Source organism: Mytilus galloprovincialis, chromosome 6 (genome assembly GCF_965363235.1).
Source record: "Mytilus galloprovincialis chromosome 6, xbMytGall1.hap1.1, whole genome shotgun sequence".
In the NCBI taxonomy this organism is placed as follows: domain Eukaryota; kingdom Metazoa; phylum Mollusca; class Bivalvia; order Mytilida; family Mytilidae; genus Mytilus; species Mytilus galloprovincialis.
In genome coordinates this window covers 63,993,897-64,117,508 of record NC_134843.1, presented here as the reverse complement: position 1 = coordinate 64,117,508, position 123,612 = coordinate 63,993,897, and the positions used below count along the sequence as shown (strand labels likewise).

The window sequence follows — 123,612 nt, the reverse complement described above, 5'->3', positions numbered from 1 at the left end:
TCTCGAATTAGAAAAACTGTTCTCTCACTGGGAATAAAGAAAGTCAATTATCTTAATATATGTAACTACATTTACATGACTGTGCTGAATAGTTGAAATTAGATAGAAATGAGGAATATTTAGAAGTTGAAATAGCCTCACAAAATAAATATCTCCGTCTTTCTGTCTTCAATTGTGCAAAATGGCATTGACATATGCCTGTGTGCTAAGAAATATGACGGACTCCTTACAAAAACAAGGTGTTAAGCTTACTACGAAAGGTTACCTGATATACAGAATTTAAATACATATAAATGTTAATCCAATACCCTTCGCGCATGCTTCTGGGTAGAACTGGGAACCACTTTGGCATTTGCATTTTGTATTGGGTATGAAAACAGAGAAATATTCAATAAATGTGGATGGGTTAAAAACCAAAACGACATAACGAACAAAGAACAGATATTGAATTCATAAATGGCGTTAAATAATGAAAAGGCATTTTATATGTCAAGCCTTCGATTCGTTTATTTTATTTTTCTATCAAAGGTTGGTGGTTCTCTACTGACACCCCGGTTGTCTGTACTGAAGGTCAGTAGACGTGCTGAAAGTGTCGTTAAACGTCAATCAATCAATAATTCGCTTCTTACGATGTTGGATGAAAAGAGCATATCTCTATGGCACATGCAAGTCCGATAAAAGGTCTTTTCTACATTATAGTGTGCAATTATACAAGGCTAAAAAAATTGAAATTTGAATCATGAATAAATCTCCCATTCATCTCCAATTGACATTTGTCAATGACCATCAAAGGTAATTATTCTCTGTGAATTGCCAATTGTGATGATGTGACATTAACCTCCACCAATCAATCAGACATTGTCAATTTTATGTCAATAAATACTTACCATCATACATTCTGAGTACATCCATCTACGCAAGTCTGACAGGCGGAAAACCCCAAATAAAAATATCATCCAATGAGAAGAGGGATGACCAAGCAGTGCCCGTATAACCATGCCTTTATATCACCCATTTAATTTCCGCCTGAGCATCGAGACACACGTGTTACAACTTACAGAGAAGACTTTATAAGTTTCTTTGTTTCTTCAATAGTGAATATTGTAGGTATCCCCATACCATTGTTTATTTGACATTTTTTTGTTATATTTATTGTTGTTTATAAGTGTTTAACTTCATACTTCTTTAATTATGGAGTTTAATGCTCCCAGTCCTTACGAGGGCATTACAGGTAGTGATGTTTTTTTAGACGGTTCGTTACCCTTTCCTGTGACCGCAACAACGGTAGGGCAGGGAACCCCTCCTAATAGTAGTCAACTAACCGACGTTTTTACTTCGGTGACTTCTAAGACCGGTCAACAGACCCTGAATGCAGGTTCTGTCGGTTATCATGGAGGTGTCCCTACCATTAACACTGTTACGCACACTTTTTCTAGGCCAGTTGACACCACAGGGTCCATTTCATCTTACCCTGGTTCCTCTATGGGTTTAAACTTACCTGGGTCTAGAGCACCAGCGTCCTATTGTGGCTTCACTTTACCCGCTTCGGCTAGTAATGCCATGTCGTAGTCTAGACCTCATTGGTCTCAGGGTTATCCTTAATCAGGTTTTCCTGGTCAGGGGTTTCATGGTCAAGGGTTTCCTGGTCAAGGTTTCCTAATCAGGTTTTTCCTAGTCAGGTTCCTAGTCAGCCCTTTCTAGGTTTCTGGCCTTATTGTGGACCAACACCAGTTATTGTTCCTCAGAGTTCTACACCTAATCTGTCAGTTCCTGCTGACGATTTTCGTCAGTCTATTTCTCCTGAATTGACTTCTTTCTCCAACCGCCTGGGTACGCTAGAGAACATTGCCAATAAGTCAAATTCTCCAGTGATTTCACTACGTCCAGATCATGATATTGGAAGTGACCTGGAGGACAGTGATGAGGAAGAACGCTTTTCAGTTGCCCCAGGCAGCCAAGAAGAAAGGTTTACTTCTGATGAAGTGACAATTCAGTTCAGGTCTCTCGGAATGTTTCGCAACCTTCTGTTCCTGTGTCTATCTCTTCGTCTGTTATTGGTCAGTCTTCTACCAATTCCAATAAAGAACCAGAGGCTGAAGATGCTCCTTCCACTTTGAAGGATCTCAGAGATTCTGTTTTTACAATCATGAGAGATGTCAACAAGGTGCCATTTCAGTCTCCTCCAAGACCCAAGAAACTAACCTCTACTTTCGAGGCTTCGTGTGGTCTGTCCGTAGACGATACTAAATCTCTTACTAGTTTTCCACAATCTAACCATATGTCTAACTCTCTGCAGATCATTAATGATGGGATTGTGGCTATTGTTTCCTCAGTTAGTGGTTTTGGTCTTGCCTCATTTACGAAGCAATTCCGCTCTAAAGACTATGACATTTTTGACTCTACCTTGGGTAAACTGGCACCCAAATGTGACAAGGTTTTTTCCATCTACTATTGCTTCTAAACCCGCCAATGGACTGCGTTTTACTCAGTCTATTTGGTCAAAAACGGAGAACCTTCTTAGAAACGCATCTCATGTGTTAGGCTCTCCTGAACACTTTTTGTCAGCAGTTGCTCCAGTTCTTAAAGACTCTTCTCTTCCACCAGAGGTCAAACCTTTTCTATTACAGGTAGACAAGGCTTTGGGTGTCTCCCAATTGTTGATTATGGGTTCCATCGCCAACTGCACCTTATCCAAAAGATCTGAAATTTTGGATAAGGCAAAGGTGTCAGTCAGATAATCTTAAGGATGCTTTAATCAAGTCTCCATTGGATGTGAAGATTTTCGGGTTACCACTTGATGAGGTACAGAAGCATCTCAATCAAACTCCAGCCCCAGTGAAGGTAAATGTATCTCTTTCTGGAAATAATTCTAAACGAGGTAGTTATTCTTCCGCTGGAGGCTCATCTTCTAATTCTCAAGAGAAGAGGAGGAAAATCACTAACGATGGAGGTAATAAACCTAAGAAATCTTCAATCCCTAGGTCTAAACCTAACAGTTTTAAGAGAGGTGGCAAGAGGGCCAATCCCTCTTCCTAGGAAGTTGCCCCCTCGCACGTTACTGTCAGAACCCAATCCAGAGATGTACTACAAAACTCCTCTTTCTCAATTGCCAGTAGGGGGAGGTTAACTCATTTTCTAAAAAAATGGATAAGTATTACCTTAGATTGTTGGGTTCTGTCAGTAATTCGAGGGGATTGACTCTTCAATTCAAAGAACAACCACCTCTTTCTCCTGTTCCTATCCCACTGTCCAATACTCAAGATCCACAGAAGTTTCTTCTTCTGTCAACAGAAGTAGAGACTCTTTTGACAAAGAGGGCAGTGGAGGAAGTCCCTGTATCTTCAATAGATTCAGGTTTTTATTCTCGTGTCTTCCTTGTATCGAAGAAGACCGGAGGAATGAGACCAGTCATCGATTTGTCTATCCTCAATTCTTATATGATTATTCCCCATTTTAAAATGGAGACCAATCGTTCAATAAGAGCTTCTATTCTTCCAGGTATGTGGACAACATCCCTGGATCTGACGGACGCTTATTTTTATGTTCCAGTTTGCCATTCATACCGTTAATTCCTTCGGTTTGTTTGGAACAAAAGGGTTTACCAATTCAGGGCTCTCCCTTTTGGTCTGTCAACTGCACCACTAGCCTTTACCAAACTCATGCAGGTAGCAATTGCTCACCTTCATTCACAGGCTATTCAGATTCATTCTTACCTGGACGACTCACTGATCAAGGAACTTTCTCCCGAGAAACTCTTATCTCAATATCGATATAGTCATCAGATTGTTTCTCTCTCTGGGGTTTCTCATTTCTTGAAAAAAGTCGGACCTCATTCCGTCTCAGGACTTTATTTTCCTAGGCGAACATTACCTTACTCGTCGGTGCATAGTTCGACCTCCTCAGGAAAAGTTTCAGAATCTTTGTTAAAAAAATCGTCTGTTTCTATCTCAAAAAACAGTTACTGCTCGCCAGTTTTCATAACTGCTAGGTCTCTTGAATTCACTAGCGTATGTTGTTCCACTTGGTCGCCTTCAAATTCGACCTCTTCAATTTTATCTTCATCAACATTGGCTCCCAGCTACACAGGATTGGGAATTTCCAGTTCCAATCATTCATCAGGAATTGTTTCCTCATTTGGTTTGGTGGACTTCTCAAGCAAACGTTTTGAGAGGCCAACTTCTGTCCTCTCCAGTTCCAAATCAGACTCTGCTCACAGATGCCTACAACCTCGGTTGGGGAGCTTATCTGGAAGGTCTTTCAGTGTCAGGAGTGTGGACTCCAGATCTTTTGAAGGAACACATTAACATACTAGAAATGAAGGCAGTTCTTCTTGCACTGTCTCATTTTCAGTCCCTACTGCAGAACAAATCTCTGGTTCTAGCAACGGACAACACCACTGTGGTGGCTTATGTGTGAAACCAAGGGGGGACTCATTGTTACAAGCTGTATCTTTTAGCAAGAGAAATCCTCCTTCTTTGCAATTACCTTCATCTACAGATTGTAGTTCGTCATGTCCCAGGGAAACTCAACGTGTTAGCAGATGCTCTGTCAAGAACACTTACCCCAGTCAATACAGAGTGGGAACTTCTCCGATCAGTATTTCAGGCAATAACACTTCAGTGGGGGTCTCCTCGTGTAGACCTGTTTGCAACAAGCCTCAATTACAAAGTTCAAGTGTTCATGTCTCCTGTTCCAGACCCGAAAGCTTACGCAGTAGACTGCATTAGTGTTCCTTGGGACGGGATGTTCGCTTACGCCTTCCCACCGTTCAGATTTCTGTCACAAGTTCTTCGGAAGATCTCAGCAGAGCAAGGGTTGATTATTCTTATTGCTCCAGCTTGGCCCAAACAAGCCTGGTTTCCATATCTTCTTCGTCTGTCTTGTGTTCGTCCACTGGTTCTACCAGTACGACACAATCTTCTGTCCCAGTTCAAGGGCAAGATACTTCCTCCCAATCCAGAGAAGCTACATCTGTTCGTGTGGCTTCTCTCAGGGATAGCTTCAAGGAGAGAGGTTTTTCTGAATGCGCAGCCAGACATCTCTCCAGAGCAGTAAGTGATTCCACTAACATCGTCTATGATGGCAAGTGGACTATCTTCAGTGGTTGGTGTAGTGAGAATGAAATTGATCCTTTCCAAATTCTGTACAACTAGCAGACTTTCTGATCCACCTTTTTGAAGAGAAAGGATTATCTCCCTCTACTATTAAAGGCTATAGATCAGCTATTTCTAGGACATTTAAACTGTCTGGAGGTCCAGACTTTGGTAATAATGAATTCATTTCTATTTTAGTTAAGAATTTCACTCTTGAACGCCCTAGACAGAGAGTTTTAATCCCGTCTTGGAATTTGAGTGTTGTTTTATCAGCTTTAAAAACCCATCCTTTTGAACCTGCTGAAAAGGTTGAAATCAGGTTTTATCGTTTAAGTATTGTTTCCTTCTTGCCTTGACCTCTGGTAGAAGAAGTGAAATTCATGCCTTTTCCACTGCTGATTACTGCCTTCGTTTTAATAGGGATAAGTCATCTGTTACCCTATTAACGGATCCAGCTTTTTTTAGCCAAAAATCAAATTCCGGGTAGAGGTTCAGAACCGATAGTGATTCCAGTCCTTCTTGATGATTCAAGTTCTAAAGTACTCTGTCCTATCCGATTCTTACTTTTATATCTTCAGAGAACTCGAAGTCTCCGCACCTCCTCAAATTCCAGGTTAGTTATTCCTATTAACAAAGGAAAACAAGATTTGTCTGCTAAATAGTTATCAAAGGTACCAGGATTATAATTTAGTACGCCAGACGCGCGTTTCGTCTACATAAGACTCATCAGTGACGCTCAAATCAAAAATATTTATAAACCCAAACAAGTACAAAGTTGAAGAGCATTGAGGATCCAAAATTCCAAAAAGTTGTGCCAAATACGGCTAAGGTAATCTATGCCTGGGATAAGAAAATCCTTAGTTTTTCAAAAAGTTCAAAGTTTTGTATACAGGAAATTTATAAAAATGACCACATTATTGATATTCTAAAACCATTTCAACTTGGATCTGTAAAACTATTCAATTAGCCTACAGTTTTTCTAATGAAGAACTTCTGAAAAGTATGCATGTTAAAGCCCATAATGTTAGAGCTATTTCTACCTCCTGTGCTCAATTTAATAATGCTTCTTTAGAGGAAGTCTTATCTGCAGGTTTCTGGAGAACTGAAAATTCTTTCATTTCTCACTATCTGCAGTCTTTAGCTACTCAAGCTCAGAGTTTGTACTCCTTAGGACCTTTAGTTTCCGAACAAATCCTGCATCTTCTGGTTCGGGGGATTCAGCTTTGTGTTAGATTCTATATTTTACTCAGAATTTATGATGGTAACGTATTTATTGACATAAAATTGTACATTTTTAAAGTAAAATGAGGTTTTATTAAATAAATACTTACCATCATAAATTAAAGGTCCCTCCCAACCTCCCCTTCATCCCCTGGTTTGTTCCTATGGCTTCTTGCGTACGTTAGGAAATTAAATGGATGATATAAAGGCATGGTTATACGGGCACTGCTTGGTCATCCCTCTTCTCATTGTATGATATTTTTATTTGGGGTTTTCCGCCTGTCAGACTTGCGCAGATGGATGTACTCAGAATTTATGATGGTAAGTATTTATTTAATATAATCTCATTTTACTTTAAAAATGTACAAATTACTGCATCTAATTCCGAAATTGTTGTCATTGCTACACGAAGTTAACAAACATTACAAGAATGTTTGATCCCAATGTACTTCGATCGCGATTGTCTTTTTAAATAAAAATTCAGGCACCCTAAATGTCTAATGCCATTAAGTTTATTTTACATGATTTCCAAAACCACAGAAGATACAGATGAGCCATACAAGATCTTATTGATTCCCGCCTTTAAGTTTTATCATTTTACCTAGGATATTTTCGATATCGCTTTTATCTAATTAATCAAAAATTTGTAAGGGTTCCGCGGAACCCAGTGTCTCGCCTACTCTTTCTGTTAATCGCAGGCTCAACAAAAATGAGGAAATAAATCAATAAAATATTTGTTGATATTATCTTTAAATTGTAAGAAGCTTCTGTCCAAGTTTGGTAAAAATCCAGGATAGTTTATCTAATACTGTTTAAAAACTTTTAACTGCAGACTAAATGTAATGTCAACTGGGAGAAAACTAAATTTCCTTCTAGATACTTGCTTTTGATCATAAACAAGCTTCTGTCCAAGTTTGGTACAAATCCAAAATAGTATAAGAAAGTTAAATTATAAAAAACTACAGAGTGAATGTGTTGTTTCCTGGCAGAAAATTTAAGTCCATTTAAAAGTAAAATACGAAAAAAATGGAATTTTATTTTTATAAAATTTCCTTCTAGATACTAGCTTTTGATCATTAACAAGCTTCTGTCCAAGTTTGGTACAAACCCAAAGTAGTATAAGAAAGTTATTTAAATTTAAAAAATGTTAACCACAGAGTGAATGTGTCGTTTCCTGACAGAAAATCTAAGTCCATTTAAAAGTAAAATACGGAAAAAATGGAATTTTATTTTTACAAAATTTACTTCTGGATACTATCTTATGATCATAAACCAGCTTCTGTCCAAGTTTGGTACTAACCCAGGATAGTTTAAGAAAGTTATTAAAATTTAAAAAACTTTAACCACAGAGTGAGTGTAATATTTCCTGGCAGAAAACTCAGTCCATTTAAAAGTTAAATACGGAAAAAATGGAATTTTATTTTTACAAAATTTACTTCTGGATACTATCTTATGATCATAAACAAGCTTCTGTTCAAGTTTGATAGAAATCCAGGATAGTTTAAGAAAGTTATTAAATTTTAAAAACTTTAACCACAGAGTGAATATTTGTGGATGCCGCCGACGACGACGGAATGTAGTCTCGCTTAGTCTCGCTTTTTCGACTAAAGTCGAAGGCTCAACAAAAATAAAAGAGAATTTTGAACTGCCTAAAAACCGGCTTTTGGTTCTTAGAGCATCACCAGTTCAGCATAACCATTTTCATTTAGCACATAAAATATATCAGTTTATAAACTTTATGATCTTAATAGAGGAACAATGATTTTACTTTCCTATGAAAAAGTTATTGGATCAACCTTGGCTATATTTTCAATTCATTTCAATTTAAAATCGTTCGTTACTGTTTTTGAAACACTGATTTGTTTCCTCTCAATCGATTTTTGACTGTTGAACACCGGTGTGCTATTGTTGCCTTTATTGAAACAAATGATGGTAAAAGGACACGAAATGAAATATTTCAAGTATAGGACAACCTGACTCCCTGTTTTCATATCGGCATGCTACGTTAGTCTCTTGAGCTTGCATCAATAAACTCAAGCATTCTTTGGTATCTTTTTTTTAATTCCAGTACATCATTTTTTAGATTGCTTTTTATCTCGGACTACCAGTATTATAATTATTTAGTCATTATTTTATGACTCAGTTTTCATGTTCTAATTTTTATTGGTCTATATTCAACCAGGGGGCAAGTTGATTTTGGTAGTTTAAACCTGTTTCATATTTATGAGCCTGTGAGTCTGACAGGAAACTTTGTTTTATCTGAATGCTTCTCTGTTGTTAGCTGGTATTTGGTAAAAGATCTTTCATAGTTTCTATTCAGTGTAATTCCATTGTTTTTAGACTTAAAATAAATTGATTTAAAGTTTGATCTATTGTATAGACACCGGCCTATTGATGAAGACTGTATGGTAACCTTGGAAATATTTTGATAGCGTGTATCTATGATTTGCTGTGACATATACCCAACATTTCAAGCTGTTCAAAAACAAACTCGTTCAAATTTTTTAAACATATCAAATACAAATGGGCCAGCAGAGTTATGATGGCAGATGATCTATCACTAGTAGTTCATATTAAACTAGCTTTAGCAGAAAACTTAAATTTTATACTCTCAAGCTTGATACAGCTCTGAATTTGGATTGTGATTAAATATTTGACACAACATAGGATTCAACAACAGAACGAATGTGGTATTTTATAAGAACTTGAAATTGGACATTTAACTTTTATAATCCAATATCAACATGATCAAAGGTATGCGACTTAAGTGAGAGGTTTAGCTAGCTTGTGGTACAATCTTTATGCTGAATAAAAACAAAATATCAAGCACATTCTCAAACATTTTATTCTGATCACCTCTCACACACAAATAGAGCACTGAGGTTGGTATAGACAAAGCAATCTAAGCTAAACAAGAACCACAATGTGGTACATGTCCATTATATATATATACACTAATATCTTTGTACATATGAGTACCTCGTGTATGATGATGTGACAATTAATAAGCTTGAGTTAACTCCCTTTACAGTAACAATTTGCTGTAATATGTCTTAAAAATGCCTCAATAGTTGATCTTTTTAAAGTGGAAAGCTGCCAATTTAAACCATTATTTCATTAAGGAATTAAAGTTTGACAGTATTTTTATTGATATCTAAAACAATCTCTTCAAGAATGATGGTGTATTTATGAATTACATTTTCTATAAAGATTGATACAAATACAAAGATAATGAATGGATCATTGAATAGTTTTTTTTTCACAAAGAGACATTTTTAAGACGTACTACATAAGATCAGTTACTTGTGTTTCAAAACCTTTTTGGAAAATAATCTTTCACACTTATAAACAAATGTCAATAAATTAATATAGTTACTACATCCACCTCCCCAAACAATTTAAAATTTAATATATAGCATTTATTTAAACACTACTGTCTGTTGTTTATCATCAGGCGAGATAAAAAAGGTCCATTATTTTCTTATTTTCATGCACTTCTGCTGTACATTTGATACATAAACAACAAGAATGTGTCCATAGTACACAGATGCCCCACTCGCACTATCATTTTCTATGTTCAGTGGACCGTGAAATTGGGGTCAAAATTATAATTTGGAATTATAATTAGAAAGATCATATCATAGGGAACATGTGTACTAAGTTTCAAGTTGATGTAACTTTAACTTCATCAAAAACTACCTTGACCAAAAACTTTAACCTGAACTTCGCACTATCATTTTCTATGTTCAGTGGACCATGAAATTGGGGTCAAAACTATAATTTGGCATTAAAATTAGAAAGATCATATCATGGGGAACATGTGTACTAAGTTTCAAGTTGATTGGACTTCAACTTCTTCAAAAACTACCTTGACCAAAAACTTTAACCTGAAGCGAACGGACGGACGGACGCACGGACGAACAGAGGCACAGACCAGAAAACATAATGCCCCTCTACTATCGTAGGTGGGGCATAAAAATATAAATGCTTCATTGTATCATGATCTCTATATTATAAACAGATATTCCACCATAAAACGGACACACTAAATAATTATTTAAAGACATACTTAATCATTATCTAATTTGAAGTATAAAGTGAAAATCCCACTACTATAATTAAATACCAACACAATGTTATTGCTATGCATAAAATACTTCTGGCTTCTGTCATATTTTGAGAACTTAAAAAAGAAATGAAAGAATCTGGAACATTTTAAGGCAACATAGTTTAATACAGAATAAAAATTAAAGTTAGTGTTTTTCTAAATAAAATTTTGAAAAACTATTTTTGAAATAACAAAAAAATTAAATAAAAATTTTCGATATAAATTGAAAAGCCTTCTTTTGATCATGTCTAAAAGAAAACTTGAGTGTTTTAAACAATTTGAAAGGAAGAACTCATGGTAAAGATAATTTGACTATATAACTTAATACATTTGACCTGAATGTGCTAAGCTTCCGCAACCACTTAACTGGTGGATGCTTCAGTAAAAATAAAGGAAACTTTTATCAATTGCTAAACTTATTTCATATTAACTTTTAATAATCTACAAGTATTCCAGCAACAATATTTTTGAAATTTTGAACATCCACATAAGAGAAATGAATCTGTGTTTACTTTATATTAAGGGAGGATCCAACACTCTGACTAAAATAGATATGGCTCATTTGATTTGTATAAAATTTTGAACAATATAATTTTAAGAAACTTGAATGACACAATTAACAGGATAATTTCATTGCTATTATAGCAGTTTGACAAGCACTAAATTTTTATCATTTAACAACTTGATTTCTCTTTACTTATATAATGTGATTAAAACTTTAAGCTGTTTTTTAGAGTTTTTAAGAGTTAACTCCCTTAGGTGTTCTGTACCCACTTCAATAGAATACCTTTATAACAAAGTCTTTCATTCCACACACAGCCAGGTAAAATTAATTAAGTAATACTAAGATGAAGATGAATGATTAAGTGAATGATACATATTTTACATAAAGCTAACTATCTACTTACACCAAAAATCATTAAACTGTTCAGCCATTTTCTGACTTCTGGTCAATTCAATTTTAATTACCAAGAGCTGTCCAAAAAAAAATTGATTGGAAAAACTATTGCTTATGTAAATACAAAACTTAGTTCGCTACTGGTGTAACCTAAAAATTTATATGAATTACAAACACCTGTGGTGAAAAATAAAAATTTTGTTGTCTGATGTTGCCCAACTACACTCCTCAAAAGCAGTCTACCTGAAAAATTTCATGACACAAAACATTTCAATTTTTTCTGAAGATTTTCCCTGTTCTTAATTTATTCTCTTGGCATTTGTCACTTATATTTTTGACACTCCCTCTTTATAAAAAAAAATTCTTTAAGACAACATCAAAGATGTTTTGCAGGGGTGACAAGCTACTGATGAAATTAAAACAAAATTGACCACTTATAAGAAATTGTGCTGACAACTATATAGTTTTGGTTGTAATGGATGTTTTTTTTTAATATAGATACATCTTGAAGAGACCAGCTCTAAACATCCAATAATCCCTACTATAACATTTACATATGATGCATACTCCATTGACAAAACTTAAATGAACACATAATCTTTAGATTTTCAAGTCTCCAAAGAAAGCTCTGCCTAACAAAAACACCAATGACTTCAAGCTTTGATAGAATCTATTTTAAATTTAGTTCTAACCTTATCTTGGAAACTAATGGGACATAAGTCTTTTACTTTATACTAGAATATTTGTGGTTATTTTGTAATTTATGAACACAGGACACATAACACTTTGTTCATTTTTTGCAAAGGAACTGTAATTGATGTAATTCTAATTTATCTGTTCTGTTTCTTTAGTATGATTATCAGAACCATATCTAGTCAAGTTTTAAAAAATATCACTTTACTGAGACCATTCTTAAGGGAGAATTTGTTCACAATGAAAAAGAGGCAACATGGAAGGAAATATTTCTGGGTTATAAAAATGTTAATTGATATAAGCTTACAGAAGAGTGGGTTGAAACATTATCTTACTGTTAGGAAATTCCCAAGGAGCAAAATTGAAAAGTTTAAACACTGTTTTATAGAGTATCTGAAATCACTTGAGTTCTGTATGATATATACAATGTAAATGTTTTATCTTACAATGAAATGATATAATCCCTGAATAACTCAAAAATGATTGATATATCACTGTTAAGCATAGAATTGTCATGGCATGGGTTTGAGGTCTCTTATTTAGTGCTGATTTTGTCAACAACTTTGTAATGTGTCACAAAAATCACTTCATCCGCAAAACAGGCAAAATGTATTGTTATAAGTAGTGAACATAAGACATTTATATATAAAAAGTGATCATTTTTTTTCCTAATCCAACATGAGTTTTTTTTAAACCTATGGAATAGGGAACGTGTATCCATGACACAGATGATTTGCCTACATGATTACTCAAAAATCATTAGTTTCTAGTACAGCAATTTGTAAAAGTAGGTCATGGTGATCTAGCTATAGATAACGGGAATAATGTGTTCAAATAAACATTTCTATACTATTTATTTATTTAAAGCTGACATAACAATAAAATTTGAATAAGTACCAAAAATAGGCAATAATTGCTAACTATTTCAGAAATAATTCTGAAACATAAGTTACTGTGGTAAAATTTTAATGATATACCAATGATATACCTTAATTTATATCAATAAAAATGTCGATGATATATCAATGATATACCTTAATTGGTTTAAGAAATGCTTTGTACAGATATAAACACAAAAAAATATGAAAGGATGAATTACTGAAATATCTTACCAGATATTATATCAGAAAATTAGGCCTATCATAAATTAAAAGTGTAGGGGGTTGGAAGACTTTTTTTGCCAAACCCCCAACACATACAATTTCAATTAGAAATTAAATGTGTCTTTGTGTGAAAACTTGTTTTTAATCCCTATATTGAAATTCAATATAATTAGTTCTGGAACAGCCTTTCCCAAAATGTAAATTACTATTTTAACAAAAGATAAACTTGTATTTTAACAAACATACTGATGAGCATAAAAAATGTAAATTATACATAAAATGATTTTTTTGTACTTTGATTATTATCATTTTACATCTTTAAAAAATGACATATTCAGATGCCAAGGTATGCTAAGACGATAGTAAGTAAAATGTTTTTAAGATACATGTATATAACAAAGTGCTACTACTAATAATGAACCGGATTAACAAAAAAAGCTAAATTTTACATTGTATATGAACATATATGACTACTGGCAGTAAAAATAGACTAAAATTCTATCAACATAAAAAAAATTATATGTAGTCCAAAAAAATATAAAACAATAAAAACAGTGAGTCATTTTGTCCGTCAAATACAAACAAGTAAAAATAAATAAAATGGGGTTTTATACAGACTGTGGGAACATAAATACTCCTTTAATTATAGTATATATGTTTATATGTACAATAAAATTTAAAATTTCACATGATGGACAAGATATATATATATTCTGTTCTAACTCCACAACCAGTTATATATCTTAACAAAATGATCATAATGTATATTCAATAAGATAAATTCAATATTATCCACAAAATCCATTTATGACATAGGCAAAACCAATTTATTCATAGAATTTTAGGATTTTGGAAAATATACATAAAAGATGTCCTTAAAAGTCACATTGTTTATTTTCTAGATTAACTTATATCTGTGACCATGCCTTCTTTCATGGTTCTTTCTCATCAAATAACAAAATGACTCATTTTCAGCAAATAAGATTCTTATTTTTGGTTACTGCTACAAGGACGAGTATAAATTTTATATATGATCTATTTTATATGAAGTAACATACATGTATGTAGTATTATTGTATAGCAATATAATATTTCCCACAGAAAGTAACCAAAAGTTAGCATGCAATAAATTCTAATATTGCACTAGTGCAATAAATCTTCAAAATTCATGACGTCATCAACGATAAAATCTTAGTTTAAACCAATTTTTACTTTTAAATATTATATTGCTATACAATAAAAGAGTTATTGCATGAATATTGGGGAATATTGTCCCTCGTAGAACATATATTGCACTTGCAAGCTCGTGCAATATAAAGTTCTACTCAGGACAATATTACCCAATATTCATGCAATAACCCTATATTATTATGCCATGACAGAAGGGTTACTAGTCTATTCAGTCATACAACTCTCATTGAGAACATTTATATATATTATATAAAGATATACAACTCCTCTAAACATCAACCCAACAATGTTAGATCTGTAAATTTGCTTTCGCAAATTTTTGGTTCTTCCCTCGCCGGGATTCGAACCCATGCTTCTGTGATATCGTGACACCAAATCGCCTGCAATGCAGCCGTCCCGCTAGACCACACGACCACCTGGGCTCTCAAAAAAATAGCTTTCGCTGGCCATGTGTTACCTTTCCACGTCAGTTTTAATCTAGCGGCGTACTGCAGTACATGATATATAAGGCATGAAGATGTTATTGTTACAGATCAGCTAAATTATCTATAGTAAAGGATCCTACAAATTAATGTAAGATACAGTCACAGAAAATAATTATATTTATAAGTACGTCTGAGTCAGTGACAACCCTACAACAGATGTATCCATCGGATCCCCATCAATGATGGTGATACATGGCTGTGTACATAATGTATATACAACTCCTCTAAACATCAACCCAACAATGTTAGATCTGTAAATTTGCTTTCGCAAATTTTTGGTTCTTCCCTCGCCGGGATTCGAACCCATGCTTCTGTGATATCGTGACACCAAATCGCCTGCAATGCAGCCGTCCCGCTAGACCACACGACCACCTGGGCTCTCAAAAAAAGAGCTTTCGCTGGCCATGTGTTACCTTTCCACGTCAGTTTTAATCTAGCGGCGTACTGCAGTACATGATATATAAGGCATGAAGATGTTATTGTTACAGATCAGCTAAATTATCTATAGTAAAGGATCCTACAAATTAATGTAAGATACAGTCACAGAAAATAATTATATTTATAAGTACGTCTGAGTCAGTGACAACCCTACAACAGATGTATCCATCGGATCCCCATCAATGATGGTGATACATGGCTGTGTACATAATGTATATACAACTCCTCTAAACATCAACCCAACAATGTTAGATCTGTAAATTTGCTTTCGCAAATTTTTGGTTCTTCCCTCGCCGGGATTCGAACCCATGCTTCTGTGATATCGTGACACCAAATCGCCTGCAATGCAGCCGTCCCGCTAGACCACACGACCACCTGGGCTCTCAAAAAAAGAGCTTTCGCTGGCCATGTGTTACCTTTCCACGTCAGTTTTAATCTAGCGGCGTACTGCAGTACATGATATATAAGGCATGAAGATGTTATTGTTACAGATCAGCTAAATTATCTATAGTAAAGGATCCTACAAATTAATGTAAGATACAGTCACAGAAAATAATTATATTTATAAGTACGTCTGAGTCAGTGACAACCCTACAACAGATGTATCCATCGGATCCCCATCAATGATGGTGATACATGGCTGTGTACATAATGTATATACAACTCCTCTAAACATCAACCCAACAATGTTAGATCTGTAAATTTGCTTGGGTTGATGTTTAGAGGAGTTGTATATACATTATGTACACAGCCATGTATCACCATCATTGATGGGGATCCGATGGATACATCTGTTGTAGGGTTGTCACTGACTCAGACGTACTTATAAATATAATTATTTTCTGTGACTGTATCTTACATTAATTTGTAGGATCCTTTACTATAGATAATTTAGCTGATCTGTAACAATAACATCTTCATGCCTTATATATCATGTACTGCAGTACGCCGCTAGATTAAAACTGACGTGGAAAGGTAACACATGGCCAGCGAAAGCTCTTTTTTTGAGAGCCCAGGTGGTCGTGTGGTCTAGCGGGACGGCTGCATTGCAGGCGATTTGGTGTCACGATATCACAGAAGCATGGGTTCGAATCCCGGCGAGGGAAGAACCAAAAATTTGCGAAAGCAAATTTACAGATCTAACATTGTTGGGTTGATGTTTAGAGGAGTTGTATATACATTATGTACACAGCCATGTATCACCATCATTGATGGGGATCCGATGGATACATCTGTTGTAGGGTTGTCACTGACTCAGACGTACTTATAAATATAATTATTTTCTGTGACTGTATCTTACATTAATTTGTAGGATCCTTTACTATAGATAATTTAGCTGATCTGTAACAATAACATCTTCATGCCTTATATATCATGTACTGCAGTACGCCGCTAGATTAAAACTGACGTGGAAAGGTAACACATGGCCAGCGAAAGCTCTTTTTTTGAGAGCCCAGGTGGTCGTGTGGTCTAGCGGGACGGCTGCATTGCAGGCGATTTGGTGTCACGATATCACAGAAGCATGGGTTCGAATCCCGGCGAGGGAAGAACCAAAAATTTGCGAAAGCAAATTTACAGATCTAACATTGTTGGGTTGATGTTTAGAGGAGTTGTATATACATTATGTACACAGCCATGTATCACCATCATTGATGGGGATCCGATGGATACATCTGTTGTAGGGTTGTCACTGACTCAGACGTTATTATATAAAGATTATATATTAAGACTATAGATTGAACTAAATTAGTACCATGGATAGCACTTTCCATGAACAATCACCTTTTTATCAGAATTTGAAATCAGCTAACAGATGGTAGCTATCTTATTCAATATCTGACTTTTTGATCAATAATCAAATAAATCTTTATTCTGCCATTGGTATCACTTTAGATTGTCAAAGCAATAATGATGAAAATCATTACTTATGATTTAAAAAGTGTGTTGGTAATATACATAGTCAATAAGCACTATCATGTAAAACATGTTTCGTAAAAGATTTTTAAGTATAAATTATCAGATTTTCCACAGATAGTGTAAAATATTAGCTTTGAGTCACAATGTAAAGCTTGTTAGAATGTGAACATAGCCAATGAGATAAAATTTCTGATTGTGTCAAGCAGCTAATATTTCTTATCAAAAATAATTTTTTGTTTGGATTTTGTTTGTTTGTTGTCATTTTAAATGCCACTATCAATATCATGGCAGTCAGTTCTTATTGGTTGCAGAAGCAATCGTAAATGGGGATCTTCTTAGTGTTTTTCTTTTAATATCCCACCTTGCAAGAATGGCGATAAGTATTTAATCTGCTTGGCAAATAAAATTCTTTAACATCTTTGGGTTATCTTTCTTGCCTCTATATTAGAATTATGAAAGTCAGCTGATTCAGAGGACTAAATATATTTTTTTTAATTCTTACATTGTATCTTAATAATCCTTCAAAAATATCCTTTCAAACAATTCAAATATTTCTTTCGCTAAGGACAGTACTTTAAAAATCATGAGAAAAGTAAAATGATTTTAAGGAAGTATTTTCCTTATCACTTGAATTATGTCTTTAAAGTTCAATATTTACATATTTGTTCATATATATACTTTATATAGAGCTCTTAGTGTCTTACAATGTACAATGTATGCCAGTATGTAATTACATGCAGTTAAGTAAATTGCCTTATGTGAAGAACATCATGAGTTGCTGTACAATTGATCATGTTAATTTGATAAAAATGATAATTATAAAAATTCTATTATTTCATAGATGGAAAGTAGAAACTTGTATGCATTGTGGTCCTACCACACACACAAAAAATTTAAGGGACAACACCATTTTAGGCATTCTTATAAGGATTACATCAAAATAAACCATTTAACATTTAAGAAATGAAAATTGATCTAATAAGAGAGGTCACCTGACAAAACAGTTTTTTTTCTCTTAATCAGATTTTGGATTTTTACCACCATCTTATTTGCAATTAAAAAATATGTGATTAATATTAGTGTGTTTTTTAAGCTTCCTTATGATCATCAAGAAGTCAGAGATGATGTTTTGATTGTTGAACTCTTATTAAAAAAAACAAATTGATTTTTGTTCTCACTTAGTCATTAAACACATGCTGTTACAGATCTATTTTTAGTTAAATGTCATCGATGTTTTATTTCTGTAATCAAAGTGAAAATTATTGTCAGTCATTACCTGCCGTTTAAATATCAAAAGGAGTGAAACAGGAAGTTAAATTCCATAGCAACAACATTAATTAATGTTCAGTTTAAGGATAGAAAAGTATAAATGTATATATGTTTATTAGAACTAATGAAATTGGTAAGGGAAATATGAAATGTTTTGATTGATAAGAAATAATAAAACCATGTATTAGATGTTTGAAAAAATAAAATTTCAATAAAAAAATCTCCAACCAAAAATAAATTAAAAAGTAAAAATGCAATAGTATAATAACATTAAGAGAGAAAAAATGTGGGTCCTGATTTGGATTTGTGACAATCGCGGTTATTTATTTTGGTAATAATGCAGTAAAAATGTTTAAATGTTAAACTATAACATTTATATATAACTGGAAGTATATCTTGGTATCAAAAAGTGTCAAATTGATCACTTTAATGCTTCGACTTAAAATAAGGGTTTAATATCTTTTATCTCATTATTTAAAATATAACTCTCTGGTAATGATGTTGTCATAAACTTTATGCAGAGGTAAAAAGATCTTGTAAAAAAATAAATCAGCAAAAACTTTCTAATTCTAACATGGAAAGTGCATATCTTACAGTAAATCAATAGAATGTTATTAGTTTCAGACTACAGAAACAGCCTTTATAAACAGGCTTACATAACAGGCTCACATTTATGTGTTCAATTTTAATTAGCAAATATGTTACCAATTTAGCCAAGTTTTCTACAGAAAAAAAATATTAGATGTCATCAAATTTGCCCTCAAATTTACTAGCTTTAAATTATTTTTTAGTACAAATTTGCAGAAAGCACAATTCAAGGTTTAAAATCATAAACATAAATACTGAAACTTAGTACAATTTAACAGAAAAAACAAAAATAGAAATCTTCCATTTTATATGTCTAACGGAGGAAAAGAAAATGTATGGAAAGACTAACAAATTTTTTGGGAGTCTTAAAAATAGAGTAAAATTCACACTAAAACATTTTTCTTAAATATTGCCTAAAAATTTTCTGACTTTTTATGTAATTTTCACATTGAAAAAACAGTTTAATCTACAAATCATAAAATCAATCAGAGTAGCAAGTATACTAGCATGATTGTTCATTAAACAACAGAGCAACATTTAGTATCAGCTTTGACTGTTGGAACTTGTTGACTATGGTGTACATGACAGTAGCCGTTACGATTTATATCCACTTTCATGTTGTTTAATTTACGACTTTTGACCTTCGGTGAACAGACGGAGGATGATATCAGAGTATTAGACTGAGACAAATTCTCTTTATCAGCTAACCTAAAGAAGTCTTTATGAGGAGAATTGGTTAACGAATGAAAATCACATATTACAGGATTCTGACTACTCTGCCGTGAGCTTCCAGAATTTGAACAATAGTCATTAGAACTACAGTTGTCCTCTATATCACTTTCATTCTTCTCAACGATGTATTTTAGACTATTTTTACTACCTACACTCAAGTTAGATATTGCTGACGATATACTTAATTCACTTGTTCTCCCATTGATGATTCGTCCATTCAAGTCATTATTGACTAAATGATTCTGCTGGCGAGTTTTTCCACTTTTATTGTCCTTTGACCCGCTTCCTTTTCCACTTCCTCCTCCATCATCTTTATGATCTCTGTCTTTTCTCTCTTTAGGTGGCCTGCCATGACCACCATCAAAACCACTTCCTCCTCCTAGATTACCTCCCCCTGGTCCAGAGGGTCCACCATCAGTATCACTGGAATGATCACTGCTGTCTCTACGACGATGCATGAACTTATGTTTCAATTTGTCCTTTCTTGATCGTCCTTCAGTGTCATCAGTGTCACTAGCATCAGAACTACTACAACTATGACCTCTTGACCCTGCACCTTTTCTTCTACGCTGTTCATATTTTCTAATCATTTCCGGAGATGCACATCGAGATCTATTTTTCATTCGTGGTGAATGAATCTTGGATGGAACAAAATCATCTTCTTCATCTGATTCGTTTTCTTCACAGATCTGTTTTAATAACTGAGGTGAACTAGCAACGGAGATCAATGGTCTCTTTAAGTTCATATTCTCATAACCAACAGGTGATAGTACTTCTGGACGATAGCTTGAATCATCGAGTAAGTTTTCAGCTGATCGAGCGTGATGTATATCTACTTCTTCAACTTCCATGTCGTCATCGTCATAATCTTCCGATTCCTCCTGAATGAGGCTGTATTTACGTGGTAACAGTCTATCTCTGTCAGGGGTGAATGATATGGACTGACCTGGTGATGGATGTGTACCGGGAGGTGACACAAGGGACTGTACTATACTTATCTTTGGCATTGACGGTTCCTCTTTCTGGTCATTGTCCTTTGTCTGGATACTGAAAATAGACAGAGAAAATTTATTGTCTAAAACTCATATACAGATTCATTGATGGAAAATTGATCTCAACGTTATTACATATATATCTGTTATAATTCCCTGTCCAAAGGTTATACATAAAAGCAAATCGGTCATGGATTACAGGTCTAAACTGAAATCTCTTTTAAGATTATAACATGAATGAAATCACAAAAACCAATATACATAGTCAACAGCCCTACAATATTGACTTGTACATGATGTTTGTTGTTGTGTGTTTCCTTGCATTTCGATTTATGTTTTTTTTACAAAAAAAATATTTTTTACAATAGGATAAACATATCTGCATGCCCATTTGCTACAATAAATAATCAAATCAATTTTTAGCATTTACTAATATCAGTTTAACAGCAACAAATGATTCTGTAACACAAAATATTCATATGAGCCTGAATACAACATACATTTCATACACTGTGTGGGATGACAATTGGTGAAATTTTATCTAGACAATGTCATTGACAAGATCTGACATTCTAACAACATATCGTAGAGTACAGTAAATTTCAAATCGTTATCTGATCCTGCACAGTATGTGGTCTGACATCTAATCCAGGAAGTTCAATACAAACCAATAGTAATCCAATAAAAACATCCAATAGATCACAAAATGACACAACAAAAACATGGACTCTTGAAATTAGAAATGGTTACAAATGCTAATGCGATTTTTCTGGGGAAGAAATATCAATTACCTGTCAAAGCTGTTACAAATGACAAAGTCCATGTTTTGGATTAGGGAAATACAAATTTACTTTTGTTTCCTACCTCCTACCTACCCTAAATTTTATGCCTTCTCTTACTTATATTTATGAAATTTTTGGTTAAGGACAATAAACGTACAGATCTTTCCTCTATATAGCTATGGAACCACAACTTTTATGGTCCTTATTCTATTTTTTATTATTTTGGAGGACATGGGCAAATGGTAAAAAAAAATGTCAAAAGGACCTGAGGGCTACGGTTCCACAGCTATCCTCTATAATATGAAAAATATCTTAAAACAAGAATGTGTCCATAGTACACGGATGCCCCACTCGCACGATCATTTTCTATGTTCAGTGGACCGTGAAATTGGGGTCAAAATTATAATTTGGAATTATAATTAGAAAGATCATATCATAGGGAACATGTGTACTAAGTTTCAAGTTGATGTAACTTTAACTTCATCAAAAATTCCCTTGACCAAAAACTTTAACCTGAACTTCGCACTATCATTTTCTATGTTCAGTGGACCATGAAATTGGGGTCAAAACTATAATTTGGCATTAAAATTAGAAAGATCATATCATGAGAACATGTCTACTAAGTTTCAAGTTGATTGGACTTCAACTTCTTCAAAAACTACCTTGACCAAAAACTTTAACCTGAAGCGAACAGACGGACGGACGCACGGATGAACGGAGGCACAGACCAGAAAACATAATGCCCCTCTACTATCGTAGGTGGGGCATGAAAATAAAATCATCAACTATACCCATCGTTAGTAACCATAAAAAAAAAGTTGTGTCTGGAAGCTGGAAACAGGTGTATATTTTGTTTGGCCTAAGGATACACATAAAATTATGATCAACTTGAAAATGGATGTGCAAATACCTCCTGTCATTAACTGAGTTTTTTTCTAATTGTGTACAAGAGCTGATGATAAAAACTGTAAAAGGCTAATGTGCATTAAACAGTACGTTATCAGTATTTGGATATGAAAACCACTCAAAACTTAAGTGATTTATAAATGCAATAGGAAGTGGAACTCTATACTTCCTTCAAAAAAATCTATCCATACACAATTGGTTTTAAAAAGCTGATTTAAAGAGATGAATTTCTCTATAAAAAAAAGTCTACATCCTCAATGCACTTGTCCCTTGTTTTACTGTAAAGCGGGTTATTTTCAAGGGTGTAAAATTGGCGATTTACATTGGATAAGGTATATAAAATATGTTGGTGGTTTTAATATTGGCTGATTTAAAACTTATATCAATACCTTTGCATGTGCACTTTAAAATTGACAGAATTTATTTTGGTGATTTTGTTATATTCGCAAAATAAGCGAAAATTTACACCCCGCGAAAATATCTCGCTATACGGGATGTGACAAACATGAGCAAATTTTGGACAGGTTGCTGTTAGGAAATTTTTATGAACACAGGGCCATATGCTCCCCTCCCATAACAAGATAATTAATTATAGAGTCAATCATACTATTCAAAATTGATTGCATCAACTTTGAGACATTTCATCTTGAGTGGCCAAAATTGTACAGTTTTTAATCATTTTTCACAAAGATATCGTTAACCTTTATCAAATCTTATTATCTGCCATCTAATAAACTGAAGCATACAAAGTTTTTCCCCATTAAACATCAATCTCTGGAACTAATATCCCTTTCCATACCACAAACTTTTCACATAATTGATTTAGTTTACTGATTAACACAATCAAGTAGGCCTTAATTTGAAAGTATACATTATTTATATCAGACAGCCAGAAATAGTTAATACTCCCACCATAGAATCCATATAGTTATTACTTTGACCAGAACATGAAAAGTACATTTTTTGTAAATAAAAAGTAAGTTCCAGGACAAATTATATTGGTCAAAAGGATTCATGTTCATTCCTTAAACCCTTAAACAGTCAAACACCATGCACCTCACCCACATCTGGCAGAATTATTTTAGTTAAATGTACTTGAAGCAAGGTATTTCATGCGACAGTAAAAGGACAGGTGTTAATCAATACTCTTGTGATACCTTGCATACTGTAAAAGCAGAAATTTTCGTGGAGGATTTAATTTGGTGGAAAGAATATATCCACAAATTTAAAGCCTCCACGAAAATTTAACCTACATATAATATCACTGCCATTTACTGGAAACCACGAAATTAAATCCCAATGAAATCTTATATAATATAATGTTATAGTATGGTATTAGTTTTCTGTTTTGCTTTTTCCAATCATATTGTGTTGTAAAATGATGCCCTTTATGGGTTCTTGATTAGATTAATAAAATTCTTATCTTATCTTATCTTATCTTATATAGAGACAAAACCATGAAATTTAAACACCACAAAAATTAATGTTTCTACAGTAATTGAAATAATTCAGGCTTGCTTTTATGTCCAGTGTCATTATTTCATTTATATACAGGACCATTAAGTTACATAGCTACAGATGCCTATTTACTAATGCCTATGTTCGAGACTGTCCCTGTATCTTAATAGTTGTTAGTGCTCTTGCTTTACCTCTGAATTGTTTTGCTCCTATCGAATCATTTCTAAAATAAACTATTCATCTAAACACATCAATAGCAGCTTAATGTTACTTTCTGAGAAATTAATTTGAAAAACACAATAATGGTGATGCCGTCTGCATAATAAACATGGAGTCTGACAGAGATACAAACTTTTATACTTGATTATCTAAATGTAAATAAGTTGTCTGAATCAATACTCTATTCAAGGTCTCAACATTTTAAGGGCTATCGTATATTAAAACAGTTAAAGGAAGGTTGGAAGAGACTTACAAAATCTCCTGCAAAGCAACATTTTTCCTTTGAGTTAAATAAAGCATATATGAAATAAGCAAAAAATGTATATAACCTGTGACCTACTATGTATAAAAAATAAAACTTCCCCCATTCCAACCCTTCATGTTACTTTCATTTCAAAACAATATCCCTTATCTGAACTGAATCTGAACTCCCCATATATTAAGAAATTTGGTTATATCTTCCACTTTTAAGCTTGCAATGACAAAAATTAGAATTACATTAACTTCGTTTGTTTCATTAGCTTTCTTGATAAGATCTTTCGAAAATTTATATACAATCAACAGAATATTATAACCCTATATGACCTTATATTGGGAGATGGTCACAAATGATACTTCCTTGCAGATTTTAAATGGATTGTAAATGGCTTTCAAAGCATTCTCCATTTTATTTCAATTAATATTGATTTAAATACCAAGAATACTAGAAGTTTAACTAGTGTCATCATCTGAAACTGTAAGAACAAAAGGTAACTTATCATACAATTGACCACAAGGGCTATACAGCCAATTAGATGTACCGAAAAATGCTAACATTAAGATGGTGTAAGGACCACGTAAAGTACAGGACACAACAGGTATTTAAGCTGTCAAAGGTTACAGTCAAGTCCAAATAAGTTTTTCAACATTAAATCAGTTTCTATTTTAAAACATTGATCAAAACTTTGAATTATTCAGGATCCCACAAAAAAAAGATAGGTCAAAAGTTTTAAATTTTAAAAGTTAACATGACTTTTCATGTAAATTTTCCCCGATTTTTTAAGAAAAAATAAATTTTAACTGGAATAAGCCTGAATGGATGGTTTAGATTGGATTTAAGCCTTATCATAGCATTGTGTTAACAGAATAGTATGTGTTACCCAAAGAAATTTAATACATTCAAAACTACATATAGTTACTTTACTTTCAGTTTCACACTGCTAACAAAACAGTTGGTAAATTATTATTGCTGACTCTTTTCATAAGACCATGCAGTAGCAAATTTCAGAATTATCTCTTAGGACAGGGAGAAACTTTTATTATTTTTCAATAAAAATTAGTTAATAATGAACTTTCATTTACAAAATGTAGCTCCTGTCTCAATAAAATATCTTCATAAAACTACCTAGGAACACACTGCATGTCATAAATTATTGTCTTTATGATCTTACATCAATGTGCAATCAGAAACCTAATCAGGAATTCTCATTGAATTATTGACATTCTTCAATACACAATTATCAGGCAATTAATTGGATATCACAAAGGGCATAAAAGGTATTAAATGTGATGTAACCTCATTTTAAAAATAGTTACTTCAATCAATTAATAATTAAATCTGATTATTATCATGGTGTGTTGATGTGAGTAAGGTTCAATTACATAGAAAAATCTGTTAATCGAATCTGAAGCTAATTGCATGCTAATTCTGGTGAAGGAAATGTTTTGGCAGAATATCATTTTGATATATTTGAAATATTATGGCATTTTTCACTGTGTTAGAGTGATTTCTAATGTTTCTTACTGTTTAATTTTTATTCAAAAACTATACTATCCAATTACCTATCTGGAAATCTTTTTAAGATAACATGGAAGTCCTTTTTCAACCTCCTCTTATTAGGGCAGAGGCATAGGAATACATTATTTGGTTCAAAAAGAAGTTGTGCCATTTTGGAAATTCATTTGTCTCAAAAAAGGTAGATTTAAAATTTGAAACCCTCTAATCTATGATTTCCAGCTTTTTCAAGGTCCAACAGCCAAGGGCAAAAATTTACCACCTTTATAACTTTCAAGCACACTTCAATATTGAGTGGGAAATCCTACTAATAAAGATATAACTATTATAGCTAAATTGTGATGGAATTAAAAGCTCCACTATTTTTATTTCCCTTGCTGTACATAATGAATCATCTCCTTCCTAAACATTACAATGCTAATTCACTAAATATAATTCTCTTTGAAATATACAACTCCTATCTTATACCTATCAGAAATCTATTATATGATAACAGAATTTTATTTTTAGTCAAGGTTAATGCTGTTTCAAGCCTAAGTTATATTGTTTTGATTTGTTTTACAAGCCAATAATTATTCCATTAAATCCTAAACACAGCAAGGCATGGGAAAGAGGCTCTACCTCATTATTAAGTGATATAAGAAACATGTAAACAAACCAGAAAATTATAACTTGCAATTTTGAATCAAAACTATTGCAATTTTTTTCCCCTAAATAAAAATCTTTCATTATGCAGCTCTTAGTTTTTTCACAATCAACAGAACATCCAGATTTAGCACTGACCAAATGAGATTCTAGCAATATTTTACCTCTTATCAAAGGTTATCAAGTGGGTGTAATTATAAAAACACTTTTCTCATCAAATGTCATGAAAAAACCTAATGCAACCTTAGTGAACTACAGTTTTTCTCTTTTCCTAAAAAATCAATGACTAAAACTGAGATCTTTTAGTTTATACCTATACATGTAACTGAGATCTTTTAGTTTATACCTATACATGTAACTGAGATCTTTTAGATTATACCTTTACATGTAACTGAGATCTTTTAGTTTATGCCTATACATGTAACTGAGATCTTTAAGTTTATGCCTATACATGTAACTGAGATCTTTTAATTTATGCCTATACATGTAACAGATCTTTTAGTTTATGCCTACACATGTAACTGAGATCTTTTAGTTTATGTCTACACATGTAACTGAGATCTTTTAGTTTATGCCTATACATGTAACTGAGATCTTTCAGTTTGTGCCTATACATGTAACAGATCTTTTAGTTTATGCCTATACATGTAACTGAGATCTTTTAGTTTATGTCTACACATGTAACTGAGATCTTTTAGTTTATGTCTACACATGTAACTGAGATCTTTCAGTTTGTGCCTATACATGTAACTGAGTTTAGTTTATGCCTATACATGTAACTGAGATCTTTTAGTTTGTACCTATACATGTAACTGAGATCTTTTAGTTTATGCCTATACATGTAACTGAGATCTTTTAGTTTATGCCTATACATGTAACTGAGATCTTTTAGTTTGTGCCTAAACATGTAACTGAGATCTTTTAGTTTATGCCTATACATGTAACTGAGATCTTTTAGTTTGTGCCTATACATGTAACTGAGATCTTTTAGTTTGTGCCTATACATGTAACTGAGATCTTTTAGTTTATACCTATACATGTAACTGAGATCTTTTAGGTTATGCCTATACATGTAACTGAGATCTTTTAGGTTATACCTTTACATGTAACTGAGATCTTTTAGGTTATGCCTATACATGTAACTGAGATCTTTTATTTTATGCCTATACATGTAACTGAGATCTTTTATTTCATGCCTATACATTGTAACTGAGATCTTTTAGTTTATACCTATACATGTAACTGAGATCTTTTAGTTTGTGCCTATACATGTAACTGAGATCTTTTAGTTTATGTCTACACATGTAACTGAGATCTTTTAGTTTATGTCTACACATGTAACTGAGATCTTTTAGTTTGTGCCTATGCATGTAACTGAGTTTAGTTTATGCCTATACATGTAACTGAGATCTTTCAGTTTATGCCTATACATGTAACTGAGATCTTTTAGTTTATGCCTTTACATGTAAGTGAGATTTTTCAGTTTATGACTATACATGTAACTGAGATCTTTCAGTTTATGCCTATACATGTAACTGAGATCTTTTAGTTTATGCCTATACATGTAACTGATATCTTTTAGTTTATGCCTATACATGTAACTGAGATCTTTTAGTTTATACCTACATATGTAGCTGTTACATGCATGCATATATAACTGCAGTGTATCCCAAACTCTCTCTGATTGACAAAATGTCAGACAAAAAGTTATTAGGTCAGACTTAAATTTTCAAATTTTTCAATTGTATAGTGGAAATCATAAAATTTCTTTTTCAGTCAGACAAACCCTAAAACAATTTGGCACACTACAGACTGAACTGTGATCTCTTAGTTTTAAATCTTAACATGAGGTTTATACATCTTCTTACACATGTAAAATGTTACCTTTTAGGTCATTCAGTTAATTTCTATTTACAAATAAATTACTAAAATGAGGAAATATTTCTTAACCTAAATTAAAATATTGACAGATATTATAATTGATTTTCCTTTATAAAAGTCAACAACTGATAATTTTCTAATAATAAACTCCTTTTTTTTAAATTCTTTTTCTACTGGAAAAGAACAGACATAGTGTATTTATTCATGACACAAAATCCCTACAAGAATTCAACAGCACCAGCAAATAACAAATTAGCATTTCACTGCTCGGAGAATTAAAGTTCATGACCCAGAGCAAGATAAGCAACAACCTAAGCACTGGTTTAAGATTAAAAAAAATCTGTATTTGAATAACTTAACAGTTACATAATTGTGCAACAGAACACAGAAACAATGTTAGCAAATTATGAACTGTTAAAAGAGAAGAAAATCCATTATTATGCAACAATTCAACATAGTTTTGGTATATGCATTTTGAATATATCAAGTCTTTGATACAATTTAAGGCCTGGCACTCTTCAGCATATCGTATGATAGGAGATAAACCAGTATATGTCAAAGGCACAGCGATAAACCTTTTCTTCACCTGAAAGGTCTTCAACCCTAAAGAGCCCATCTCTTACATGCACATCAGGTTCCCCAAAGTTTCTAGTTTAACAAAGTGTTTGCAATCATAAGCTGTAATATCCCACATCCATTTATGCACATTCCCAGAAAAAGTTACAATTGAAATCTTTTTCCCAAAAAAAAAACTTTTACTTAAAAACTGACTAATACAGTTTCTGTAAATAATAATGGACTTGAGACATGCAATGCTGGTGAAAGCATATAGATTGCAGACTTGTTTTTTTATTATAAAAAAAAAGTTTTAGTCATTCAGATGTTTATTGTTTAAAACTACACTTTATCATGTTTATTAAATGTAACATTTTGAAAGTGAAAGAAAACAAGTTGTTTACATTTTGGCAAATAATTGCGTCAGTTGCAATCATACCCCATCTCTTTATCATTCTTAATTCTGTAAGCAGTTTAATTTTGTTTTTGGTAAACAGTTAGATCTAACATAAAGTGTTGATTTCAATGATACAAACTGGTTACATGGTGTGATAATTCACCCTTTCCCAGTTTTATGACGTAAAATATCATATTACTACATCTTATGGTGTTACATCTCATTTCCAATCATTACTTTATTAGTGGTACAGACAGCATAATAAGCAATACAATTCCATAGAATTTCCTCAACAACAAATACAGAGACTAATGACACAATATAAGTGTTATCATGGATAAAGGTCTTAGTTCATCAACTTAGTAACCACAAGATATCTTTCAGGATTTTCAAATTTGAAATGTATTAACAAGTTGACCAGATTGTCAAGCATACATGTATCAGGATTTCTGATCTTCAATATTTGGGGAAAGGGCCAGCGGGCTCTAATGGGTAGAGGGCAATTAAGTGCAAATCGTGAACAAGATTGGAAAACTTTTCAGACCTTTTCCTAACATTAAGAATTTTGGAATTCATAATATAAAAAAAAAAAAAAAAAAAAAAAAAAAAAAAAAAACAGTACCAATGAGCAAAATAACATATTATCTCTACTTTTTACCTTAATTACTCACAAAAAAAAAAAATCATCCATATAAACATGTACAAAAATACTGCCCTTTTCAGTAAATATTTCATTTTATAAAAACCGGTACATGTATTTATTAAATAAGAAGATGTAGTATAACTGCCATTGAGAAAATTCTCCACCAGAGACCAAATGACATTATAAACAACTATAACTTAATCATCATACAACCTTCAACAATGAGCAAAACCCATACAGCTAAAAAAGGTCCCAAATTGTTATAATTAAATTACTAAGAAAATTCATATAAAAATATAAGATATATTTCTCTGGAATCTGGATGACCACTGAAATATCTCGCCTAACTTTTACTTCTTGAGGGGCTTTAGCAAAATGTTTAGGTTTTAGTAATAAAAGGGGAAAGAAGTATTGATTCTACATCTGGTCTTGTAGGTGCATTGATGTATGGTTATAAAATACCATACAGTGAAAAGAAAAGAAAACATTCCCTTGTACATGTGAATATGCATTCCTTAGATCTTTGTTGTCACATCACATTAGCTTCCCTTCCTGACATGTCTTTCTATAGCATTGATTTATCAATATCTGACAAACTACTGGTTACAACAGGTTTCTATATTGTATACAAATTTCTGTCAATTATATAAGGAATACAAAAGACTTTTCAGATTAAGCCTTTCTAAAGAAATCAAGTTTATATACTTATGTTCATTGTAGAAATAAAAAAATCAAAAAATCAAACTTGCAGGATGTTGGCCTTTTTTCCTTTAAATTTTCACATCTGGGGTTTCATTGTCTTTCAAGTTGACTGGTACTTATCCTTTCTGTAGGTGGTACCTTTTATATATTCTTTGGATACATTTATATATCAGAATGTTTTAATAAAAGAGGCACTTGTTTGAATAGCATATAAGGGTAAAAGTACCAGTAACCACCTCCTAATGATTGGCCTGTACAGCCCTAAGGAATCCATTTTAAATCCATGGTCTTCTAGAGGTATGGTAACTATTAGAAGTGACATTTAGGGTGCATGTATCTTTCTCAAATATAATGTTTTTCTTCTCCCTTACCTGTCTAATTTCATTATCAGTCTCCCCCTCCCTAACCCTCACTTTCTTTGCCATCTTCTTTTCTCTTAACCATTGCTTTAAAGTACTTTTAAACGATTTAACAATTAACAGTTCATTGATGTCATTGTGAATGTCAAACTTCCCCAGAAACAAAATTATCTTTTTTAACTTTTCCTCCTTTTTTCAGCTAGTAATCATAATAAAAAGTTAACTTCCTACATAGGAATCTTATTTATGAATACAAAAGAATTTATAAGAATCCTACTAGAGCTATTGACACATCTGATGGTTATTCAAAGATCTTTCTCAGTGTATTCTAATTATATAAGTTGCTATTTTCCCTCTAGCATATAATTTTAACTTGCCCTTTTGCATGAGGCAAATTAAATTTGGCAGGGGCAACTCTTTAAAGACATTTCAATTGACATAAGAAGATTTAAAGTTTAAACACCAATCCTTTTCAGAACAAGTCAACTCAATACTTTAGCCCTCTTTTTATAAGAGTACACCCATCATTATAGATGAATCATTTTCTGTAGAGAAAAATCGTGACAGGAGAAATAGCAAATTCTTTTTACACGAATAAAAGATCAATAATACATAGCCATATATAGCTTCACAGTTCCATTTATAACAATTTGATATCATAATGACATGCAGCTTACAGACAGAAATTTGATCTAACTACTGACAATAATGACACATATTATAATCTTGACAATTACTGTTTTAAGCATAATTTCATTTTATTGGCAAAAGGGCAAGAGGGGCATTTCCAAGATGTAGCATGGTTCTTGAGAGTGAACAAATATACTTTATGTTATTTTCAAAAAAGGCTAAGATCTTTTGAATGACAATTACTATCTACAAGTGTTGAACAAGAACAGATTTTTCTATCTTGAAGGCAACTTCCTGTGCAACGTTGTAAGGAATAATTTGAACTTTAAACTTAGACAATTTGCTGCACATTCAAGAATGAGAACTACAAACTTAAGACAATTTGAAGCACATTCAAGAATGAGAACTTCAAAATTAAGACAATTTGAAGCACATTCAAGAATGAGAACTTCAAAATTAAGACAATTTGCTGCACATTCAAGAATTAGAACTACAAACTTAAGACAATTTGTTGCACATTCAAGAATTAGAACTACAAACTTAAGACAATTTGCTGCACATTCAAGAATTAGAACTTCAAACTAAGACAATTTGTTGCACATTCAAGAATTAAGCTCAAGAAAATAAGAAATCATGTCTGATGATATGTTGTTGATTCCGTGACTTCTAAGCACCAATAAAATATACATCTCCTACATGATCCTGAACTTTTCACTTGGCTAATATAATTTTATATTTACAACAATTCCTACTTAATATTTACTATTATCAATAATTATGTCAATATAAATAGATGCTCCTTAGCAGTGTAGTTTTCACTTAATTAATCACCATTATGCTGTTATTATCAGACTGGACAAATAGTTACGCAAAGAGGTCCATCATTGGAGGTCTTCTGATCAATTTTTATCCAAAGTCACATGTATCAAATAGCCACGTGTGCCTTATGATCATTAATTCAATTAACTACCTTAGTTACAATGTGATAAACAATAGGAATTATTGTCCGAAGTTCTGACTATTTTTAGTTTAACATGTTTAATGAGCAAACGTTTTTCTGTCATATTTTTTACAAATGAGTTTAACTTGTGAAAATAAACAGACAAAGTGAACTTTCAATCATATCTATTCAATCAAATGTTTCTTTAGTGCTGGCATCAGTATACTGAGGAGTACTTTTGGCAGTCTTTTCAGTATTCCAAAAATAACAAACAATCATTTATCACGAATAACACATAAATACCAGTACATGAAATTTTTTAAAATTTCCTAAACAAAATTTTGTTTTCAGTTAAAATGATGTTCAGTTGGATCCAAGACATTGTAGGTTAAAATTCAAACAATGTTTACCCTTACTGGTAAGCACCTGATAATGTAAGCCAAACAAGGATGGTTTCATGGCTAAGAAAGAAGGAGCTCACAGTAACATATGGAAACCAATCATTTTCACATCCTCAGCTCATTATTTGTAGTGGGTAACAATATTTAGTGCACATTTTGTAATGTGGACTTACCTACTTGCCAAAATAACGTTTTCATATATTTTAAATAAACATTAATATATATATTAATTTCATGAACATGTAGTATTAGTATATTCTATCTACAGGACTGCACAAACTATAATTACAGGGTATAGCTTTAGTGAGGACATGACATTAAATAGGTATTAGAATACATTTCCAATGGACACAACTAAGCTAACAAAAAATGTGCTGAAAGCAATAATTTTATTATTTTCTTTAACCCTAAATCTATTTTTTCTCTCTTATTGGTTAAGGCCAACAAGTAAGGCTACATTAGTGGTGAGACATGAAAACCCTCAACCAATTCTACTTCCTTTTTAAGCAACATGACAAGGAAAGCCACATGAAGTTGTCATTACCAATCATATTTCATTTTTCCACAAGCTGAATGATTTTCTTGGCAACTAACACTACGTGCTTTGTCCCTATAAGATTAATAGAATATGAAAAAAAGGCCATTATATCCAAATGTATAACAAATTTAAAGAAAAAGAACACTGAAAGAGAAAATGCTGAAAAGGTTTAAATCTCTTTTAGTTCTATTCAATTATCTTCTCGAAGAAATATGAACTGAAAACTAAAATAAAAGACAATTAGCACAATCTTTTACAGAGTTCTGAGAGCTGGTTCTTGTCCAATTTGACCCAAAATACTGAAATACTTAAATCTAAAAAAGTTTTATCGTGTCTTTCTAGAAATTAGGTTTCCCATTTTCCATTCATTGCTGAAAGATAAAATTTTAAGTCAGTTTCTGTTTTCGCCTAAAAAACTAATGAATAACATTGACCAGTTAGTTCTTGGAACAAAATCCTACAATTGCATATGTATAGATATGAGATGTATTTACTTGTCTAGAATACCAGGTTTGTTTTTTGTCAGGGAAAAAAAATCACTGAATATCATTGATCAGTATTGGTAATGAAATCCAATGGCAAGAAATATGTTTCAAAGCTCGTCTACAAAACCAAATAAAACATTTATAGCTTAGCAAATTGTTAATTGTATAAATATGCATTTGATTTCTTATTCAAAGTTACACATACCAGATCATCTTTGAAAGGCCTTAAATTGATAGTTTTATAAAACTTGTTTTTATGCTTTATAATAAGAAATGAATTTTGATTTACAATTAAATATTCTTATTCACACTTGCATGAATACATCTTTTTGTTTTATAAAAAAAAACCATGCATTAATGAAAAATGTTGAATAGTAAAAAAAACATTTTACATGACAATGCATCATTAATTTGCAACATTTGCAAATTGATCTTATAAAATTTTCACTTCTTCGTTCATTTCCATTGATTAACCGACACAGAAACAATTGTATGTTTTTTTTATTCTTTCGGTAGGTGTAATTGCAGAAGACTTTGACAAATAAGCCATACCCTATTAGCAAGAACATAGTAATTTTAGTAAAAACACTTGATTACCAATGATGAGGCCAACTGTGATCAAATGATCCATGCAAACGAAGCAGGCAGGTTGAGGAAGAACTAAAAGCCATTCCTTGTTATCTAGAGCCATAACAAGATTGATATCTGGTTCAGTAGGAAGTAAACAAAGCTATTAAATCATGCTTTAATCATTCACCTAAACACGATGGAGAGGCATAAAAAATTCTCAAAATAATAATCTTCCTTCCAAAAATAAACCAAATACACTGACCCATATGACATGCTGGTTATTGTGAAAAGCCTTCAAATAAAACCCAAAAATGAATCGCAATCAATTTTGACACTAAAAAACGTAGCATGCCAAAAGATATTTACTCTGAACTTGGCTTCTTTGAAGAGGTGACCTGTTTAAACAGATTCGTCCTTTTTTCAGCAGTGGACGTTTTTCCAACAAGTTCAGCCACCTTTCTCTCAAAGAAATGCTTAAGAATCTGAATTTTCGTCAATGGTTGCTGACCCTTTTTTCCAACTCCTTTTGTGACTAGGGATTCCTCAGACTGAGAAAGTCCTGCATCATGAATAGTTCCCAAGGTTGGCTGGAAGTTGCGAAAAATACTCCTGGGACTTGGGCTCCTTTGTGATCGATTAGATCCTTGAGGTTTAATTTTATTCTTTCTTTTAGAGGATTTTCTATCAAGAGTCATAGTTCCTGACAAACTTTTGACGAAAGGATTTTGATTTGAATCTGATTGGGGTGAACTACATGGCTCTTCAAAGGTTGGACTTAAAAGACAGTTCAACAGTCTATTCCCTGGTACATGTATCTCCGGTCTTTGAAAAAGTGGAAAAAGTAAAAAAAATATAAAGCAAGTATGAAAATGAGATACAATATGTATGAGTGTGAAAATCTGAATGAAATAGAAACATGTCAAAATCACATTATCAAAAGAAGCCTGTAAAGACAACTAATTTATTTGTTTATTTATCGTTGTCTGTTTTAAACTATATATAGATTGAGTTACTGCACTGCATGAAACATTAGCAAAAAGTTCATTATTAACTGGAAGTTTTTCTAAAAAGTAATTAATTGCAAAACCAAAATTCTATTTGTTTCAGTTTTAATCAACTTTGACATAATTCAACAACCGAGAGAATATATAAATTTTGTCTGACTGAAGTAGTTCAATTTATAATGTATTGGGGTTTCAGAGTCAGTCACAACAAGATTATGTGATTTGCATACATCTATTTCATTGAATTGTGATAAACAAACAGAATTCCTAGCACCAAAGTCATACCAAAGCTAGAAGAAAACTGAAATAATTAATAGCACTGCTAAATGGCTCAAAAATTATAATAAAAATATGTAAATAGTTTATACTTTGTGCAATCGAGACTATTTGTGCAAAATCAAAAAATCTTACGAGATAATAGTTATCAAAGGTACCAGGATTATAATCCTAAGTCATCTATCAAAAGTTGGTAAAAATTATTAAGATGCACATATCCACTGAGACAGTAAAAATCACTAAATTATTTAGCCAGTGTTGAAAGATATATATGTATTATTAATACTTGTAATAATATCTGGAATAATAATTGTCAGACCAAGGCAATTCTATAAACACATACATGAGACCCTGAAAGACCACTTGAATTTTCCACTCAATATAATATGTGTGTATGAACAATCATGTTGTACAAGCTTAAAAAGTATGCAGGTCTCAAAAAAATCTTCAATATATCTCAGTTGTGATCCTATGTTTAAAGTCGTTTCCTAGGTAACATGTATGTTTTAACAGAAATGCCCTCAAAAACAATATATATGTGTATATACTAATATGGTTGGCTATATGGGTATTCCAGCAGATACCTTAAGAAAGAAAGGAACAATATTGTCTGCAGTCCTACAAACACAAAATGCACAGAATGATGTTTGAAAGGACAGTGGTCATATGTTGGTTAATATCAACTCTATTGAAAACTTAAGAGTATTTGCATGGTCAACCTCCTATTTAAATATAATCATCGTTTATTGACTTGTCAGCGTCTTAAATGGACATTTTCTTATTAGTAAACGTCTGCACATATTTTCCAATTACTTGCTTTCCTACTATAGGAATTACTATGTATTGTAAAATGTCTGTGTCAGCAGTATAGATGAAAGTCTTAATAATATTCTAGCCACATTTGCAATCAAATTTTCTTCAGGCCAAGGACACTAGTTATTGAATTCTCATTTTCTTAAATGAAACAAGAGAACTAGAATTGCACTGGAATTGAATGTCAATATTTCTCAATAATGAGTGTTTACATCCTTCTTAAAGACGAATTGTCTTATTCATGTTGTTCCAGTTGTATTCATTACTAAAATCTCATATGCAGAAATATTCTTCCAAATGAAGACTGAGTCTAGTTATCAAAACAGAAAACAGCAGATGTATTATATTTCCAAACAATGTTATAATACACATTCATATTAAAATGAAGCAATTGCATATACTTTGAGCTTACATGTTATTTAAGCGTCTTCTAATACTTTGCTGATTTGACGTGGCATAAATTTTAATTTACCTCTGAAATTCAACAAATTTTCCAATTAAAAGTGTTCGTTTTTTGTTAAAATCTGGTGGATACACTGAAAAAAAGTGACCAATAATCTCACTCAAAAATTGCTGTGACAATGGTTCAAAGTTCAGCAGGACATACATTACGTGGCAAAGCATTTTCATTAAATCAAGAAAAATTAAGGTTTTATTTAAACCTTTTCTATGACATTTTGTGTTTGTAGACTGATTTCTTTTTGATTTACATGTACTACAGACACATAAATTTATACTGATAGATGATATGAACATATTTTTTTACTATTGCCTTATTCATTTGGTCACTAAGAAAGAGGAACTACTTAAAAACTATTTTTCTACAGAAAAGTAAGGATAAAACAACATTTCACAATATAAAACCAAAGAAATCAAGTAATTTATGCAAATACACATACCGAGGTGAAAGAGCAAGGGGTTCCAAATGTGGTTTACCACCAGATGGAGCTGAGTGTTTCCTTATTTGAGATAGTGAGTTCTGTAGTTCTTGACGATGTTGTTTTAACTTTCTCTCCGCCAACAGGTAGTATGTTGCTGTTATATGACTATACTCATCTTTTTCTATAGACCTACAAAAAGAAATTCATTTTTACTCATAAAATAATTTTAAATCCACAAGGCATTGCCTTAGGAGGTTGTACTAACTAGTTTAACCTGCTTCTAAAATTCTACTTATTGCACTTTAAAGGTTTTTCAAATATTACTTTCATGATTCTTTAATTTATTGATATATCAATATGATGTTAATATTAGTTGGTATAAAGTTGTCTAAGTGAATAATGGATTTAACAGCTAAACATAAATACAAATTCCCTAAGACTTGTATGTAGAAATTGTTGATACCATAAAAATAAGAACACATGTACAATGTAGCACTTTTTCCAAAGGCAATCATACAATGCACATGTACAGTATTTTTGAATATTTAAATTCTAGATCATCTAATGTATGAATATTTTGAAATTACAAGGACAGTTTAAAATATACAATGTTTTCTATTTTTTCTGAACCAAAAAGCATAAACTGGAAAGCAATTTACACTTCCAATGGTACTTCAAAGCAATTCTCATTTTCTGTCATACATGTATTAACGGCTGATCTATCGTTTATATTATATTTCTAAAATACCACGATTGCATACTTTAATATTTCTTCTTTTGTTCCAATTTCTCCCTCCACCATTTTTTCCACCAAATAATTATGATCTTCTTCCGTCAGATGTTCTCGTGAAATGAGTGGTAATGCGGGTGGTGGCATATCCTCCATTTGCATGTGTAACCAATCATGACATAAAATCTCCTCTAAACTTGCTCTTTCTGATGGCTCTCTCTTTAACATAATACTAACCAAACTGAAAAAGAATTAAAACAAATCATCAATTTGTAGTCAACATAAAAATAGCTGTAGTCTCCTAAAAAGGTATTATAAAACTTTAGTCTTAATGTAATGTCATTCTGAAAGATTGATTGATGGCTGTTGTGTGTACAGTGACAAATATTATATTGTCACAGTGAAAACCAAAGGACAGTGTTTATACCATTTTAAGAATATAGAAGATAATTTAAATTAAGAAATGCAACTCCTGCATATTCATAAATTATTCAAAGGTAACATTCAAACAAAATTTACTTAATTTAGTAATATCATGATGAAGATGAATTAATGAAACTAGTACTAGTTGTTTTCTTAATCTCTCAGTCGACTCATGTCAGTGTTTCTAGCAATTATGTAACTTTAACCTGACCCATAATTGTTTCAAAAGAGATCAAACAAAGATTGCTTGCTGTTTACTTTAATTTAGGGCCAATGGCCTCCAAGAAAAAGTTACTGCATTAGCAAAAAAGCCACCTGAACATTGTACTACTACCTATTAACGGTTATCATGGTTATCAAAAACTTTTTTTCTTTGCTATAATGGACAGCAGATTGTGTGAATCCAGTAGCCATTGCTGAACATTGGAATTCACATCATGTACAGCAAATTCTGATTTGTGTAACCTATATATATATATATTGAATCCACTATACTGGTATATATAGCCTTAATAGAATGTGGATTACACAATTTAGAAAAGAGAGGCAAAAGAAACATGTACCAATGGAAAATGATTCAATTGCAAGATTAAAATAGGATAGAAGAACATGGAAGGTGCACATTTTGGTGAAGTATAATGGGCCTAGGGTAAAATGAAGGAAGAGTGCCAGTGTATATTGCCTCAGATTTAAATAATATTGAATTACAACTTGTATCTGACATCAACAATTACAAATGATCACCAATACACAACAACTAGAACAGTTTGACCTATAAAATTTGTTGAATATTTTTCCTAATTCCTCGACTGAAAAATATCACTTAATTAAAAAATATTCAAGTATCAGTTAGGTGTTGAATGTTAAAATTAGATTGCAAATAAACTTTCATTTAAACCCATTTAAATACTTAATCGATCAACTCTTACATTAAATTATTGTAGATCTCTATCACATTAAAACTGCCTACAACCTTTGACAAAAGCTTACACACTGTAAATAATGAAACAAACCAACTATGACCAGTTCGTTAAAATCAGATATGACATTCTAATGTAACAACTGAAGACATCCTACCATTCAATTCAAATAAATAATCAATTTATAACATTCATTTCTGCAATGTACTGTTCCACTACAGAAAACTGAATTTCTCATCTTCAAAAACTGCAGGAACTGGAAGGAAAGTACTGGAGTAAACAAATTAAAGAGTCCAATATGTACCTGTATGAATGACATATTTATTTAAACTGTACTAACAGTAACATTCTGATTCAATAGTAAATCAATTCTATGTATATTTTATTTGGATTTATATATGGACATATATACTACATGATCAGTTCCATGCTCATCAGAATTCTTATAACATTTTTTTTAAACAAGAGTGCACACGCTGAAATGTCTCGCCTTCTATACTAATCATTGATATTATGTTGATAGTCCTCAGTATAAAGCTAAGCTTTAATACAACTGTCACATAAACTTAACATTAACCAAGATAACTAAACAAAGACCAATGAACCTTGAAAATGAGGTCAAGGTCAGATGAATCATGCCAGGCAGACATGTACAGCTAACAATGCTTCTATACAACATATATAGTTGACCTATTACTTATAGTTCAAGAAAAATAGACCAAAACACAATAACTTAACACTGTGCAATGAACCGTGAAAATGAGGTCACGGTCAAATAAAATCTGTGCGACTGACATAAAGATCATAAAATATTTCCATACACCAAATATAGATGACCAATGGCATATAGTATTAGATAAAAAGACCAAATCTCAAAAACTTAACTTTGACCACTGAACCATGAAAATGAGGTCAAGGTCACATGACATCTGCCCGCTAGATAGGTACACCTTACAATCATTCCATACAACAAATATAGTAGACCTATTGCATATAGTATGAGAAAAACAGACCAAAACACAAAAATTTAACTATAACCACTGAACCATCAAAATGAGGTCAAGGTCAGATGACACCTGCCAGTTGGACATGTACACCTTACAGTCCTTCCATACACCGAATATACTAGCCCTATTGCTTGTAGTATCTGAGATATGGACTTGACCACCAAAACTTAACCTTGTTCACTGATCCATGAAATGAGGTCGAGGTCAAGTGAAAACTGTCTGACAGACATGAGGACCTTTCAAGGTACGCACATATCAAATATAGTTATCCTATTACTTATAATAAGAGAGAATTCAACATTACAAAAAATCTCAACTTTTTTTTCAAGTGGTCACTGAACCATGAAAATGAGGTCAAGGACATTGGACATGTGACTGACGGAAACTTCGTAACATGAGGCATCTATATACAAAGTATGAAGCATCCAGGTCTTCCACCTTCTAAAATATAAAGCTTTTAAGAAGTTAGCTAACACCGCCGCCGCCACCGGATCACTATCCCTATGTCGAGCTTTCTGCAACAAAAGTTGCAGGCTCGACAAAAACCATCTTTTTCATTTAAAGCATTATTTGCATAGCAAATAAACTATTTTAAGAGTAAAAATGTCCCATTAATCTTAGATTTAATATTCTCAAGTTGTAAATTTCAATAAAACTGGACTGACAAATTTCGTTTCAAATTAAAAACCCAATCTGACAGAAAGAATTGATCAATTAAAACAATTGGTGTGATATTGAATTTTGCAACTTGCATCCATTAGAGAAAATCCATGCAAACCTCTATCTTAAAAGTCTTTTTAATTAAGCTGCAACCAATTGAAAATTACAATGAGTTATGGAAACATGTCTGAAACATTCTCCTTTTAATCTATATCTTTCACCGGAAAATACATATTGATTTTGGAGAATATGTCTTCAGTTTCAAAGACTTATTCTTCTATAAATCTCCCAGCATTTAAACATGTTAAATGTTGCAGCCATAAAAGTGTTTAAATTATGATTACGTGAAAGTTTAAAAGGTTCTTCTTTATGTATCCATGACATGAACATCTCAATCCTACAGTAAGGCTACATATATTGTACAAAAAAGACAAATATATGAAGTGTCTTTTAGACATGATTGCCTCAACTTGAACCAACTATTTCAACATGCATGGTTGACTGTAGGGGTTTATCATCACTTTTTGAACACTTGGCAAAATCATTGACATTGTGATCAGTTTTTATTGGTTGAGGAAGCCAGAGTACTCCTCGGGGAAAACAGGTAAATCATAGTCGATTAATAAAGATAATAGGGAGGTTCAAACTCACAACTTCATGCAGTGTTAACTGTAGATGAACGTCAAAGCCATTGAGGTCAAATCTCCTTAATAGACTTTCATACCTGTAGACAGATTCAGAGTTTAATTTTTGGATAATTTGGGTTAGAATCCTTTGCCCTGTCGACTAAAAATGATTTGGACAGACTTGAAATTTAACAAGCATGGGCTGCAGGGCCATAATGGCTTAGCATGAAAACTGGAGGTCCTTTCACTACATTAAAACTGAGAATTGAATTACACAGGAAAACTGCAATTGGGTTAAAATATCATCAATAACATATATATATATATATGTAATATATATGTATATATATATAACAATAGTTTTTACTGAAATTATACTTAATTTTAAGAAAATCAACAGTGTTCTTCAAGGTTATTAGAGCACCATATGCATGGTGCTTTCAGTAGTTACTTTAAAGATTTAATGCTGTAAATTCAGAAATTATTGTGTGCCTTTACTGTTGGGATTTTGTCTTTTTGAGATATAAATGCGATTTTAATTTTTACGATTTTGAGAAAAATCCTGTTATAATCCTGTAAAATATTTTAAAATGCAAGTTTAAATTTTTTTACAACTCGGTCTTATTTTTTGCAATAATAAAAACCTTGCAATAATTTCTGAATTTACAGTAAAATAATTTGTATTATGATTAAAGTGTGTCATTTCAAATTCTGTGGTGACATTTCATATCAAGGAAAACAACGATTCATGCATGTGAAACAACAATGATACATGACCACTTTTTGACCTATCAGGCCCATTTCCAGGAATTTCCAAGGGGGGTTATTTGGATTCACAAACTCGACTTTAACAGTCACAATTCAAACAAAACGTTGACTTTAACAGTGCTTATTAACCCCCCTGGGTACGGGTATGCCTATACCCAGTAAAATTAAACACAGGTCCTACCAATCTAAATCTGAAATGTAGGTCAAAGTGATCCAATATTTGATAAATAAAGTTTTATGTTGATCATGACAATAATGTAACATAAACATGTATAAAGTGTCAAGAGAGCTATCAAATCATAACATTTAGTACCTAGAGATCTTACAAATAAGGTATTCAAAAAATGGTTTGCATGATGGGAAGAATGATTTTGCCATTCAATGGAAAATGTCTGAAAAATCTTTGCAGAATGATTGATATGTTGACAAACATAAAATCAACCTAAGAAAACTATTTAAGTATTCCCAACTTGCATTACTAGTTTCTTTTCAGCAAACTTTGTGAATCAATAACTGTAGATTATCATACTATCCTAGCAACAGTTTGTCTGCTAGTCTCAAATCAATTATCGTTCACCAGGAAATGTCTTTTGTCCCTATCATTAGTAATGGAAATCAACAATAAATGGGAAAGAGCTTCAATGTAAATGTCAAACTACTGACCATATATTACCAAGTCCCCAAGACAGCAGAACAAACACAATTAGGTTTTTATTGAATCATTGTCAATCAAAAATACATCAGGAAGTCTCATTAGTATTACTTCAATAGTAACATTTCTCTATCCAGAAAAATAAAAAAAACTTGCTTACATTCACTTCATTTGAACTATGTTGGATAGTTCTATCATTGGCAAACATATCACATCTACTTTTTACATTCATATAGACATGATAGAAAACATTGTTTCAAAGTTATCAGGATTTCAAGGTCAATTGATCAGTATGACACATTTATACAAATCAAATATTTTGATACAAGCACTTATGTTACCAGGCTGATCTTACACTTGCACAAACAAGGATTTCATATACAGTCGATTCCACTTAATTGCATACCGCTTAATAGCATAATTCGGTTAATTGCATACTTTTCTCCTGCACAAAACCATTTCCCATTCATCTAATGTTAAATTGTACGGTTATATGCATAGCCCCACAAGTGGCATTTCGGTTAATTGCATAGAAAATAATCGCCAGCTAGATATGCTTAGTTAAAACAAACGAGATTTTTGACCGGAAACAGCAATTTGGTAAGTATATTTTTCTTGAATGCATCATAATTTTTTATTTTATTTCACATTTACTTCTGTGTTATTTAAATAAAGTTTTAAAACAGTTTCTTTCGTGTTTATACGATTATAAAAAAGGCCTCGATGTGTACACAGGTAAAGTTTCCCATATTCTATTTTAAGCCTCGAGGTCATAAAAATGTCAATCAGCTGATTGTTGTAAAAACACAACCATTGTATGATCTTCTATCTCAAAAGGTGTTAATTATTGATTGCATTTCAAACATTGTTGATAGATTACATTTTGGTGTATCTTTTAAACAATAATGCCTGCTAATTATCGATCATTATTCAATGTGCAATCTCGTAATTTGGCTAGGGGTTATCTACATTTATGTTAAATATTACAGGGCATTTATAAATGGTTGAAGAATTTCATACATCAATCTTTAATTTTTAATATATTTTGAAAAGAATATTATCTTCAAATTATAATATTTTCTCACTTTCAACACTCGTGTCCAGCAAATAACCCGTGCAGGGCCCCATTACCTGTTAACTGCTTTGCATACGAAACTAACGAGGTTAAAGTAACAGTGTTACATCACTGTGCAATCGGTAAATACTGCATATTAAAGGCAGTTCATTACACATTTATTGTATCAAATGATTATAAACTGTGTAGCATTGTTCATCAGTTTGTTTTAATCAAAGCGTAACAATATAATTTGTACATCCGGGTCATAGAAACAAATCTATTTTTAGAATAACTTTATTTTCGTATCTCAGGTAAAGGAAAAGTCGGTACATAAATAAACTAAAACTAAATGTGTTTATAAACTTTATTGAATGAATAAACAATGAAATAAAATGCATGACACTAGTCAAATAACTTTTATTAGAATAAATAATCATTCAATATGTTGTAAGTGGATTATGGACGTTCATCTTTCTTCAGGATTTCCTTTACTGATCTGCACTATTGATGTTATTTGACTCCGTATTTTGGCATTTCGGATATAAGCATACTCCGCTTTATTGCATAATTTCGTCTGACAAATAGGCTATGCAAATAACCGGAATGTACTGTACAATGTATAAGTGCCTGTAACTACTAAGTGAGCTAGTATTATGCCATGAAGGGGTTTGCAAATATTTTAGCCTGAGCTAGATATAATTATGTATTTTTCTATATTTTAGAGGAAACAAATATTGACCTCCTCTGCTCACCTATTGATGATCTTAATTGTGTGGCAAAACATTACAGCAAGTCAGTCAGTCATAAACTTTTAATGTTGCTTATAGAGAGATATAGACATGTCTTCCATAAAAACCCCTTCAGTTGTTTACCTCTCATGCATAGATTAGGAAATTGTAAGAGCTTTTCACATGCTTTTTATTATCACAATGTTTAGTGTAGTTCTGATTCACTGTTTTAATTTGAACTACTAAATATTTTGTCTTAGCATTACATGAAAGATGTCTGCAAATAAATTGTTAAAATGATTGCATAACAAAAAGATTTTATTTGCCAATTTTCAACAAGAGATAAGAATCCTGGATATTGACTGAGGATTGTGTTATTTCATTCATATACTCCTCCTCGTATCACAGTTGATATCAATGATAGGGACATTATTTATGAACTGAGGGAGGGGTCTAGAGTCTGTTCACCTGGGTTTCAATCTGTTGGTAGATGCTTTATAATATCAAGTCACAAATATATATATATCAAGCCATTGGTGGCCTTCGGCTATTGTCTGCTCTATGGTCGGGTTGTTGTCTCTTTGACACTTCCCCATTTCCTTTCTCAATTTCATATCATGTGTATGAAGGATGATAATATCTTAATGTCATAACCACCTTGTAGGGCTTAAGTACCATCTCACCTCCATTGCAGGAAGTTGAGGGTTTGATGACTTTGATCCCCAGTGGTGTCAAATCAAAAATTTTAAATCAATATTTAGTACTTTTCCACTGAGCATGCAACATATAAAGAAGTAAGAGCAAAGAAATCCTGATTCCTTATAAGTAGAAAATGTTTACACATATCGGTTATCATGGAAGTATTATATTGATTGACTTCCATGCACATATTAACACACACAGTTTTACTTATAAATCAGGTGTTTTTTTCTAAATGCTGACGTCATTCTATGACTCTCTAGAAGTAGTACCATGACCAATGAAAAATTGAATAGCAATCTAAAAACCAAATTATCAAGAATATTTGTACTGAGATGTAATAATCCCTCAAGTACCACTGAACTTAATCTTCAAGTTCCAGCTATATCAATAGGAATCACTTCATGTCTGGACGACAAGGGAGATCAGTTTTGATCTGAATCAACTATTAGGAGAGAGATCACATATCAGCTTATAAATTTCTAAAATTCATCATCAAATTGATGTTACTAATGTCCTGGGAATTATTGTTTGGATGCAAAACAGTTTGATCTTTGAACAGTCATGACAGTTGTTGCAGAGTTTTGGCCTGAATAATTATTTAAACATTAGTATACATGAACTGAAAATAACTGTGTCAGTTATATGTTTGTTGTCATTGAATTAATATATACATATATGTTTTAATGATCTGGAAAATTAAACCCTTTAAATTCATAATCAATATCATATATCCATAAATTACATGTACTTGTAGGGTAACTCCCTTCATCTTGGACTTTTTACATTTGTTTTTTATTGGAAAACATTGTTTTTTCAGTCAAAGCTGGGAAATAAATTTATTATCATATACATACATGAATTTGATACATATATATGTAGTGAAAACTGGATAAAATTTGGCTCAATGAAATACAAAAAAAACTCATAAAATTGGTCTTAAAATTTTCAGCCCAATATCTGTTGATGGTGACTGTAACATGCACTCTTTTAAAAATGTATGCCATTGCATTGATTTACCATTAGGGGTTCTCTCAAAATGACCTTATCACAATTGCAAACGTTAACAAATTGTTGACACTGCCACCATGAATTTTGTGGTGAATGGTCCTCATGGTCATTAGCTAGATATGAAAATTTAGAATTTCTCTGCAAAATTCAGATCAGTGTTCTGACATTTATTTCCAAAGTTCAACTCTTTTCATGTATAGTACATGTACATATATATTCAAAAGGGATGGATCTTTTTAATATGTTCTATTCCAATTTTCACTTGTCACAGCTATATCTAAAACATCAGTGGTAGATATATGTATACATGTAGGGGTGACATAAAAATATACTAATCTATTTGTCTAATTGAATATACATGTATAAAATGAAAGGCCTGTCAGTTACTTCCAATGTTAAATCATGTAGTGACTTGATACATGTACAACATTGAAATGTCCTGGACATGTTTTAACACCAGTTTATTTCAGTCTTTCAGTGATTCATCCAGTATTGTTCTGTATATACTAGAGGATATATTTATACACAGGGCAATGGAATATTTAACTAACTTTAAAATCTTCAATTAGAACAAGCTTTCTGAGAGTATCACATGGCAATACCTTAAGTCCCCAACCAGTTAAAATTCATTATACTGGAACAAATTGCTAACATATAGTTATATATAATCTATAATTTGTCATGATGTAAACTATATAAGAAATATCTAGTCAATATCTCCATGCATGGCGAAAAAGTGTGAAAACTGATTATTGGAGTTAATTTTTAAAGTCCAACAACTCCATCAGTCCATGGACCATATATATCCCTGCACAAAATCATTAGACCAGAACAAAATTTAAACTTGATCTTTAACTAATTGTCATGATAAAACTGTGTACCAAATATCAAATTAACGTCTTCAAGCCTGAAGAAAAATGTGTGGAAACTGATTTGCCAGACTGGCTTATGAACAGTCAGACAGATGGATCGAGTGCTAATCTAAAGTCCCCTTCATCAGTCATTTTGTCAGTAGGGGACAAATAAGATAAGGTACAAATGTGTAAGCAAATGAAACAGCAATCATAAGACTTATGAATGGTCAAAAGAAATCTAGTGGGTGTCAGAGACTTTCTTTAAAAATACAATCTATAGTTGATATTTAGTGGTTAAGCCATGTGTAACAAACTAAATGAAAAGTTATTTTTCTAATACTCAAAATAGGTTTAAAATCATTGAATCATCAATCAAATAAAACAAGTTCAGTTACATGTACTGCCAATAATGACCAAAGAGCAAAACAAATGTTTGACAATAAACAATATACACATAATTAGTATATATATTACAAATAGTCCTGAAAGCATTCATAGTTGTAACATGTGTAATTGAATTCCTATATCAAATTTATAATTACATGTATCTAGTTTATCATTGAATACATATATAACAATTCATTCTCAAAATAGCCCTGTAAATTGCATGACACATTCATTATAAAATGTTTTCAGCATGCATGTACATGTACTGGATAAAGTTTTCTGTATAGACTGAATGTTTGCATAATTTTGAAAAACAAATATCAAATATGCACAAAAATACCAATTTTCCTCAATGAACAAAAATTGGTACATATATATAACCCATCAGAATATCAATATGTACTTTCAGGTCTTGAGGTCCAGGTATATATTTCTTGTAGGCAATTAAGAGTACATGTACTTTTGTGGGCAAAACCCATGGAGTACAACACTCAATTGTTCCATACTTCATATCTACATGTTGTCCACTAATAGTATCACAGCAAGTTTTATTATCCAGTGGTGACCCCCCCCCCCCCCCCTTCCTTTTTAAAGTTGTATGGGGTTAGTATATATATTTCGTAAGGAGTTCTTGACATCTGGTCTAACATTAATTGGTATGTCATCTGTTAACATTACTGTATTTCATTATTTATCTTTATACAAACTTGGCAGTAAGAGTCCTCTGTGCAATACATGTACACTACTACAGTTCACTACTAACCACAATGAATGGATTACTTGGGGCTCAGTTGCAAACCATATAACTTATATTATGACCTTGGTTGACAAAGGTTTCTACCCTTTTTAAAATCTAAACTTTCATCACTTAGAACAGATCAGACAGACAAAATAGAGAGTAGACCAATAGTCAGTCAGGGGTACTACTTGTACATTACAAGTCTTTATTTACTTGAAGAAGTAAAAACAAGAATGTGTCCAAAGTACACGGATGCCCCACTCGCACTATCCTTTTCCATGTTCCATGGACCGTGAAATTGGGTAATTATCTAATTTGGCATTAAAATTAGAAAGATCATATCATAAGCAACAAGTGTACTAAGTTTCAAGTTGATTGGACTTCAGCTTCATCAAAAACTACCTTGACCAAAAACTTTAACCTGAAACTCCCACTTTCATTTTCTATGTTCAGTGGACCGTGAAATTGGGGTCAAAAGTCTAATTTGGCTTAAAAATTAGAAAGATCATCTCATAAGCAACAAGTGTACTAAGTTTCAAGTTGATTGGACTTCAGCTTCATCAAAAACTACCTTGACCAAAAACTTTAACCTGGACGGACAAACGGAACCACAGACGGACAGACGGATCCACAGACCAGAAAACATAATGCCCCTCTACTATCGTAGGTGGGGCATAAAAAAAATACTTATATAAGTTAATTATAATGTTTGAATAATCTCCCGTACATTTTTCTCAAAGATTCACTTGAATAAGTGAATTTACAAAAACAAATGTATTTTACAATCCCACAAAAATAGTAGGGCAGTATTTTGGTGACTTACTCTTTACATTCTTGTGATACATGTACTGGCATTTTGTATTTACAATCCAGTATCATGGTTAATGTTTCACTATCATTGGCTTCTTGGAATGGTGGCTCTCCACAACACAACATAAACAGAATTACTCCTAAACTCCATACATCTGAAAACAAAATAATATAAATGTATCAAAAAAATGTCTTACTCTGTGAGTGAGCTAGTTATATATTATATTATGTACATGTATGTCAATATGAGGGAAAAGTGAAAATAGGAATATGCACTGTACAAATGTATCTAGCAACTGCAACATCAAACATGTCCCCCCCTTTAAAAAATAAATAAAGAACACCTGGAATTTAAATAAATGTAAATTGCAAATGTTAAACTTGATGTGTTCTAATTTATCAGTTGTGAGTGCAATTCCAAAGGTTATTCACTTATTACACATTTATTATAAATGATTTATTAGTTTGACCTGACTAACTTTTGTTGGATGTATCAGATTTTTTTATAGAAAGTGTCAGATCTTAGCGCTTTCACACATATTTTGGTATTTATACATGTATCATTCTCCACGTGCCATTAACCTGCAGTCTACAATATACATGTAACTCCATCTGATGATCAGTTAAGGTGCAGATCTGACATTAAACACTCTTGCTGCATAAAGATTTTAATGGAATGTAGAGATCTGTCAGTTCACCATGTAAACCAAGTTTATTTATAATATTTTATACAATGTAAATGATTGCAGCGGAAGTAAACCTTGTGCAATTTATCAGTTATCAACAAATCCAACTCATCCGATTGGCAAACCAGAATCTTCATCAAAACAAAAGCATAACAAGATCTTAATCACGTTGATAATCTAGAAAAATTTCAATCCTGTAATCGTAGTTATGTAGATCATTTGGTTTGTCTATTAACATGATTAACCACACAGCTTACAGTTGATATATTTTTATACTTTTCATTCTCAAAATAACAAAATGTTGGACAGGTTTCAAACACGGCTTCTGTAAGACTATGAATGTTTTTCTATGTTTATTTTTAAAGTGCATACACATTTATTGTTGAATTTTGTAATACAATAAGATTAAGATTAGTTTTATTAAATCTGTACATGAACTTGAAAGAACTCCCATGAAGACATATTATTTGAAGTGTCTTAATATGTTAAAAGGACTCCTCTAGGGTCTAAATTAAATACCCAGATTTTTAAATGATGTTTTTATTTATAAGCTACATTTGAAACCCTGGTTTTCAGTTAATCATGAATTTGAAGGTCCAAGAAAAGTTCCTTATTTAAGGTCCACCCATTCTTTTCTGTAACTCTGTACTCTATATATACATTGTACATGTATCTTAAATGTACATGTACATGTATGAAGCTCCATAAGGATTGCTGGCTGTCCCTTCCCCACCTATGGTAGCCCATGCCAACGTTAAAGTAAAACTGTATACATACAAGGGATAGAAGGAGAAGATATTTACATGAACATTTGCATTTACAATGTACATGTGTATCACATGTCAAATATAGTTAAAAGACAGATAGACAAACACTTATTCTTCTTTAGATAAAATGTGCATGCATATATATATATCATCTTATGATATCATTTACTAATATTACAATGTACATGTATTAATTAAATTTAACATCTGTACATTTGTACATGTGACTTTAAGTATGAGATTTCTTTGAAGTTACCATCTTGCATAAGTTGACATATTTGGGTCAAAGCATGTTTTACATTGCACATGTAATGTACTTATGACCATGCATGACATCTGAAAATTAAATACTTAATGTGAATTAAGACATTCATGTTTATATATCATATATAATATGTACAAAATGTATACAATCATTATTCTAGATAAATGTGTACCTGTAGGTTTGCACTATATATTTATACACAAGACATATGAAATACATTTAGCTTCAGTCAGTGCAGTGATACAGCTACTCAATTGCAGGCTAAGGGGTTGAGCTTGCTATGCCCACAAAGTGAAGAAAAGGGCTTTATGGACATGATTGAATGTAATTATTAAATAAAAGTGTTTTGCATGTCCTCCATTGTTTTTATATTTATATGTGTATACATGTATGTCACTGTCTTTTTTAGTAATACATGTACAAGAATATATAACTTGTCTTCAAATCACTCAAATTTACTATCATTAGAAATTAAAAGGCATCAAAAGACAACCAGAAACAACTTCAAGATGATAAATTTAACATGAAGAACATTCAGCTAGTCCATAATGGCATGTATGTTGCATTGCATACATGTACATGCATGTACATTTATATGTACATGTACAGCCTACAGGAAAGGCGCCACTGCTTATTTTTTGTTTGTCTACGTTTCTGTATGTATCTACGGTAATTGTCTACGTTTCTGTATGTATCTACATGCATCTCAGCTTTTATCACAAGTTCATATTGTTTTTTTTACTGTATTTATTGACAATATATTATAAATATGCATTAGTTGTTGTTTTGATTATTTATTCTATAAAATTTGCATTAGAAAAGTCATTTTTTTAGATTTCAGCATAACAGTTTAATTATTAGCTCTGAACAATACATCATTTGTACATGTATGTAGCTTTAGAGGTTCTTTTAAGCTGCAATAACATTATGGTAATAAAAACATCTGACATACACAACAGCCCCAGTTGGATTTTGCCCACTCCAGCTACATGTATAATCTCTTTTTTTTGTAAAAATATTGATTACAAATGCTTATCTGCTTTTTCAATTGATTGTACTTGTAAGTCTTTTGATTAAACAAAAGAAATTGCATGCCCACTCCTATGGGTGGGCAGAGTTGACAAGCTAGACATTTTGCCCACCCAGTGCCCACTACCACTGTGGACGGGTGGACAAAGCTAAATCCACCTGAGCTGTAGTGCACATACAGGAAATTTATATTTGACAAACTGGATACCAATAGAAAAATATCTAATGTTACAGAGTTTCTAAATCATGAGTTCTATCTTAAACATGATCATGAATTGTAGGTCAGTTTTTAACTTTGATGTAACATTAAATTGGAAGACAACCTATTTAATATATTATGTCCCTGCTTGAAAAAAAAGTATTATTATCAAAATTAATTTGCAATATATATTTTTTTGTATGTTAAAAGAAAGTTTTGATCCATAAGGTATCATTCTTATATGATTTTGTATTCAATTTGTACTTTATTCCTATTTTCAATGAAAGATAATATTTTAAGAGCACTTATTTGTAATAATTAGCTACATTTGTAAAACAGGGGAAGTAAATCCAAAATTAATTTCCAAATTATTAATGACCAAAAATAGAGGTTAATAAACAAATATCTGCTTATTAACTTGCTATACAAATCCTTGTGACAACAAAGTGCATTGTTTTAACTATATCTAGTTATAATAAACAGCTTTGAAGATTAACCCACTGTAATTGATTAACTTCTGGGCAATCATCAGGTGTCATAAATATGAATTTAACTTTCTGATAAGAAATGAATTACACAAAACGCAATTTTACAAACTTGTACATTGCCAAAACTGTGTCAGGGCCGTTCTATTGTTGGCAAACGAGACCACTGTACAATGTACATGTATTTGGACACATGTATATATGCATCTTGTTGTACAAGTACAAACAAATGTTTCCTTTTCATTCAACTGTGAAACCAGGAAAAAGAAATTAAAGTTTAAAAGATATTTACTCTTTTAAATGACTTTAGTACATGTGAGGCCGTAAAGTTTTGTTTTTAACCCAATTAATAAATAATGCAACATTTATTTTATCCTTAATATACATTCATCATTTTCATACATGTATCGTTGTTTTGTGTTTTAAAATTTGGTTTGAATTAGATTCAAACTTACAAAAATATATTCACAGAAACAATGAAAAAGACATGATAATTAACTATCCTTTTATTTACAATTATGTAAAAGTAAACATTTGAAAAAGAGAATAATATATACATGTCATGCATGTTGCTAAAAACATGATGTGATGAATTAAGTTTAAGTCTCACAGTCACAGCGCAGGCTGACTCAAACAATTAACGGGGAAATTTTTGATGCTGGTGTAAAACGCTACAATATGTTTCTAGCTACATGTACATGATGATGTAGAATAATAATAATAAAGGGCACACTACTTTCTACCAAAGTCGCTGCATGCTTAACTTGTACAACTGCGAAGTTATACCATTGCAAACATAACCAACTCGCTCCACTATTTAAAAGCAGACTTGAATGTAATTCCTGCTGAAATTAGACCTGCCATTCTAGTGATCATATTGATTTGGAATAGTGCAGCTGAATTGAATGATAGTAAGAGCTGGTTCAAGCTTCAATATCTTTAACTTGTGACGTGTTAAATTGGTGACCGTGTGATGACTGAACTAGGGCTTTGATGATGATCATGACAATATATTCATTTTTCATTTCATCAAATTAATTCTGATCAAAACGTACACTAATTAAGAAAACCCTTTACGCTTTGTAGAATGTATAGGAACATGTATCTTCATCGTTTTTAAAGTGAAACAATAAAATCTATATAGTTATCCTCTTTATTTAAAAGCAATACACAACTTAAACATTAATTTATTACAGGGTTGGCAAAAACCCGGGTTTTATGAGTATTGCCCAGCCCAGTGGGAAATACTGGGAAAACCCGGGTTTTACTGGGTTTTAGTGGGTAATACTGGGCAATACTGGGTAATATAAAATACTGGTCTAAATTTTATAGAGGATTCAGTGAATAAACACATGTAATACAGTTAAGATATTTATAACTGGTTTTGTGTGTCTAGATTGGTCAAACTGTAAATATAAAGCAAAAAAATCTTTTTTTTTCAAATAAATATAACTCCTATTAACATGATTAAGAATTAACAATTACATGTAAAAAAAATACATTTAAATAATGTATATATGTACTGTCATTAATTAATAAGTAATTATTCAAATTAGAACACAGATTTGTTTATGTAACAATAATCAGCCCTTTCAATTCTTCAAAGGTTAATGGCATGACCCCTTAGTGTGTTTATTTAGCAATATCATCAATTTCAATATGAATGTTAAAATGACAATTCACTTAAAAAAAAGCAATTTTATCAAAGTTTGGATTATTGAAACAATGCTTGGTAATTAACAAGGTATCCTTCCTTAAATGTGCTAATCTTGTATTCTGCCTACATATACATTGATATAGAATTAATGAAAAACAAGTGAAATTGAATATTCCTTTTTCTAGAAATGACTGTCAATTATAGTTATCTGAATAAAAAGAATGTATTTAGCTGTAATACTATGAAACTACAACAAGTCTTTACTATTTTGTGTTAAAAAAAGCTTAAAAAATCATATTGCCCAGTAATGCCCACCATTACCAATTTCTGGGAGTATTGCCCAGCCCGGGAAAACCCGGGTTTTCCCACCTGGGAATTCCCGGGCGGGTAATACTTTGCCAACACTGATTTATTAAACACAAAACCTTTTAAAAGAGAGGGCAATAGGGGGGGCCTAAAATAAAATTTCATTTGTTTGGCATTGCCGCCCGACCCACTGAAAAACTTGCCGCCCAAATAATTTTATTTGCGTTTCAGAAATTTATTTTTTTTTATTTAAAAAAAAATCGAAATTGTGCCGGAATTTGATCGTATCCGCCGAGTTTGTTCCTGGCTTTACTTATTTCAAATCACGATCTTAAAAGCGCTTGCCTTACACAGTATTGGGAGCAAACATTTAAATGACATGGAATAGAAAAAGTTTGCCAAAAGTAATGTCAAAGAGGCCGGCAGGGGAAAGCATCAATGCATTGGTTAAGGGAGATGGATTTTATCAAAAATCAAATGTTTAGCTATTCTTTGAAAGAAACGTTCTGAGAGACCTTGTAGAGGACTCAAGTTTTATCTTTTGTAAAGGCTAAAAGCAGAAACAGATGATTTCTGCTCGACTTTGTCGCTTCATGAGATAGAAGTTTTTCACCGGGACATCACAGAACAAATATGCGTGGCTCTTATTTTCCCTTGAACCAGAGAACAAAGTATCTACTATAGTCAGAACCACAATGATGCATTCAAGATAATTATGGCTGTAAGCACTAAAGCCCATAGACCAAAACGGTCCCAGATTTACAGGTTTATAGTAGTTTTGTACCAGTAGATGCTAGCCTGGTACAAAACATAAATATTTTAAAGACTAGCATCTTGTGTCAATTGAAGTACTTCCCCCTTTTCTTGCCTTTCTTCTTAACATGAATAAAATAATTCTTAAAACATAAAAGATACTGACAGAAACATATTTATAAATGTATCTAGTGTACTAGTGATGAATAAAATCCCTTCCTTTTCCACAATTCTAAGGGCTCATTAATTTATCTGTATTCATGTAATGCAATGTCCAGATTTCTGTTAATCAAACAAGCATTACAACCCATAATTTATTTATCTGCAAAAATTGTCTGTCCTGCTGCATATTTGATTTTGAATTTATCATACGTTTTAAACCTATAGCCCTGAAAAACCTTGCACTAATGGATAATATTAGTATAAACACCATGTCTATTTGTGCCAACCTTCCAAATTTTTAATATTTTGCTATCCTTATTTGGTACAGATCCTATATCCTCAAAACTTATCAGGGGCAGTAGGCGTGTTTGTATGGTAGATCGTCACACCTTTCATGTATGATTACTAGCCTCTAGGTATTGGTTTGAGCCCTAGTTGGGCAGTTGCAAAATTAAGGTTTGATTTTCATGTCAAATGTGATAAGGTTAGTCAGTTTCTTCCCGCAGGTTGCCGCCGTTTTCCTTCAAGTACTACGGTTTAATAGTATGCCAACAAAACTGACTGCCATGAAATTACATACGGTGTAGAAAGTGATGTTTATAAAACCAAAGCAAACAATAAAAGTTTTAAATCTTTGTCCATTTGTACAAGGAGCCGTAGTGGTTGAGCCATTTAACTTATGGTAATTTTACCAAACTGTGACCACAAGATGTGACATCAGGCCTCTGTTCAATTGGCAGTCCCACAATAAAAGTTCAATTTTCACGTCATACATTGTACATTTTATATGGTTAATTTGTCAGTTTCCTGCCTCAGTTCTGTGTTTTTTTCTGGGTCCTTTGGTTAACTCTGCCAACAAAACTGACTGTCTTACATGAAATTATCCATATGATGTAGAATGTGACATTGACGGTTGACCCCGTTCAAAGAAACCACCAGCATGTACACACAACAATGCTGCAATGCTTTAGACAACATTGGTCTAGAGACTTCATGATTTACATGTATAAAGCTTTTAAATGTAAAAAAAAAAAAAAATCCCTACCTACCTACCCACCTGCTGATAGTGTGGGTCGGCAATGCCAAACAAACAATTTTTTAAGGGTGGCCGGGTCTGTTAACACATGTTAACAACACCTCGATTTTGGCAAAAACAGTTAACAACAAATGCAAAAATGCTGATATCAGTTAACACAGTGGGTTGAAAAAAGTTAACAGTTTAAATTTTTCTCAGATAACAATGTAACAACACCTTGAAACAGACCAAAACAAGTTAACATTAGGTATTGTCTCCCCCCTCCCCCTTCTTTAAAAGGTTGCAAACTTGTACATGTGTAGGGTGTGAATGTGGTTTTTGGCGAACAGAGTGAGACACAAATTTGGAATTAAACTCTTTTCACTACATGTATGTTCACTAGTGGGGGGTGTTGGTGGGCCTTCTTTCATATTGACTAAACTACAGTTCATACATTTTACATGAACATGCAAGTTGGGCGATTTTTGTGCCTACTTTTCAGACATGTTAGAGGATATTAACTGAGCAACCAGACGAGATGTCATGGATTCTAAAAATAATACAAGAACAATTGAATTGGCAGTATCTCTTTCAGGACGTCAGGATCTAGTGATTTTAAGCTCGGGATTTCAGGATTGTACCTTTCAGGAATCCGGAAATCCTTTTTTCGATTTTCAGAATGTCGGGATTTAAATTTCTTTAAATTCAGAACCTCAGTTTTATGTTTTAAAGCCTGGGATTTCGCGATCAGGACCCCTCCAACACCCCCCCCCCCCCATGTACGAGAACTAATAGGACCATTATCAGGACTCCAGGATTGGGTGTTTTTAAGCTCAGATTTCTGGATTTACCCTTTCAGAATCTGGGAATTCTTTTTTCAAATTTCAGGATGTCGGGATTTAAATTTATTTCAATTCTGGACCTCAGGATTTTGTGTTTTTAAGCCAAGTATTTCCAGGGGGGTTCATTAGGGGGTTCCAATCTCGTATCCCGCTTACTGTTTTGTCGGATTCCCGTATCCCGCTTACACTACATGTATGTACGTAAGCAATTCTTATTTTTTTTTGTCATTTCCCGGGTCCCGCTAGACCTTATTTCCCGTTTTCCAGACACAATTTGACTTTCACGTGTCACGCTTACAAAAAATCGGCAATCTGCATCACGCTTAGACCCCAATGAGACCCACTTTAGTTTATGACTTTACAGGATCAGAACCCCTCCTACCCCCTTATGTATGCATGCTGATTTGCAACATTGCCTTGTACATTGTTAGACTCACCTACTGCTGGGGGATCATAAGAATCTCCTAGTAAAATCTCTGGTGCTGAGTATGCTAAAGATCCACAGGCAGTTTCAAGTTTTTCGCTTGGCTTAAACATATTACTGAAACCAAAATCTGTCAATTTCACTATTCCTTGTTTCTCGAAGAACACAACATTTTCAGGTTTCAAATCTCTGTGTACAACATGTAATTTATGACAGTAAGAAATTGCTTCCACAATTTGCCTAAAATATTTCCGAGCTGAATCTTCACCTAGACCTTGTTCATGTTTCATAATATAATCATACAAATCTCCCCCATCTCCAAGTTCTAGAATAAGGTACAGTTTAGTTTGAGTATCTATCACTTCGTAAAGCCGTACTACATTTGGGTGCTGAACTAATTTCATACAACGAACCTCCTGAAATAAATGTGACTTAGATATTTCATCAAGTTTCGTCTTATCAATAACTTTGACTGCAACCCTTTCACCAGTAAAAACATGTCTTGCAAGTTTGACAACTGCAAAATGCCCCTTGCCTATCGTCTTATCCAGATCATATAGACCAGCGATCTTTCCATCTAATGTTCCTTTCGATTTCCTCTGTGCCATGTCTGCTTTCTTAACTTATAAAATATTATTATGGAGGCCTAGATAACTCCAAAAGTTTACACATTTCGTCGTTTCAATGACAATATCAACACTCCATTACAATACGTAAACAGTGCGCATAACTTTGCGCAAGACGTCACACGAAGAAACATGAATGAAAATGGATATGAAGAAAATTCCGGATTGGCATACTATATGTACAAAGGGGAATAAACTGGAATCGGCTTGTATTACGCTACACTCAAAGAATACACAATTAGCTTCACTTTGAATCAGAACAAAGTGTAGTAGTCACTCCGCAGCACGAAAACCACCTGAAAAACTTGGGGTAGTCTAAGATACTCCGAAAAAAAACAGATCCTCATGCCATGCTCATTTTAATACAAACCCGGTAATAAGTTTAATTCGGTACGTCACATTAATGGAAAGGAGGACCCGTCACTGTGGATTGTAGTTACCATATATTCCATTACGTTCGATGATGGCGTCCGTAAAACTAACCAAGGGATGACTTAATTGATTATTCAACTTCACCACTTGGAACTCTCAGTGATTTAATAGCTTCCTTGTGAGGAACAATCCTCTAGCAAGCCGGAAATCATGCCGATGAGAAATGCAAGCTCTGGGAGATATATTATACTCCGTATGCAGTGGCTGCTGAAATGTTGCTAGTATAGAAATGGAAAGTTCACAATTTGCAAGCTGAAAAAAAATGCCTTTTGTCATCAATATTAGTTTTGTAACCGCGGCCCTCTTATTTAATTTCTCAGGTGTTAGTCGAGATTTGAAGAAGAGTTCACTGTAACTTCTGTACATGTCTTATCCGTTATTTCAATTTCTATAGGATAGACGCGTTAAACACAGACTAGTCACTAAATTTTGAGTTATTAGTTACATAGCACCATCTTTATAGCGGAAAGTAAAGCTAAAGGATACTATTATATAACTTCTTTTCTTTCTTTCTGTATAAAGTCATCCACTGACAAAGGAGCACAGTTTGTTCCCATGAGAATATCAATAGTTTTTTAAAAGTACGTCCTTCAAACGTAACCGTATGTTGTCAATCATGAATCCAAGTTAAAAAAAAATTAGCACGATTTATTCCTCCCTAAGAAAAGATAGTACTTGTATCTACGTTGGTCATTCTTTTTTTATGAAACGAAGCCGCACCAACTCTTGAATATAAAAAAGAAGATGTGGTATGATTGCCAATGAAACAACTCTCCACAGGAGACCAAATGACACAGAAATTAACAACTATAGACACCCGTACGATCTTCAATCTACTATCGTAGGTGGGGCATAAAAACAAATATGTAACACATCAACTAACGACAACCACTGAATTACAGACTCTTGACTTGGGACAGGCACATTATATATACATACAGAATGTTGCGGGGTTAAACATGTTAGCGGGACCCCAACCCTCCCCTAACCTTGGACAGAGGTGTAACAGTAAACATAAGAACTATTTATAACAAGAGTGCACACTTTGAATGTCTCGCCTTCTTAACTGATCATTGATATCAATATGTTGATAGTCATAAATATAAAGCTTAACAACTATCACATAAACTTAACATGATCAAAGAAAATGAGGTCAAGGTAATATAAACCTTACAAGATATACATGTACACCTTACAATCATTCAATACACTAAATATACATGTAGTTGACCTATTGCTTATAGTTTCTAAGAAACAGATTTGGCCAAGAAAACTAAACATTGACAAATGACCCATGAAAATGAGACTAGGCTAGACTTGTAAACTTACAATCATGTCATACATCAAACATATTAGACCTATTGCATAGAGTATAAGAAAAACAGATCAAAACACAAAAAATAACTATAACCACTGAACCATATAAATGAGGTCAATGTCAGATAACACCTGCCAGTTGGACATGTACACCTTACAGTCCTTCCATACACCGAATATACTGGACCTAATTGCTTCTAGTATCTGAGATATGGACTTAACCACCAAAACTTAACCCTGTTCAATTCATAGGCGGATCCAGGGGGGGGCCTGGGGGTACCGGCCCCCTCCTTTCGTGGGAAAAAATTTGGTTGATTATATAGGGAATCATTGAAGCATGACTGGAGCGGCCCCCCCTTAGGTCAGTCAGCGGGCCCCCCACCCCTTAGGAAAAGTTCTGGATCCGCCACTGCAATGATCCATGAAACGAGGTAAAGGTCAAGTCAAAACTATCTGACGGGCATGGGGACCTTGCAAGGTACGCACAAAAGTCGCAGGCTCGACAAAAATCTGTTGAAAAAGGCTTAACTCATCAGATGAATACAAATAGAAATCACATCTAACAAAAACACAGAGTGGACGTGGCCGGGTACTTGTATATCCCAACAACAAAAAGACACGAAGTACTGAGAGTACTTACAGTTACTGACAGGTAGTTAGAAGCCACTAACAACTTATTAAAAAATCATGCATCTGAGAATAAATTATGAATCAGTACACATCCAACATATAATGGATTTATTGTAAGGACGTCACAAAAGTCAAAGAAAAACATGACCTTGTGCAATGCCACTGTTACAGGTGAAGACTGGAATTGGTAATGTTTACATGTAAAGTGTAGAAAAGTCAAACGTTTTTTTTTAATTTGCAAGATGAAAGAGACTTAGAATGATGTACTCTAAAAGACAATCTCCGATTACGTTATACTACGTTTCTACATATACTGTAGCGTAGTAAAACGAAATCGGAGATCTATATTCTATATGTAGTAACGTAGTAGATCTATATTTCAATTAGATTGTCTAAAAGATCATTGGATTTTTTTAGTATCCACACTAGTCTGATTCACGCCACCTCTAAAATAGGTAGTTTTACAATAACTTTGAAGCCAGGTTTTGATTGGTGATCATTTGAAAATTGATGTTAATAATTTAGAAAGAGGATTTTATGAGCACTAATACGACCCAGCAATATGACGTTGTTAAGGGTACCATGTTTATTCAAATTTTTAACTAAATTGTATATAATCTTTGCATCTGGATATATTCTTACACTTTTAAAACTAATTAATGATCGAGTTGCAACAATGGTTCTTTCTTGCAAACTAATTAATGAATGAATATTGATGCAAATTCAATTGGTGCGAACATTTAGGTAACCTATTGAATAGATTCTCCCAGAAGCGGATTTAGGAGGGGGAGGGGGCAGCCCCTGCCTTTTGTTGGAAACATTTGGGTGGTTATATAGGGAACATTGTGTGTGCATTTAATTTCAGAATCCCGATACAGACTTGAATTGGACAATTGGCGATTTGTATATGTTAGCGGCAATAAGTGAAATTAGGCATTAAGCTTAAATCCTAGGCAATAAGCTAACGCCTAGGCAGTAAGTATATTGCCTAAATGATGTTAGGCATTAGTCTTAAATCCTAGGATTTAAGCTTAAATCCTGAAAAATATGTGCAGGCATTAAGCTTAATGCCTAAAGTATAAATGCGAGTAAATAAAAGATATTTATTCATTTAAATAAAAATATATTTGTTACATAATAACATTATGAGAACTAGGTTTATCGAAATTAAACTGTCCTGTGGTTGGTCTTGTAAAATTATATTCTTAAGACAGAAATTATGATAAAGTAAGGACCGACTTACGACATGTCTCAACATACACATCGAAGCTATCTGAGCTTTTCCTTTGAGGATTATCTTAGCTAGGATGTTCTAACCGCTGTCCTTTGTTTTGGCGTAAAAGAAAATAGCAAATGAAAAAATTGAAATATTGTATCAAATTTAACCAAGAACTTAAATTTAAAAAGCGATTTATAATTAGAAAATACTTATTTGAAATTTTAAATTTAAGGGTAATAAATAATTTTGATATTATAATAATATTGTACATTTAAACTCTTTGAAACAAAAAAACTAGTAAACAAAATATATAGCTACGTTTTATATTAGAATTGAATTCTTAATAGTTAATATAATCGTACATCCCTCATATAGATACAGAGTACTTCAAATATCTTATTTTATTACTGCAAAAGAAAAAAAATAATATTGTACTGATGCCAAACTACAGGGCCCAATTTCATCCTAAAGATATAAAAAAGAAGATGTGGTATGATTGCCAATGAGACAACTGTCTACAAGAGACCTCAAATAGAAACACTAATAAAATATGTTATTTGTATTAAAACGCTTCAAATAATAATCTAAAACAAGAATGTGTCCAAAGTACACGGATGCCCCACTCACACTATCATTTTCCATGTTCAATGGAGCATGAAATTGGATAAAAAATATAATTAGGTATTAAAATTAGAAAGATAATATCATAGGGAACATGTGTACTAAGTTTCAAGTTGATTGGACTTCAACTTCATCAAAAACTACCTTGACCAAAAACTTTAACCTGAAACATGCACTTTCATTTTCTATGTTCAGTGGACCGTGAAATTGGGGTCAAAAGTTTAATTTGGCTTTAAAATTAGAAAGATCATATCATAAGGAACATGTGTACTAAGTTTCAAGTTGATTGGACTTCAACTTCATCAAAAACTACCTTGACCAAAAACTTTAACCTGAAAAACTTTAACCTGAAACATGCACTTTCATTTTCTATGTTCAGTGGACCGTGAAATTGGGGTCAAAAGTTTAATTTGGCTTTAAAATTAGAAAGATCATATCATAAGGAACATGTGTACTAAGTTTCAAGTTGATTGGACTTCAACTTCATCAAAAACTACCTTGACCAAAAACTTTAACCTGAAAAACTTTAACCTGAAACATGCACTTTCATTTTCTATGTTCAGTGGACCGTGAAATTGGGGTCAAAAGTTTAATTTGGCTTTAAAATTAGAAAGATCATATCATAGGGAACATGTGTACCAAGTTTGAAGTCGATTGGACTTCAACTTCATCAAAAACTACCTCGACCAAAAACTTTAACCTGAAGCGGGACAGACGGACGAACGGACGAACGAACGGACGAACGAACGGACGAACGGACGCACAGACCAGAAAACATAATGCCCCTATGTGGGGCATAAATATGAAAATTTGATAGAAATTTGTGTCGAATTCATTTTGATATCACATGTTCTGGAACTGTGAACAAAGAAAACTTACTTATCCAATAAAAAAATTGGAAAATGGTGTGAGCAAACAATCATATCTTAATATTGCCTACTTTTGTGCAGTTCTAACCAGCTCGACTAGTGAAGTGTACAAATTTGAAATAAATATTATGATTATTCTATAGAATCGCCCCCTTTTTTAATTGGATACAATCGGGTTTTTTTTTCATTTTAAATCTATTTAATATTTTGTTAAACTGTTAAAATAACTAATTAAACATACTTTTGAAGATCTGTCAAATGAGTGTATATTAATACATGTAATATTAGAAATATTATTAAGAAACGACTTTATTTCAAGGATAAATCACTAAATATGCATACATCCCAGAGTTTACTTATTGCCTAAAATTATGTTTCGCAATAGGATGAATAATCATCATTAAATTTCAGGAAATAAACTTAAACTTAATTCCTAGGCGTTAGCTTATTGCCTAGGATTCACTTATTGCCGCTAACATATATATATGAAAGGGAAACTAAACAACAGATACAACGAAATTGGATTTCAATATACAAATATATATTATAGTCACTTTATCTATCTCGTTATTTTTTTGTTTAAATTGATATAATAACCTTTTATCCACTTAAAATTCAATAATGGTTATGGTTATTGTTATTGTTAAGTTACAAGGAAATATTTTGCCGAAACCTGATATTTGATTTTGTCAAAGTAACTATAATTTGTTAATGGGAATGTATTGTTTGTTTTACTGTATGATTATATGTTAAATGAGCGATATTTGGATAACCTATTAGACGATTACAAAAAAAATAAAAAATGTCTTCCTCGTTATTTAAAATATTTGAATTTCGCGTAATCTTCTGCCCCGACCCATATATATGCACACAAGATAACAGTAACTATACTTTTAGCCAGAATTTAATATATTTTTGTCTTGAGGGTCAGACAATAAAAAGCTTTTGGATAAGCAACTCTTTTCACAAAAAACAAACAAACTCGTAAGTGTAACTTTATGTCTTTTCTGTTGTGAGGGATGTATAAATACCTAGCCACGTCAAGTCTGTTGTTTTATTATTTTTTTTCTGATTTGTATCGATATGGTGAGGTAAACCTTTTACAGCTGATATTTACAATTTGTACTTTTGTCTTCTGGAACGTTACACCACTGTCCCAGATTAGAGGAGGGCTCATGGGCGCCTTCAAGCATGTCAAACTCCACCATATCATAAATATATGAATATATGCTAGGCGGTGTTGTCGTAGAAGTTAGAAAATAAAGTACAGGTTCCAGCCCCGGCGCCGGGGAGGAAGTTACGAATCAAATCTACTCTAACATCGTTAGGTTGATTTTCTAGGCACTTTATATATATATATATAAGTACGTCTGAGTCAGTGACAACTCTACAATAGATTTATCCATCGGATCACCAGCAATGATGGTGATACATGGCTGTGTATCCCAGGTGGTCGTGTGGTCTAGCGGGACGGCTACAGTGCAGGCGATTTAGTGTCCATATGACGATATCTCAGTAGCATGGGTTCGAATCCCGGCGAGGGAAGAACAAAAAATTTGCGAAAGCAAATTTACAGATCTAACATTGTTAAGTTGATGTTTAGACGAGTTGTATATATATATATATATATATATATATATATATATATATATATATATATATACATATATTGTCGAAATCTAGATCTGGTGTACAAAAAAAAAATAAAAAAATAAAAAAATAAAAAAATAAAATAAAATAATGACACCTTGTGTTTGTGGCATGACATCTTGGTCACAAGTTTATCGTTCGGTTTAGTATTAAATTTATATTAAGACCCATTTTGTTACATCTTGTGATCAATTTTATTTGGCAATCGCCAATGGCAGTCAGCAGGGTTAAAATACATCAGTTGGACCTGTTAGTCAAATGCGTTTTGTTTAAATATACTTTTTCACTTTTTTGGTCTTTTGGAAAATGTTATTTGTGCTGTTTTTAAACCCTTCTACAACGAAATTTGTTTTACATGCACACGTATAAAAATTGCGGTTTTTATCCAACGCAATCATAGGTTTGAACGTAGTTTTCAATTTAGACTCGTTTATATTTTTTCGTTTGGGCTTGTATCATATTTTCCCTCCGGTTTATATGATCCGTTCAACCTATATTGACTCTTAAAATTCAAGTCTATCTAAAAATTAGGGTACTTTTTATATGGCCTTCCAAATACCGTTTCGATCCCTAACATCACTGAAAAGACATTTATTGTCGAAATCCGGATCTGGTGTTCTAAAAAAATATTGACACCGTATGTTTGTGGCATAACATCGTGGCAACAAGTTAATTTTTTTCCCGGTTTAGTATTAAATTTATATTAAGATCCATTTTGTTACATCTTGTGATCAATTTTATTTGGCAATCGCCAATGGCAGTCAGCAGGGTTAAAGAACATCAGCTGTTCGACCTGTTAGTCAAATGCGTTTTGTTTGAATATACTTTTTCACTTTTTTGGTCTTTTGGAAAATGTTTTTTGTGCTGTTTTTAGACCCTTCTACAACGAAATTTGTTTTACATGCACACGTATAAAAATTGCGGTTTTTATCCAACGCAATCATAGGTTTGAACGTAGTTTTCAATTTAGACTCGTTTAGATTCGATGGATACATCTGTTGTAGAGTTGTCACTGACTCAGACGTACTTATAGTTGTCACTGACTCAGACGTACTTATATATATATATATATATATATATATATATATATATATATATATATATAACCCGTCTAAACATCAACCCAACAATGTTAGATCTGTTCTTCCCTCGCCGGGATTCGAACCCATGCTACTGTGATATCGTGACACCAAATCGCCTGCACTGCAGCCGTCCCGCTAGACCACACGACCACCTGGGCTTCACAAAAATAAAGCTTTCGGTGGCCGTGTGTTACCTTTCCACGTCAGTTTTAATCTAGCGGCGTACTACAGTACATGATATATAAGGCATGGAGATGTTATTGTTACAGATCAGCTCAATTATCTATAGTAAAGGATCCTACAAATTAATGCAAGATACAGTCACAGAAAATAATTATATTTATAAGTTATATATATATATATATAAGTCTGAAAATTACACCAAACAGTGTTAGAGTTAGATTTTATACTGACAAATTGGTGCTCTTCGTGCTGTGCCAATATATCATTATCCAAGGTTAGGGGGTTGTTGGCGCCTTCAATCATGTTTAATCCCGTCACATTCTTTATTTATCTGTCCCAAGTCAGGAGCCTGTATAAAAATGAGGCGATGTGGTATGATTACAAATGAGACAACTATGCACCAAAGATCAAATGACGTGGATGTAAGCAAGTACAAGTATAGGCAACCGTGCGGCCTTCAACAATGAGAAAACCCCATATCGTATGGTCGGCTTCAAAAGACCTCGACATTAAAAATATGAAACAGTTCGATTGAGAAAACTAACAGCCTAATTTATAACAACAATTTACGTAAAACAAATATGACAGACATGAACCAACGACAATTAACCTCTGAACGACAGACACGTAAAGGATTAAGGTGAGCGCTTAACTCTCCCCTTACTTGGGACAGTGATTTAACAGTACAACACAAGAACAAATTATAAAACTCAGTTGAAAAAGGGTTAATGTAGTGCAGTGGTTGTCGATCGCCACGGTTGGGCCATGTCTGTCATATTTTTTTTTCGTGAATTATTTGTTTAGCCGTTTGTTTTCTCAATTAAATTGTTTCATATTTTTCAATTCGCAGCTTTTTCTTTTGTAGTCGGTCGACATAAGGTATGGGGTTATCTCATTGTTGAAGGCTGTATAGTTCCCTATAATTGCTTACATCCACTATATTTGAACTTTGGTGGATGAATGTCTCAAAGGCAATCATACCACATCTCCTTATTTTGATATTACCAAATTAAAATTATTAATATTTTTCTCGGAAGATATTTAATAAGGAAGTCGCAGCCAGATCTCAGTTTAGTAAATGTCTATATCAGTTTACTGCCTATACATTTATAATTGACTAAAACACATTTTCTGGGGCATATATATAAATTATATAATATATGTTACTGAACTGGGCCAACAAGACCCAAAAAAAATCGATTCGTGCAACAACTCCGTACAAATGGGTTAATTCTTTTAATTTTGTTTTATAAATAGTGTTTGATTGCAAATAACAGTTTGTACATGTTTAATACGTGCTAAGCGATTCAATGCATTGTATATTATTAACATTCATCTATATATTGCTTTCAAAGTTGATTCGATGGGGGGAAATACACCATGCACGAATTACATCCCAGGATTCAATAATTTCCCAACAGTAAAATGAATTGTCAACCACTGACAAACAGTTTATTTTCTGAAGTAAATAATGTGATGTCATGATAACTTGTTTTATAAAACTGATGTTCAATGATAGGTTCAAACAATGGCATTTAAAATTGCTTAATAAACCCTGTATTGTTTTGTTTTTGACGTAATATGATATGTTGTTATTCTAATTTACGTTGTTGTCTACGGCAAAAGAAGTTGGAAATCTTCTTCGAAACAATTCATATAATTTTTAAACTTGACTATGCCGCCATCTATATTTAGGTCTTTTGTATAGTCTCCTGGTCCATCAAGTCTCGTTATGAACGCTGCCTTAAGTTTCGCCTCGGTTGTCTTTACAGTTACATCCACATTCTTTGCTCTTTCATTCTCCTCAATAATAGCGACACCATTTCGAATTCTCAATACCACAAAACTGTTTGTATCTGAAAAGATAAACTGGACGATTCCTTCGGTTGTTTCACAAACGCCAACTTCCGGCATGAACATAGAACTAAATATCTGGAACAACTGCTTCATTGGCAGCTTTTGGATTATCTGCCACTCGTTTTTCCTAGTTGACTCATCTTCGAGGTTAACAATGCCTTCTGTCTCGAGTGCGCATGTGATGTAATAATTAGCAGCAATGGAATTGATCTGTCTGCTGCCCAATAAGTTAAGAGCATCAACTTTAAGTTTCTTGGCATCTTTGTTATTCTTATCTTGTATGAGAACATATGAAGCAAGCTCGAGAGACCATTGTATATCATCCTTATTCCAGGCTTTAATAGCCTCGGAAATAGTGTTATCAACTCCTCCAGCCAACGCAATGACACGTGATGCTTTTTCGGGTGTTGATAAGGGGAAAAGATCTACTGGATCCCCACTAAACCATCCAAGATACAACTGAAACACCCCTTTCACTGACCATGGAACAGTGCCATAAAATTCTCTTAAATAAGGATGTTTCTCTAATTTTTCTGGCAATTTCACACGCTTTGCTATTTCATCAGGTGTCAAACCTTTATTGATAAACCTCAGTGCTTGGTCGTGAACGAACTGAATTCCATCTCTGTAAGGAATTAATACATTCCGAATGTCATTTTTCCCAATGATTGGCCGATGGTGACTAGGAACAAGATAGTCGGGATCCAGATCTAGCATTTTCTGAACAGATGTATACCAGTCTACCGGATCTCTGGCTGGTGCTCCGCGTATCGTGTAAATGTTCGGGAAAGCTTTGTAGACATCATCACCGCTGAGGAATGCTTTCCAGGACGGAATCCATACCCCAATTTGGTCTGATGTTTCCCCTGGAATATGATGGATGTGCACATCTAGTCCTAGAAAGGAGAATACAAATCAGTTAAAACAGTATATCTAGTTAACGAGAGATATAAGGGCCTGGATTGGATTTACAGAATATATACTAATGGGCAGAAGAAAAAGAGAATAGAACAAAATGGTAAAAAACCAACGACTAACGAAATATGTTGCCTCCACTTCAAGATCCGCAGATACATATAGAAATGATACTAGTATTCGGATTCATACTGATTTCTATTGTGATTGTAAGTAGAAACACGTAAAAAAACCATTTGGATTGAAAAAGATTGTAATGTATTTAAAAAAAAAGCTCAATTGTAACGACTACATAACACTACATAAAACACTAGCATACTCTTTTTATTACTTAAAAGTATATGAAATGAAGACAACGTTTATGGTACATGAAAGTCGAGAGTCAAAATTTATAAATATATCTAATACAATTCTTCTAAAATACAAATAGTTATGAGATGCTGCATGAAAATTTGTGCGTGAAATAAACTTACAATCGCTATTACTTATCACGATTGATGGGCTCTTAAATAAAAGATTACAATATACTTGCCTGCAATTTTAGCAAATGTGACTTTCTCAGTTGCTAATTTGGAAGGAGGAATGAACCCTTGAGAATCATATCGCAAGTTAAGACCTAAACCAGCATTGATCTTGCGTGAAGCTGGTACCATTACACCAAACTGTCGTGAAGATCGTCTAACTTTAGCACCATATGATGTAGTGAAGAAACTAGCGACTTCATGTGGTAGCTTGTGATGAGACCAGACTTCTGGCAATGCTACACCCTTTTCTAAGAATCCCTTTATTAAAAAAGAAGAAAATGGTATCCAGACTTTCTCATTTACTTGTTCCTAGTTTTCCAATGCAGCTTTCTTTTTGTTTGTTTGTTTGTATGTTGTTGTTTTTTTTTTTACCTTTTTACGTGCTTGAAAGTGTTAAAACATTGTTTTGTATATTTTTCTCGTTTCCCCTGTTAACTTGTTGGTAAAAACATTTTCTGAGTTCAAATGCACAATTCACTTTCCTTTTGTTTTGTTATGTACAATTTCTTGGATTTGCTTACCTGTTCGGAGAACATGCGATTTACTCGGTATTTTGTTAAGTTTGTTTTACTCAGACGTAAGTTTGCTTTCTGTTGTCTTTTGGTATTTTTTTTCCTTCTTTCTATTTGCATGGCAATGTCAGTTTATTATCGACTACTGAGTTTGGATGTCCCTTTGGTGTCTTTCGCTTTTCCTGTACTTGATAGCTTTTTAATTCTAAATTGATCATTGATTGTTTTATCCATTTACAGTCTCTGATTACCTGTATTTTATATTCTATTTAAATATGTAGTACACATTTTTGTTTATGGGCCGGTTGAAACCGGGATTTTTCGCTGTGTTGAAGACACATTGGTGGCCTTGGGCTGTTTCTGTACTTTGATCTGATTGTTGTCTCTTTTGGCAGAATCCCAATTCCCATTTTTAATTTAATTTATATGTTTATCTTTTTGTTATTATTGTTCAGTACATTTGTCTAAGGCTTTCCCTGTGCTTGTTATGCTTCGTCTTTATGAAAGAAGAGGCATAACGTTTTCCGGTCTGTGCGCCCAGCAGTTCGTCCGCTTCGTGTCATCTTTCCAGTTTGTCAAACATTTTGGTCAATGTATAGTTTACCATGAATTTGTGTCATATTAACTTGAAACTTTGTACACGGGTTCATGAGGATTTGAATTTTTTTTTAAATATGTGCCAAATTATTGATTCATCCCAATTTTACTGGACATAAAAAGCTATAGCGGTCGCAGCAGGAAAGGTGTCCTATCTATATAGACAAATACTTCAGTCTTGTTTGTTATGTTTTTACCTGCGCTCCGCCTATATGGTCTTGATGATGATGAGTGTAGAGAATAGCTTTAATTGGTTTGTTTGTGATCTTTCGAAACTCCTTGAGAATTTCTGTAGCTGCTGTGACACTTTCAGTTACATCAACAATAATAAGACCTTCCGGTGCGATCACCATTATAGAGTTCCCTAAAGCAAAGCCAATGGCTACGTAGATATTATCCGTAACCTATAAAATAAGATTGCCATATAAAATTATGATATACAAGCTTTAGAAGAATACGTTACGAATGCCCCCGCTCAAGTTTTGTAATTTTCAAAGTTCAAAAGGTGCATAACTCTAGAATGACAAATTATGTCTATAGCAGTTTTGGTTTATAAGCATTGTGTATTAGTTTCACAAAATTTACAAGAGGCAAACTCAAGATAGAGCGCAGAAACAAAAATTGGACAAACGGTCAAGGGTAACTACGGCGGGGCACTAAAGCATCCTGCATGGTTGTAATACGTGCAACGTACATTAAACAGTGAATCTTAACAACATATTATGTGGCTACAATTATGAGAACACCAATCCATCAATCAATCAATCTTACACACTGAAACTGGTATATTATAGGTTTACTGATGATAAAAGTCAAGTGTCTAGGGTAACAAGAAATGTTGTAGGTCATTTGTCTTTTAGTACCAAAACTTCAAAAAGAGGAATTCAGCAAAAACAGGTACATATATATAACAATAAATAAGTAGAGCAACAATAAGCCGGTTCGATACAAATTGTAAAGTAATTACTAGTGACTGAGGGGTGTATGAAATAGTTTCAGTTCAATATGCATCGAATTGGCTGAAAATTGCGAATGTTAGGATAAAATATCAATATTATATGCAATAAACATATAATTCTCTTGTTTCCCCAAAACCTATTTACCATTTATATATTGCAAAAGACCAACTAGTTAGAGATCGGACATGTACAATATGTTGCATTCTAATACAGGTATGTATATAGACGTAAAAATCCTAATTGATACCTTTATAACTTGCTGCTTGTTGAATATATCTGAGTGTTTGACAAACTCCTCATTTGGAATGAGCTCTCGTTTAACTTGTTCCGCCATCGTTGGTGCTTTATTTTCTGACCATACTTGGTGGCCAAAGTAAGCAACCACAGCAAGGCCCGTGGCTAGGAACGCCGCATAAACTGACAGCATGGTCACTGAAATGATAGACTGAGTTAACTGCATTTACTTTAAGCAAGGAAAGGGTATTAATTTCAAAACTTTCGTACTCAAAATTAAATACAAATGTACCACAAATACAGTTGGTAAACAAGTCGGGTACTCTGAACAATACCACTTTGGTACGTGTGCTGGGTATTTCTCCTTTGAATGTCAACAATGTCGATACATTTCAAAAACTGCCATTACTATGTGTGCACAATTTCGATTTTCATTAAAAAAAGTTAAAGATTTTTCTTTCTTCCGCCTAAATTGGAGTTGTAGTACTAGTGAACACTACAATTTAGAATAAACGACTTCACGGTTTTTGTAGCCAATTTCCGCTCCATTTCACTAGATGAATTTTTGCAAAGTACCTGATATATATGAAATGAAAACTAAATAACTATTTAATTATAAGAAATAACAAAGTGCATTGCATGGAAACCTCAAATAGTTTTGTTACAAAATTACTGTACGATTTGCATAACTATATATAAAAAAAAAAGGATTTTGTTAAGCTTACCTCTATAATAAAGGACGGCTAAACTGCTGCAAGTTTTGTTTATCTGACATTGATTTTTACATATATCCATATTGGTCAATCAATTTTTCCCAAATTAAGTTAAAGAGGGGGCGGGGGTTCAGTGAAAAAAATATTCTAATTAAAAAAGTTTTTTATCCTTCATTGAACTGTTGATGTCGTCCCTAATGTACTGTGGGTAATTTTGCATTGACATTTTGACATGTTTCTAAAAAATGTTGAGTCTCCGTTTGGGTTTTAGAAAACATAACTTATTCCGGCCAACACTAGAGAATCGAAGTCACCATATTATACCAAGTAATAAATTTTATGTTATACTGTTTGTATAAGTTGTATTTTTAGTTATATAATTTATCACATATATGCTTTTTTAGCCCTAGTTCTGTGACAATAACGATTTGTCTGTCTGTTCATTAATAAAGTTATAAAACGATTTTTCTTTGAAACATTACTTGCAAACAATGCAATCTATAAACGAACTTAGATAACTGTAACACTGTTATACAATGTTATAGTTATCTCATCTACAAACGAGATTCAAGGACAAAGGACTCCTGAAACCGTTAAAAGTTGTATACTTAAACATTGTTTATTTAGAATCTGTTTATTATTCACAATTCATGTAATAAATGTACGATGACAAGTTCACAAGTATCTATCATTTAATACCTGGGAATATTATACTAACACTAATAGACCCAGGTAATTGACTACCCCTGGAGGCTTCTCACAGAGACTTTTAAACTTTTCTGAGTACTAAAGCTAACATCTTCTTATTAAATAACACAAGCAATGTAAACGTTGATACGGTCATATTTATCACATATTTGTTTTAAAAATTCAGTTGATAAATTTTAGAAATTATTGGGATAGTGTTTCACTTTTACAAATGTGACATGGACGGAGAGTTGTCTCATTGGCACCCATGCCACATATTTTTGTATCTATTCACAACATGATGGCCATACACAAATACATATCCCCTCCAACGCTTATTCAATATGGACATTTGTAGTTCAATGTATGTTGAGAACCGTATCGAACTTTCTAATAACTGCGACCCATCTTTAAAAGCTTTTATAACATTTATGTCACGGTATAGAATGTCATATTCTGATATACATCATTTCATCCTAATAAAGCACGAGTTTGTGCATTGCGTCCTATACAAAGTGTTATTATTAATAGCTGATAAATTTTATAATAGTATTCAGTCTGTTCCTTCTCCGATGGGGAGTCTGTAAGGTTTCATTAAATTCAGATGATCCCGTGACAATCATGACAAACATACCTTAACTACCAAATGATGCAGTGGTCGGTCGGCATGATATTTCCGATCCTCAAAGCTGTCCCATTCGCTTGATAGTTGTCATATTCTAAGCATCTTTTGTTTTATTACAGGTAACAAGTATTCTAATTATGCAATTAAAATAACTATGCACATTTCATTAAAGACAGAAAAAACATTATATTTCGAAGGGTAAATAAGGCTACTTACGCTAATGAATGTATCCTTGAATATCTAATATTGTTTACTAACAATTCATACGACTATTCTTACTCAAACTTTCTGTTCACTGGTAGTAAAGAGATAATCGTAACTGGAATTACGATTATCCCAATATGGCGACGGCAGATATAGGTAATATCTTTACAGTAATTTTTCTCAACGGTAGCACGTTTTTGACAATAGTTACTCAGCTGCAAGGTTTTTCTATACCATTACATCATATTTGAAGCGTAACAGTGCACTGGAATTGTCTAAGCGCTTTTAAAATTGCTGGTGAAAAATTCGGGATGATAATCGTAACTCTATGGAATTTTTCTTGTTTGATAATCGTAATTTCGTTATCGGATAATAGTAACTGAAAAATAATAAATGTTTCTTTCAACATTTCAATGGTATTTTGTGTGTTAAAATGCAAATGTCCAGTTAATTGATGACATTAACGGAAAATAAAAATAACTGATTTTTTTTGTGCAGTCAGTACATGGAATTAGATTTAACATTTTTAAGCAAATAAACATACTATTTTTAGAGGGATTAATAAGATATTGATTCCTGAATGATTCAAAATAACCAAAATGGCATATCCCTAGACGCCCTATTCAACATTCATTCTCAATGTTTGCAAGATATATGAACATAATGGTCTTGCAAAAGAAGTTATGCTTTTATAAAGGCAGTTTAATTGTTTAATTAAAAGAGCACATCTAATGGACCAGAATGATACCGTATCATATTTTTGTGAATGTCCACTACGAAACGGTTCAAATCTCCTTCAGTATCTGGTTTTTAAATTATGACAAAAATATCAGTGTACAGCTTAGTACGTGCTTTAGTGAATAGAATCATTCTTGTTACTATTGCAATATAGGGATTGTGGGAAAAAAATAAAACATGTAAATATGTCTACTATAAAACGGTCACCTACGAAACAAGTATTGGAGATTTTGTATTTTTTCAATTACTAGTATATTCGTGCTAAACAAATAGCAAGGGTTAGTTTCGTGTAATTTTCAGTATGTTATCAACATATAGAATAGGGTTGATGTCAACTGCGAAACTTTTTGTCCACTACGATCGAAACGGTTTTGTCCACTCCCGACACTCGTCAAAATGTCCACTACGTAACATGAGTTGTACGTTCATATGTGAAGTACTGTCTAATCTTTCTCGATAAAAAAATGGTTCTCAAATTCCAAAAAAAAATGAGATCTTTCTAAAGTAAACAAACTGGAATGTCTATAGGAGACATTAACATGCAATAAGATGTGCGTTTAAAAGCAGTTTCGTAGTGGACAAATGTCCCCTACGAAACAGTACATTCATTATGAAAATGATATCATTTTAAAGAGTATTTAAGATTGCACTTTTTATTTACAAACAGGTCTATAATAGAGGTATTTAAAATAACTCTAGAAATTAAAAAAAATCGACAAGTTGATTTTTCAGCCCTTATAATTGACACCAATATGCGTAACCTTTTAATATACATGTACCTGTTAACGATATCAAAAATTAAGCAGCTGTCGAGTCAGGTATTGTGGTAAGTAGATATTTTTATTTCTTTCAAAGTTTCAATGTTATGTGCACGTTTAACGGTTTTTTTTTTTAGAAAATAGAGGTGAATGTCCCGTATCCCAAAAGTACAAAACTGTAGTTCCTAATTTCTCGCAAAACTGTCTCTGGCGAATACTAAACGTTTTTCCTACTTCATTATGGCATAATAGGACACGGGCTAGAATTGAATCAGCAGTGGCTTCCCGGTGGCAGAAATAGCACATTTAGCCACCTGCAATAAATAATTTAAAACAATATTTACTATATTTACTATGTTTTTATTCAGGATAAATCAATGTTTTTAATAGTCTTAATCACAAATCTGATGTAGGGTGACACATGCGTTCCGCCCGACCATTATTGCCATATATCATAACTTCCTTTTAATAAAATTGCCTCTTCGGTCATTCGCATATGTTGTGAAATTCATAGTTCTTGGAGTTTTCTGTATCTTAACATAGTTCGTGTTTTCCCATTTCCAAATTCCTTGAAGCTTGTCCACCCTTCCAATTTTATGATATAATAGTATGTAGCTGTTTTTATTAGAACTATTAATAATATATGCACAAAAAGAAATGTCACAAGATGTTGAAACGTGATTTATTCATCACCATAATTTCATCATGTGCTATCAGATATATACGTTTTTAGTGTCAATATCAATAAAACACTATCTAGTTACGATTATCTTCTCATTTTTTAATACCATAATTACGATTATCTTTTTTATGAGTTACGATTATCATCCCGAATTTTTAGACGGCAATTTTAAAATCGCTTAGACAATTCTAGTACACCATTACGATTCAAATATGATGTAATGGTATAAGAAAACCTTGCAGCTGAGTAACTATTGACAAAAGCATGCTACATTTGAGAAAAATTACTGTAAAGATTTTACCTATATCGCCATATTGGGATAGTCGTATTCCAGTTACGATTATCTCTTTAATACCAGTGCTGTTACAGGTGACTGAATCTAATAAATTAATACTATATGGTGGTGTGGTCATCATCCGATATGTAATCAACTGGTGTCAAAAGCCCAAGGTCAATTTTGCCACGGTATTTGTGTTATAACTTTTTCTAGTATTTAAACAGACGAGTTTATGTCTCTATACCAAAAGCTTCCTCAAATTTCCAAAGAGTTCAAAAGCATATGCGTACATAGAAAAGCAATTAAGGTTCATCTTAAAATTGAGAATGAAAATGGGGAATGTGTCAAAGAGACAATAACCCGACCATAGAGCAGACACTGAATAGCCGAAGGCCAACCTTTTTGCAAATATGGTCGTATTTTTTACAACAAATTTCACCCTTGAGCACAAACAAACATGTGCACGGTCACCAGAAAAAGTTTAGAAGCATTCAAGATGTACAAGTATTCAAATGCATTTTATAAGCTTTAGAATATATGTGGCCGGCAGGGATTGTCTTTTGTATTTCTTAAATCTGGAAAGAGAAAAGCATATGTGGTCTAAAAGAAGCATACTTGCCTTGATGAAAGATGGTAGTTGATTCAATGCCCACCTCAGTCAAACATTATTCAAAAGAGGGAAGTCCTCTTAATACAAATGTAGAAAGGCATGCAAACATGCAGCTTGAGTTGTGTGTTTTTAAACTGTTGCAATTACAATCCATTCTTAAAACGTAAATCAAAAATTTATTGGACAGAGGCTCTACATATTTAACCTATCCTGTAATTAGACTAGTCATACATGTGTACATCTAAAACATTGGAACTTAAATATACTGTTTACAATTCTTAATTCGAAAGTAATGAAGTGGCTTAAAGTTATTGAAGTAGAAAATAGTTGCAATAAGTTTAACGTAGGTTTGTTGGAACACACTTTGTGTGTAATAATATGTTTCCAATATCTATCCCTTTTGGGTTTTGAAACAAAAAAGTATTTGTTAACTAGAGAGTTTAAAGATAATGTATGATCATTCACTCGTCTTGTTATCTTGAGATTAGTACTATATCACAGAAATCATCTCAGTGCTATCTAATGCATGTTACTGACACGAATCATATAGTATTGGTAGTAATGATTTGCTTCATAATGACATTTTTTTGTAAGAACACTTTTTTTCATGTATATTTTGTATCATGAAAAAATATATCCAACTTTAAGAAGGGGGGGGGGGGGGGTCCATTAAAACTAACAAAATCAAACACTAGACTTTATCAACAAATGGAACCAGTTGAAAACAAATATCATATTCCTGACTTGGTACAGGCATTTTCCAAGGAAAATGGTGGGCTAATAGAAATAAGATGTGGTATGGGTGCCAATGAGACAACTCTAGGCTCCATCAAAGTCACAATGTGTAAAATTTAAACAATTATAGGTCAAAGTGCAGCCTTCAACACAAAGCCTCTGCTGTACCGCAAGCTATAGAGGCACCCAAAAAGACTGGTTTTATATCTAGCTAAACCTCCCACTTGTTTGTAGTTCAGTAATATTGAGCAACCCAAAATGACATTAGTATGTTGTCATTTTGCAAATCTTTTTATGTTTGGTTGCTGGGTGGAGGAAGATAAACTCACCCAAGATATGGTCATAATTATTCTCAATTCAAATTTCCAATGGAGTTTGCAACTATAATTACCCATTTAAATACATCATAAGTCTTTAAATAGAAAATGACATACATTATCATTGCTAAATTAATCAGCATAATTTAAAAGCCTTGTAAGGGAGGTAATTCAAATGTTACATTTGAATTACCTCCCTTACACTGCATTTAAATTATGTATTGTACTTAAGTTATTGTCCATTAACCAGGAAACCCTAGTTTTCCCCCATTTTTTGCCCCTAATTCCTAAACGGTTTAAGCCATAACCCCCCAAAGATAATACTAACCATCCCTTTCTGTTATGGAAACTTGTGGTATAATATCAGAGATCCATACATCATTTCTCAAGTTATTGTCTGTAAACTAGAAAAATGCTTATTTGGGCCCCTTTTTGCGGTCGTATAAAAAGAATATCAGTTTAGGCTCACTATATATGGCCATGGGTAAGATCTAAAAAGGGAGGCTCCTGTGGGCGTGAATCCCTCAGCTGTAAAAAAAATGAGGTAAAAGACAAAACTGAAAATAAATAAATAAAGAATTTTTATTTAAGGGCAATGACTTCTATAATAAATAATGGTTTTGACAACACAGTCAATCAATTTTATAGATCTATTATTGTTATGTTAATCATTTTTTAGTTTTACAGTTTCGACCAATTTTTTTATGGATTTCAAGATGGGAGACAATAAATGCACTTTACCCTTATGTTCTATTTATAGCGGTCGTAGCGATGTTGTTTAAATTATATATTCAGATTGATAAGAAGCAAAAACTTTAGACTAGATCACTTATTTTCATAGGATCATTCAAGTAGTGTTATATTGAAATGGTCCAGTGGTTTCAGAAGAGAAGTTTACAAAAATGGACAACTAACACCAAGGGATAAATATAAGGGCCTAAATATAAATGTACACTAACTGCAATAAGTGATATATACTCACAAAACACATGAAGTGAATAGTTTTAAATATTGACACAAACAATTCAGCTTCATAGAGGATTTAATTGAAATTTCTAGCCTTGAATCAGATAAATTTATATTTGTCTGTCAAATATGACTGTTTTAGAAGCATTGGCCTAGATACAGTAAACTAAGAACTGAAAATATATGCATTATATTGTGCATTCTAATATGACGTCCTTATTACGCTTTGTAAACAAAGCCGTGTTCTAATGAGCACAAAATAGGTTTGACACATGCGCACGAACTTACTGTTTATATTAACGTTATTTCCATCGTTATCCTTTAAAATATATACATTTAAGCAGCTAACATAAACTTTTATTATATTTTTTTATGAAACAACATACATTTACCCTGCTCGTAGTTTTTAAACTTATCAAATTTGAAATGCAATGCACAGACTCCTCGAGGAGGAAAAAACAGCCAAACATTTTTACGGTAATTTCGTACGCTTCAACCTATAAAAATACTGTATTTGTCCTTTTAGAATCAAAATAATTCCTTCATGTCATTCTCTATGCTCATTTTAACATGGGTAGGCATTATTTTTGACCTCATTTTACACCTCGCTAACGCTCAGTGTAAAATATCGACAAATATAATGCCTACCCATGTTAAAATGAGCATAGAGTATGACATGAAGGAATTATTTCTTAATCTACATGTATAACATTGAGAATGAAAACGGAGAATGTGTCTAAGAGACAACAAACAGACCATTCAGCAGAACACAGTCCAAGGTCATTAATTACTGAAAATTCAGAAATTATTGTGAGGTTTTTAATTTTTCGAACAATACGACAGGGTTATAATCGCAATAATTTAAACTCACAATTTGATTTTTTCAATAGGAATTAAACAGGATTTTTCTCGATATCGCAAAAATTTAAATTGCATTTTAGTCTTAAATGAAAAAATGGCAATTATAAATGCACACAATAATTTCTGAATTTACAGTAGTCTTCAACACAGTGAGAAAATTCTGCAACTGGAGGTGGGGTTTAGTTGGCCACATAACACAAATGTATGTCTATTTATAGTAAGGGCAGCTGCGTTGGTTCACTGTTTTTTCATCATCAGATACGATATATAGCAAGTCTTTTGCGTCAACTATTAGTTTCATTTGGACTAACAGTTTAAGAGGAAAAAATTTAAAAGGAAAAAGACAGCAGAGGAATGACAGACACAAAAGAATGACAAAAACTGTTCACTTTGGCCTTTTGAAATCCAGTAGTATACTATAATCACCTTCTCTGTATGTTCTTTATTACCTTTTATTACTTACTACTATGCCTTTTAATAAGGAATGATTTGCTATTTGTCTGGAACTTTGTGATCTGGAGTTGAACAGAAAGTATGTAAGTGGTTTTCCTTTTTTTCTGGTAGTCTAACCCTGTTAAACAATACTTTGAATAATAAATAACCCACTAAGCTTTTTTTTTTTAAACTTATTCTAAAGTTTTGAATTACTTAGCTTCTTAAGAAAGGAATGATTTAGAACTTTTTTTATTAGCTCTGTGTACACCCTTTTTTATCTACTAGTCAGTCACTTCCTGTTTGACAGTGCAATGAATTTTTAGTATAACCAAAGAGTATTGATTTTTTTTGTTACATATCATGTAGCTTCTGCATTAAAAGAATGATTTGATGTTTGGTTCAGAATTTCTTAATTTTGAGAATAGATGTACCATGCAAGAGATTTACAGATCTACTCAGTACTGGCCAGTCACTTCTATTTTGAAAAAACTTTCATTTTTTTTTTTCACCCAATGACTGCAATGAACATGGAATTTGTCATCAAACAAATTTTGACCATAACCTTAAACTCTTTGTTTTTTAAAATCAGCACAATTGAGAAATGAAACAAAATTTTCGTTTATCAAATTTTCGTTTATAATCAATTTTCTGAGTTTATTGGAATGTACTTCATTAACAATAATATATAACAGTAAATAATGATACAAAGAAAGCTACAAGATTTAAAATAACTATTCATTACCAGTCAAACACTGGAATATCATAAGATATTCAAATCGTCCCTTACAAACACAAAATATATAAAACAAGTACTGAGTAAAACATTTTTTGTGTGAATTGTATCAATTAAATGGATTTCAAGATTTATCAGAGCCATAAGTTTCTTAGCATAAGTTTAACTCTATGCTTAGCCTCTTATATGCTGAGATTTAAATGACAATACAACTTTTATTTTATAGAAAGTTTTTTTTTTTTGTAAAAGTAAAAAAAAAAAAAAAAAAAAACTGGAATGTTTCTAAAAGGTACATAAAATAACTTCAAACATATCTTCAGAAATACCTATTCTATTTTGCAATTAATTATATAAGTTAAAAGAAATCACACTGAGAAAAAGTCATCAGGATTTTCTTATTTCTTTTAAAAATATGTCATTATTGTTCTTCTTCATCACAACACAGGTAACTGGTCCGACGTCAGAATTCAGCACACTACTAATGTCATAACCCTGTAACAACAGAAATAACATGTGTTAAATAAAACTGTTATTTAACTTGCACAAAAAAAGTAAAATTAAAATAATTTAGTCATCAGGCTAGGAACTAATAACCATACAAAAACAGTTTAAAATCTGTGCAGTTCTAACGTGAGGGTCCCCAAATTGCACCTACTGTGGATTCATTTATTTTCATGGGTATCAATTTTCGTGGATTGCTGAAAACTTGCATATTCGTTGATATTTGATTTTGTTGCTTTGACAACCTTTGTATACAACACCTATTGACAATATGTATATATTTGTTTAGGGGCCAGTTGAAGGACGCCTCCGGGTGCGGGAATTTCTCGCTACATTGAAGACCTGTTGGTGACCTTCTGCTGTTGTTTTTTTCTATGGTCGGGTTGTTGTCTCTTTGGCACATTCCCCATTTCCATTCTCAATTTTATTTCATTGAACATTTGATTTCGTGGTTTGCCTGTACCCACGAAAACCACGAAAATTGTATCCAACGAATAATAATTAATCCACAGTATTTTGACAGTTTTGTAACTTACGTTTATTTATGCTTCAGACAAAAGTTTTAATTATGTGTTTATTTTGAAGATGTGTCATTATTTACTATATAGTTTCAGTAATTTAATTTTGAATCCATATGGAATCATAGAAAAATTTGTCTGAATTGACCTCCAAACCATCAATGATTCTGTAATGAGGAGTACCCAAATTGCATCCATGCTTAAATTCACATCGTCAAAAGTTGAATAACAGAGCTTTTGTTTAATTTCTTCAAATATTTTGAACAATTTGATATAAGTCCATGATTACTCTTAAATTTTTAAAGAAATGGTTACTTGTAAATTATTGTATTTTGTTTTGATGACGTCATATGGCGACGTTTCCATACATTTTGTTTTTTCAGTAAACACTTCATCTGTTGATAAATACTGTGAATGTTTTGTGTATATCTTAATACTTTTACCTTTGTTGAAAGACGTGCATAGTATCAAATCATAAAAATACAAATTGTTTAGTCTCTAGGATTTCTGAAGCTTTTTTTGCTAAATAGGTGCAATTTGGGTACTGTGACGTTAGCCATCTGAAAAGATCCTGGCCAAAAAAAGTGATATTCTGTTTTAAAAAATTATATAGTCTTGTCAAATTTTTCGAGAAAAAAATAATGCCATTTTTTTAGTGATTAACATTTATTGTAAATGAAATATTAATACTACTAATATGATATTTTACCAGGTATATTTGAAAAGATGAGAAAGACAACATGTTAAAGCAAATTGTGACAAATTTACCTCTTCATCATTTTCATCTTCTGGTAATAATGACTGTATCGTGTCTTCTAAAAGCTGAAAATTACAAGATTGCACATCTAAAACTTAATTACATTATGAACATATTAAAGTCATATGAAACGAGTGACCGGTGAAAAATAATGTTATTCCAATTCTTGAACCAATTCAGTTTATTGTCTTAATTTTGTATGCCATAACCATTTAATGTAAATGTGTTTGTGCGAATAAAATATTGTCTATTGTCAAAATATTGTCTATTGTCTACAAACATTATAAACTTAGTCTTCTGTGCACAATTTTATAATTTTGTTCCATAAATTTCGTATAATCGTCAATTTTTTTTCAATTGGTCAGTGTTGTTGTGAAAATATGGCAGGTAATTAAAGTTCGTGTTTTGAAGCCGAAGTTTAACGATTGTCACCTGTTTGTCAACAAACCACAAAAAAATCATGGATATTGAGCACATGTTTAACATGTACAATCAGATAATAGTTTATTTTAAGGAATCCATGCGTATTGCGATCACTGGATTAATTTTACGAGATGGGTCACACTGAGGTTACTTTGCATATGGAAAATATGTCGGGGAATTGCTTCCTGGAAGGAAGCAATTAAAATAAAGTAAACTTCTTCTAAATATGAATAAATTAAAGAATTGTCTTCAGAAAAAAGTATATGTACATAAGTTTTATAATGAAAACTATCCATTGAGTTATAGAAAAACATATGCATTATTGTTTTTAATTTGAGGTTTCTTATGACTAAGTATAATACTACTGTAATAATTTTTTTAAACAATTACTTTTTTTAATCTCAAAAGTTGTGATAAAGTATTGAAAATAAGCCACATTCGGGTTTTGATAGCATGAATGCAATCTTTACCCTATACAATGCATAAAACATTTATAAAAACTTTGTATGTCTTTGCGTGGGACTCGGTGGTTGAGTGATGTAAGTAGTTCTACTACTGTAACCACCAGCCTGTCAACACTGAGGTAGTCTTGGTGTCCTCGACTCCTATCTTAATTGATTAGGATTGTCAGTTTGCCTATTTTTTAAGATATATATCATTTTATTCTGGTATCACCTAAGTTGAACAAAGGTATAAAGAAAAACATATTAATTAACATTACATTTCATTGTACATTTCGTGAAGGTCGCTGGTTTTCTAAGGGCACACTCCAGATTCCTCCACCAATTAAGACTGACTGCCACAAAATAGCCTGAAAGCAGTGCTTAAAAGTGCTAATGTGCAGGTTCTTTTACAATGTTTTGTTTCTTTGAACTTCACCTATATGTCTCTTTCAAAAGTATTTCTGTTTTCTTCAATCAGTTAAGAGGAAACCTTTACGGTAATTACCTCAACATGTGACTTTTATGGCAATTATTTAAAGTCACTCCATGGCAACTACTTCAAGTATAAATGAAAAAACTTACATCTATTTTGATTCTGTTTGATTTAAGATTAGTAACTGAAGCATAAATTTCCATCTTCATTTTGGTAACAGGATGCTTAACAACTCTCTTACAACCAAGACAGACAAGTTCTCTAAAAAAAGGTAGAAAAACAATAATAACAAGAATGTGTCCAAAGTACACGGATGCCCCACTCGCACTATCATTTTTCATGTTCAATGGACCATGAAATTGGGTAAAAATAAAAAAAATCTAATTTGGCATTAAAATTATAAAGATCATATCATATGGAACATGTGTACTAAGTTTCAAGTTGATTGGACTTCAACTTCATCAAAAACTACCTTGACCAAAAACTTTAACCTGAAACTCCCACTTTCATTTATTATGTTCAGTGGACCGTGAAATTGGGGTCAAAAGACTAATTTGGCTTTAAAATTAAAAAGATCATATCATAAGCAACAAGTGTACTAAGTTTCAAGTTGATTGGACTTCAGCTTCATCAAAAACTACCTTGACCAAAAACTTTAACCTGAAACTCCCACTTTCATTTTCTATGTTCAGTGGACTGAGAAATTGGGGTCAAAAGTCTAATTTGGCTTTAAAATTAGAAAGATCATATCATAAGCAACAAGTGTACTAAGTTTCAAGTTGATTGGACTTCAGCTTCATCAAAAACTACCTTGACCAAAAACTTGAACCTGAACGGACGGACGCACAGACGAACAGAGCCACAGACCAGAAAACATAATGCCCCTCTACTATCGTAGGTGGGGCATAAAAATATACAAAGTAAATTTTAATGAAAAATACAGTTAGGAGCAAATAACTCAGGACTGTCTGTTACGTAACATTGATTTGAAGCTACTTGCATGAAATTTATATTGTGGATTGGAAATTTTATCCCAAAAAGTATATGAAAGTTGAGATTGGGTGTCTAAGTTCTGTATTATTTAATTTTCTTCGCTATTTTTCTCTATTCTTTATATTTTGTGCCAATTATTTTCCATTCTTTACATTTTAGTACTCTATTATCATCTATTCTTTATTTTTTTGGATTATTTTTCTCCAATCTTTATATTTTTCCCCATTATTCTGCCCTTTTTGTCCAGTATTCTCTATTCTATAAACCCCTTCCAAATCCTCATATATGACAAAAAATTATATAGGTGGTAGGGTAGATCAGGTGATACAGGCTGCAAATGCAAGTCCCAAAAGATGACCGTTTTTTCACCATCACTTTAGTTTGTGCTGTTATTATTTGTAGCCATTTTTATGAGAGAAGAAAATAGTTGCCGGATGAGTACAATTTTCTTTTCAAAAACTATTGCAGCTAGCTCATGCTGTCAAATTGAATGAATATTTAATATAACATGCTCATTTTTGTCCTGTTTGTCTGTTTGGTGTTAATCTTGTTTTTTTTCGTGCCATGTATGTTCTCAACCAATTAGGATGAATGGTTGGATTTTTTTTCACATTTTCGCAAAAAACTGCTAGGAATTTTGATAAAAATCTAATATGTAAAAGACACACTGACCATTTTTTTTTTATACTTGAACACTTGAAACTGTATTTAATTGTTTAGTAGGTTGTTTGTACAACATATCTATGATATTATAGGCAGCCTTTAATAAAAGAGCATCATTTTAGTTTAACATACTTAGTGTTTGCTTTCTCAGCTAGCTTGTCTAACCCACACTGATCACATACATCCCAGGAATAGGCAGAACTCTCATCTATTTCATTAATCATACCTATAATATACAAAACAAACATAGTAATCGAAACATAACAGACAACGAATTCAGGATACCAGATTTTCATTTGTTTCTGATCTTTTTTTGGTGTATCTTACATTGCATTACAAAAGAAAATGTTTTTAAAAAGTCTATGTCAGGTAATTTTTTAGATTTTTGTTCAATATTTTGTAACTACTTACCACATTCAAAAGTCATTCAAGTTGTCCTTGTGTGAGGGGGGGAATAGGGGTATAGGAGGGGTCCTGATCCCCAAATCCCGGGCTTAAAAACACGAAATCAGAAATTTGAAAAAAGAAATCCCGGATCCCCAAAGGGTCAATCCTGAATTCCCGAGCGTAAAAACACCCAATCCTGTAGTCACTATAGAGGTCCTGTTCCCCCTCTTGTGTTGTTTCAATATAATCTGACACATTTCCAAATTCATGATAGAATCTCTTGAATATACTGATGCATAACTAATCATTCACTTCAACAGAAGCCAAGAAAAGTTTGAAAAACAATTTCCTGGTACTGCAAGTATTGTAAAATTTTACTCTATGACCAACAGGAAGTGGTTGCATCACTGAGGTAGAAATTGCTTACACACTACATTCCAATCTAATAAATTCTTCAAGAAATAGGTCTTAAAAGAAGCACACTAATACATCTAAAACTGTACACCAAAGGACTCCCCAAGATGTATACTAATTTAAGGTCACATGACTGAATCTGAAGACTTACCTTTAACCTTACACAAATCATATAGTTTGGAATCTTTATCTAGGTCAGGAGGTGAAAAGTGATCGATCATGTCTTCTGTAGATAACTCGAAACCTAGTTTTGGTAGGGAACTGCTTGGCAATATTTGGCTGTAGCAGTCACATATCAAATTGCCTAAAAAAAATATGCTTATACTAATTGTGACTTGGATGGACTCATACCACAACTTCTTATATTTATTACAGTAAGTTAATAATACAAAAGTAATCATAATTCCATAAATACTGTTATACAATTAAGGATGGATGAAGACAGATTTTTTTTTCGATAATATTGGGAACAAAATGTCATTGGATTACTCTTTTAAAGAACAATACTGCTAAACATTCATTCTGCTACTTAAAAAATTGAAAAAAGTGTTTAAATAATCAAATTTAAATACATATTGTCCACGTTTTTTAGTCACAAAATGTTTTTTAAAAATATCAAAAACCATTTTTTATTTGATATTCATTTCTATATTTATATTTATTACATTGGTTGCAATGAATTACATTGATTTCCCAGTTAGATAAAAACCGATAATTTCACATGTGAAATAAACGTGGTTATTTCACTCTCTGACGTCGTACAACAATAGGCGTTGTCAAGACGTCGATAACGGCGGATCAAAACAAATTGTGAATGCGTAGAAAAAAGATATAGTTCCTTACATGTTATACAATAACTTCTTAAAAAAAGCCATTTGCCAATGTAATAAAAAGAATAACTAATTAAAGAATTCAAATATCGAAAAATATTCAACTCGTGACCGAACAACACTCACTCTGATAATTAACTCATGCGCTACGCGCATTCGTGAATTAATGTGTTGTTCGGTCACGCGTTGAATATTTTTCTCTATTTGAATTCTTCGATTAGTTATTCTATAAATATCAAAATGGCTTATCTTTGATTGTTTCTGTTCACTTTATTCACAACTTTCACAAACCCAGAATGAATTAAAGCTTGACATATTCTATAGACACATGTCTATTGATGAAGACTCTATCCTTAAGATTTATTTTGGATATTTTTATAATTGGGTTGCTGTCACATTGGTGAATACCTACACATCTCTTTTTATACATAGTTTGTAAAATACCATTTGAATGAAGAACATCTTTAGTGACAATTGTACCACCAATAGGTTGTTGTATATGACATGTGTCTTTAACTTTTATAATTCTGTAATCTGTATGATCCAAACTTTCGTCTGTTATGTACAGCAAATATCTAAAATCTACTGATGTGGAACTGGATAAATCTGACTGAAACAAATAAAGACAAAAATATACTTGTTTTGTAGTAGAGTTTATCTTATCTTAATGTCTATTCCACAAATGATTATAGCATAATGGCATTTTGTTTCTGATACTGACTTTATCAGCAAGAAAATTAAGCTAGACAGCAGTATCAAAAAATTAAATGCTATTATTTTTTTTATCAGCAATTTCTCTTAACTGTATGTTGGTTTTTTTTTTGAGATTATGAAGTTGAAATAGAAAGTAAAACTACTTTTATGTGTATAAAGTTTTAGGATAGTTTGGTTTAATGCTGAATTCATATTTATCAAATTGATATTTACAGGCAATAAAATCCAAACTGTTCAACAAATATGATAAAGATCTATCAAGGTTGATACAAAGTGATGGCATAAGTCAATATGAAAAACAAGGGAACAAATAAAATGTACATACATTACTTAATTTTGTCAGCAACTTTACTTTCATGGTTAATCTACTGATTTCATCTTTCTTCTGTAAAAAAATATATTGATAAAGAACCATCTGATACAATGTTAACTATTTTATTCATCATAGATACATTCAATCTTAATAAATTCATGCAAACTTTTTACATGATTCCTGAATTCTGCAATGACCAATTATTAATAACTGGACAACAAATGAAGGCAAGATTGTCAGACAAGATTAGTATACCAGTCTATACTTGATTTTTACTTATACATCAAATTCTAGTGATGAAACCATTTATGTAGCAGGGATATATGGCTTTGATCAATGAAATATGTGGCAGAATATCTATATAGTGATTGGAGTTGGTAACATTATAGATGTGTGTAATATCAAATGTTTTGTTAGATGGTTTTATTTTAAAAATCTGGTTACAAAATTTTTATGCAGCAATATTTGAATTTCAATAATACAAAAACATATGTGACAATATCACACTATTCACAGACAGAGTATTATGGGTAAATGTTCAGTAAACCGTGATATTGGGGTCAAAATCGTAATGTGTAATAGAATTTTAAAATCTATCCTCAGAATAAGAAATATTCTTTTTTTTTATACAATGAACACATGTTCTAAAATTCAAATTGATTGGACTAAAAGTTTATGGTAAATTTCCTTTAAAAAAAAGTTAAGATAGTATATAACTTTACAGAAAGATGACTCTGTAAAAATAAGCTGAACTTTTAATCAATTTCTACTGTTAAGAAAATATTAGGCTTCACAATAATCAAAATTAGTGTTTGCTAAACTGCTATATATCTTAAGAAATTTTAAAGATTGGTTCAAGCTTTTTGAAATTTTTATATTTTTTGTCAAAGGGTCAAAGTTAATCTTTTGTAAATGAGCCACATTAGTGTCAGCGTAAGTGTTTGGTTCTACCTTAATTAAGCTTCAAGCTAATGTGACCTAAACACCATGCTACAATTCCTCGAACAAAAACACACAACAGAAAACAGTATGCCTCTCTACTACCATCATCAGGACATTACAAAACCTAAATTCCTATTTGACTAAATGATTTACAATTTCACCTGTCTAAGGTTGTCCAATGAAATCATTTGTATCTGTTTGAAAGTTGTAACTACTGCTGCTTGCTCTGTAATCTTTAAATCAGTATCTTCATGTTCTACCATACTATAACAAAATCCTGGAGGCAACCTTTGGGATATCTGTAAAATTAAAAAGAGTTTTGAAAAATAATTCTTTTCTAAATTCTGAAAACGAAAAGTTCATGCCAGTATTGCCTATATGGGAACTGTCCTTAGAATAGATGAACTTATATAATGATGCATTTTGGGCACAGAACTGAAATTTAATTGTCTTATGTATTATATTGACTAAATAATGTAAGGATTCATAACTAAAAGTATTTTTATAGAATTGCATCTTTACCCCAAATGCAAATACCAATTACTACAAATATCATAAAAAAATTTTCATTCGTTATGTAAAAAAAAAAGGCACTGAATAGAATCCTTCTTGAGGTTTTTTGAAAGGACTGGCATCTTACTACCATGTTTATGTGTGTAAGCAAACCCTATTGAACATTGATTTTGTTTTTAGTACTGAGAATTATACACTATTTTTTTTTTATAATTGCCAAAAATGCATCAATATATTGTACATACATTAAATTTCATGATGGGAAGAAATTGAAAAACAGATGAGATGAAAAGATCATTTTTGGATTTCTTTTCCCTTGCTTATTCATTGTGAAATTTTTACAATCTCACTTTTTTTTTATTAGTTACTAATACTTAAATTCTAAGTAATCCAATAATTTCATACAGATAGATGCTTGAGAATATGCTTTCACCTTGCAGTGACAGACCTGACAAATAATGGTAGAGAGGGCATAATAAAACAGCTGCAACCTTTTTGTGTGACAGTATAAACTTACAGAAGAGCCTGATGCTATTTCACTTTCTTCACTGACAGCTATTGCAGTCATACCAGACCATACAGTATCTATCATACTGAATAGACCTGGGTCTCTGAAAAATAGACAACATCTACATTAACATACAGTATCTATCATACTGAATAGAGCTGGATCTCTAAAAAATAGACAACATCTACATTAACAAACAGTATCTATCATACTGAATAGAGCTGGATCTCTGAAAAATAAACAACATCTACATTGATATAAAGTATCTATCATACTGAATAGGGCTGGATCTCTAAAAAATAGACAACATCTACATTAACAAACAGTATCTATCATAAAGAATAGAGCTGAATCTCTAAAAAATAGACAACATCTACATTAACAAACAGTATCTATCATACTGAATAGAGCTGGATCTCTAAAAAATAGACAACATCTACATTAACAAACAGTATCTATCATACTGAATAGAGCTGGATCTCTAAAAAATAGACAACATCTACATTAACAAACAGTATCTATCATACTGAATAGGACTGGATCTCTGAAAAATAGACAACATCTACATTGATATACAGTATCTATCATACTGAATAGGGCTGGATCTCTGAAAAATAGACAACATCTACATTAACAAACAGTATCTATCATACTGAATAGAGCTGGATCTCTAAAAAATAGACAACATCTACATTAACATACAGTATCTATCATACTGAATAGAGCTGGATCTCTAAAAAATAGACAACATCTACATTGATATACAGTATCTATCATACTGAATAGGGCTTGATCTCTGAAAAACAGACAACATCTACACTAACAAACAGTATCTATCATACTGAATAGGGCTGGATCTCTGAAAAACAGACAACATCTACATTAACAAACAGTATCTATCATACTGAATAGAGCTGGATCTCTAAAAAATAGACAACATCTACATTAACAAACAGTATCTATCATACTGAATAGAGCTGGATCTCTAAAAAATAGACAACATCTGGATCTCTAAAAAATAGACAACATCTATATTAACAAACAGTATCTATCATACTGAATAGAGCTGGATCTCTAAAAAATAGACAACATCTACATTAACAAACAGTATCTATCATACTGAATAGAGCTGGATCTCTAAAAAATAGACAACATCTACATTAACAAACAGTATCTATCATACTGAATAGGACTGGATCTCTGAAAAATAGACAACATCTACATTGATATACAGTATCTATCATACTGAATAGGGCTGGATCTCTGAAAAACAGACAACATCTACACTAACAAACAGTATCTATCATACTGAATAGGGCTGGATCTCTGAAAAACAGACAACATCTACATTAACAAACAGTATCTATCATACTGAATAGAGCTGGATCTCTAAAAAATAGACAACATCTACATTAGCAAACAGTATCTATCATACTGAATAGAGCTGGATCTCTAAAAAATAGACAACATCTGGATCTCTAAAAAATAGACAACATCTACATTAACAAACAGTATCTATCATACTGAATAGAGCTGGATCTCTAAAAAATAGACAACATCTACATTAACAAACAGTATCTATCATACTGAATAGAGCTGGATCTCTAAAAAATAGACAACATCTACATTAACAAACAGTATCTATCATACTGAATAGGACTGGATCTCTGAAAAATAGACAACATCTACATTGATATACAGTATCTATCATACTGAATAGGGCTGGATCTCTGAAAAATAGACAACATCTACATTAACAAACAGTATCTATCATACTGAATAGAGCTGGATCTCTAAAAAATAGACAACATCTACATTAACATACAGTATCTATCATACTGAATAGAGCTGGATCTCTAAAAAATAGACAACATCTACATTGATTTACAGTATCTATCATACTGAATAGGGCTGGATCTCTGAAAAACAGACAACATCTACACTAACAAACAGTATCTATCATACTGAATAGGGCTGGATCTCTGAAAAACAGACAACATCTACATTAACATACAGTATCTATCATACTGAATAGGGCTGGATCTCTGAAAAACAGACAACATCTACACTAAAAAACAGTATCTATCATACTGAATAGGGCTGGATCTCTGAAAAACAGACAACATCTACATTAACAAACAGTATCTATCATACTGAATAGGGCTGGATCTCTGAAAAACAGACAACATCTACACTAACAAACAGTATCTATCATACTGAATAGAGCTGGATCTCTAAAAAATAGACAACATCTACATTAACAAACAGTATCTATCATACTGAATAGAGCTGGATCTCTACAAAATAGACAACATTTACATTAACAAACAGTATCTATCATACTGAATAGGGCTGGATCTCTGAAAAATAGACAACATCTACATTGATATACAGTATCTATCATACAGAATAGGGCTGGATCTCTGAAAAATAGACAACATCTACACTAACAAACAGTATCTATCATACTGAATAGAGCTGGATCTCTAAAAAATAGACAACATCTACATTAACATACAGTATCTATCATACTGAATAGGGCTGGATGTCTGAAAAATAGACAACATCTACATTGATATACAGTATCTATCAAACTGAATAGGGCTGGATCTCTGAAAAATAGACAACATCTACATTAACATACAGTATCTATCATACAGAATAGGGCTGGATCTCTGAAAAATAAACAACATCTACACTAACAAACAGTATCTATCATACTGAATAGGGCTGGATCTCTGAAAAATAAACAACATCTACATTAACATACAGTATCTATCATACTGAATAGGGCTGGATCTCTGAAAAATAGACAACATCTACATTGATATACAGTATCTATCATATTGAATAGGGCTGGATCTGTGAAAAATAAACAACATCTACATTGACATACAGTATCTATCATATTGAATAGGGCTGGATATCTGAAAAATAGACAACATCTACATTAACAAACAGTATCTATCATACTGAATAAGGCTGGATCTCTGAAAAATAGACAACATCTACACTAACAAACAGTATCTATCACACTGAATAGAGCTGGATCTCTAAAAAATAGACAACATCTACATTAACATACAGTATCTATCATACTGAATAGGGCTGGATATCTGAAAAATAGACAACATCTACATTAACATACAGTATCTATCATACTGAATAGGGCTGGATCTCTGAAAAATAAACAACATCTACATTGATATACAGTATCTATCATATTGAATAGGGCTGGATATCTGAAAAATAGACAACATCTACATTAACATACAGTATCTATCATACTGAATAGGGCTGGATCTCTGAAAAATAGACAACATCTACATTAACAAACAGTATCTATCATACTGAATAGGGCTGGATCTCTGAAAAATAAACAACATCTACATTAACAAACAGTATCTATCATACAGAATAGGGCTGGATCTCTGAAAAATAAACAACATCTACATAAACAAACAGTATCTATCATACTGAATAGGACTGGATCTCTGAAAAATAAACAACATCTACATAAACAAACAGTATCTATCATACTGAATAGGGCTGGATCTCTGAAAAATAAACAACATCTACATTGATATACAGTATCTATCATATTGAATAGGGCTGGATCTCTGAAAAATAAACAACATTTACATTAACATACAGTATCTATCATACTGAATAGGGCTGGATCTCTGAAAAATAAACAACATCTACATTGATATACAGTATCTATCATATTGAATAGGGCTGGATCTCTGAAAAAATAGACAACATCTACATTAACATACAGTATCTATCATACTGAATAGAGCTGGATCTCTAAAAAACAGACAACATCTACATTAACATACAGTATCTATCATACAGAATAGGGCTGGATCTCTGAAAAATAAACAACATCTACATTAACAAACAGTATCTATCATACTGAATAGGGCTGGATCTCTGAAAAATAGACAACATCTACATTAACAAACAGTATCTATCATCCTGAATAGGGCTGGATCTCTGAAAAATAAACAACATCTACATTGATATACAGTAGATAGCATACTAAATAGGGCTGGATATCTGAAAAATAAACAACATCTACATTGATATACAGTATCTAACATACTGAATAGGGCTGGATATCTGAAAAATAAACAACATCTACATTGATATACAGTATCTATCATACTGAATAGAGCTGGATCTCTGAAAAACAGACAACATCTACACTAACAAACAGTATCTATCATACAGAATAGGGCTGGATCTCTGAAAAATAGACAACATCTACATTGATATACAGTATCTATCATACTGAATAGGGCTGGATCTCTGAAAAATAAACAACATCTACATTGATATACAGTAGATAGCATACTAAATAGGGCTGGATATCTGAAAAATAAACAACATCTACATTGATATACAGTATCTATCATACTGAATAGGGCTGGATCTCTGAAAAATAAACAACATCTACATTGATATACAGTATCTATCATACTGAATAGAGCTGGATCTCTGAAAAACAGACAACATCTACACTAACAAACAGTATCTATCATACTGAATAGGGCTGGATCTCTGAAAAATAGACAACATCTACATTAACATACAGTATCTATCATACTAAATAGGGCTGGATCTCTGAAAAATAGACAACATCTACATTAACAAACAGTATCTACCATACTGAATAGGGATGGATATCTGAAAAATAGACAACATCTACATTAACAAACAGTATCTATCATACTGAATAGGGCTGGATCTCTGAAAAATAGACATCATCTACATTAACAAACAGTATCTATCATACTGAATAGGGCTGGATCTCTGAAAAATAGACAACATCTACATTAACAAACAGTATCTATCATACTGAATAAGGCTGGATCTCTGAAAAATAGACAACATCTACACTAACAAACAGTATCTATCATACTGAATAGAGCTGGATCTCTAAAAAATAGACAACATCTACATTAACATACAGTATCTATCATACTGAATAGGGCTGGATATCTGAAAAATAGACAACATCTACATTAACATACAGTATCTATCATACTGAATAGGGCTGGATCTCTGAAAAATAAACAACATCTACATTGATATACAGTATCTATCATATTGAATAGGGCTGGATATCTGAAAAATAGACAACATCTACATTAACATACAGTATCTATCATACTGAATAGGGCTGGATCTCTGAAAAATAGACAACATCTACATTAACAAACAGTATCTATCATACTGAATAGGGCTGGATCTCTGAAAAATAGACAACATCTACATTAACAAACAGTATCTATCATACTGAATAGGGCTGGATCTCTGAAAAATAGACAACATCTACATTAACATACAGTATCTATCATACTGAATAGGGCTGGATCTCTGAAAAATAGACAACATCTACATTAACAAACAGTATCTATCATACTGAATAGGGCTGGATCTCTGAAAAATAGACAACATCTACATTAACATACAGTATCTATCATACTGAATAGGGCTGGATCTCTGAAAAATAGACAACATCTACATTAACATACAGTATCTATCATACAGAATAGGGCTGGATCTCTGAAAAATAAACAACATCTACATAAACAAACAGTATCTATCATACTGAATAGGACTGGATCTCTGAAAAATAAACAACATCTACATAAACAAACAGTATCTATCATACTGAATAGGGCTGGATCTCTGAAAAATAAACAACATCTACATTGATATACAGTATCTATCATATTGAATAGGGCTGGATCTCTGAAAAATAAACAACATTTACATTAACATACAGTATCTATCATACTGAATAGGGCTGGATCTCTGAAAAATAAACAACATCTACATTGATATACAGTATCTATCATATTGAATAGGGCTGGATCTCTGAAAAAATAGACAACATCTACATTAACATACAGTATCTATCATACTGAATAGAGCTGGATCTCTAAAAAACAGACAACATCTACATTAACATACAGTATCTATCATACAGAATAGGGCTGGATATCTGAAAAATAAACAACATCTACATTAACAAACAGTATCTATCATATTGAATAGGGCTGGATATCTGAAAAATAGACAACATCTACATTAAAATACAGTATCTATCATACTGAATAGGGCTGGATCTCTGAAAAATAAACAACATCTACATTGATATACAGTAGATAGCATACTAAATAGGGCTGGATATCTGAAAAATAAACAACATCTACATTGATATACAGTATCTAACATACTGAATAGGGCTGGATCTCTGAAAAATAAACAACATCTACATTGATATACAGTATCTATCATACTGAATAGAGCTGGATCTCTGAAAAATAGACAACATCTACATTGATATACAGTATCTATCATACTGAATAGGGCTGGATCTCTGAAAAATAAACAACATCTACATTGATATACAGTAGATAGCATACTAAATAGGGCTGGATATCTGAAAAATAAACAACATCTACATTGATATACAGTATCTATCATACTGAATAGGGCTGGATCTCTGAAAAATAAACAACATCTACATTGATATACAGTATCTATCATACTGAATAGAGCTGGATCTCTGAAAAACAGACAACATCTACACTAACAAACAGTATCTATCATACTGAATAGGGCTGGATCTCTGAAAAATAGACAACATCTACATTAACATACAGTATCTATCATACTAAATAGGGCTGGATCTCTGAAAAATAGACAACATCTACATTAACAAACAGTATCTACCATACTGAATAGGGATGGATATCTGAAAAATAGACAACATCTACATTAACAAACAGTATCTATCATACTGAATAGGGCTGGATCTCTGAAAAATAGACATCATCTACATTAACAAACAGTATCTATCATACTGAATAGGGCTGGATCTCTGAAAAATAGACAACATCTACATTAACAAACAGTATCTATCATACTGAATAAGGCTGGATCTCTGAAAAATAGACATCTACATTAACCAACAGTATCTATCATACTGAATAGGACTGGATCTCTGAAAAATAAACAACATCTACATTAACATACAGTAGATAGTAGATAATTTTGTCGTTTTTAACTACATATTTAGTCATGCTACACAAGTTTAGAAGTTTAGAATTACCTGTCTCTTGTTGTTCTAGCCAGCACCTTAAGTCCAGTAAATATGTAAGAACTGCCTTCACCATTGTGTATCACCTCACCATACAAATGTTCACAATTATCTGGAATCTGTATCTCACACATAATACCATGACCATCCTCTACTAACAGACTATATCTGAAATGCAAATGTATAATTTATTTTTTCTTTAAAAAAATCGATTTTTTTTTTAATAACCTAAGAATTATGACACATTATTCTGTTTTACATCTGATGTGTCTTCTTAAGGGAGAACAATACAGTTACAGGGGAGGTAATTAAGTTGCTAACGTAAATTGTTATTTTTGCGAATATAAATTTGGGATCAAAACTGTATCGTATGCCCTTAAGATTTATCTCAAAACTTTTACTCAAAAGATACCACATGTGGAGCAGACTCTACATACCTTTCTGGAACACACTGGTGGGGTTCGTGTTGCTCAGTCTTTAGTTTTTTGTTGTGTTTTGTATATCATAGTTTATGTTAAGAAAGTTTTCTTGTTTTTTTGTCATGACATTGTCAGTTTTATATTGACATATATGTGTTCAAAGGGGGTCTCATTGGGGGATTCCGATCCTGGATCCTGCTTACTGATTTGTCAAATTCCCGTATCCCGCTTACTCTATGTACGTAAGCAATTCTCATTATTTTGTCATTTCCCGGGTCCCGTTGGACCTCATTTCCCGTTTTCACGACACAATAATTTGACTTTCACCTGTCACGCTTACAAAAAATAGGCAATCCCGCGTCACGCTTAGACCCCAATGAGACCCACTTCAAATATCACTTTGTTATCTTAAGCCTCTCTTTAACAAGTTACTCATCCTTATAAAACTTTTAAATAAAATTATAAGTGGTTGATCTATGCATAACAGATGCCTTCCACTTGTTATGCCCCATTTATGGGCATTATGTTTTCTGGTCTGTGCATCCTTTCTTTTGTTCGTCCTTCCATCCGTTCGTCCGTCTGTCCTGCTTCAGGTTAAAGTTTTTGGTCGAGGAAGTTTTTGATGAAGTTGAAAACCGATCAACTTGAAACTTAGTAAACATGTTCCCTATGATAAGATCTTTCTAATTTTAATGCCAAATTAGAGTTTTTACCCCATTTTCACGGTCCACTAACATGAGTTTCATAAATTTTGGATGTGGCAAACTTGAGTTAAGAGAGTGGAAATTGACAGTCACAGATGGGCAGACATCTGTCAAGGGTAATACAAAATGCTTATGTTGCCTTTGGCATGGGCTCAAAAGTTGGAGAACATGTGGTATTTCATAGATTACCCTTCAGATCAAATCCCCAAGGAATCCACCGTATTAAGACTGTACCTTTTTATACTTGAATTTGGAACAGTTTTGCACAATACTCTATGGACCAATGCATTGAAGCATACCCCTGTCTGTTTGGAAGATTTATCTATACTTTCTAGAATAGAGTCTGATACAGTTGGTGTCCCTGTTGAAGCCTGGGTAGCTTGTATCATATACAATGACTGTTCATGGTCTGGAAGTCCTGATGTATGTGTACTTCTATTCACTTTGTTGTCTTTACACTGAAATGTAAGTAAAATTTCAGTAAAGCATTTTGTTTGTATAATTTACATTAACACAATGTACAACTAACCCTAATCATTTTGATTATGACCTGATGATATGATCATGCATGACTGTTACAAAAGGTTGGAATTGTTGTATTTCTATTGTTACTTCTTTGCTTCTTAAATGAAAAGACTGTTAATTGGTTCAGTTTAATCATAACTATTAGTATGCTTATATAGGGTTTTGTCTACTTATTCTCAGTCTGCAATAATCATTGAGGTTTTAATATGAAAATTAACTGATAAAAATATATAAAACAAGAATGTGTCCATAGTACAGAAATGACCCCCATGCACTTTCATTTTCTATGTTTAGTGGACCATGAAATTGGGATCAAAACTTTAATTTGGTATTAAATTAGAATATCATATCATAGCGAACATGTGTACTAAGTTTCAAGTTAATTAAACTCCAACTTTACCAAAAACTACCTTGACCAAAAGTTTTAACCTGAAATAGGACAGGCGGACGAACAGATGAATGGACCAACGGACTCAATGCCAAAAAACATAATGCCCTTAAGTTGGACATAACAATAATCCATAGTTATTTAAAATAATGATACTTAAGGTGGTACCCAACACTTTAGCTAAAATTAATTTGGGTCGTTTAATTTTCTTAAAATTTTGACAAAGTATTTACTTTGACCCTTTTACAAAAATATAAAAATTTCAAAAAATTTGAACCAACCGTTTTATCAGAAAAATTACACTGGTTATATAGCAGTTTGACAAACACTTATTTTGATCATTGAGAAGCTTAATGTTCCCTTAACAGCACAACGTAATTAAAACGTTTAGCTGATTTTACAGAGCTATCTCCCTGTAGTGTTAGGTATCACCTTAAAGGACTATAATTTAAGCAGTTATCAGATTTGGAATTAATCAAAATTACGATTTCACTAGGTACACCCCCTCTTGATGGCAATGTTTTACTGAATGGTCCGTAAATAAAAGGATACAGTCATGATGTCAGAATGAAAAGTAGGACAATTTTTGCTTATTGTTAAAGAGAATAATTAATGCTAGCTTCTTTTCATTCTTCCTAAAAAGCTCATGCATGTAAACATTCACAGTAATTCACCTTAACTTCAAACTTTTTTGTGTTAAAGTTGCAAACCCAAAATTATGTGTCCGCTTCAGACGTACAGTAGAGAGTTTAAAATTAAATTTGATGGCCATGACTGTTTTGGAAGCAATGATTCATCTATTATACCTGAAGCATTATGCCTGGCAGACATGGGAACTGGTAAGCTGGACACTGTTTATAGTCCTTTACTAACCCTGAAATAGATATGCATACAATAATATCATATTTAAAATAAGGACACACAAGAATATGTGTCACCTCAGCATGTCCAGCTTGTACTATCATTTACATATTCAGTAAATCACCAAATTATGGTCCAATTAAACCCTAATTTTGCATATAATCCAAAAAGCACATATGCAATTACTTTTAAGTTTATGTGTCCACCACTTGTCAATGGTTATTCAGAGAGTCAAATAACAAATTACTAAACTCCAAGGAAAATTCAAAACGGAGAGTCCCTTATCAAATGGCAAAATCAAAAGCTCAAACACATCAAAAGTTGATTGTGTCTAACCAGGAATATATATGTAAGATGTTTTGATACTTTATAATGAGTCCATTAATTGGGTATGGTTTTATACTGCATTTCATTAGTTCTGAGTTACATTTTGGTACAAATTACCATGAACCAACTTATTTTTGCATTTAGCCCTTTCTAGCCAATTTTACTGTGATTTAAATTCTGGATTTTCAAATTTACTTGATGTTGTATTGTAAGGAAAAATCAAAGTTTTACATATTCATGATGATTTATATTTTCTTTATTTTTCTACTCAAAAAAGTGGCAAAAATAAATTGAGTGTGAAAAATTAGTTACAGTAAATTAAATTTAAGTTTGAATCAATTCTGAGAGGCCAAGAATTTGGCAATATTTTAGTGCCCTTTTAAGGCTTTACCTGTAACACAGGGACATGTCCATTCCATGGTTATTTTTGCTGATTCAGGATTCTGTTGCACAACATCTACACTACCCTCTACTCTGATAAAATTGGTGCATAATAATACTGATCTATCCATTGACTGTAATAAAAGTTTTTGCCTGAAATAATAGATGAAAATATTTAGAACAAGAGGCTACCATGAGTAAGCAGTACTCACTAAATGGCTTCAACATAATGGAATACTCAATCAGTAACGTTTTGAACAGTGAATATATACTTCTAATGTTGTATACAAATCTACATTCTCAGTTACAGCAATTATAAAATTGCTGTAACTATAAAATTGCTGTAACTGAGAATGTAGATTTGTATATTGGTTTAAAAGTAACCACTTTTACTCAAATGTATTATAAATTGTCCATAAATTCCATATTATGTGTCTGAGAGCTGGTCATTAATACAGGTCTAATAAAGAAAAGATAGTTGATAAAAAAAATTACCTTTGTTACCCCATCTATAAATACCCAGTCATGTTTCTTTGTGTTTTGTAAGATGTATTTCTATTGTATCAATCTGATTTTTATAGTTTGTTTTTATGTAATGTTACACAACCATCTCCTGTTAGCAGTATAGGGTTGAGCACTCACAAACATGTTTAACCCTTACCATTCTTTTTGGTACCTATCTAAATTAAGTCTGTAGTTCCATGGTTATTGACTATTGTTGGTACCTGTTTGTCATATTTGTTTTTCGTAAACTGCTTTGTTATAAATTAGGCTGTTACTTTTCTGAATTGAACTGTTTCATATTTTCAAGGTGGGGCTTTTATAGCTGACTATGCATTATGGGTTTTTATCATTGTTAAAGGCCTTATGGTTGGTTGGCTATATATATATAATTGCTTACATTCACTTCATTTAAACTTTGGTGGACAGTTGTCTCATGGCAATCATACCACATCTCCTTATTTATATATATATATGTTTATTACCCTAAATATTAGATTTGTCAACTTGAACCATTAAAGATTATTTTACAGAGTGCAGTTGAAAGTGAGAGAAATTTGTAGGGTTGACAATCTTGGATATGCACTGGCTGCACTTCTCATCTCATATTTATATCATAGAAATTTAACTATAAGATTTGAATACTTTTCTGAAATTAAAGAGTTTTCAAATCAGTGATCATGCACATAGTTTTAATATGTTACTAAGCCATCAAAATTTTCATAAACAAGAATGTGTCCATAGTACATGGATACCCCCTCCACACTATCAGTTTCTATGTTTAATGGAACCTGAAAATGTGGAAAAATCTCTAATCAAAATTAGTAAGATCATATCATAGGGAATATGTGTACTAAGTTTCAAGTTGATTGGACTTCAACTTCATCAAAATCTACCTCGACCAAAAGCTTTAACCTGCAGGGGCGTAGCTAGAAAGAAACGATGTGGAAGCAACTACAAAAATTTTTGGGACCCTATTATGCAGAAATTATTTTTTTTTCAGTTTTCGGTCATAGGACGGTTAAAAGAGGAGCTATATGTAGATAAAAATTTATGAATGTAAAACTATTAATAAATCTTCTGAATATAGTAATACATAAACAACAAATATTTGTGATATAGAATTTACTCAAAATTGTCCAAAATCTGCTCTTCGGGTCTGGGCAGAAACAAACGTCTCTATTACTTTGTCAACATTCACACTGAAATCCCGATGAACATGCAGTAATGCTATGTAACTTTCGTTGTTCATTGTTCATCGTACATTTGTTTTCAATTACATACGTAGTACCGTGACTGATAGATCTCAGGGCCATCATGGCATGGTAGCACTCGCGAGATGTTATAAACCAGCGTACGTGTTCGGCATCGAGCGACCTCCCAATTGAATTCGTCAAAATTACATGCTAGGTCAGTTTCGTATGTTTCAGACAATATTGAGATTTGTTCGTTTGTGATATTTCCTACAACACGATGAAGCCATGAGATACAGCACAAGGAAGCGATTTTCTGATAACTTGACGCGACTCCACTCTCCAGTTGCCTTATCATATGGTCTATGAACACAAAAAATAATGAGGCTTTCCAATACTGTTTTGGCGTGGTTGCAGGGTGATTGGCTCCAGTCTGTCAACCACATCGCCTCGGCATATTTTCAACGATATCGAAGGGATCTGATAATTCTAATGCTGATTGGTACATCTCATTCCAAACTGATGAACTGTACACTGTAAAATGTGCTTCAAAACTACATATCTTAGAATAGACTGAGTATTACAAATTCAAAAGTAAAAATCTTGTAAAAGATACAAGTAACCTTCCGATTTTGTCATAATCTCCAAAAAAAAAATTATTTTGAAACCAAATGTCGTTATCTTATGATATTTCATCAATTAAAAAAAGTGACAACATAGGTGTTTCCTTTAAAATTCAATTTATAAATTTTTATTTTGCCATTTCTTTTTTTGCATGCCGAATCAATGTGCACGCAACTTCGGAGCTACGATCTTTTTCTGAATGAACAGCTTCATCAACACTTGTAACTAGGTTGTCAAACTCATATCCGGGATAGACGGAAAAGACACCAACAGTCTCAGATTCAGATTGACCAACTCATCTCTCTCTCTTCTGCTTTTTTTTTTTTTTTTTTTGTGAAAACGACGTGGATGCACGTGCTGTCGTGCCTCCGGGTAGCTACGCCCCTGACCTGAAAGGGGACAGACAGACAAATGGACAAATGAACAGACGCACAGACCAGAAATCATAATGCCCATAAATGGGACATAAAAATGTGCTTTGGTCAACACTTTTACACATCTTATTGAATGGCAAAAAACAAATATAATTTCTCAAATGAAAGTACACAAATGAATATCTATAGATATTCGATATTTGTACCAGCTAAGCGTTCTGACCTGGTTTCAACAAAGATTACAGCAAGTAAGAGTTAGATTATAGATTATCGTTGATCATCTCAAATAGATTCTTTCTCGCTAAAGCAGGTATAGGGAAAGTGAGAAAAGTAATTGAGTATATATATATTATATATATATCCCTATTTTACCTATGATGACTTTGGTAATTTCATTAACAATGAGCATGTGCGTTCTTAGTTTCTAGCAATAATTTTTCTTATCACCCTACTGTGCTGATAGAGAAAATTTTCAGTCAGAATGAATTTTTTTAAATTGATGATAGATATTATGAACACTGAAGTGTTCTATGCCAACAAATAATACTATTATAGATAGAGAGCTGCAAATAAGTTTCTCATGAAGCCAATATTGAATTTATGTTTTCAATTAAATGCTATAAATAAAAGTCCATATAAGCAAAGTCTGGCATCATTATCACAGTAATTGATTAAATACATGATCTTAAACATTTAAAATAGTGATTAAAATTCTTTATAAAAATTAATTTTAATTATTTAACTTTAAGTAAGGCTTTTTTATGTGTTTTCCTTTCTACAAGAATTAAGGGGAGATAACAAATAGATGACAACTACCTACAGACTTGTGAGGGGCTATACTTTTTGGGTTATTTGTATCCTTCACGGTTTTATTTCCTTTGAACTAATCAGCAAATAGAACATTTTGTGAATCATGATGACCCCCCCCCCCCCCCCATTACGGTGTAAAATTATCAAGTGTACAATATTGTAAATTTAAAGAACCAGCAAAATGGTAAAATAAATATATATTATGTTCAAATTCAAGATCCCACACATTTTATTGGATCAAAGCTCTCTAGCTAAAGGAAATGTTTTCTGTTCCTTCCATTAAACACACTATCAATTTTTTATGTCAAAGACAAGAAAACTAAATTGGTGACACATATACCTGTAGCCAGGGGGGTTTTGGGGGGGGGGGGGGTGAACCCCCCCTTGAAATCAAATAAGTACTGTTAAAGTCAATGTTTTGTTCAAATTGTGACTGTTAAAGTTGAGTTCATGTCAGTCCAACAACCCCCCCCCCCCCTTTGGAAATTCCTGGCTACGGGCCTGTGACATATGAATAACTATTTACACACTTATAGACAAGTAAGTCTGAAGGGTTAAATGATGATGAAAATGTAAATACTGATCGTGATCATCTATTGGTCAAAAATCAAATTTGACATTAAAATTAGAAACATCATATACCATAGTAAATATGTATACCATGGTATATGATCTTTCTAATTTTTGGGTTTTTTGTATCCTTCCCGGTTTATGTGTTTACTTCCCAGTGAATATGTATACCACCGACCATGCAAGGGCTGTATTGCCAGTCAAGGTCAGTAAAAACTTCCATTTGTTGTATGTATATTATATCATATTAACTTTAGACCAATCATGTTAACATGGTTAACTTATCTTTCAATGTTTCAGCAATCACTTTACTGGTCTAGTGGTTTCAGAGAGTAAAATCTTTACAAAGTCTATGGAATGACAACTAGATACACCTAATATATCTTGATTATAGGACTCGAATTGTTATGAACACATTATTGTGTTCTCATTTAAAAAATAAAAACTATAAAAGATAGAGAGACAGATTGACGTTTTAAATTTAAGAAACTTTAAATTCATGGTTCCCAATTGTATGGTATCACGCCATATAAAAAAGAAGATGTGGTATGATTGCCAATGAGACAACTATCCACAAAAGACCAAAATGACACAGACATTCACAACTATAGGTCACTGTACGGCCTTCAACAATGAGCAAAGCCCATATCACATAGTCAGCTATAAAAGGCCCAGATAAGACAATGTAAAACAATTCAAAAGAGAAAATTAAAGGCCTTATTTATATAAAAAAAATGAACGAAAAACAAATATGTAACACATATAAACAAACGACAACCACTGAATTAGTGGCTCCTGACTTGGGACAGGCACATACATAAATAATGTGGCAGGGTTAAACATGTTAGCGGGATCCTAACCCTCCCCTAACCTGGGACAGTGGTATAACAGTACAACATAAGAACAAACTATAAAAATCAGTTGAAAAAGGCTTAACTCATCAGATGGACAAAAATACAAGTGGACGCGGCCGGGTACTTTGTGTTCTGTTAGATGTATTTCTATTGTGTCAATCTGATTTTTATATTTTGTTCTTATGTTGTAATGTTACACAACTATTTCAGGTTAGGGGTAGGGTTGAGCACTCACAAAAATGTTTAACCCATACAACATTCTTTTAGTGCCTGTCTGTAGTTCAGTGGTTATTGTTGGTTCATGTTCGTCATATTTGTTTTTCATAAACTTTTTTGTTATAAAATAGTGGTTTTTTTTCTGAAATCTGAATTGAACTAATTCGTATTTTCAAGGCGGGGCTTTTATAGCTGACTTTAAATTATAGGTTTTTCTCATTGTTAAAGGCCTTATGGTTGGCTATATATATTTTATTGCTTACATTCACTTCATTTGAACTTTGGTGGATAGTTCTCTCATCATGATGGCAATCATACCACCTCTCATAATTTTATATGTGTGTATTACCCTAAATATTAGATTTGTCAACCTGAACCATTAAAGATTATTTTTCAGAGTGCAGTCAAAAAGTAAGAGAAATTTGTAGGGTTGACAATCTTTGATATGCACTGGCTGCACTTCTCATCTCAAATTTGTATCATAGAAATTTAACTATTAGATTTGAATACTTTTCTGAAATTAAAGAGTTTTCAAATCAGTGATCATGCACATAGTTTTAATATGTACCCATCAGAATTTTCATAAACAAGAATGTGTCCATAGTACATGGATACCCCCTCCGACTATCAGTTTCTATGTTCAATGGAACCTGAAAATGTGGAAAAATCTCTAATCAAAATAAGAAAGATCATATAATAGGGAACATGTGTACTAAGTTTCAAGTTGATTGGACTTCAACTTCATCAAAATCTACCTTGACCAAAAGCTTTAACTTGAAAAGGGACAGACGGACAAATGGACAAACGAACAGACGCACAGACCAGAAAACATAATGCCCTTAAATGGGGCATAAAAATATGCTTTGGTCAACCTTTTACACATCTTATTGAATGACAAAAAACAAATATGATTTCTCAAATGAAAGTTCACAAATGAATATTTATAGATATTTGATATTTGTACCAGCTAAGCGTTCTGACCTGGTTTCAACAAAGATTACAGCAAGTAAGAGTGTGATTATAGATTATCGTTGATCATCTCAAATAGATTCTTTCTCGCTTGAGCAGGTATAGTGAAAGTGAGAAAAGTAATTGAGTATCCCTATTTTACCTATGACAACTTTGGTAATTTCATTAACAATGAGCATGTGCGTTCTTAGTTTCTAGCAATAATTTATCTTATCATATACTTGTATAAAATATTACTAAAATTTTACAGTTCAATAACATTTGAAAATATCAAAAGGCTATGAAAGGATTACTAGGTTTATTGACCAGATTCCTAAGAAACTCCATAGCGGGCTGATAAAGGTACCTTTATTGACTGCTTCCGGAATGTTATTACATGCCTTTCCGCTAATTTCCGTGACGTTTATCACATGCAACTTCGTGCATTTCCGGAAATTTGTTTGAAACGACAAAAGAAAGCGGAAAACGGCAAGTGATAAGACTTTTCACAAAATGTTTGAGGAGCAAAAAAGATTTAAGTTAAATATGTTTTGAAAGACATAAATGAGGTAAAAATATTATTGAAGAACATGATAATTGTTGTGACAAGATAAATAAAATGCTTGTAATATCAATAAAAACAATTAAAGTTAAGATTTTTTTTTGGTTGTTGGTTGTAAATATTATCTGAAAGTGCAAAGACAAACAAATTTAAATTTTAATAGTTCTTGTCTGTATTTCTTCTGCTGAAGTTTATGATAAAAAGATAATTACATGTCATTTTTCATATCAGACCCTTTATCGGCCCTCGTTCATGATATTAGCCCTCGAGCCTGCGGCTCTTGGGCTGATATCATAACCTTGGGCCGATAAAGGGTCTGATATGAAAAATGCCATGTAATAATCTATACTTATCATATACTTAGACTAAATAACATATAAATTTTACCGTATGATAATAGCATTAAATTGACGTAAATTCCATATTTTTCGAATTGGTGCTTAGCAGGCTGATATGAAAAGTTTATCACATGCTTCGATTGTTATCACATGCCTTTCCATAACGTTATCACATGGCATTCCGGTAATACTCGGCCAATTCCGGAAAATACACCTTAATGTTACGTTTTCAGTGAAAAACATTACAAAGTAGTGTACAAAATAATTTCTTGAATACTGGAAAGTATATTGTTTAAAATAATAAAAAAAAAAACCAAAAAAAAAAAACCGAACAAATTATTTAATACATGTAAATGCATTTTTTAAGTTTTTCTGAAACATAATTTAGAAAGTTTCTTTAAAAAGTTGACTTTTCCAAACAATGATCATTATGTATATTGTTGACTTATTTTTTTGTCGATTCGTCCATATTTATATGGTTTTTTTTCTTTCTTTCTCTCTATTGAGGCATATAATAGAAAGATTTCAGATTGAATGTATCAAATTTTGGGTCCGACGGCCGTGAACTCATGTTTTTACTCTTTAAACTTCGGGAACCATGTAAAAGGATCAATATATAAATCTGTTATTTTTCTCTACTGTTGAAGCATATGATAAAAAGATCATAACATGTCATTTTTCATATCGCATGTATTATCAGCCCTCGAGCCATGCGGCTCTTGGGCTGATATTGAACATAGGGCTGATAATACATGCGATATGAAAAATGACATGTAATAATCAGATAATATCACTCTTAGTACTGTGCTAAGAAATTTTTTTTCAGTCACAATGATATTCTAAAACATTGATGATAAATATAAGGAACACAGATGTGTTCAATGTCAACAAATCATATTATTATAGATAAAGTACTCCATATATGTTTCTCATTAAGCCAATATTGAATTTATGTTTTCAATGTAATGCTATAAATAAAAGTCCATATAAGCAAAGTCTGGCATAGATATCACAATAATTGATTAAATACATGATCTTAAACATTTAAAATAGTGATTAAAATTCTTTATAAAAATTAATTTTAATTATTTAACTTTAAGTAAGGCTTTTTTATGTGTTTTCCTTTCTACAAGAATTAAGGGGAGATAACAAATAGATGACAACTACCTACAGACTTGTGAGGGGCTATACTTTTTGGGTTATTTGTATCCTTCACGGTTTTATTTCCTTTGAACTAATCAGCTAATAGAACATTTTGTGAATCATGATGACCCCCCCCCCCCCCCCCATTACGGTGTAAAATTATCAAGTGTCAATATTGTAAATTTAAGAACCAGCAAAATGGTAAATATATATTATATTCAAATTCAAGACCCCACATATTTTATGGATCAAAGCCTTCTAGCGTAAGGCAAATGTTTGCTGTTTCTAGCTTCCATTAAACACACTATCAAATTTTTATGTCAAGGACAAGAAAACTAAATTGGTGACATATGAATAACATACTTCGACAGGTTAGGCTGAAGGGTTAAATGATGATGAAAATGTAATTACTGATCGTGATCATCTATTGGAAGAAAGAATTAATCTTTGTTGCATAAAAAACATTGTACCATGAAATTGGGGTCAAAAATCAAATTTGACATTAATTATGTATAACCATGGTATATGATCTTTCTTTGAATAACCATACTACACTAGTAAATACCAGTATACAAGTGTCAACATAAAGTATTGCGACACATTGTTACATTGCGTAAAAAAAATGGGAGTTAATTGTATTAAAATTTTTGAATTTTTTCAACTTGTTTTAATCATTTCTACTTTAAACAGAAACAATCATATCCAAAAATTATTTTTATAATTTCATCTTACATCATTATTCAGATTATCTTTAAAATAACAGTTATTATTATTTTATTCATGTATTCATTTTGACAGACATTTCCATTGCTTACATGGAATCTGCCTTAGGATCAATCATATTAAGTTATCTTTTAATGTAGCAGCAGTCACTGGTATCAGTGAGGAAAATCTTCGAATTAAGGAGAACATTGAGTCGGGATTACAATATATGGAATAACAAACTTTATTCACACTTTTGAATAAAGGTTAACAGATTATACTAATTTCCCATCCCTAGATTTTCCATGCAGTTCAACTTTTTCCATGAAAAAATGATGGAAAATGATGGAAATTTCGTTTTTTTCCATGGAATTTCATGGAAAAATATTCCATCATAGATGGAAAACTTATATGTGTTACTTATTCCAACATTTTCCATGATAAGATGGAAAACTTTCCATGGAATTCCATGGAAAAAATATTTTTTGGATGGAAAATGTAATGGAAAGTAGACTAATAAAACTTTGTAGATGGCAAAGAGGATGGAAAGTGGACTTAGAATATTTTTGAGATGGAAAAGAGGATGGAATCTTGACTTAGAATATTTTAAACATGGAAAAATTTTGTGTAGAAAACAGGAAGTGGTATGACCATACAGTGTGAGGCCAAATGTAGGGTAGCACATGGATTTATACATTTTTGTGCAATTATTATTACTTAAAACATAAAAATGGTAAATAAACAATAAATGGATAATCTTTTATTAAAATATATATAAAATATTCAAGATATAGGTAAATAACAGTATTCAATTGGGACTGTTTTAAAAGAAATCAGATAACTCCTCATACAACCCCCAACACATTGAAAATTTGAACTGGCAATGGATATGCAGGCAACAAACAAAGATGTCTTCTCTCCTGAACAAAATGTAAAATTTATATTGGACGTAGATTAAATTGTTCCAAATAGTTCTTGACATTGAATAGTGCAGATTTATTCTCTGATGACTTGCATTGACTGTTGGATTTAGGAGCATATTTTGTGGTAAGTACACTGAATTAGAATCTACCATTTTGTATGTGTGCAAGCTCCTTTAGTTCAACATAATAACATAATGAAAACACCTATAGTAGATTTTTCACTTATAATTATTATGATTGGGTATTAAGACAAGACAAACTGTATATAGTGTATCATAATAACTGATAATCCACTAATGAAGTAATTTGGTTACATAATTTAAGATCTGTTGAAATTGGTTGCCAATGAGAAATAGATCCATAAAAGTAAAAAAAAAGTGTATCTTTACAGCAAACTGCAGATAAAACTAAGTTCTAAAGATATGGACAATACCAATGAAGACATTTATATACAATAATTATGAAGAAAAAAATATTTAGGACAAAGACTAAAGTTGTTAACCATTATTGTGTTATAAAGGACATTATTTAAAGAATATCTCTTTATCTATAACAGTACAATTATTTTTAGGTATCAAGAGGAAGAACTGAAACTCCAAATAAAATGGTTAATGCAGTTCTACAAGATGGATCTACAGAAGCCTGGTGTTGAAAAAAGTGACATTTATAACCTTAATTTCTGGTTATAAAGGCAGTGCAAACATATACCAATTTTGAAAGTTTTTGCTTGTTAATTGTATTTATTATAATACATCAAATGAATTTGAATTAAAGGTTAAAATGATGGTTGAGTTTTATTTCTTACTACTGACCAATGCAAGACTCAGAAGACCTTATCAAACCGATTAAAGCATGGCACCTAAATTTTATACCTTCATTATTACAGGTACAGTTAAACAGGGTATATTGCCAAAAGGTTAATTTGAGCAATTCACTTTACATGGAAATATTTCCATGAAATTCCATGGAAAAAAAACCTATGGAATATATTTCCATGGAATTCCATGGAAAAACATTATGGAAAATATTTCCATGAAATTCCATGGAAAATGTTTCAGATGGAAATATTATTATTTCTTTTTTTTTCTCTTTTTATTTTCCATGGATTTCCATGGAAAACAGGTTCCAATACTCCATGGAATTCCATGGAATTCCATGAAGTTTTCCATGCTAGATGATGGAAAATCTAGGGATGGGTATAAACACTTCAGAGTGTTCTCATTTAACAATTAAAAACTATAAAAGATAGAGAGACAGTCAGAGGTTTCAAATTTAACAAAATTTAAATTCATGGTTCACAATTGTATGGTTTAAATTAAAATCTATTTTAGCAAAGTCTGCATCAGTATTACAGGCACTGATAAACACTACTATTAAAACAATGTGAAATAGTTTTGAACTCTTTCTGCTTTTTACTTTAGAAAAAGCAATAATCTTGGATTAAAATTCAATTTTCATTCTTACAGAATTAAGGGGAGATAAAATAAAATTTACATCACACCAAGAATGTGTCCAAAGTACACGGATGCCCCACTCGCACTATCCTTTTCCATATTCCATGGACCGTGAAATTGAGTAATAATCTAATTTGGCATTAAAATTAGAAAGATTATACTATGGGGAACATGTGTACTAAGTTTCAAGTTTATTGGACTTCAATTTTATCTAAAACTACCTTGACCAAAAACTTTAACCTGAAACTCCCACTTTCATTTTCTATGTTTAGTGGACCGTGAAATGGGGTCAAAAGTCTAATTTGGCTTCAAAATTAAAAAGATTATATCATAAGCAACAAGTTTACTAAGTTTCAAGTTGATTGGACTTCAGCTTCATCAAAACTACCTTGACCAAAAACTTTAACCTGAACAGACGGACGCACAGACGAACGGAGCCACAGACTAGAAAACATAATGCCCCTCTACTATCGTAGGTGGGGCATAAAAATATATGCTGTTTGACAGAAAATACATTTAAAATAAATTGTGTGTAATAGTTTTACAAACAACAGGAAAGAAAAGTGAGGCACAATATCAACACAATATATTTATTGCTTCTATTTGGTAATGTATTATCTTGCATAATTACAAATATAAGGTGAGCATGTAAAAGTGAAATGTAAACTATATAAGTTATATATAGAGACCTTTTAAAAGTGTTCTAATTTAAGTTGAATGTTTATGAAAAAGAAAATAATTAAATTATATCCGTCAAAGATCAAGTGAAAAATATGGGATTTGTGTTACAGACAAGCAGCTGGGATTTCAAAAACAACCCCTAATTATATGTTTTATTTTATTTTAAACTGAAGTATCATTAAAATTGTGAGGTATAAATAAATCTTAGGGCAAAATCACACTTAAAACCATTTATTTATGTAAAAAGAAATACAACATGTAAAAAATATAATAAAAAGATGTTTCATAAATAACTGTCCCATTGATATTTTGTAACCAAGGTGAATATGACTTCTTGAAAATTTTAGCTGGAGGTATAGCCATTTGTTACACTAATTTTATTTAAAAGAACCTGCTACCATATGTTTTTGAAACCAGTGTGTAGAAATCTATGAAACCAGATGTTGCAACTTATCTCCCTTATTTCAAGCAAAATAATTAAAAGCTATATTTTGTTTTAAATCAGGATAAAGTACTAAGCTGTCATCTGACAATGACCAAAAGTTAATGTTTTCCTATCAAGATATTTGCATTTCAGATCTTCAACTGTTCTACAAACAATTGGTTTCTATTCTTTTCATTTTTTTTTTATACAAATATTTAATACCCAATCTTACCAAGGAGGACAAATTCTAACAATGGTTCCAATAGAAATCTTCATTTCTTCCGCCATTTCTGACGTGAATAGAACATAAAACTCCTTCTCCTCTCCAATGCTGTTCCCTTCTGTCTTTATTAGCTCCTGACATTTAGCTAACTGTAAAGAATACAGCATTTCATAGTCCAGGACTTTAACAACTACTGACTTGGAAGACACTGTCAAATCAAAATAAATAAATAAATACTTGTGTACAATTCTATACCAAAATAGAGTCACAATATATTTTCAATTGGGGTGTGTGAGTGGTTTTGTTTTTACTTTTTTATTATTTTTGGTAAAAAATAAATAAGTCTATTCAACTGGAAAAATAGCTAGAATTCGTATTATTCTTTTCTAAAATTTGAAAAATAAAAAAGTAGAGATGAGAATCTTCGATTATGATCATTTTGGCCTTTACACAGTAAATAGTTAACCTTCCTGAGAAAAATGTTACAAAACTGTTTTATTTGGATGTCATGTGTCAAATTATGTAAGTGTTCAGTAAACAGGAAGTTATTGAGTATGAACCTGAAAACACATCACACAGTAAACCTGACTTATATAAACCCTGAAACCAAATATCAGAATGTAATTCATGAAAAAAATTTGACATAAATTTTCAACTTGGATGTCATGTGTTAAATGACACCAGTGTTCTGTAAATACAACAATGTAGGAAGTTGTTGAGAGATGAATCTGAAAACACATCACACAGTAAAGTTGACTCATATAAACTTGTAAACTAAATTTCAAAAATCCTTGTAATGAAGTTGCTGAAAAAGATGCAATGAAAATATTCATGGGTCGGACAGAAGGACTGACAGGTGGATGGACGGACGGATGTGTGGACAGACAGACAGCCAGACAGAGGTTAAAAAATAAACCCCCACTTTTTTAAAGCAGGGTATAATAATTATTGTTGTACATACACATGATTTTATATTACCTTTTTCTTCTGTAACAGTCTGATGGTTCCACACTCTAACAGCTGATCGTTCTCTAATTTGTAACTTATATAACTGGTCAGCTAGACCATTTCTGTAATCAAATTGTATTATATATTACAAAACTACTTTTAATCTAGCAATATTGACTTTGTGGATTTCACACTCTCTATGAAGTCAAATTTCATCATTGAATAAGGAACCATGAATTCATGATCCAACATTTTCAACATTGAACAAAAATGGGATAGATGAATATTCTAAGAGAGAAAATTCTGCATCCAGAGTTATGCCTTCAGATGGTCCCTAAACAATAATATATACTAGTTCAGTGTAATGAACCACATTAAACTCTTTGAATGATTCATAATTAAAAAAAAAAAAAGCAAGACTATAGATAGAAGCTTAAGGTTCCAGACTATGGACAGGCACAAAAAAAGTGGCTGGGTTTAGCATGTTTGTAAAATCTCAACCCTCTACCTTTACCTCTAGCTAATGAGGAATAAATAAGCACACAGTGAAACTAATTTATCCACATACACATAAAAATATATACCTTGTAAATTTCTTTTTCTTTTTGGCAGAATCTTCCTTTAACAATACTTTTGGGCTAGGAGATTGCTTTGTTGGGGTTTTCATATCAAGGGATTTAAGCCATTCACTGGCTTTTACTTTTGTCTTTTGGCTCGGACTAATGGATGTTGCTGATGCTTCAGTGCTAGTAGGAATTTTAATACTTTCAATGCTATCTTGAATATCTGAATTCTAGAAAAAAGGAAAAATGCCATCAATTGATAATTAATATTTACAAAGTACCAACACAGTGCAAAAGGCAAAATCTTTTTTTTTTTGGGGGGGGGGGAGGGGGGGGAGGTTAGATCATTGTTTCTATAATTCTATGTTTTTTTTATTTGTTTTACTATTTCATATTTTATTTTCCTGCCAATTGATCTTTATTATGTTAGTATTAAACATGAATCAAATATTTGCCACCAGACTTTAATCAACCATTCAAACGCTTTGAATACACACCCGTGGTAAAATATGAATATATTGCATTGGCTGTTCCAATTGTTCTCCCACGTCATATGTTTTTTTATGAATGAAGTACTCGACGTCATAGAATGATGACGTAATAATTTAAGCATTTTACGGGACAATACATGCTTCTGATACCCCAAATCATCACAACAAGGAAACTTTAACAAACGATGATAAATGTGGTATAAACCCATTTTTTTATACATAGAAGACATATAAGTAAATAATCATTAAAATTCATCCAAATCTATCTAAATACGTTATTGTAAATAGTTTGAGCATGTCACTTATCCTGTTTGCTACGGTTTTTATGCCAATCTTAAAGTGTGTTAATTTATTGGAATGGCAAATATTTGCCTCCACCTAGAGCGCTTCGATCCAAAAGAATTGCTGTATTTGTCCTATTAGAATCGAAATAATTCATGGGGGATTGAATATATCTAGATTTTACCACAGGATTTCCCTTAAAAATAAGAGGGGAATGAATACGACATTCCATTTAAAAAAAAACAAATATACTGAGCCAAAAAAGTTTAGCAACAAAATTATGAAATTTTATTTGATTACAAAAACTTAACAAAATATGATTTTAATGAAAATAAAATAAAATTTTATGAAGTCAGAAGCACTATGAATGTTTTTCACTCAAATTCACTAAGAATTTCTCGGGGTGGAGCGCAGAAGGTTCAAAACGTGTAAATGGGTATAAAGTTATCAAAAGTCAATATCTGGTCCATGCTCCACGTGCATCGATGACGGATTGGCAGCGTTTTCGCATTCCATTAAGTATCTTTCAAATTTGTCGTTGTGGAATCGCATTCCATTCTCTAATCAGTGCATTTTCAAGTTCTTGTAAATCACCGTGATTTTCGCGAATGCGTCGGTTCAACAGATTCCAAACATGTTCGATTGGATAGAGGTCTGGGGGTCGACTTGGCCAATCAAGAACGTTAATGTTGTTCGTTTGGAACAGATTCATCGTCAGGCGAGCAGTATGTGGTCTTGCATTGTCATGTTGAAAATGGAATCCATTATGATTACGCTGGGCAAAGAAGGGGAGAACAACAGGTGTCAAGATGTTATCACAATATCTCCTGGCATTCAATGTCCCACGAACCATCACTAAATTTGTTTTACCACCATAACGAATTCCTCCCCAAACCATCAAACTGCCACCACCGAACCGATCCTTCTGCATCACTGCTTGCATGGTATCGTTCATTGTTACAACGCCATACCCGTATGCGACCATCGGCGAACTTCAATGTAAAGCGGGATTCATCTGTAAATATCACTGTTCTCCAGTCCCTGTTAAGCCAGCGTAAATGGCGGTTTGTCCAGACTAGCCTTTGGTGTTGATGGTTAGGTGTTAGCTCCATTCCTTGATGTGGTCTTCGTGCATGTATCCCTAGTCTGTGAAGGTGATTTCTAACAGTCTGAGCTGAAACACGTACTCCAGTAGCTGCCCTGAGTCTATGGACTACTCGTGTGGCGGGAATAAACTTGTCACGTGTTGACGTTAATCTAACGTAGCGCTCCTCCCTTGGTGTTAGTTTTTTGGGTCTACCAGATCACGGTCTATCCTTTGAAGTTCCAGTTTGTCGAAATCTGTTTATTAGTCGCCAAACTGTTGCCCTATGCACGTGAAATTGAGCTGCTACGTCGGCAACACTCATTCCGGCATCAACCATCCCAATAGCTCTGTGGCGGTCATTTTCGGGGAGGCCTGGTCGACGCCCCATGCAATTTTTTTAAACTTACGTGTGTTTTTCTGAAAATTGTTGTGTTTCTGAACGTCAGTGAAAAATAAATTTTAAATTTCGTTTTAAAGGTACAGGTAAAAAAGGTAAAACATCGATTTCACGTGCAAAGCTTAAATGGCGCGAAATCAATCAACTGGAAAAAAGGACGATTGTTTAAAATTACAGGTAAAACTGAAGATTATATCAATGATATTTAAAAAAAAATTGTTGAAACGAAAAAAAAAAAAGTGTTGCTTAACTTTTTTGGCTCAGTATATGATTTCTCAAATGAAAGTTATAGATATTTGTACCAGCTAAGCGTTCTGACCTGGTTTCAACAAAGATTACAGCAAGTAAGAGTGTTATTATCTTTGATCATCTCAAATAGATTCTTTCTCGCTTGAGCAGGTATAGGGAAAGTGAGAAAAGTAATTGAGTATCCCTATTTAACTAATGACAACTTTAGTAATTTCATTATCAATGAGCAAATGCGTCCTTAGTTTCTAGCAATAGTTTTTCATATCACTCTACTGTGCTGAGCAAGTAAATTTTCAGTCAGAATAATTTTTTTTAATTGATGGTAGATATTAGGAACACTGGAGTGTTCTATGTCAACAAATAATACTATAATAGATAGAGAGCTGTATGAATGTTTCTCATTAGGGCAATATTGAATTTATGTTTTCAATTAAATGCTATAAATAAAAGTTCATATAAGCAAAGTCTGGCATCGATATCACAGTAATTGATTAAATACATGAACTTAAACATTTAAAATAGTAATTAAAATTCTTTATAAATTTTATTTTAATTATTTAACTTTAAGTAAGGCTTTTTTATGTGTTTTCCTTTCTACAAGAATAAAGGGGAGATAACAAAATAGATGTCAATTACCTACAGACTTGTGAGGGGCTATACTTTTTGGGTTATTTGTATCCTTCACGGTTTTATTTCCTTTGAACTAATCAGCTAATAGAACATTTTGTGAATCATGATGACCCCCCAATTTTATCATGAGAAATTTATTTTGGAATGAAGAGGTACCCAATGTATACCAACATTATCGATATTAAACATAACATATTTGTACCTATTCTTCAAAAACACAGATCAGAAGTTTCTCCTGGTAATAGATCTTAATTTGAATTGTATATAGTATTGTAAAAATTCCTTATATTCCAATCAACATGTAAATGTATTTTACATAAAAGCTTTTGCAAAGAGACATATTACACACACAATTTTTTTGTCAATATTTACACACCCTCCGATAAGTTGTCAGAAAGTTTTAAAAGACAAAAGTCAGAATAATAATTTTATAAATGCATCAGATATTTTCAAATGTTGATAACTCTCTATGAAATAGAGTTGACACAGCTTCAGGTCTGTTGTATGTAATGTTCCAAAAATTTATGAAAGGTATGCATTTTTGCAAAATGCAGGAACAGGGTGGGGTACTGGTTGTCTAAGCTGATCATCCCCTCCTGTTGATTATAATAAACAATATTTTATAATAACTATAATGTGCATACTTATATTGAAACCATTACCTTATCTGACTTTGTGTTAGATCCACTCAGTGTAAAAGAAGATCTTGAATCTGCATCTTCAATCAAGTCTGCTTCATTCTAAATCAAAATTGAAAAAAACAAATCTAAATCCACTTCAGATTCAGACTAAATTGTAGAAGAACCTATGGTGTAAAAGAGTTTACAGAAATGTCAAGTTCTTGATAGCAGGCTTTTTCATCCGACTGTATGAATTTGAAATATCTATCCCCAGCATAAAACCACATTATCGTGTAATGTACATCAACTAAAATTCTTTCTTATCCAATAACACCATATGTACAAAATGTATGAATGAATATATGTTAAATAAACATCATGAGACAGTAGCACAAATAACCAAAAGACTGCTGGCATGCCTAGTTTGATAATTTTTTACAAAGAAACTTTCTACAACACCCATTTTCTTTCTACCAACTTCATTTGTACATAAAAAGAAAAAAATTCTGAAGTGAGCAAAAAGGAAACTTTAATCTTTTTTTTTTAATTATTTATTCATTTGACCTTTCTAATTTATGATATATTTAACCTACTCTCCAAGGAAGAAAATTGCTAGCCCTACACAATTTATTTTACATAATATAAATGGTATTGTTTTTAAATGTTATAGAATACAAATTAATTGTATACCTGTGCTGAGATCTTGCAGCTAAATTTTAAACTGCCTTCAGCCTCACTTTCATTATCACTGTTTTCAAAATCTATTTTACTCTGCTGTGGCATGTCTGTTTCCTTTATCTTCTTTTTTTCAGTAGTCTGACATTTTGATTCTTTTTTAATTACTCTTGAGTTTTCTTCTTTATCTGATACGGGTGATAAATCATCTTCACTTGAACTCCATTTAATGGTATTTTCAACTGCAACAACAAACTGCTTCATTCAGGATTTATAAAAGACAATATTTTAAAACAATTGGAAAAAAATCATTGTCATGAAAAATTAATAGTACGTATTATACATAATCAAGAAGGAATCAGAAAATATTGGTAGAATGAAAGTCCTTTAACAACATGACTATCCATAAAACATCATTAAGGAGCATACCATTTCCCTAAAATATGTATCAGACATTGTCAGAGGAGAATAACATACTCAATGTCCATCATATTTGAATATCAGATTAGCAAAAAGTACCATGATAAATAAATCAAACATGTATGCAACAATATCCTTCAAGTACTCATCATGTACTCCAGGCTCATAATTATAAATCCTTCATTTTTTTATCAATATTCTTAGAAAAGGGTCTGATTATATTACTATGTATAAACCTATGTCTATGTCATTTGGTCTCTAGAAGAGTGTTGTCTCATTTATAATCATATCTCATCTTCTTATTTTTATAGGAGCCATTGAAATAATGTCAGGTTTTAGAACACAAATGCTAATTAATGTGAAAAGTAAGTGAATAAATCATAATATAAACTTAAAGGGTCAGCTAAATAAAAAAAAATGAAAAGCCCTCAACAAAGATTTAAGACAGCTGATCATGACCAGTTACATGAAATGCACATAAATGATTTGTTATGTAAAATAAACTTTACCTTCTAACTCTGCCTCTGATTCTGAATCACAAGGCATGCATATTCTATATTTCTGGGGTTGTCTTGCAGGCAAACTTCTCCTTTTGGTTGGCCTCCTATCGTCACATTCTGTAAATCCAGAGAACCCTTCTGTAGCTCTCTGCCATTCTGAAACTTTACTGGTCTTTGTTACATTGCTATTTTTAAAAATGTTGGTTTTTGTTGTTAATTTTTGGTCATGATATATTTTCTTCCTGGAATAATCAAGCTAGAAATAGAAATAGAAATGTAAAAGAACACAAGATCCTTATGATTACAGTAAGTATTATACATGTTACAGACCATTGTAATGAAAATTTCTACCTTTCAGCAGATTTGTTAATTCAATTTAACAAACTCAATAACACATCCTAAATTCTATTGTGTATTATTTAGATATTAAGATATGATTGGAGTAGATCCTTTAAATAAACTTATTCTAACAGGTCCAATGGCATTTTATTATAAAAAGAAATGCAGGTATGCGTAGCATACGAATGGCAATTTGACTACTCGTCCCTGCATACATGCAGACACTGCTGTATAAAAATCATGACCATGCGGGATGAATGCTCACTTGCAGTAAATCAATATTGGTCAAATCAGGCTTTTATAGCTTTTATAAAAGTTGCAGACTTCCTATGGGCTTCTAGTTACAAGGGGTGGAGAACAGAAACAGAAAGCGCAAGTATTCCTAATGTTTCAACCAGTCCATTTTCATCATGATTTTGTTGGATTTGCCCTATCAGTGCATTAACACAAAGTTTGTCTGTAGTTTTGGTAATTGTGGTGTTATTGGGAATGGAAACTTAAATTAAATTTATTCCATAAGTCAAATTATATAATAAACCAACAGTGACAAATCTTTCTCTTATTTTATGATTATTTTTTGTAAACCGTTTTTACTTTTATTTAGTAACCTTTACCTCATCTTATGAAATGTAACATTTGTAAACTATAAAAAAATATTTCTATGATTAAAAACACCTTTCTTTTTCTCGAATCTACATCAAAATTGCTTTGAAACATTTAAATAATTTCTTTTTGCTGCTTTTAACAAAAACACTGTCTGCTTTCCCGCAATCCTTTTTCTGTCTTCTTTTAAAAGAGTACCCTACCCTTAACATAAAGTGTTCATTTCATTTTCCTGACGACAACAGTATGTTTCAATATAAAATTAATTATACAAGGGTTCCTATAAATAAAAATATATTTAATCATTTCCTGGCAGACTTCTTTTAAAGACAGTATAAAGGGATGATACAACAAGGCACTAAGACTACTGTTTATGACGTCTTTAAACTAAATCCAATTGATGTTGGATGTGTACTGATTGATATTTTTGTCTAAGATGCATGCATTTTTTAATATTTTTTTTAGAATAGTGTTCACATTTGCCTGTCTATTCAGTCTGTTGGTACATCTCCCTTCAAGAAGGATGCCACGGTCATAAACGAAAGTGAGTTGTGGTGTAAATTCTGATGCAAATTGTTTTAGAATGCGTGCTGGTATTTCATCTGGACCTGTAGCTTAAGATGGATCAATAATTTATTAGGATTTTTTTTCTATGTGATTTTGGTGTTACATGTATTTCTGCCAGAGATGGATAGTTGTCTGGAAGAGTTGGTATTTTTTCTTTATCATTTTCAATGTTTCAGCTGTAAAAACAAAGTAGTATTGTTTATTGAGTCAGATTGCAACTTTTTGTTTTTTAAATTTATGTCATCTATCAGCATGCCCTCAGATCTTAATGGTGCAACTCCTGAACTGTCTTTTCTGGTGGACCTAATATACTTCCATTTTTTTTCTCTGTATTTGCGAAGTTTGTAAGCTTTCGTAGTAACAAATGATGTTTTCCAGATATGTCCAATAAGCTTTTCTTGTCTCTTTCTGAAGTAGTTTCTTTGTGTCCCTGTACTGTTTATAAATTTTATTGTGCGAGTCTGTTTTAACTTTTTTGAACACTGTATTCCTTTTTCTAATCAGTGATTTTATGGTAGTTTCTGATTTGTGTCATTTATCATTTTAGTAGGAATTGACTCTTCCATAGTGTGTTTTTTTTTTAAATACCTTTGTTTTGAAATTATCCCAACGTTCATCCATTGTAAGTTTTCCTGGGTTCGTAATATCGTTAAGGTTTATGTTATTTAGCTTTTCTTTAAATTGTTCAGTATTTGCTTTGTTAAAATCTAGGTGTTGTTTTTTTTTAATTTTTTGCTCTTCTACGTTTTAAGTTTGATTCTGATTCATAAGTTTTATCTTCTACGGGTGGAGCTAATATAAGTAAAAAAGA

At 32.3% G+C, this 123,612-nt stretch overlaps 3 protein-coding genes and 1 long non-coding RNA gene across 8 annotated transcripts; 1 reads left to right on the top strand and 3 right to left on the bottom strand.

The window, feature by feature from the left end:
- Nucleotides 1-18,649: 18,649 nt before the first annotated feature.
- LOC143080089 (MAP/microtubule affinity-regulating kinase 3-like) lies at nucleotides 18,650-58,988 on the bottom strand. Of its 3 annotated transcripts, none has more exons than XM_076255768.1 (6): nucleotides 58,262-58,988; nucleotides 49,672-49,813; nucleotides 38,349-38,558; nucleotides 37,606-37,776; nucleotides 34,980-35,435; nucleotides 18,650-20,783 (listed from the first exon to the last, which is right to left on the bottom strand). In XM_076255768.1, the coding sequence occupies exons 1-6, from the start codon at nucleotides 58,854-58,856 to the stop codon at nucleotides 19,523-19,525; spliced, it is 2,835 nt and encodes a 944-aa protein (XP_076111883.1). In that variant the 5' UTR covers nucleotides 58,857-58,988; the 3' UTR covers nucleotides 18,650-19,522. The 3 variants fall into 3 exon arrangements, with proteins under 3 accessions (XP_076111883.1, XP_076111884.1, XP_076111885.1); XM_076255769.1 differs by lacking the exon at nucleotides 34,980-35,435 and adding an exon at nucleotides 33,565-33,630; XM_076255770.1 differs by lacking the exon at nucleotides 34,980-35,435 and having other exon boundaries at nucleotides 58,262-58,987.
- Nucleotides 58,989-68,098: 9,110 nt separating this feature from the next.
- LOC143080087 (linear primary-alkylsulfatase-like) lies at nucleotides 68,099-74,823 on the bottom strand. Of its 2 annotated transcripts, none has more exons than XM_076255766.1 (5): nucleotides 74,717-74,823; nucleotides 72,489-72,673; nucleotides 71,480-71,686; nucleotides 70,182-70,431; nucleotides 68,099-69,630 (listed from the first exon to the last, which is right to left on the bottom strand). In XM_076255766.1, the coding sequence occupies exons 2-5, from the start codon at nucleotides 72,666-72,668 to the stop codon at nucleotides 68,492-68,494; spliced, it is 1,776 nt and encodes a 591-aa protein (XP_076111881.1). In that variant the 5' UTR covers nucleotides 72,669-72,673; nucleotides 74,717-74,823; the 3' UTR covers nucleotides 68,099-68,491. The 2 variants fall into 2 exon arrangements, with proteins under 2 accessions (XP_076111881.1, XP_076111882.1); XM_076255767.1 differs by lacking the exon at nucleotides 74,717-74,823 and adding an exon at nucleotides 74,510-74,641.
- Nucleotides 74,824-79,389: 4,566 nt separating this feature from the next.
- Nucleotides 79,390-122,442, bottom strand: LOC143080086 (DNA repair-scaffolding protein-like). 2 transcript variants are annotated; one of them, XM_076255764.1, is made up of 20 exons: nucleotides 122,307-122,442; nucleotides 121,302-121,548; nucleotides 120,388-120,614; nucleotides 119,740-119,817; nucleotides 115,963-116,171; nucleotides 115,409-115,500; nucleotides 114,440-114,638; nucleotides 101,901-102,043; nucleotides 101,128-101,195; nucleotides 99,643-99,866; nucleotides 98,298-98,453; nucleotides 91,178-91,271; nucleotides 90,309-90,446; nucleotides 89,218-89,277; nucleotides 88,623-88,788; nucleotides 87,500-87,652; nucleotides 86,680-86,773; nucleotides 85,041-85,152; nucleotides 83,604-83,657; nucleotides 79,390-82,308 (listed from the first exon to the last, which is right to left on the bottom strand). In XM_076255764.1, the coding sequence occupies exons 1-20, from the start codon at nucleotides 122,346-122,348 to the stop codon at nucleotides 82,201-82,203; spliced, it is 2,664 nt and encodes an 887-aa protein (XP_076111879.1). In that variant the 5' UTR covers nucleotides 122,349-122,442; the 3' UTR covers nucleotides 79,390-82,200. The 2 variants fall into 2 exon arrangements, with proteins under 2 accessions (XP_076111879.1, XP_076111880.1); XM_076255765.1 differs by having other exon boundaries at nucleotides 122,246-122,413.
- On the top strand, nucleotides 111,354-112,432 carry LOC143078259 (uncharacterized). The gene is made up of 2 exons (XR_012979136.1): nucleotides 111,354-111,772; nucleotides 112,220-112,432. It is a non-coding gene; the product is annotated as an uncharacterized LOC143078259 (long non-coding RNA).
- Nucleotides 122,443-123,612: the final 1,170 nt, after the last annotated feature.

Coding starts and splice junctions, on each gene's coding strand:
- LOC143080089 (XM_076255768.1), bottom strand. CDS start 58,856: ATGGCACAGAGGAAATCGAAAGGAACATTAGATGGAAAGATCGCTGGT. Junction 38,559..49,671: donor GTATCACAAGAATGTAAAGA/GTAAGTCACCAA, acceptor ATTCTTTTTCAG/TTTGGTTAGTATTATGTTAA. Junction 35,436..37,605: donor CCCCTTGCTCTTTCACCTCG/GTATGTGTATTT, acceptor ACTTTTTCAAAG/ACCGGAGATACATGTACCAG.
- LOC143080087 (XM_076255766.1), bottom strand. CDS start 72,668: ATGCTGTCAGTTTATGCGGCGTTCCTAGCCACGGGCCTTGCTGTGGTT. Junction 71,687..72,488: donor ACAAGCAGCAAGTTATAAAG/GTATCAATTAGG, acceptor CTTATTTTATAG/GTTACGGATAATATCTACGT. Junction 70,432..71,479: donor ACCATATAGGCGGAGCGCAG/GTAAAAACATAA, acceptor TTTTTAATAAAG/GGATTCTTAGAAAAGGGTGT.
- LOC143080086 (XM_076255764.1), bottom strand. CDS start 122,348: ATGTTTCAAAGCAATTTTGATGTAGATTCGAGAAAAAGAAAG. Junction 87,653..88,622: donor AGATGTTCTTCATTCAAATG/GTATTTTACAAA, acceptor TATTTTTTTTAG/GCAATTTGATATGTGACTGC. Junction 83,658..85,040: donor CAAACAGAATCAAAATAGAT/GTAAGTTTTTTC, acceptor TGTAATTTTCAG/CTTTTAGAAGACACGATACA.